The sequence below is a fragment of the Mobula birostris genome, chromosome 11 (assembly GCF_030028105.1).
Source record: "Mobula birostris isolate sMobBir1 chromosome 11, sMobBir1.hap1, whole genome shotgun sequence".
Classification (NCBI taxonomy): domain Eukaryota; kingdom Metazoa; phylum Chordata; class Chondrichthyes; order Myliobatiformes; family Myliobatidae; genus Mobula; species Mobula birostris.
Window position 1 is genome coordinate 77,237,158 of NC_092380.1, and position 139,647 is coordinate 77,376,804.

Here is a 139,647-nt window from a genome sequence, read left to right on the forward strand (position 1 = left end):
ATAGATTGATTGGTCAATGAATACTCTACGATAACCCAACCATACAATTCCCTCAAGGTTCAAGTCCAATTTAGCCTTAAATGTTGTTAAGTTACAAAATGCAATATTGGATCTTGCTTTACATGTAGAGCAAAAGTATTTTATTTGTGCTTTTATAAAATACTTAATAAAAGCACTTTATAATGCAGGTTTTTTGAGAAAGCAAACTTAGCAGGAAAGTTGATGAATTGAATGGATACTGTCTGCATGGACTTTATGTCACAAGGCCTTTGACAAAGTCCCACAATGGACGCTGGTCCAGAAGGTTTAGTTGTTTGGCATTCGTGATGAGATAGTAAATTGGATTCAACATTGGCTTTACGGGAGAAACGGAGAGTGGTAGTAGGTAGCTGCCTCTCTGACTGGAGGCTTGTGACTAGTGGTGTGCTGCAGGGACTGGTGATTGGTCCATTGTTGTCTCTCATCTGTATCAATGAATTGGATGACAATGTGGTAAAATGCATCAGCAGGTTTGTGGATGACACCAATATTGCAGGTGTAGTGGACAGTGAGGAAGATTATCAAAGCTTGCGATGTGATATGGAGCTGCTGGAAAGATAGGCAGAAAATTGGCAGGTGGAATATAAGGCAAACAAGTGTGAGGTTTTGCACTTTGGGAACGCAAACCGTGCAGGACCTACACAGTGAACGGTAGGGCACTGAGGAGTGCGGTCGACCAGAGGGATCTGGGAATATGGAATTCTTTCAACGTGGCATCACAGGTAGGTAGAGTCATAAAGAGGGTTTATGGCACATTGGTTTTCATAAATCAAAGTATTGAATGTAGGATTGCGACGTTATGTGGAAGTTGTATAAGATGTTGGTGGCCTCAAATTTGCAGTACTGTGTGCAGCTTTGGTCACCACCTACAGGAAAGATGTAAATAAGGTTGAAAGAGTACAGAAAAAATTTTACAAGGATGTTGCTGGGTCTAGAGGACCTGGGTTATAAGGAAAGATTGAATAGGTTAGGACTTTATTCAGTGGAATGTAGAAGATTGAGGGGAGATTTGATAAAGGTATAAAAATTATGAAGTGTATAGATAGGGTAAATGCAATCAGGCTTTTTCCACTGACACAAGGAAATCTGCAGATACTGGAATTTCAAGCAACACACATAAAAGTTGCTGGTGAATGCAGCAGGTGAGACTAGCTCTTCTTTCAGTTAGTCCTGACGAAGGGTCTCAGCCCGAAACGTCAACTGTACCTCTTCCTAGAGATGCTTCCTGGCCTGCTGCGTTCGCCAGCAACTTTTATGTGTGTTGCTTTTTCCACTGAGGTTGGTTGGGACTACAAATAGAGGTCATGGGTTAAGGGTGAAAGGTGAAAAGTTGAAGGGGAACATGAGGGAAAACTTCTTCACTCAGAGGGTCATGAGAGTGTGGAATGAGGTGCCAATGCAAGTGGTGCAAGCGAGCTCCAGGAGGAGCCGGTCTGGGTTTGGAGGAGCTGACCTGGCTCCAGACCGTGTTGCTGCCCGCTACTCGAAGGCATTAGAGTTGGTGCGCGATGGCAGCATGCAGTATACCTGTGGGAGATTGTCTCGGATGTTTCACTTGCAATCACAAGACTGTGTGGTCAGTGACAATGTAAGGTGTCGCAGGCCAGTTAGCCCTGTCTGGTTGCACCACAGATGACATGGAAGCTGTGTAGCCTCGACTGTGTCAAGGACTAGGCCTCAAGCCACAGGCTTGCCTACTGCTGCAGACCAAGTGAGGAAACGCTGGAGGCGGTGCAGCTTGGTGCCCGTGCTCGGTGGGGCAGGGGGAGACTGACCTCTCTTGTCAGTGCTGCCCTCTTGTGTTCAAGTGGTGGAATGACAGGCTGGGTTACATGGGACACTGAAACATCACTTGCATGACATGTTGAGAGTCTTGGACTGTATATATGTTTCTTTTTCACATGAATATGCTTCTTCTCTCGCTATTTTGAATGTGCCGTTTTGTTTGGTTTGCAGCTTGGCCCCAGAGGAATGCTGTTTCATTCACCGTATCTGTTATGGTTAAATGATTTTTTTTTTTGATTTTGAGTGGGATGAGCTGCCAGCAGAAGTGGTGGATGTGGGTTTAAATGCAAGATTTAAGGGAAATTTGGATAAGTATATGGATTGCAGGGTTATGCAGGGCCATGGTGCGGGTCGATGAGACTAGGCAGAGCAAGCTTGGCACAGACTACAAGGACAAAGGGTCTGTTTCTGCGCTGTACAACTTTGAAGCAAGAAGTGAATTTATCAAGCAGTTTTTATAACTTCCTGATGTCTCGATGGGCTACAGTTAATTTATCTACACCGCTATCCCAAAAAAATGAGACAATGAACAGGTAAACCATTTGGGGCTATCTGGTTTCTTCCAGAGGCCTCTCACCAGCTACAACAAATAAGCTCATCACAATGTTAAGATTGCCTGTTAATAAAAAAGGCTGAAATATTCCACTTCCCAGCAGGCCAATAAGAAATTAGCTTCATCAGTGAGTGGGCATTGGAAGGGTGGCCACTCAACAGGTGAATTTTTAAATCACTTAAGACCTGATGAAGGGTCTCGGCTCAAAACATCGACTGTTTACCAATTTCCATAAATGCTCCCTGGCCTGCTGAGATCCTCCTGCATTTTATGTCTATTACTTTGATTTCCAGCATCTGCAGATTTTCTCTTGTTTTTAAAATCATTTATTTGAATTTCTATTATTCACTTGCACATTTACAACATACCCCAGATTTGAATATGACATTCCTTATTGGCCTTTCTTAAAAAGTCCAGCCTGCCATAAAATATAATTTGTCTTAAAGGTGAAATTCAGATGAGACAATCAAGTATAGAAATCAGAAAAATATATATGAATAGCCGAATCTTCAATCTACTGTTCACCATGTTGCTATGGTTGTGATTTTCAATGGGTGAGCAGTCATGTTTGTAGCAGTAACTACAAAGATGATTCACAGCCTTCAAAGGGCATGAGATGATCTGATACTGGAAAATGCACTGCATAAATACAGCTTCTTCTTTCAGTTTTCTCCTTCAGCTTATTTTCAAGATTGTTTATTGTCATTCTTCAGTACACGAACGTAAAGGAGAATGAAATAACTGTTACTTTGGATCCGATGCAGCATAAAAAAGCACACAATAAACATAAAGAACACAATAGAAAAGCAGAAAAATACACAATAAATATAAATCTAATAGTAATCCTATAAAACACAATGTATATGTAACTGTTATATACATAGACTGAGTGATGAACTCACAGTGATACTAGGTGATGTGTATATAGTGCTGGTGTTTGGTGGAGGTGTTGATCAGCCAGACGGCTCGGGGGAAGTGACTCTCCTGGAGCCTAGTGGTCCTGGTGTGGATGCTGCACAGTGCCTTCCCTGATGGGAGTGGGCAGGATCCTTCCTGATATTGCTGGCCTTTTCTCTGGCATCTTTCTGTATATATGGCCGTGGATGGTGGGTAGACAAGTGCTGGTGATGCATTGGGTGGTTTTACTGGTTCTATTACAGTACAGTTTCTGTACCACATCGTGATACGGAGTGATTGAATGATTACTCATAGTTACCCATGCTACACTGGCCTGGTACAGAAACAAAAAGCATATAGAATTTGGCCAACAGTACAAAGTCAATGAATACACACTTCTAAAGGCCCCATGATTATAAATAGGAACAAAAGATGTATCACCTTCTTCAGAATTGATTTTACATACTCGTTTGCATTGACCAAGGCTGGACGAGATGTAAATGGAAATGTAATAGTGAACCTGCAGGTAGGAGAAGGGTGAACGACAGCATCTGCCATCCCTCTGAAGGATGGCCAAATGAATGTACACAGTGCTGCTCTGTTTGACACTTCTCATCAGCAGTGCATCGTATCTGTGAACAGGTTTGCAGTAAGCACTACTCTGAGTACATTACCCCAGACATCCCACCCTGCAAAAACTCATTTCAGGGAGGTAGCACCATCAATTTGCGGGAGACTCGCGGAACTTCCGGGAGAGGTGGGATGTCTGCAATAGAGTAGCTCCTTAGCAGCTAGCCAGCTAGTTTAAATAACGTTAGCTATGCTAATGAAGGAATGACACCTGTTAAACTCACCTCAACATGTCTTTTACAGTCTTAACCCACCATGGGCAATAGAAAAGTCACTGTTGGAAACGGTGCAGCGAGCAACACTGTCATTATTTTGACCCCTATTAGGCAGGGGTACAGTTTAGGGTAGTCTGGGGTGACGTACGTTTTATATTTTCTTTTTTTGGAACACTCTGCCATGCCACGCACTCGCTCTCTCGCTCTCTCTGTCTCTCATGGTTGCTCTCGCGCTCTCTCTTTCTCTCTCTCGGTCTCTCTCGCGCTCGCTGTTGCTCTCTCTCACTCTCGTGGTCTCTCTCGCTCACTCGCTCTCAAAAAAATTGATTTCCGGGACATTTTATATAATTTACGGGCATCGGGGAGCCACTATTAATATGTGGGAGACTCCCGGAACTTCCGGGAGAGGTGGGATGTCTGTTACCCTGGGAAAACACATAGGTACCATACTTCCTTTTTCAAAATGGCAATGAAACTACACCCAACAATCCTGAGATTCTGTGTCTTGATGGCAGCCTTTATACCTCAAAAAGCCAATCCTTCATAAAGGTTTGAAGTTCTTTCATTGCAACATATTATCACAGGCCTCACTAAACCACACAGGCCTCACTAGACCACACAGGCCCCAATAGACCACACCTCCATAGTGAACGAAGGCCTGAAAATCCTTGCATACATACACCTTCCAGTATTTACAACTTCAGATCTTTGTGGAATAATCCAGCTGTTGTGTGCATTGCTTACCGACACCCAGACTGGTACGTGTTACTGCATAATCCATCACTGCAAATGAGTTCACAAGCGCCAGCCACCTCAGTAAACATAGGTTCAGTCTGTTCCTTAAGCTGGGTCAGTAGAGAACAAATTCTGCCAGTTTTGTTTCACTTTCAACATTCAGCAATACACACAAAGTTAAATATTTAGAGAATAATCCTTTACACAAATGTGATACTGCAGAATGAATTTGGTCACTGGCTTCAGTTACTTGAAGGTGATTGAATGAGAAAATCCACTCAGATATATTTCATAAATATATGTTGGGTTGTCTGATGCACCACAGATGGAACTGGAGCAGGGTTTGTGGACTGCGAACTCTAAAATTCCCATATGATGCATTTTTAAATTTCCCTGGTTGCTCCTATTTTTGTTGCTAGTTTGGAAGATTTTGAATTGGGAAAGCCTGCAGGTAACGGGCACTGAGCTGATTTTGTGTCTTATATTCATTGTTTCACTAATTTTTTTAGTAGCTGTGTGATTTGTTTTTTTTTTGCACATGAGGAGGGGAGAGGGTTGATTGTTTTGTCTTTGAACGGGTTCCATGGTTCTTTGTTGTTTCGTGGCTGTCTGTGCGGAAGATAAATCTCAAGAGTTGTAAACAACATACATACTTTGATAAAAAATGCACTTTGAATCTTGAATCTTTGAATCTTATTTGCATACATTTGCACAGGAGCTGAATTTTGTACACTTGTACCACTTTTGAAAGGGTATAAATGTGTGCTCAAAAATCTAATATTTTTTCACTAACTCTGGTATTTTCCTTTGTGCTGAATATTTGCAAGCATGGCTGGAAACTGATGCATTAAGAAGAGAAAGGTTTTCTGTAGTTACGTTTTCAAACATATGTTTAATGTGCATAAATAATGATTTGATTATTTCAAACTTTACTTTTCATAGCATACAGCAGTTAACATGGGAAAATATGTTGTACAGTTCAAACTTTTCCATGTAGTTGCTGTTTAGGCTGATTTTCACTTGCTTATGATAGTTTAATTCTCAAGCATTTACACATGAAATTCTCAGGAAATTCACATCAAAAGTGAAAATGGCATTGAAACTGAATTAATTTCAAAGTAAGTTAGATTGTGAAAATGCCAATGATATAACATAAAATGCCAAGCTTTATATTTCTTGCACTTTATGCATTCAAATAACATTACTATGATCACCGTATTGGCATTGTCATCTCACATTTGGAACAATAAAAATCAAATATGAAATCGATATTTTCACAGTCCAGTGAATCATTTCAAAAACATGATTTGTCCAGTGTTTAGCTTTGCTGAAATACTCGAGACAATGTTGATGAATTGACTATAATTAACGAAACACTGCAATAAATATAACTACTGTCATGCTAGTTCAGGCCTAGTTTAACAGTTGCATCGTGTGAGCAACTGCTCCTTCTGTCTACTTGCCAATAATGTTTGGAGAGAAGAGACAAGACCTCAGTAAGTTGGTCAGTCTGTCTGTCGAGTGGCTGTCCAGTTTTCTGATTGTAGTCAGCATACTGTAGCAAAATGAAACATGTCTCAATATAAGTTTGTTTGTGGGTTTAACTTGCTGGCTACCCTCTAGTGCATTTGAAACAGATACCGTAAGGCGATAATGCTGCTCTTAAATTTTAATTCAATGAGTGGGTCACATATAAGAAAACATGTGGAAATGAGCTGAGAGACAGTGATTTGTGAGATAAAATTAAGATGGCACCTGTGCTATCATGTGCCGTGTATGGTGGTGCCCTCTATACACTGAAACAGGTACAATAAAGAGACCTGGCATTTTCAAACTTATCAAAGCACACTACATAATAAACACCAATTCAACCACTTAAGGGTAAACATTTGTATTTCCTATTAAAGTTAATATTAAAATTTGTAGGACAAACATTTGGCAAATTTATACATAATTTACAATAACTGTTTAAAAGCACAAGTAGACATCGATGCCTATTCCAATCTAGGGCAGATGAGATAAATCTACATTGAGCACAAACTTCAAATTAAGTCATCGAAAAGAAGAAGAAATCTTGAATTTTGTAGTACAATGCATTTTCTTAAATCAGTATTTTTAACCTATGCTATTTAGTCATTAATTGAATGGTAAGACCTATGGGAAATAGTTTAAACAGAGCTACTTTGATCAGCTGGGATCACTCTGACTCAATAAATATCGCTGCAGTTTTCCATCCACTGATATAAATTTAATTTCCCTCATTAGCAAAGTGATGGCTGAATTACCAGTGTATTTGGGCTTAAGTCATCCCATCCATCTCTGGCAGCCAGGTGCTGAACTGTCTAGGAACCCAAGTTTAGATTTTCCTTACCATTCTTCGCCTTATCATTTTCTCTTCAAGAAGCTATTCAAAATTTTCCATTTACTGAACATTTGGTCTAATGTATGCTTCTTGACATGATGTCTTTTTGTCTGATAACATACTTGAAAATTGCTTTTGGACGTTTAAAGCAGGGGGCAATGAAAGTTATTATCTGGGGATGCGGGGTTGGAAATGAAAATGTTTTAAAGTTCTCCTTGACAAATACTCTTTTACCACAAGTCTGCACATAATGACTCCCTTCTACACAGTGAATAGTATGTCTAGAATTTACAGGTTGTCTGTGCAACAACTTCTTGAAATTCAATTGAATTTCTTTAAAACTTGGCTTAAAATCCATTTCTTTAACCACCTGTCCTGGCTTTTCCTGATGTAGTTCAGTGCTACAGTCAGATTGATCGTACTATTCTGATGAAGCCCTTTGAGTATTTTACCCAATAAACTTTGAATTTTGCTTTTGCTACGTTGCAGTTTCGCGACGAGAACGGCTAAACTAGAGCAACATGTGCCTTATAATGCTTTCCATAATATGCTTCAGGTGCCTAAAAACATATGGCACAGACATTTTTATCACATTGTTTGGTGGTTTGAGGGTAACCTATTTATGGTGAACAGGAAACCATCTACCTTTGGATGGGATAATTATAACTTTGCGTCAATGTTCTCTCACTGAGATATGACTACCAATCAGTATATAAATGACACTCTGCATTGACTAGATCATTTTCCTATATGTGTTTTGGAGGGATGGTAGAACTGATCTACCTTTAATGCTTTGCTTTAACAGATATGTTCAAGACAATTAATATCCAACTAAAAAAATAACAGGATATGAATACAACATTACACTAGAATGCTGCTATTTAAAAGAAACTTACACTAAAAACATTATGGAATATAAACACTGGAAATCCAAGGGCAAGCATTTTCATTGCCACATGTAAGAATAAAGATATAGAGAGCCATTGTGAAGCCCAGTAACCCAATTGGTATGACACGTCCAATGAATGATAGCATTGAAAAGCAGAGATAAGGAGCTGATAAATTATAAAATGCTGAACAACGTGGATTAAGGGCTATTACATCTTATTTTAACATTATAACAGCAGAGATTAAAAATGCTCATAGTTCATAGGATAAAACCACCAAATTTCAAAAGGACGAGCAAATTTGTCAGTATGGCGGTATGGATCAGCCAAGGTATTTTGATGGTTTGCTAATTTCACACAGTATCTAGCACATAGACCCGGCTGGTGGTGTAGTGGCATCAGTGCCGGACTTCGGGACGAAAGGTCCAGAGTTCGAATCCAGCTGGCTCCCCTGCACGCTTTCCATCCGTGCTGGGTTACGAGCTGGTGACCTCTTTGGAAACTCAGCCGGCAGAAGGCAATGGGAAACCACTGTTGTAACTTGCCTCATACACGATTCCCCCACTACGTCAGAGAGACGTGGAGGGAAATCGTCCGCTAAACAGAGAAACTCCGGAAGCGACATACCTGTACCTTTATCTAGTACATACATAAGCTTACTATGTATGTTTTTCATTGCTTCCATACGGTTTTTGTTTACATGTAAGGAAAAGAACCCAAGTGGTTAAGGGATTTATAGTTCTAATGAGCAACAATAATATGTTCTTATATTGCCTATCATGAGCTTTGCCAGCCACTGGTCGCATGTTGGATGTTCCTATAGCATTAATCTGCAACAATATTATTTCATTAAAAAAAAGGCTAGGTTCTGTGTGTAAGTATGATAACTTGTTTTAATATAAATTAAGGAAAAGAAATTATATCGAGTTTGTTCCTTAATAACCGTACTATTCCCAACTCACCATTAATGTTTTCAGGGTCCAATATTTTGAGTACTTAACAGAGTGCAATGAGATGGGACATCAGAACATTATGTTCCCTATGTAAATGAGTACATGCAAACTGAAGTCAAACAAATTAAATGAAACATTTTATAGTCTGCTTATAAAATACCAGAGTTCAAGGGAAATAAAGAAATTCCCAGCTATTTGTATGGCCGCAGAAATCTGGAAACCTTTGAGCGCAGCAGTCGAATAAATGACCTGGGGAACATTTCCCTGGATTCTTGGGCTGTGTATTTAAAGTAATTCTGTGGATGAGCTAAAACGTCAAATAGGGCCTTGATGAGTTTCTTGTCCTATGGAAAAAAATCAGAAGAGTCAATCTAAACCAAAATGTGTAGTCACAGACACAACAGCATTATACATCAAAACTGTATATGTACTTACATACTAAATAAAACTAAGGTTTACACTGAGTATGTATTTTCTTAAAGTAATATTTTTACATTTTGTCGCAAGTTTAACAAAAAAGTATTTTTTGGAAAGAATCTATTAAAGTCTTCACCAGTGACTGCTAACTAGAGACCTTGACAGGAAGGTGAACGTGTGTGAATAATGGATGAAAAGAGGATCAGTAAAGTGCTGCCTTGCCATCCAGACTTGCTTCAGAGGAAATGAAAATAAACAGGACAGCTGAATCATAGGGTGCATGATTTCCTTACATAAAATTTTGCAGCCCTTCACTGTGATATCCATTCAGATTGGCTGCCGAGCTCATGGATAGATGTATCGGTGAGTGGCTGCAGCTGGAAAATATGGGGATAGCTCAGGGCTCTTAATTGGTTTCAGGACTGCCATCGGTATGGGTAGAATGAACTTTTAACAGAAATGCAATTGATGGAAGCTTTGTGCCTGGGTCCATTCACAAATGGGACTTGGGGAAGGAAAACATATTCAGGTGAAGGCAGTATCTATGGTAAAGAATAAACAATCAACATTCTGGCCCATACCCTTCATCAGGACAGTGTCGATGTTTTGGGCCGAGACCTTTCTTCTGTGCTGTTTATTCATTTCCATAGATATTACCTGGCTTGTTGAGTTCCTCCAGCATTTTGTGTGTGTTGCTCTGGATTTCCAGCATCTGCAGGTTTCACACATCAAAGTTGCTGGTGAACGCAGCAGGCCAGGCAGCATCTGTAGGAAGAGGTGCAGTCGACGTTTCAGGCCGAGACCCTTCGTCAGGACTAACTGAAGGAAGAGTGAGTAAGGGATTTGAAAGTTTGAAAGGGATCTGCAGGTTTCCTCGTGTTTGTGGTTTGGAGGAAGAAACCAGGATTATAGGGTGAAGATGTTGAACACGTCCACAATTAGTGTTCCACCTGTTTCCTCAGAAGTGCAGAATAACATGGTGACATCAGCAGGAAGGCAGCTGAAATGTTAGTGGAATTTTTTTTTATTTACTTAGAATCATAGTATGGTAACAGACCCTTCCGGCCCAATGAGTTTGTGCCACCCGATTATACCCATGTGACCAACTAACCTACTAACCCGTACATCTTTGGAATGTGAGAGGACACCAGAGCACCCGGGGAAAAACCACTCATGTATAAGGAGAATGTGCAAACTCCTTACAAACACTGGTGGAATAGAACATGGGTAGCTGGTGCTTTCATACCGTTACACTATCTGCTATGGTACCGTGCCGTGCCACCCTGATCTTGACATGTATATAGTTGACAAATAAGTTCTTGATGCATTAGTCCAGATTGTGTATTCAGTGGCAAAACAACTACGAGTTTCTCCTGTTCAAAAAGATCTCATGCTCCATGGCATGGCTATCTTCTTTACTGATACAGGCAGCCCCCAGGTTACAAAGGCTCTAACTTAAGGACTTTTGACTTTACAAAAATTTCCTGATGAATTTTTAAACAACTTTTTGAAACAAGTCGAGCTGCCTCATCTTCATAGCAGAGCTTCACGGGTGAGTGTGTGGAGAGCCAAGTGATTTGGAGTTAGCCAATGTGCTTGGAGCCTGACCGTGCTGCCAATGCGGGAGCAATATTTTTGGTGGGAATTATTAGTTTGAACTGCCCTGCCAGCTGTTCGGAGGTCTGCACTGGGAGGGATTTGCCAGCTGCTGCAGCATTGCAGACATATTGTGCTGGGTGGGCACAGGGAATTTCTCATGCCTTCTCTCACAGCCACAACAATAAGAGATCGGATCGAGCCAAGCAGAGATGGGAATGCTGAGCAGACTCATTCACTCACTCACTAAGTCAGTGACACTGGCTTGCAGCCTCTCTTCCCATGCCTGCCGTTTCTGTGATCATCTTCCACACACTGTTTTTGCTCATTTTCAACTTACAAGCAGCTTGGAATCTGAATGATTCTCAGTAACAGAACCCCTTTATAACCCGGGGACTGCCTACATTTTGTTTTTGAACATCCAGAAACAGTGATGACATCATGCTGGCTGAGCAGCCAATCACACTGAATATCTCTCACGGTCAACAAACTGGGGGACAATATATGAGATTTTTAAATAACCTTTTCAGGCTAATATATAAATACTGGAACATACATATTAAACTAACTAGAAATGAAATATAATGACTAAGCTTGTAAAATATGAAAAAGTAGGTATATTAAAATCCATTATATTTTAAAACATCTATGTGAGGATGAATAATATTAGTTTTATGAATGCCAGAAATGTTGCCAATTGCCTGGAATGTTATTAAAATGTTACAGATCTCATGAGGTATTGTGTGACCTTTGCAGGATGTTTTAGTCTGAGTGACTACTGAGTGCTTACAAGTGTAGAATGAGATACTTGTATTACCAATAGAAAGCTCCTGAGTCTCTTTCTGCAGGTGATTTTATGCAACAGTTTGACCACATAAAGGATACTTAGCAAATGCATTCTATGATCATGTGAAATTATTTTATTATCAATCACACTTACAAAATCTTAGTTATGAGACCTGTCAGATTTTGTTTGATATTTGGTTTTATGAAGCACCTTGGAATATTTTAATACAGTATTAAAAATGCTAGATAAATGTAAGTCTTCACATGAAATTAGACAATGCTGAAAAGGAAGTGAATAGAGAATGAATCATGTGAAGTTTCACTGGGATCTGTGCAAAAGTACAATGATGTCCTCTCTTCCCTTAAGCTCACACAATGACCTGTGCTTTGCAGCTCTACTAATGGTCAATCTTCCAACATCTGTCATAATTACTGCATAAAATTGGCAGAAATTCTGGAATATGCACACATTGAGATAAACATGGAAATCCAGAAATTGCGGCCAGTGATATCCTGCTTTGCTGTGGACTGCACCAGTAGAAATCATTTGAAATCACCAGGTTGACATGAAGTCCCACATTGTACAGAATACTCGCAATGAAAATATTCTTGAGACAGTCAAGCATTCTTGGATTAAATGCCACTGGATTTTTAATGGTGAACTAGGACATAACCAAGAAACATCTCTGGTTTTGAAGAACTAATCTATTGTCAAATGATAAAAATACAATTGATTTTTTAAATAATGATCAGAAATAGGTTTTAATTTAACAAATTAATGAACTGAATAATAAAGCTCACTTGTCACTTCCCATGAGATCCCTTCAGTTTTATTGGTTGTTTAACCTATTTGATGGCAGCACTATTGCTGAATGCCCCCGGTACTGATGTCAGAATAAAACTTACATTGAAAAAGATTAAATCCATTCAATTTTAATCAAAAATATAACTTTACATGCAGCTGATTTCAGAGTCAAACAGATTTGCTGTCACTTTGCTGCTAGTGGCAAAGTGTGGCCTACAATGTTTCAAGATCTCAGTTTTCAACTCCGCACTCTACAGGTTATGTTTTACGCTCTGTTATTCATCACCATAATTAACACTTTATCACATACAGTAGTTAGTTGACAAATGTGTGACATTATGATGAAGGTCATCTCTGGGCATTAGAATATTGGTCTTATTTTTGATTCTTTAGTATTCAGAAAAAATGATTATTGTTATTTCTGGATTGGAGAGCGTGCCTCTGGATGGACAGCATGCCTCATGAGAATAGGTTGAGTGAACTTGGCCTTTTCTCCTTGGAGCAACGGAGGATGAGAGGTGACCTGATAGAAGTATATAAGATGGTGAGGGGCATTGATTGTGTGGATAGCCAGAGGCTTTTTCCTAGGGCTGAGATGGCTAACACAGTTTTACGGTGCTTGGAAGTAGGTATAGAGGGATGTCAGGGGTATTTTTTCACGCAGAGTGGTGAGTGGGTGGAATGGGCTGCTGGCTTTGGTGGTGGACGTGGATACAATAGGGTCTTTTAAGAGACTCTTAGAGAGGTACATGGAGCTTAGAAAAATAGAGGGCTATGAGGTAGGGTAATTCTAAGCAGTTTCTATAGACGCAAACACGAGGAAATCTGCAGGTGCTGGAATTTCAAGCAACACACATAAAAGTTGCTGGTCCTGACGAAGGGTCTCGGCCTGAAACGTCGAATGTACCTCTTCCTAGGGATGCTGCCTGGCCTGCTGCATTCACCAGCAACTTTTATGTGTGTTGCAGTTTCTATAGAGTAGGTTACATGGTCAGCACAACATTGTGTGCTGAAGGGCCTGTAATATGCTGTAGATTTCTATATTCTACATTCAATTACACACTTCACTCAAGAAATATATTGAATTTTGATCTCTATGAATGAAAATTAGTTTGTGCAAAATTTATCAACATCAACCAGATTAGCACCATTACCCCATTGACCATCACATTCCACTAAAAAGTTAAACTGGCTTGTAGTCTATACTCACTTTTGAAATCCACTTACAGTATGCTTAAAACAGTATCACCAAATGATAGAATGGCTAGGGTACAGCAGATAGCCTGTTGAGTCCATAGCATCATTATTACAGAGTCCCACTCTCTTGCACTAGCCTGGTGCTCTTTTTATCTGTTGACACACAAACCTGGCTCTCTTCTGAACACTACAACTTCAGTGTCTCCACCATGCCTCCTGGTAGTGCATTCCAAGCCCTTATCAACAGTTTCTCTCTGTCATCTCAGTCTTTACCTTTCATGTTTTTAAATACCTCACATTGATTCTCCTCAATATTTACTATTCAAAAATGAAGAACTCCAACTTTTCCAGATAACTAAAATTCGTTACCTTTGGTATCATATTAATAAATCTCTTGTGCACACTCTCTAAAAGTCTGGCATCTTTCTTAAAGTTTAAACTCTCCAAACTCGACATGATACTCTAGTTGTGGCAAAACCAGTGTTTCATTATGACTTCCTTCCTTTTAACCCTCTGCTTCTACTTATCAAGTCTAGGATCCCACATGCTATTTTAAATAGTATTTCAACATGACCTATCACTTTCAATAAATTCTACACAGAAATCCCAAGATCCCTTTTCTTTTTCATTTTGACTCTTCTCATTTTTCTTATCAGAGTGGATGACTCTGTATTTCTTAGCATTGTTTCATCTGCCATGTATCGAACTATTCATAAACTTGTCTACTTCTAGCTGAAATCCCTTACAGTCCTACTCACAGTTCACTCCACCTCCAAAATCTGTAAGATAGGAAACTTTTAAAGTTGTGCCCTATTTGCTCAGGTTCAAATGGAAGCAGCATTGACTCATGAGGAACTCCATAGTACTCTTTCCTCCAGTCTGAAGAAGAACCTTAACTACTACTCTCTATTCCTGCTACTCACCCACCCTTCTACTTACGTTTACATGGCCTTTTTTATTCCGTGGGCACATTACCAAATCCTTTTGCAAGTTCATTTCAGAGAATATCACATCAGAGAATAATTGATTGTGCTTTAGCAAGGCCTGGCAATCTACTTCCGTATCTCGCCATGAAAACCCTATGGACACTATGGTCCATGAGGTCACGAAGAGTCGGACTTGACTAAAACACAACTGAACAACAACATTATAAAGCTCAGAAATACTGAAGTAATATTCATCACATAAAACATATGATTAATTGACTTTACTTAAATCATTGTCATTGAACATTTGCCCTGTATATATTAATGTTATAAAATGAAAATTGAGCAAAGATTAGATTCAAATAGTGTTTTTTTTCTAATGTACCTTTAGTATTTCTTGATGATTCTCAGAGGCATACAAGCGACCATCTCGAACTATATCTTCAATCAGTTCTTGGTAATCCTCTAACAGAAGAAAAAAAGTATATTTTAATAGTTTTGAGGACTACTGCTGCAAAACTGTCTTCTGAATGGAGATGATATGACTAAACCCCACAATATTTATCTTTTCTTCCACTTCCTTTTTGCTTGGTCTTCATGTTTTTGCCTTGGGAAAGAACTTTAATTTCTTTCTCTAACTTTTCCTAATACTATCTTTCCTAGGTGAACGGTTCTCTGTCCTAACTATTAACGTTACATTTAAATTTATTCTAAGTAGTGATATATAACAAAACAACTTCATCTACATATCAAGTCTTCACAACTTAACAAAATCATAAGTCTGAAAAAAAATGGAGCAAAAATGAATCAGAGATATCCCGGACTTTTATCCAGTGGTCTTTGCTAGAAGTGGAAATGTAAAAAACTGGTTCATGGCAGGTTAATAGCCTCAATTTTGCTGGAAAATGCATCTGGCTCCATTAAGAAAATACTGTACAGCAGGTTGCTGTTTGCGTAGCAACAAGTCAGGAGATTCCATGCAAGCGCAGGTAAATGCCGAAGTCCCAAACTTTCTCACCAGTGGCTAGTGCAATTTTTTCTAAAGTTCTATCCTTGGTCATCCCAAAGAGTTGTGCAATAGAACTGGATGCTGCTGTATCCTCAGCATTTAATATGGGAGTTTGGCTCTCAAACCCTGTGCCAATTTCAACTGGAGCAACATATGTGAGACCACCAATTTCAATGGGGACTTCATTGCTACAGGTGAAGGTATTTAATTTTTTTTTGCTGTTTGTTGAATGTTTTTGGTATTAAAAAGTATTCTTACTGGTTAATTTTACTTTTCAATAATATTATAATAATATTTTAGAAAATCTACTTCATTTTAAATAATTTTTAAATGTTTCTGAATGTCAAAGACATGCAGAAACTTTAAAAAATTTCTATCATCTGGGGCAGGGCTTTGTCAATACATGCAGCAGTCCATGGAACTTCAGAAATAGAGTGTGGTAAACCATATATATGTTGTAACTGGGTTAACTGTCTGGACACGCCCCTCTGCTGACGGCCCATGTGGCTCCTCCCACAGTTCCCTGAATAAAGGTGATTTCGCCTTGCCCCTCCCCCTCAGTCTGGGGGCAGACACTCAGCATGGAAGTCGTATTTCACTGCGAATAAAAGCCTTTCAGTATTTACCCTACTTCAGTCTTTTGGAATTATTGAAGGTGCTTCACAGAGTTTCTCCATTACGACCTTCAAAACTCTGCTCACAATTGCAGACTTCGTGCTAGGTTGCAGAACTTGCCTGAACAGCAAAGTAGTCCTTCCCCTGGGAGAAGAGTGGAGTGCCTGCACCAGCGCAAACCGGGGAGATAACACCATGTCTGCCGTGTTCTTAAGTCAACACTTAAAATATAAATCTTAAGACTTAGCCTAAGATCACTTGGCAATAGTGTTGAACCACTTCTGTGCTGTGGAACTGTATCCTATTAGCTTCACAAAAATAGATGAGAAATTTAATTTGGAGTATCAACAGGTAAAGGTGTTGTGCCACTGATACACACATCGTCGAGTAGGCATAGTGACAAGATCAATAGACTTGTTGGTAGTAGGGATAGATATATGAGGAATATAATATGAAGCAGAAAGGTGAATTGAACAGTTATTTATAAAATAGGCCTCTGTATTTACCATCATATGTAACGTATGGAACCTGAAATCCTTTGCCACTATTCCCTTCATTGGACTTGAACTGAATCCATAGTTTTCTTGATCTTGAGGTGAATGCAATGGGCCGCTCATATGTCTGACATGTTTCATAGGTTGTCACTGAATTGGACAAAGCTGATCAATAACACAAGAACACATTTAGTTAGAGACATACTGTAGATAATTTTTTTGATCTCAAATCAAATATTATTCATATTGCCACAGCAAGTAGCATTAGATTCATTATTATCATTACAAAGGATAGGTCTGCAATACTTTAAACATTATAGACACTATTTGCTGCACGGTTTAATCTGAAACTCATATGCAGCTAACATTTATATTTTCAATTCTATGCCATTGAACTATTGTTGTAATGCATTTAAAACATATCAATTATTAAATTCATGTGACGCTGCTCCTCAGGTAACAATTACGCACAAAAGAATTGAACTGCTCGATAAAGTACGTATTTACTGGAGATGCAAAGTTATAGAATTTCCTTGAAATCTGAAGTAGATAACATTTCAAAACTGAAGTCATAATCATATCTAAATTGTGTGGACCAATCATATCTCAAGGAAATAGAGTAAAGTGGTAAATTGATTTATTATTTAGTACAGTGAGAAACTTGCATACTGTGCATTCAGATCAATTCATTACAACTGTGCATTGAGGTAGTACAAACTAAACCAATAATAGAGTTCAAAGTAAAGTGTTACCATTACAGAGAATGTGCAGTGCAGGTAAACAATCAAGTGCAGAACGAGGTAGATTGTGAGGTCAAGAGTCCAGAGTAGAATGGTAAGAGTGGACTAAAAGCTGAGTGCACCAAGAGTGCCATTAACACAGACTCAGTAACCTCCCACTGAAATGAATAGGGAAGCTTGAGATCTGGTCCCACTGTATGTCAGCCAGTATTCCCCAGAGACCTCAATGGAGAAATGCACTGCATGGGATAGTACTGACCAGTATGGACCAAGAAGGTTTTGAATTTGATATCTGGTTTTTGCTTACGTCTCAAGCTGGGTGAATACTGATGGCCTCATCATCTGCAAGCCAGTTTTAGACTCCTGAAGGAAGAACTAAACTCCATTATGGCGAGGCATTTCCAGGAGGACAGAAAAGACAATTCAAAGACAATTTAATCTTCTTGAATAATATTCTGTCCTTACCAATTCTGAGAATCCCTGGCCCATGACCTCTCAAAATTGGGACGAGCATTCAGAGAGGTACCGGGTGTTGGATTTGTCAATGACTTGAACTCAAAGGGAGGTGAAGTATGGATAACATAACCGAACTACCCTCCGAACTGCCCTGCTAAGCACCAATTCATCCGCTTGTTTCAGAATGCAAAGATCCTGTTAGGGACTCTTCAGCTACATCACTATCCAGAGAACCAGATTGTAAACTGGGGATCCTCAACTTTGCTGGAAGAAAGAGGAAGAAAATAGAAAGAAGGAAGAAATAAGACAAAGGAAGAAAGAAGATGGAAAAGGAAGAAAAAGAAAAACTAACTGATCTCAGCTGCAGGGGGAAATGCGGGAGGGAAGAGAGAGACTGCTAATGGATATAAACTGCTCAAAATTTCTGCTTCCCTACACAGGCAGCCTATGTATCTGTACTTTGGTATATAGAGTACATTAATTGACTTCAGACTTCCATCGTCAGCTTCTGCGGTATGAAATTATAAATTAGGATTTGACATTACAACCTTGAATTTGCTCAAAAGTTGCTCAAAGGTCAGTCCTGATGAAGGGTCTCGGCCCGAAACATCAACTGTTTATTCTTTTCCATAGATGCTGCATGACCTGCTGAGTTCCTCCAGCATTTTGTGTGGGTTGCTCAAAAGTATTGATTATTTAATCAATCTATCAGCTTGTTATTAAATGTATTAAATGTTCAATTGTGTAACATATAAGAATAAAAACATGTTGAACTGTTCTTACTCACAGCTCTTTCTCATGACTAAGTAGTCTCCACACTCATCATCAATCGGCAGGAATATTTCTGGTACAACAATGAGAATACGCCGTTTTGGAGGTGGACTTAAATTCCAGGTACACTCAACATTTGCAGGGTAGTCACCAGGGTAATTTGGAGACTCAATATATCCAGTATAATCTCCAAGCTCTCCGCCACATTGTCTGTCTGATGTACAATAACCACAAAAGAGTTTAAATAAGTGACTCACTAAGAAGGCATCTCAAAACAGAGTTGGCAAGGGTCCTACGATATAGGCACGTCTGTAGAACAGATCATCAACTCTCATCATCAGCCCATTCCTCCCATCCACCATCTGAATTGTTCAAAACTAGTGCATCACACTGCTGATTATTCAGCTCAAGTCAGCATTATCTTTTCCATGTACATTGCTTTTTTTTTTGCATATTCCTTGTCATCTTTACCTACCTCCTCTCCCTAACGTCCTTCAGTTCTATAATCCTCCAAGATAAATGCCTCTTAATGCTCGTCTCTTGCCCATTTCTGAATTTAGGTTAGCACCTGTGCCTTTAATCACTGTATCATGAATCCTGAAATCCTCCAACAAAACTTCTTTAATTCACTTTCTCATCAAATTATTCCTTAAACCTACCTCTTTGATCGATGAAATGGGGCTTTGTTGCACCCGATTTATGGATTAAATTTAAAATTTGAGAGAGTTCAGTATATGGGCACAATATGTTCTTTACCAGCTTCTTATGTCACTTAACAAACTGCTGATTAGTGTGACCATAAACTAAATGAAGCTTGTGTTGTGCCCGGTTTATAATGTATTTGTTGATTTTGGCATCAGGATGTTGACAAGTTGCCCAGTCGCTCATTCACCTATTCAGAGTCCCCAAGGCCAACATTATGCAGGAGCCACGAGAAATCAGTGTCCATTAGGCAGTGCATTACCACATGGGACTGGGCAACGGACAGCGTGAGAGCAATGACGAACTGTCCACGGCTGCCATTGTAGATGACAATTTGCATTTATAAAGAAACATGGTAACAGCACACCACCCTGCTTCACAGGAGAACTATTGAACAATGAGTGTGATTAGAGCAGAAGTTTGTTCACGGAGGCAGATTTCAAGGATCATTTTGTAGTAGAGGAGGGTATTTCAAATGATGGGAGGCTTGATGTGGCAGTTCCAAACTTTGAAAAGGACACAAGATACAGTGATAGTCACAATGTTAAAGTTCATTTTATGATACTGGTGCATTTAGAAAATCCCTGAAGAATTCACTTATTTCACTTCGAAGGATGGAAAATATTAACTATTGATTATTGGTGAATAGCACTCCAATATTTGCTTTAACATACATACTTTGCTTCCAGCGTACCATCACACCATAACTGCTCTCTGACACACCTGGATGTTGTACCAAAGCATACGCTAGAGACAGTAGATAATTCTGTACTATAGAAAACACCTACTTTTACATTGAGTAATATTAGTTGATCCATCAAAATCTGTGGTGGTATTTCCAGGACAAGCAATGCAGTGATTTTGCCCAAACTCTGGCTGGTACAACCCCAGTGGACATCGAATGCATTTGTGTGTGTTTGTATCATAAAAATGGCCAGCCGAGCACTGAACTGTGAAAAGATAACAGAAAATCCAAATAATTATGAAATGCAGAAATGTTATTTATTTAGCCAGAATAGGCCCTTTGACCCCAGCAACACTTGACAAACCTGATTAGCCCTAACCTAACTATGGGACAATTCACAATGACTAATTAACTTACTGGGTATGTCTTTGGACTGTGGGAGGAAAGCAGAGCACCCAGGGAAAACCCATGCGTTTTATGGGGAGAATGAAAACACTCCTTACAGACAGTGACGGAATTGAACTCCTAACTCCAGAATGCCCCCAGCTGTAATAGCATTGTGCTAACCCCTACAATATCGTGGCACCCGGAATTACTTTGTGTTTCACCAGACACACAAAAAGTCTGTCAGCAGTCTGGGAGAACCCACTGCAAAATCCACTTGGTTGTCTGAGGACATCACAGTCAGCTTTGTACAGGGTAAAATCTCAGTCTACTTCCCACTCCCCTGCAAGGCTCATTCTCCTACAGCTTCATAAGGTTATCTACCTTGACAAATAAACTCTTCTCGGGCTTCCAGCTGGGTACATGCATCAATTATAACCAACAATTTGATGACAAACTCTGCCATCTTCATCAGGAATGATGCCCGGGTATGTCTAGTCTGGTGGTTTCTTATATCCCTGTAGACCGTCCCTCCTGACCTACCTTTAGTTTCACAATCCTGAAATGTTGCTGATCCTTCATGTTTAGTAGTTAAACCTCCACCGCAGGAAAAACAAGAAGTTCGTCCAATTTCTGGCTGATATGTTCCTAAAGGACATGGTTGGCATGGCCTGAATCCATCCGATGAAAATCCTCCTTCCTGACACTGTCCTGAAAGCAATTGCAAGAGTAAGCTATTTCAGACTGAAATGTTTGTGCAGTAAATGAAATTAAACAATGCAGTTACAACTTCTTTGCATTTTTTTACTACAGGGTTGTTCTCAGTGATTAAATCTGGTGTAAAACAACAATGCTAGTGAAATTGCAATCCTTCTCAAACATAGTACATTCTGGTCCTATACGTTTTAAGATGCTTAAAAAAGTTGTCCAAAATGGAATGTTTGTGATCCCCAAAAACTTATTTTGTATGATTGGGCAAAGTTGTAGAATTCTTTCAGGATGTGATCTTTACAACCTGACCAGAAGTGATTCCTGATTAACTGTGTTATGATGACACTTGCATGTGTAATATATAGAAGAGTATAAATATATTCTCTACTTGCATACAGTACAATTCCCCAAAAATATTTTTATTCCAGAATATTCTAAGCTCTGTTAATACCATTAAAACATTTCCCTAAGTATTTACTGTATATTACTCATTTAAGTAAATAGTTGTGAACAATTGAACAAATTTACAGCATACAATTTAAAAAACATGAGTTTAAATGAGACAGGAAGAGAAAGCAACAGCAATTTATGTAGATTTTATAAGAAGCTCCTAATCTAACTATCTACCATCTATAAATAAATAAATTGGGCTCATGCTAAGATTACAAATTGATTGTTTAGTGAAAATATTTTATGAAAAACTTAATTCACAAAAAACTTGTCTGTAGTAAAAATAATTCCTATTTCAAGTACACTTCAATTCCAAAACCAAGACAATCCAATATACAAAGGAAGTAAGGATGAACTTCAGCTAGCTAATGATAAAAGATGCTAATAGAGTTTCTTGTTTACAATGGTCACCTTACAGCCATTGCAACCAATATACTGCGTACAGTCAAGTTAAGAGGGACCAGTACACACTTTGCCTGCCTATTGCAAACAATAATCCTGTTTTAATATGATAAAGGCAGGAAAATCCATCTTTGAACAGAGTTGGTATTGTTGCTCTGCTGATTATCTATTGTCCTGATTTAATTTTTAATGGTGATTTCTAAAGGGTAATATTATTTACATTAAAATACAATTGCAAAAAACAGGTGTAGCAGTGCCAGATAGAATTCAACCCAGACATTTTGGGTGTTTAAAATGGGGTGGGGCAGATACAGTAAAAGAAAGGACACCAAGGAAAACTGATGAACAGAAAGACATAGAGATCCAAGTCAATGCGTTCTGCTGAAGGGTTTTGGCCTGAAACAATGACTGTACTCTTTTCCTAGATGCTGCCTGGCCTGCTGAATTCCAACAGCATTTTGCGCGTGTTGCTCGAGATCCAAGTCAATATTTCTCCGTAAGTGTCAGCGTAGGTGGATAGGATAGTGAAGAAGTTATATAGCATGCTTGGCTTCATAGGTCAAGAGAATGAATAGAAGAGTTGGGACATTATGTTGCAATTTTACAAAACACTGGTTAAACCACACGGAGTACACTGAGCAGTCTGCTTGCCACATTATAGGAAGGAATTGGAATTGGTTCCTTATTGTCACACGTGCATAGTAGAGACAGTGAAGAGCTTTGTCTGCGAGTCATCCAGACAGTGTATTTCATACGTAAATACATGGAAGTAATAACAAGTAAACATAATGTAGAATGTAGTGTTATGGTTACAGAGGAAGTGCCGTGCAGATGGACCAGTAAGGTAAAAATAAAGGATGTAATTGTGTTAGAGATGATTCAACAGGACAGTGCCTGGATTGGAAGATCCAGTTATGGGAAAACAATGGATAAGTTGGTCTTGTTTTCCCTGGCGCAAAGGAGGCTGAGGACTAATATGATTGAAGTTTAAAAGTCTATGAGAGTCATCTTTTCTCCGTAACAGAGGTATCAAAAACAAGAGGGCTTTGTTTAAGTGAGAGGTAGGGGCTTAAAGGGGATCTGAGGGCAAAAATTTTTATTCAGAGTGGTTGATATCTGGAACCCTTTGCCAGAGTAGGTGGTGGAATCAGATACAATCACTGTGTTTAAGAATTATTTAAACAGAAGGACATAGTTCTAAAATGGGCAAATACTATTGGTGTAGCTCGGCAAAAGGTTGGCGTGGACATGGTGGGCCAACGGGCCTTATTCTGTGTTGTACCATTTTATGGCTCTGTAAGGTAAAGGTTTACTATGGTAAGACGGGAATACAGACAAGATCACTGACAGATTTTAAAAGGCCTTGATAGAGCGGGTGTGGAGAAGATGTTTCCTATGGTGGGAGAGTCTAAGACCAGAGGACGCAGCCTCAGAATAGAGGGGCATCCTTTTAGAACAGAGATAAGAAGGGATTTTTTTTAGCCAGAGAGTGGTGAAACTGTGGAATTCTTTGCCAGAGGCAACTGTGGAGGCCAAGCCTTTATGTATATTTAACGCAGAGTTTGATCAGTTCTTGATCGGTCAGGGCATGAAGGGATAAGGGGAGAAGGCAGGAGATTGGAGCTGAGAGGGAAAATGGATAGGCCATGATGAAATGGTGGAGCAGACTCGATGGGCCAAATGGCCTAATTCTGCTCCTGTATCTTATAGTCTTATAGATCATCCATGAGCTCGTTCAATGACAGAGCAGGATTAAGAACTGATGCTTCTAGCTCTGATGTTTGGATGTTCATAATTCCTGAATATATTTAGTTCTTTTGAGCATCGGCAGTTCGCAGGCAGACTGCTAGATGGGGCACTTCACTATACACAACACCCAGAGTCTGGTCTCATGGCCAACCATTTCCCCTGATAAACCCACACCAGTCAAAGCTGGAACATTAGAAAAAATGAAAAAAATCCATGACTCCATTTCCAGTCTTCCAAGTAAGAAGAGTGTACTGGAGGAAAAGACCACAAAAAATATAAATTACTGAAGAAAAAAATGCAATAATCTGTATATTTGGAAACAGTCATATGTATATATAATTTTGTCTTATAACCAAATTTGTCAAAATGAATGATATAGCAATTGATTTTATAACACTGATAATTCCATCACCGTTATAGGAACCATTAAGCATATCTGCTAATAAATAGCCTAAAAGCCATATTTGATACTTACAACAAACAACAACAGGAATTCTGCGGATGCCGGAAAGAAGGGTCTCGGCCTGAAATGTCGACTGTACCTCTTCCTAGAGATGCTGCGTTCACCAGCAACTTTGATACTTACACCTTATTTATTTCCTCAAATGCTTGAAAATAATGCTTTGTAGTTTTTTATTTATTTGTGGAGCACCTGTGTGGAAGCAGCAACCATCCCACATCAGTCCACAGAAATAACCATCCCTCCAATGCAGTACTGCGGAGAACTAACAAATACACAGGCACTATGATAGGACCCTCAACTTCAGCCTTGCAATCTCAGACTGTTGTCAAGCTAACTCTAGAATTTGATGCTCAGATGTGCTTTGAGAGTTTCACACAGCTCCAGCTCTCTCGCAGCAAAGATTGCTGAGGAAGATAAATTGTAATATCAGGGAATAGAAATCAGCCTTCCTCTCTCATGTTGGCACCATTCCCGATTGTCCCATTGCCATTTGATACTGTTGCCTGTCAGTAGTTAGACCAGATTCCTGACACTCATGGAGAGGTGTTTCAGTGTGAACCAGGGCTTTAAATTTGTTTCAATTATCCAGAGTACCAAGCAAAGCTATTGAATATGTAAACACAACAGTAAAGTTAAAAATTTTTTTAGATTTTGAAAATTACAGCAGATCAGTGGAGAGAGAAATACAAATGGCAAAAGTCAATCTAAAATTAATTGAATCATTAAATTTATTAATTCAAGAAGCAATCTTTTCTTTTGTATAAATATATTTTCACAAAATGGATGTTTATTTAGGACAAAAGTTAAATCTTGGAAAGCGGTAATGAAACTTCACAGTTCAAAGTTCAAAGTAAATGTATGATCATAGTACGTATATGTCACCATATACAAGCCTGAGATTCATTTTCTTGTGAGCATACTCAATAGATCTATAGAATAGTAACCATAACAGAATCAATGAAAGTCACAGAAACTAGGGCATTCAACCAGAGTGCAAAAAACAACAAACTGCAAATAGAAAAAGAAGAAATAATAATAATAAATAATAAACAATAAATATTCAGAACATACGAACAAGATTTAACAATCGAAAAATATGGCAAATGAGTAGAGCAGCTGTGTAAAGCCATCTTTTATATATTACAGAAAAATTAAAAGCAGGGTTGACAACTGATATTTCTGAAGGTGGCTCAGAAAAAGCTTAAGTTATCAACACCAACTCAGCCAAGCATTTATATTCAGAAAAATTCCCTGGGAGTAGCTCCCCATTTGAGGTTGGAGACTGATGCTGAAAGTTACGTTCTCATGTTTAGGAACGAGCTTCTGGCATATCACGCAGGAGATATTCTTCACGTGTGACACTTTGTCATGAGTTTGGTAGCAAATTCAGTTAATAGTGAGTGGGAGATGACAAAACGGATAAGGGTAATCCCTATCATCTGAATCTGTCACCAAACAAGCCGAATCTGGAAGTAGTCACATGAAGCTACAGTATCTGAGAGTTAATGCCGGTTAATATTAATCCTCTCACATGCTGGGGCTCAGAGGCCAACTGCAGTACTGCACAACTGACTGAAAATGGCAGATAAATTGTCTTGATCCCTTTGTTCAGTAAGGCGGCACGAAGCACATTTCAAAGGTAACTCTTTGAAAATAATTTGTATCATTATGTTTCTGTTCCATCTTTCACAGACACCATAGGCTGTGCACGACATGCCAGTCCACTCACTTTTGGCATCAAACAGCTCGTTTGCGTGTGCTGTCCCGAAAAAAAGTCAGGATGAGCTTACATCTTTGACAAACGCGTAGACCACAATCGTGATTCAAACCAATTCCATGGTGTTGACTATGCTGACTGTGTCACACTGACATTATAATATTTGTATTTCAGTTCATTTGATAATGTTTATTCATTTATTGATTGATACACAGTGCCTAATAGGCACCACCGGCCCTTCGAGACATGCTGTCCAGTAATCCCCAATTTAATCCTAGCCTAATCACGGGACAATTTACAATGACCAATTACCTACAAAACCAATCTGTCTTTGGACTGTGGGAGGAAACCAGAGCACCAAGAGGAAGCCCCCACAGTCATGGGGGAACGTAGAAACTCCTAACAGGCAGCAGTGGGAAGTGAACCCCGGTCACCTCTACTGTAAAGTGTTGCACTAATCACTATGCTACTGTCCTGCCCCATTTATGGAAACCCCTGCACCCTGAGAGCTTCTGGAGAGACTGTCCCAACAAATAATCTAGAAATTCTCAACAGTGGGCCAAAATCACAGGGATGTGCACACTTAAAATACGTCTGCTTGGAAATAGTAAAATTTTCCATCCAATATCAAGTTTCAAAAGAAAATCTCAGCTAATTGTCTACATCTGCCAATTCTGGAAATCTGTGGAGTTCTCCGCCCAATGCAGCAGTGGAGGCTACCTCAGTAAATATATTTAAGACAATGTTGGATAAATTTTGCATAGTAGGGGAATTAAGGGTTATGGGGAAAAGGCAGGTAGGTGGAGATGAGTCCATGGTCAGATCAGCCAGGATCTTACTGAGTAGTGGAGCAGAATGGCTTACTCCTGCTCGTATGTGTTATGTCCTTGTGGTGCGGGGCGTGGGAGAGAAGAGGAAGGTAGAGGGAAGTATAACTGAAGCCAAAGGAAATACAGGAGAAAATGTAACTAAACAATGACATTGATCGGGAAGTAGAAGAGGACGCTAGAATAATGGCTTAACTTTAGTTTACACACAATGTCCTGAAAAGTGAGCCCAGTATTATGTACAGTATATTATCTGCAGAACTCAAGAAGAATTGCTTAAGAACAGTGGCTGTTTTTAAGTTTTATTCATTTGCACATAGAATACAGCAGCAAGAGTGGCATTCACTGCCCATCTCTAAATGAGAAAGGAATGGCAATAGGGCACTTGAACCAATGCAGTCCTTGTGGTGGAGATGTTGCCACAGTGTTGTTGGATAAGGAGATCCAGTGACTCAGTGCTGATGGCTGATGATCAAGCTGGAACGGTGCATGGAGAGAAGCTAATAGTCTTGTTCCCATGTATATGCTGCTCTTATCCACCTGCATAGTGGAGGTTGCTGAGAACCCCGGTGATTTACTGCAGTGCATTTTGCAGTTACTGCACCGTGGAGGCAGCAAATGTTTAAGTGGTTGGACAGATGCACATCAAGCAGACTGCTTTGTCCTGAATTGTACTGAGAATGTTGAATGTTGCTACCATTCCAGTCATCCAGGCAAGTTCACCATATTCCCTAATGTTCCTAGCTTCTGTTCTGCTGGTGATAAGCACAGAACTGGGGTGTCATGAGGTGATTCAGTCAGTGTAGGATGCCCAACTTTTGACCTGTCCTTGCCCCGCCACGTCTGTGTGAACGTTTCTTTCTCTTTTTCGATCTTTTTATTAGTATCGTAATGATAAAGATTAACATAACATAGTAATCATACAAAGTTATTGGGATTACATTGTTGTAATTATCATATATAAATATAAACCCAGTTAATACATGGATATTAAACCTCCCAATCTTACAGGATATAAATATTATATATGGACAAATTAACATGAAAAAGGAAAAAAGAAAAAATATATATACCCCCAAAAAAAACTAATCTAAAAAGATAAACCAACTAAACTACAGGAAAAAAAGACATGAGCTGTTGTGAAACATAAAACAAAGAACCATTAGTGTTGTTGACTCCGCTCCCCTCAACATATACTAAAAAGAAATAGAGTAGGTTTGGAAAAGGTCAAATGACATCATATGGAAGTGTTGAATAAATGGCCTCCAAGTCAAATTTAATAGAGGGATCATAAATAACACTTATAATTTTTTTCTAAATTTAAACACAACATAGTTTGAGAGAACCAATGAAATGTAGTGGGGGGATTGATCTCTTTCCAATTCAGCAAAATGGATCTTCTAGCCATTAGTGTAAGAAATGCAATCATTCGACAGGCTGAAGATGTTAAAAGATTTGGTTCTATCATTGGTAAACCAAAAATTGCAGTAGTAGGGTGTGGTTGTAAATCAATACTCAAAACAGTTGAAATAATATCAAAGATATCTTTCCAGTATTTTTTTAAAAGAGGACATGACCAAAACATATGAGTTAAAGAAGATATCTCAGAGTGACATCTATCACATATAGGATTTATATGAGAGTAATAACGAGCTAATTTATCGTTAGACATATGAACCCTATGCACTACTTTAAACTGTATCAACACATGTTTAGCACATATAGAGGATGAATTAACTAATTGAAATCTTTTTTTCCCATTTTTCAATAGGTAAATTCATCTTAACTTCCCTTTCCCAATCGATCTTAACTTTATTAGATATGTTTGGATGTATTTTCATAATTATAAATGTTTGCTAATACACCTTTCTGAAAAGGATTTAAACCTAAAATTTTTCCAAAATATCCAATGAATATAAATTCGGGAAGGTAGGAAGAACAGTATTTTAAAAATTTCTAATCTGTAAATATCTCAAGAAATGGGATCTAGGCAAATTGTATTTATTAGATAATTGTTCAAAAGACATGAAACAATTATCCAAAAATAGATCACAAATTCTTAATATACCTTTAGTTTTCCAAGCCACATAGGATTGATCCATGATGGAGGGTTGAAAAAACAAATTAGATACAATAGGACTTACTAGAATAAATTGATTCAACCCAAAAAATTTTCAAAATTGAAACCATATTCGTAAAGTATATTTTACTATTAGGTTAACCATTTGTTTATGCAATTTAGAAAGAGAAAAGGGAAGCGAGGTCCCTAAAATAGAACCCAGTGAAAACCCTTGTAAAGATTTACATTCAAGATTTACCCAGTGTGGACCTGAAGTTATGTCCAAGTCCCATGACCAAAATTTTAAATATCGAATATTAATTGCCCAATAATAAAATCTAAAATTTGGCAATGCCAGACCCCATTTCTTTTTAAATTTCTGTATCTTTTACCTATCCTAGGATTTTTATTCTGCCATATATATGAAGAGATTTTAGAATCAACCTTGTCAAAAAAGAATTTCAGAATAAAAACTGGCACCGCTTGAAATAAATATAAAAATTTAGGTAAAATAGTCATCTTGATAGCATTAATCCGACCGAAGAATGATAGAGACATTGGTGACCATTTAGTAAACAAAAGTTTAATCTGATCAATTAAAGGTAAAAAATTAGCATTAAATAAATCCTTATGCTTTTTTGTAATTTTAACCCTTAAGTATGTAAAGAAATCGGTAACCAATTTAAATGGTAAACATCGATAAATTGGAACCTGCATATTTAGGGGAAATAGTTCACTTTTATTAAGCTTTAATTTATAAACAGAAAATTGTGTCAATGTTTCAGTTTGGTTTCTGGTAAATAGCAGCTCACAAGAGACTGGTTGTGCAGGACTTGGTATACTTCTGTTTAATGTTACGTGCAGCACATTAATCTCCTATCTTTTTGAAAATAGTTCTTGACTCACACGGCATGACACATCTGTCACTTGCCACACATCACCCTACAGCAATATTTTGTCCAGGTCTTTCTGCAGACTGTCTCTATTATTTGGAGAACAGCTGACAAATGTATGCTTTACAGAAAAGGCAATGGATGAAGTAAATGAATGTGGAAGAGCCCAGTGCTCCAATCCATGGAATTCCTGCAATAACATGCTGGGGGCTGTCACAACCGAATTTCATCCTCCTGAGTAGCTTACCAACTTGTGGTGGATTATACATCGATTACCAATGATTTCAGTTTTACCAATTCCTTGATGTCAAGGGCTATCAACTCACCTCGCTTTGGCATTGTTGTTTTGTCCATATTTAGACCAAGGAGGTGATGAGGGTCTGGAGTTGTGTGGTTCTTGTGGAATCAAACTTGGCACTGGTGAAAGGTTTCGATGAGCTGATAATGCCTGCCATCACTTTGCTAACAAATGTGTTCAGAATGACGGGGCAGGTAATTAGCTGGATTGTATGTGTTCTGCTTTTTGACAGCAGGGCACATTTAGTGTCCTCAACGTGAGCATGAATCATTGTCTCCAGTGGTTCTGTACAATGGCTAATCCTTTCAATATCATCGCTGACAGACGCATTTATGACCAATGCATTAATTAGTGTCAGGCATGAGCGCAGGTATACATCCAGCATGTTTACAATACATTGTAAAGTTAGAATCTAAAATTTAATTTACGTGAACTATTGACACTAACATTCAACAGGTATGAGGGAGAGAGCAGAACAGGAGCTGATGTCTTCGAACAATTTTAATTCAAGACATCATTGTCAGGATGTTGTACTCGGATAGCACTCAGGGAACTGCTTTCTCAGTATACAGCAAGTCCCACAATATATTTTTTATTCCAACAAACTGACAAACCTGAAGTGTTTAGGAGCAATACAACATTCGAGACTTCCATGTTTGTGTATGCAGTGGTGGAAACCCTGAAGTTGCTGGCGTTTATTTGAGGATAAGCCTGTGTCTATTTGCCACGTGAAGAAGTGCTGCTCTGCCATAAGCACCACACAAAATGCTGGAGGAACTCAGCAGAGCAGGCAGCATCTGTGGAGAGGAATAAACTGTCAACATTTCAGGCCGAGGCCCTTCATCAGGATTGGAAAGGAAGGGAGAAGTCTGGCTTCTCCCACCAGCCCCCCACACCCCCACTTCCTTTCCAATCCTGATGAAGTGTCTAGCTCTAAACTGTCAACTGTTTATTCCTCTCCATAGGTGCTGCCTGACCTGCTGAGTTCCTCCAGCATTTTGTGTGTGTTGCTCTGGAATTCCAGCATCTGCAGAATCTCTTGTGTTTATGCACCGCCGTAGACACATCAAGGAAATGTCCTCCTTCTGCATTGCATAGTTCAATGATTCCACATCACATTAGTATTTCTGGTGACTTGGTTGAAGAGTTAATATCTTCTGGAAGAGGCCCTGTGAAAGCTGCAGCATTAACTGGAAATGAAGATAGGCTATTGGTTCAAAGATTCATTGAAAACTGACACTGCATCCAATGGAGCACTTGCTTGAAATTGCAATAAGCTGCCTAGAATGTGTATTTATTTCATGGGGCCAACACACAACATCCCAAATGACAAAGCTCATACTTTTTTCCAAAGACAAAATATTTGAAAGAAAGGCTGTTTGTGTTTTATGGAAGTTACAGGGTCTCATTTTACCTTTCAGAATATAAGGGGTCCGCTGCAAATTGTAATATTTTAATTGTAACACCATATTTCATAACCATACAAGTTATTTGTCACATTGCCTCACCTCCACATTCTGAAACATTACGAGCACCAGTTGACCTTTGGTTTCCTTGGCTTTCAGGGTTTGGGCAAGGCTCACACGAAAGCTGTCCTTCTTCGTCTTGATAGGTACCAGCAGGACATAATATACACCTCTCCTGTTCGCCATCGTAGTACGTGCCAGCGCTACAACTAACTAGCAGCAGAAGGTTGAAGAAACAGTCTTTACTGATGGATGAAAACATACTTTTAATTTTTAACAGCATAACCAGTACACCTCATCCGGACTGGTTAAAATCATAAAAATAGCTTTTATGGATCTATGTTAAAAAACAACTGCTGGAAGATAATTTTAGCAGAGCAAAAGCCACCAGCGAAAGTAGTTCAAAACAGATTTAAACCAGCTTTACATAAAATGTCAAGCACATTTCTGAACTTCCATGCTGAATCTGAATGTTCTTTTATCTCAATTTAATATTAATGTACCGTTTGTATAAGTCATTGCTGAATGTTAAACAATCGTGATACACTTCCACAGGTTTATTCAATTTGTGTTAGTTTTGCTTGAATGTTACCATTTGTATAGTAACAGAGAATGTTTTATCTTACTGTATGTAACCAGCTAATTTATTCTCACAGCCCCACTATCATGTGAACTGGATGGCTGCATGCTGCTCGAGGCAATTTCGTCTCCGTATTTATAATTTTAAACTAGCCAGAGTTAGTTTTATTTTTATCATTCCATACAATGAAAACATTTGAACAGGATTTGACTTTACTCCCCTCATCGATTTGTTAAGACCGAAAAAGCACAATAGCGTCTCTTCCACCTCAGGCGACTGAAGAAGTTCGGCATGAGCCCCCAGATCCTCAATACCTTCTACAGGGGCACCATAGAGAGCATCGTGACGGGCTGTATCACCGCCTGGTATGGGAACTGTACCAACCTTGATCACTGGACACTGCAGAGAGTGGTACGGACAACCCAGTGCATCTGTGGATGTGAACTGCCCTCCACTGAGGACATTTACAGCAGCAGGTGCAGAAAGAAGGTCTGGAAGATCATTGGGGACGCCAGTCACCCCAACCATAAACTGTTTCAGCTGCTTCTGCCTGGCAAAAGTTACCGCAGCATTAAAGCCAGGACCAACAGGCTACAGGATGGGTTCTTTCTACAAGCCATTAGACTTTTAAATTCACATGTCTGTACATTGCAACAGAGTCATAACAGAAAGATTTCTACTCCCTCACTTGTGGGATGGATGTAAGATTTAAATAAATTTAAATATTTGAACATGTTATTATCAATGCAACTGCACATCACTGCTATTCCACATAATAATCACCATTCAGCAGGTATAGTCCATTTGTATGTGTGTACTAAGCTGTGTTTTAAAGTGACAGGATGTGAAATCACAGGAACAAATAAGGATGCACAAGTTCCTATGTACCCCTACAAAATACCAAGCAGAAATCACCAACATACTTGACACTTTTTCACATAGAGGAAAGAAAACCAAAAGATGACAAACACTGAATCATTTCAATTAAAATTCATGATTGCTGATTCAAACAACAGTCATGGAAACCAAGCAAGCAGTCATCTCTGTGATATTTCACTCATCCAGGCTGCTGTCCCACAGACTTCAAATCAGCCTCCATCATCCCTGTTCCAAAGAACTTAAACAACTACTGCCTGATGGCACTGATGCTAATCATTATGGCTGGTAACTGCACACATCAAAACTCCATTCCTGCCATAGTGGACACTGACCAGTATGCTTACTGACAGAACTGCTCAACGACAGATGCCACAGCATCTGTCATGTAACTCGCCCTGACACACAGAGAAAACAAGGACACTTATGTCAGAATACTGTTTCTGGATTTCAGTTTGGCAATCAACACTATCGTCCCACAAGTCTTGGTGAATAAACTCCTACTCAACAGTTTAAATATACCACTGTTGCAATTCCTAACAAACAAACCTCAGGATGCCCAACCACTCCTCCCTCCCCATCGTCCTCAGCACAAGGGCTCCCAAGGCACTACACTGAGCCCACTGTTACACACCCTGCTCACACCTGACCAAACACCCGAGCAATCACATTGTCAAGTTCGCCAATGATATGGAAATTGTGGGGCTCGTCACCAACAGCGATGAGAAGGCCTACTAAGAGGAGGTGGAAGAACTCAAGGCCTGGTGTTGGAAAAATAACCTCTTCCTCAGTGTCAACAAGTCAAAGTAGATGGTTATCGACTTTGGGAAAACTCGCACCACTCACACCTTTCCTTACAACAGCAGCACAGCAGTGGAAACTACGAGCAGCTTCAAACTCCTTGGAGTGCACATCACACACAACCTCTCATTGTCCCAGTAAGCAACCTTGCCAACACCTCAACTTTCTGAGGAGGCTGGACTATGGACGTCTACAGATGCACGTAGAGAGCATCCTGACATTGTACGGTGCGGAAAGTGCACTACAGCAGACAGGGAGGCTGAACAACAGGTAGTTAAAACAGCCCAAAGCATCACAAGCACCAGCCTACCCACCATCAAGGACTTATATACAGAAAGGTACCAGCAACATCATGAAGAATCCCATCTACCCAGCTCATGGAACTCGTCCCACTCCCATCAGGGAGGGGGCTAAGCAGCATTAACACCAGAGCCATCAGACTCAATAACTGTAACTTTCCCCGAGCAGTAAGGCTGATCAACACCTCCACCCACTAACCCACCCCTCCACACGATCATCGCCACTACTTATCATTTCCTGTCAGAGTCACCTTATATACAGTCACTCCTGTGCCCAGTGCCACTTTATGGACATACAATTAATCCATATATAAATAAAAACAATCTTTTGTATTTATATTTATAGTCTGCTTTTATTGTTGTGTTCTTTATCTTATTGTTTTTTTGTGCCGCATTGGATCCAGAGTAAAAATTATTTTGTTTTCATTTACACTTGTGTACTGGAAATGACATTAAACCATCTTGAATCTTGAAAACAGCTGTACCTGGTGATCTGGCAGGCCTTTGAAAACCTGTGCCAACCAACGGGCAGGAATATTCAAGAATATCCTCAGTCACTCACTGCAAAGTTTGCCACCTGCTTCAAAAGGGTGACAATTATACCAGTGTTCAAGAAGAGCAGATGAGCTGCCTCAATGACTATCGCCCAGTAGCTCTCACGCCTACTGTGATGAAGTGCTTTGAGAGGTTAGTCACGGCTAGAATCAACTCCCGCCTGAGTAAGGACCTAGGCCACTGCAGTTTGCCTATCGCCACAATGGGTCTACAGCAGATGCAGTCTCACTGGCTCTCCACTCAGCCTCGGATCACCTGCACAACAGCAATACTTATGTCAGGCTACTGTTTATTGACTACAGCTCAGTGTTCAACGCAATCGTACCCTCAGTTCTCATCAAAAAGCTCCAAAACCTGGGCCTCCGTACCTCCTTCTGCAACCAGATCTCTGACTTCAGCACCAGGAGACCAGTCTGTACAGGTTGTAAATAACATCTCCTCCTTGCTGACAATCAACACTGGCACACCTCAAGGATATGTGCTTAGCCCACTGATCTACTTTCTTCACCCATGACTGTGTGGCTAGGCACAGCTCAAACACTATCTCTAAATTTGCAAATGACATAACAATTGTTGGCAGAATTTCATATGGTGATGAGGAGGCATACAGGAGTAAGATAGATCAGCTGGTCGAGTGGTGTCACAACAGCAACCCTACACTCAACATCAGTAAGACCAAGAAACTGATGGTGCATTTTAGGAAGGGGAAATTGACGGAACACACAGCAGTACTCATCGAGGGATCAGAAGTGGAGGTGGTGAGCAGTTTCGAATTCCTGGGTATCAACATTTCTGAGGATCTATCCTGGGTCCAACATATTGATACAATTACAGAGAAGGCATGACAGCAAGTTTATTTCATTAGGAGTTTGTCAGCAAAGACCCTCACAGATTTCTACCAACGTACTGTGGGTAGCACTCTGACTGGTTGCATCATTGTCTGGTATGGAGGGGCCACTGTACTGGATTGGGGAAAAGTTGCAGAAAGTTGTAAACTTGTCCCGCTCTATCGTGGGCACTAGCCTCCCCAGCATGCAGGACACCTTCAAGAGGCAATGCATCAAAAAGGCAGCATCCATCGTTAAGGACCCCCATCACACTGGACACGTCCTCTTCTCATTGCTACCATCAAGAAGGAAATCCTGAGCCTGAAGATAAACACCCAACATTTCAGGAACCGTTCCTTCCCCTCTGCCATCTGATTACCGAATGGACATTGAACCCATAAACTCTTTCTCAGTATTTTTCACTCTTTTTCTACACTATTTAATTTATTTTTATATACTAATTGTAATTTATAGTTTATTATTATGTATTGCAACGTACCACTGCAACAAAACAACAAATTTCACAGCATATACCAGTGATATTAAACCTGACTGATTCGGATTCAGCTGCAGGTTGAACTAAATAAATCCACAACTGGTTCATTTCTTTTGTGTCATGCCTCCTTTTCAATGCCAATCAACAATGCCCTGGGATGTGCAATACATCCCATAGTAATATTTTGTGTTTCATTGACCCCCTTTGCAAAGTCTCATTCTATCTCATTCTTCCTTCTTGAGTGGTTTTCACATTTTCCCACATTATACTCTGTCAAATTCTTGCTCATTTGTTTAACCCATCTATATTCTTTTTCAACCTCTTCAAAACCTGCTAACCCATGTATTTACAGATTGTTCACAAATTTGCCTGTTGTCTATTTGGTTCCTTCATCCAATTCAATAACACAAATTTCAGTGGCTGAGATCCCCGTAGCACCACACTAATTAATGATAGTCAACCTGAAAATAACCTCATTTGTCCCAAATGTTTTCTGTTTTCTTGCCCCTCTTGCCCTTTTCTCACTGTTACCATCAGATAGGAGATACAGAAGCCTGAAGGCACACACTCAGCGATTCAGGAACAGCTTCTTCCCCTCTGCCATCCGATTCCTAAATGGACGTTGAAGCTTTGGACACTACCTCACTTTTTTTAATATACATTATTTCTGTTTATGCACCTTTTTTTAATCTAGTCAATATACGTCATTGATTTACTTGTTTGTTTATTATTATTATCTTTTATTTTATTTATTATTTTTTTCTCTCTGCTAGATTATGTATTGCATTGACCTGCTGCTGCTAAGGTAAGAAAGTTCACGTCAGATGTTGGTGATAATAAACCTGATTCTGATTCTGAGTTAGCCAACCCCATTTCCATGATAACATAGTAGTTAACACAATACTATTACAGCTTGGAGTGTCAAAACTTGGAGTTCAATTCCAAAGTCATCTGTAAGTAGTTTGCGAATGCATGGGTTTCCTCCAGGTTAGTTTCCAAACCGGTTAGTAGGTTAATTGTTCATTATAAATTGTCCCGTGCTTTGATTAGGATTAACTAGGTGGGTTGCTGGGTAGTGCAGCTCGGTGGGCCAGAGGGGTCTTTTGCATGCTGTATCTCTAAATAACTTAAAATAAATAAAATTTCCTTGTCACTATATTATGTCCCTGTTTCCATGTGCAGTAAACTTATGCTACACCTCATCAAACACTCTTTGTAGTTAATAAATTAAAACACTCTGCAGAGTGTGTAAGTGTTTCAGATTTCAGAATTTTTTGGATTTTGGAATATATAATGAGAGAGCTTGGGATCACCATTACTTCCAACTCTGAATTTATGTGTAGTCTTTGTCTTACTCTCGTTCATCACATGTTTGTACTGATGCAGCTGTACATCATCTTATATTTTCATCATCAACGATCTTACCACCACAAATCTTTAAAAATTTAATGCTGTGCCTTTCTCAAATTTTTTGCAGGCAGCGTGCCAATTATTCATAATCTTTGCTTGTTTCATGATCAGCATACTGTTAAGTAGCATATGTTCACTATGACATTGACTGGCCACCCTTTCAATACACCGTCGAGATCTTCATTTTTCGCATTAGCAGTGTTTTTCTATTTTTCATTAACTTCTGTTCTGGTCACTTCTCAGAATTGTCTATGGCGCGCAGAGACCTGTGCGTCACTTGGGAACCCTCCCAGTGCCTTGTGGAATTTCCCATTTGTGACGTCATGTCAGTGCTCAAAAACGTTCCGATTGCAGAGGTTTCCAGATTTTGGTATTTCAGATAGGGGGTACTCAACCTGTATAAAAAGTATTTTTATGTTAACCTGATTTCCATCACTGACACCCACCACTGAAACAAATATGTACATTGCCTTTCACAAATTAAAATAAACATTATTTTTGACAATTTTATGTCTTGTTTGCAATGCCAGTGCAATTTTTAAAAAAATTCTTCCTGCCATTTAGGTAATACCCTAATAAGACCTTCATTACCATATATTAAACTGTGAGAAATAAAGTGAATTGGCTCTCTGACTATTCTGTTCCCCAGAGCCAGTTCCTCAGATTTTGAACGAAGAAAACATAAAGACCTTAAAGTGTTGCTGTTCTGTAATGGGTGGGTTGAGAGTCCCAAAGCCGTATCAAAACTAATGGATGTCCATGCTACTACCATGTTTATATTTACAGCAGAGAATGCTTCCACAGAGATTTTGATCCTTCTTATAGCATAGCTACTTCTTTGCTTCCTTTACAAGCTTGCTTTATTGATGCCCCAGTTACTAGAGACAACCTGTAAAGGGAAATCCTGAAGAAGGGTCTCGGTCCAAATTGTCGACCGTTTATTCATTTGCACATTTTCTGCCTGACCTGCTGAGCTCCTCCAGCATTTTGTGTGTGTTGCTGTAAAGGCTGTGTTATAATCTGTCTTCTGGCAACCTGAATGGTTGGAAAATGAACTTTTAATTCTCAAGCAGGAGGGACCTTTTCGAAATTACGTACATTTCCTTTCTCATTATTCATGTTAAAAATTTCACCCTCTCTTCTAATTCCTCAAACGGTGGCTTGCTGAGACATAAAATTGAATCCATTTTATAACATACGTAAAGATAGCAAAACTAAAATTTAAGGGAAGGCATTTTCCACTGTTTCTGCCAGCCAGCTAATAACTTAGATAAAGGCTCTTGCGTAACAGCCATTGGGGATGAACTAATCGAGAGGTCATGGCCTCACACGTTACTTTGACATTTTGAGCAGGAATTACAACCAAAGCAACATCACAACCAGCTGATGCAGAGAAATGCGCAGGGCCACTCAATCTCAGCAGTTCATACTCCGGGTATCCACTTGCACAACACATCAACCACCTACCAGTGTGGCTATCAGTCATTTAAGACTTTAGCATGCTAACGAAAAGAATATATCACTTTGTTTTCCAACCATTTACAAGGTTTACCAAGCACAAGAACAAGAGCTTAAAATGGAGGCAGGGATGGTCTCTATTTTCTCCAATATAAAAATAAGTTGATCAAATATTAAATTATTTATGAATAGAAGTAAATAAATCTATTACATTTACTTTTTTTAAAAAGTATACTGGTAGATATGACATTTACAATGAACTGCGATGATTTGAAGAAACAAGGCATTGCAGTATCTGATGTAAGATATATGGGCACATTTGTACCTTATGGAACTGAACCAACATAAGAAGGCCTCTATAATCAGTTAGTTACAGTAACTCAGATAAACAAAATGGATGAAAAACAGGCACGCTCAAAGGCAAGTTCTTGGGCATTAATAGCATCTCCAGTAAAAGCTAGGACACTTTGCAAAACAGTCGTAGGTGATGATCTAAAGCCAAATATGAATCATCTTATTGAAAACACACCCTAAGTGGTTTTAAATTTAGTTGCTGATGGAATGACATGTGATCTCTGGTTTAAAAAAATATTCACAGCAAAATACACCAGCCAAATCTGGTGCTCCAATGGAAATAGATATTTTAAAACTGTTACGTTGAAATTCTTCCTAAAAATTTCTAGAACTGATGCTTATTAACATTCAGTGTTTAACTTCTACTAATTACACATCTCTGGATTTTTAATCCTCAAACTCAAACTAACCATGGACCAGATTTTACTGACAAGACAACGTGGTTATATTTCCTATTCCCTGTTCTAGCCTGAACTGAATTTGGAAGCCTGATCTTGCTTGTCCAGATTGCACAGATACTGAGCAGCATAGGTGGAGAGGCAGTTGATTCAGAATTAACTCTACACTTCTACAAGGGAAGACAGGAGAACGTGCACTGTTCCTCATCGAGGGATCAGCAGTGGAAAGGGTAAGTAGCTTCAAGTTCCTGGGCATCAACATTTCCGAGGATCTAACCTGGGCCCAACACACTGATGCAATCACAGAGAGGCATGCCAGTGAGTTTGAGGAGATTTGGTATGTCACCAAAGACTATAGCAAATTCCTTCACAGCCTAGGACAGAGGTTCCATTACACAGGAGCAGAACAGGCTGTGGAGGACTGTAGGCTCAGCCATTTCCTTCACGTGCACAAGCCAGTCCACTATTGCAGACATCTTCAAAAGGTGTCATCCATCATTAAGGACCTTCGCCACCCAGGAAATTCCCTCTTCTCATTACTACTGCTGGGGTGGTGGGAGTGCACAGGAGCCTGAGGATCAACATTTTAGGAACAGCTTCTTTCCCTCAGACATCAGATTCCTGAACGGTACATAAACACTACCTTGCTACTCCTCTTCTGTGCTACATTTTTTTATTTGCAGCTTATGGTAATATAATGCACTGTACAGCTGCCACAAAACAACAAACTTCGCTGCCATACATTATGTCAGTGATAAAGCTGGCTCTAATTTTGATTCTAAACTTACCATACTTCACTCAGATGACAAATGCTACAATGCTAAGTGATGAAATACAATGATGAAAGACCCTGTTGGACATTGATTGCCACAAGCCTGCTTCCCCTGTTTTGGTGGTGAGACAGGCAGCGAGGCAGCAGTGTTGCCTCGGTTGTAGCGAAGATGAGGCCTCAGTCCTCGGGCTTGCGTTGTAGTATGGCATCCGGGCTCCGTTGGGGGTGGTCTCTTTTGGGGCTGTCCTCCAGTGTTGGATCAGTGGAATTACAGGCTGGACTACCGGAAACCATCAATTTGCAGGACTTGGACTAAAAATGTGTTTTCTTACATGACTATGTTATTTTTTTCCCCTTTCTTGTTATTTTGAATGTGTGTATATGTTTTTGCACCTTGGCCCCAGGGAAACGCTGTCACATTCAGCTGTATCGATGTATGGCTTGAATGACAACTCAACTTGATTTGATTTGATTTGATTTGATGCTGTGATGTGCTGCATAGAGAAGTCCCGTCCACAAAATTCATCTGGAAAACTTCGAAAGGCAGCTAAGCCCTTCCCCCAACTTACAGCAGCTGCCAAGATTTTTCAGATATATCTGGTATGCAGGAAATATTTAAAGCTAATTACTATGAAGTAAATATCTCTCAACAATCAGAATCAGAATCAGGTACAATTTCACTGGCATAAGTTGTGAAATGTGTCATTTTTGCGGCAGCAACACATAATAATATTAAACTATAAATTACAATAAGTATATATTAAAAAATTAAATTAAGTAAGTAGAACAAAAAGAAAGGAGAAAAAAGTGAGATAGTTGATTCATTGTTCATTCGGAAACATAATGGTGGAGGGAAAGAAGCTCCTCCTGTACCTCCTCTTTGTGGTTGCAATGAGAAGAGGGCATGACCTTGGTAATGGGAGCCCTTAATGATGGATTGCCTTTTGATGCATTGCCTTTTGAAAGCGTCCTGGATGCTGGGGAGGCCAGTGCCCACGATAGAGCAGGAAGAGTTTATAACTTCCTGCAGCTTTTTCTGATGCTGTGCCGTGGCCTCTCCACACCAGACAGTGATGCTACCAGTTAGAATGCTGTCTACGGTACATCTGTAGAAGTTTGTGAGAGTCTTTGGTGACAAAATCCTAATAAGATATACCCGCTGTCATGCCTTCTTTGTAATTGCATCAATATGTTGGGCCCAGGATAGATCTTCAGAGATGTTGGCTCCCAGGAACTTGAAACTACTCGTCCTTTCCCCTGCCGATCCCTCGATGAGGACTGATGTGTGTTCCCTTGACTTCCCTTTCCTGATGTCCATAATCAATTCCTTGGTCTTACTGATATTGAGTGCAAGGTTGTTGTGACACAACCTCCCAGCAACAACAATTAAAACTATTTGAAAAGTTTCTAAAAATCTGATAGAACAAAAACATTTCAAAATACTCTTAAGTTACATTTTATCTCTTTCTTTCTTTCAGCCCAGCAATCCCCGTACAAATGAATCAAGGACTGAGCCGAGCACATTGCTATGTGAAACTGCTGTCAACATCCAGCAAGTCCAACCTTTGAGTTCAACTTATCACACTACTGTTTTGCAATTTGGTCCAAAGTACATCAGAGTATTTATGAAACTTACAGATGTAATAATTTATTGTTTTACTAGCCTAACATTTGTGAGCAATTACTGAGTTGGAATCCCATCTAAATGTTTGTCCCCCTGTTTCTGCCTGGTTACTGCCCTGTGCACTTTTCTGTAGTGTCCTTGACTGCTATTAAATGAAAATGGCTACCTCACTAATGTATGGAACTCAGAAGTCAGATCATCTCATACTTTGTGCCAGTTACAAAGTTATCAAAAAGAGTTAGGAATACCTATCAGAAGTGGTGTTAATGGGCCCTTGTTATCAGTGGTGACTGATATGATGTATAAACAACATTAGATGTGAATAGGATTGATACCCAATACTTGTGGGAGAGACGGAGTCAAAGAGAACTGTTTTCACCTTATTTCTTCTTTTGGTAGTTTTTGTTTCCAGGTGCAAAGAATAGATCAGTTCTTGAGAGTATTCTTACCACTGCTGGGAAATAGACGGACATTCGCTCAGGAGTTTCAAGCAGAGAACATTGTATCCAAACATCTACTTTTCAAGACTTGATACAAGCAAGCTTTTGAAGATATAATGAAGCAGCACCACCTACCTACTGCCCGTTACACCACTGGCATTTAGGGCAGCCATGAAGGTCCTCCACCTCCGGCTCCCTTCATCATTTCAGCGGCTCCGTTTTCACTGCTCTCAGTCATGAAAGTCCCTGATGGAGACTCAGGAACACCATCACACACATATGCAGAAGAATTCTTCTTTGCTGCTTCCTTAACAGTTTTATTTTACCATTCAGGTTTGTTAGCCCTAAGCTGAAACCCCAAACCTGGTGGACTGGTGGACCACTCTTAGTCTGGCCTCTACCCTTTGATCTGTTTGGCATGGGTGACCCTACCAAGAGCCAAAACATAAAGCCCTGACTCCAGCCGACATAGCCCTCCGGGTCATTGAGACACGCAAGCCTGCACACCCAGTGACATTTGTGGACCTCTTAGAGGGAAGCAGCACCACCAAAAGTCCAGAAACCCTGAGTACCTGCTTTTCTGAATGTGCAATATCCTAGTTTTGATTAAAGGACTCATAGTATTATCTCATTCAGGTAAAAAAAAAGAGGAAAATCTGATCAGCATTTAGACTCAACAAGGAATGATGAATGTTAGAAAATACAGAGGCACTCAGGCTTTCTGAATTTATGGTGATGCTGCTTCACCATTTGTTCAGAAGCTTGCTTTTTTTCAAGCCTATGAACTATAGTTTTTTCAATCGAAGTACAAAAAGTTCTGGTGGCCAGTACAGAAGGACTAGAACTAGAACTTAAGATCTTTGTACCCACCACATCTGTTATTCTGAGAAACCTGGCCTGGTGCACATGACTCCTGTAAATCCGTTGCTTTTGCTGTTTTCTTAGCCACCTCATATTCTGTTCCAGCAACGCGGAGGTAGAACTGCTCCCTGTTGATTGATTTCCTCAGTGTTCTTGTCGTTTTTCGAAGCCTCTTCTCAGTTTTCCGTCGTATGCACCCAAAATCACAGGTTTCTACAAGAAAATACAAAGATACTCAATAATAACAGTCTACCAAACAGCTGGCAAGAATCCCAAGAAGACAGTTCTATTTCACCACCATATCATAAATAATTTGGACATGCTTTAATAAGATAACAAATTCATTCAAAATACTAGGTACAAATACAAGACAGCCATCATCACAGGAAACAGTTGAGCACAACATGAGAATGGAGGTGCTTCCTTCAGATGTGTGAAGATATTGATAATTGAATTACGTTTTTGAACACTGCATCAAAATAGTATATGTGTAACTTTTAGCCTGATGTAGGATGAGATCATTGGTTGAATGAATTTTAGTTGATTGGAATCAGCTTTTTCCAATCTGAAGGGCTCACCTCCCAACAAAAAGGGCAGTTACTTCTAAAAACAGGAGATACTTTTGACAGGGAGAACAGCAAAAGGAAAGAGATAAGAAAAATTAAATAATTCTTGCAAGAAGACGTGTAAATGCACCTTCTGCATTCTTCAAACCAACCTGTCACCTCCTCTGGTTTCATTTCAACCTCAAAAACAGCAGAAATGACTGAGCCCTCATTTCTCATTTCCTTGTGATTCCACTGGTCATGACTTTTCTTGGAGGAACTGCACTTCACATTTACAAAATTCAGCTGACAGTTCTTTGTACTAGGAATGTTAGACTTCTCTGTATATTGACATGGGGAAAAAGTGGACAATTAATAAAGAGTCATAAATACATTAAGACACAGAAGATGCTGTTAGATCCAAGTCCACATCATTTCTGCAGAGCAGTCCAGTCAATTCCATCAACCCTAACAGTTTAATGCCTTAAGTGCCATTCCGATTTCCTTTCATAATCATTGACCATGTCCATTTTTACTACTTCACAGGCAGCAAGTTCCAGTTCATTACCATTACTGCATAAAAATTCTTCACATTTTCCTGTGACAATTGCCTAAAGCTGTGACTAGCCCTTGTACCCCTCGCTCCTGGGACTTTTTTTCTTTATCTGTCTGATTAAATCTATCATAAGCTCTCCTCTACTCCAAGGTAAGCAACCTCCATTGTGGGAGATTTTGACGAGGCCAGCTTGAAGTCGTCTCAGAACAACTACCACCAACACATCACCTGTGGAACCAGAGGAGCTAACATACTTGATCACTGTTATACCACTATCAAGAACGCTTACTATGTCATTTCACACCCACACATTTCACACCAACCCAATCAGGTTGTACTTCTACTCCCATTGTATAGGCAGAGACTGAAGACCTCAGCATCAGTGGGAAGGTCCAAGAAGATATGGTCAAGGGAGTGGGGGAGCACATACAGGACTGCTTCGAGTCAGTGGACTGGGTAATATTCAGGGATTCGTCTTCAAGTGAATGAATACACCACAGTTATCACTAACTTCATCAAGACCTGTATGGATGAGTGTGTGTCTTTGAGAACATACCAGACATACCCAAACCAAAATCCATGGATGAACCAGGAGATTTTGCAGTCCGCTGAGGGTTAGATCAGTGATCCAGAACTAAACAAGAAATCCAGACACAACATAGGCAAGGCTATTTTAAGAGTGATTCATACATCCCAAATCTCTCATTCCTAAACCAATACAGCTGAATGAATGTCCTCTGCACGTTCTCAAAAACATTGAGATTGTTCCGAAAGTGTGGTGACCAGAACTGGACACCATCTTATGGCTGTGGCCTAAACAGAGTTTTAACATGATTCAATATAACTTCCTACTTTTGTAATCAATACCCCTAGTTATGAAGCCCAAACAATCACCGAGCTTCGTAAATGGAGGTATTGAGTACTCTCAGCTAAGTCTGGTCCTGTCCTCACTCAATATCTACTTTCATCTTTTCCAGGAGAGATCTGGTTAGCATAGAGTCAAAGTTGTACATTATAAGAAGAGGTCATTTGGTCCATCACATCCATGCCACCAGCTGTACCCATATGCAATAATCCAGCTTTAGATCAATGGATTTCTATGCCTTGGCAATCCAAGTACTTGCCTAAACACAAAATACTCCGCAGATGCTGGGGTCAAAGCAACACGCACAACACGCTGGAGGAACTCAGCGGGTCGGGCAGCATCCGTTGAAACGTTGACTGTTTGTTTCCACGGATGCTGCCCAACCTGCTGAGTTCCTCCAGCATGTTGTGCGTGTTTCAAGTACTTGCCTAGATGTTTCTGAAATACAATGAGAGTATCTGCCTCCACATCTCGTTATACAGCATTTTATAGAAGCCAACCAAAAGTTCCTCCCCAGATTTCCTCTAAATCTTCTTCCATTCAGTTTTAACTTTTGTTCTCTGATCTTAGACACCCCTCCTCCATGAAAAAAAAGATTTTTGTTATCTATCCCCTCATAGTTTGAAATATCTCTACCAGATCACTCCTCAGCCTTCTCCTCTCCAGGGAAAACAAATCCAGCCTATCCAGTCTCTATTTTAGAAAAAAATCATCTGTCTGGATTTCCCCATTCCCTCTCTCTCACTCACTGAATGAGGAGGAAGCTAATTACTGCAGACCAGTTTAGTCTAGCTGAGGTCATCTGATTTAATGTAACTACAACCTCACTTGATAATTTAAAATTCTTGCCCTTGTTTCCCAACTCCATCCCAAACTATCCTATAATCTCCTCAAGGCTTTCATCATTTGGAGAGGCCTAGGATCCTCCAGTTTGGAGCACTTGATCTTTCCCAGAGTTAATTACTGCATCAGCTGTTGCTTCAGCTGCCGAGGTCCGAAAGTCTGGAGTCCCCTCCCATAACCTCTTCATCAACATAGCATCACGTACAACCAAGCATTTAAATTTACACTGTCTCTGGTTTTGAGTAAAACGAGGATTAATTTGAGGATCAGTTAGCGAGGACATTGAAGAAAGGCATGCAGCATCACCCAATAATACTTCCACTTTGATGCCTTCATTTTTTTTCTCTCTCAAGAAAGGAAATGTGATTTTCTCTTTTGATTCATTATGCTCAGGACAACATCAGAAATTTTACGAAAGGAGCACCTGGAACAACAACTTCTTTGCTTGATCTTTAATAAAATAGCTGGAATAAAACTTAAAATAATTCAGTCCCCTCCCTGTTGAACTGAAGCATGTACAGTACCTGTAGAGACCTGCTGCAGACTATACTTAAGCTTCTCTTTGATTCCTCTCAACTCACATCTTCCTGTGTTAAGTTTAAAAGTTGCTGTTGTCTTTATTGTTGGCAGCTTTGTGACGTTCAGTCCTGGAAGGCAAAGAAAAACTGCTTCATTATTCAGGTAAGTACAGTCAGAAATATTACTATTCAACAGTAGAACTTCATATCTTTGGATCTACTGAAAAACAAAACATCACACATCAACATTTCAGTCAATGAAATTTCTCTTTGTACTGGAAGGCAAAAAAACACATTAGCTTTTTGCATTACTCCATCGGCTGAGAATGTTCAAATAATTATTAATAATGATGCCCATTGGAGATTGAATCGTCACACCAGAAAGCACAAGGCATTATCGAACAAGGACCTGAGAATTCATGGTAGCATCCCAAGTGTCAATTATTGTCAAACGACATGATTGAAGATTTAAATATTTATAAAAATAATTTATGTTAGTCTCTTTTTTCTTTCATCTCCCTCAACCTCCCCCCTCCTCCCAGTATTTTACATCATTTTACTTTCTGTACTCGGCTTAACTATTAATTAAACACTTTAAGCTTGTTGGGAAGCAGAATTATGAACGATGCCAGCATGGTTGTGAAGATGCTAATCAGAGGTCGGTGGTGTGATGATTATGGAAACAGCAGGAAAGGGGAAGGAGTTGTGGGTACAAGCAATGTGCAGGATCAATTGTCGAGACAGTTGCAGAGGAATGGATGATATCGAGGAGATTGGAGCCAACAGACATGAGGGTTAGGGATGGCGATGGGCAAAAACAAACATTAAATAGGCTAAAGAAAGAACCTTCCTGAGGAAGATCAATGTCAGACCATAGAAGTCAGGGCTGTGCTGACAACTACACTGTGGCCAACCTGACAGTATTTCACATTCCATAGGCCGGCTATCCAGGATCCAGTCCAGTATGAAGGAGTGGCCCCACTTTTGACCACCGTCCTGTGACACCTCCTTTGAGGTGAAATATTTGGACAGTTGTTATGATATGATCAGACTCTGATCATATCATATGGCCACATTTAAGTTTGCTGATGACACCACTGTCATTGGCCAAATCAAAGGAGGTGACAAATCAGCATATAGGAGTGAGACTGAAAACCTGGCTGAGTGGTGCCACAACAACAAACTCTCACTCAATGTCAGCAAGACTTCAGGAGGAGGAAACCAAAGGTCCATGAGCCAGTTCTCATGGGGGGAGGGGAAATCGGGGATGGAGACGGTCAGAAATTTTAATTCCTCAGTGTTATCATTTCAGAGAACCTGTACTGGGTCAAGTCGTAAATGCCATAACAAAGAAAGCTTGGCAGTACCTCTGTTTCTTTAGAAGTTTGCAAAGATTCGGCATGTCATCTAAAACTTTGACAAACTTCTATAGATGTGTGTGGAGAGTATATTGACTGCGTGCATCATGGCCTGGTATGGGAACAACCAATGTCCTTGAACAGAAAAGCCTACAAAAAGTAATACATACAGCCCAGTCTATCACATGAAAAACCCTCCCCACCACTGAGAACATTTACAAAGAGAACTGTCGCAGGAAAGCAGCATCCGTCATCAAGGACCCCCACCACCCAGGCCATGCTCTCTTCTCACTGCTGCCATCAGGAAGAAGGTACAGGAGCCTTAGGATCCACACCATCAAGTTCAGGAAGAGTTATTACCCACCTACATTGGGCTGTCAAACCAGCGGGGATAACTTCACTCAATTCGTCACATCACTGAACTGTTTCCATAACCTATGGACTCACTTTTAAGGACTCTATCTGGATGGTGAAAGGCCTTGATAGGGTGGATGTGGAGAGCATGTTTCATTTGGTGGGAGAGTCTAAGACCAGAGGGCACAGCCTCAGAATAGAGAGACGCTCTTTTAGAACGCAGATGAGGAGGAATTTGTTTAGGCAGAGAGTGGTGATTCTGCAGAATTCTTTGCCACAAGCACTGTGGAGGTCAAGTCTTTATGTATATTTAAGGCAGAGTTTGATAGGTTCGTGACTGGGCAGGGCATGAGGGATACGGGGAGAAGGCAAGAGAAAATTGGATCAGCCATGATGAAATGGCCTAATTCTTCTCCTATATCTAATGGTTTTATGGACTCTTCATTTCATGTTCTCGATATTTATTGCTTAATTAATATTATTATTATTATTTTATTTTTTGTTTCTATTTGTATGCACCACTTGTTGTCCTTTGCACACTGGTTGTTTGTCTATCCTGTTGGGTGCGGTCTTTCATTAATCCTATTGTGTTTCTTGTATTTACTGTGATTGCCTGAAAGTATGTGAATCTCAGGTGGTATATGGTGATTAAATATATAGACTCTGAAAATAAATTTACTTTGAACTTTTGAACTGTTGTGATGGTCCCCTGATCAAACAACTTGTCAAAACTCATTACCTAAGATTCCACAGAGGAAAAACCGGCATTAAAAAAGGATATCAGAGGCAGACAGCTACTTATAATGGAGGTACTTCTATTCCAATTAACCTTGGCTTTTATTTTATATCAAAAGATCTGTGTTGATAGATGAAAAGAGAGTGGAAACTCGGAGGCAACAAAGCACAAATGCAGATTTCATTCTCCTTTTCCATCCAGACGTATTCTGGTTTCACGTCTTTTTCTGAATATTAAATTTTCTCTTCATATCCTCACGAACAAAATAATCATTAGCTGATGGTAGCTAACTTCCATTGACCACACTCCAGAGGTCCCGTTAAAATGGTGATAAGCTATTACTTTTTTTGTTAGTCAGTCTAACATCTGAGTTGTATTAATCACGAAACAGAACTGAAGGTTGAGAACTGTTGAGAGAAGCACATACAGAGCAGGATTTGAAGGAGGCCTTTATTTAGATAGCATCACATTGCTGCTACTGTTGTTTAGTTATTCTGAAAAGCAGCTTTCTAACAAAATTTAATTTGAGATTCAGTTACATTCAGACCTAAAGTAAAAGCATTACTATGCTCTTGATATTTTAGTTTTCTTTCAATGATACAAATCAAATAGTGATACCCCATACATAATTTCTAGACACCAACCCTATACCTATCATTGTGAGTCCAGATTTAAATAATTTTATAAACTGTCTTTGTGATTTGAATATTCACAATGTAAACATGCGAGGGAACTTTAATTTTCATAATATATTGTTAAAAATATTAAAATTGCTAAGTAAACTATCACTAAAAGGAACTGTCATTGTGATTTTAATACTCACAATATAGACATGCAAGGGGAGTTTAATTTTCATAATATACTGATTGTTAAAAATATTAAATAAAACTGAGTGCACGTGTGCTTTTTGTTTAATCTGTGCTTCATTTCCTTGGTTATTGAATGTTGGATTTCTGCTAACATGGTAAATATCGGACATGTACATATTGCAGTGTGGAGATCAATTAGAGCAACTCCTGCATGATTAACAACGAGCGGCTCTGACATCACAGCAATGTGAAAAGCTGGTCTACTGCATCAAGTGTGAGCGCCAGTCATTCTGGTGGCGTTGTATTAGTGTTTGCAAAATGGTCAAAGAATCTGGATGTTGCACGAAGATGTGATGACAAGCTCCAATTCTACACTTCAAAGAAAAATAAAGATTTGGGAGTTTCAGATTAAGCAGTAGCTGGCATTTTAAGTAAACTTGCATATGAAGTACCTTAACTTGCATTCTGTATCAATGCGTTGTACTGGAATTAGCTTAGGTGCCATAGGCTAATTATCAATTTCTAATGGTCGTTCAGCACTGCTGCATTGATCCTCCGATTCAAATCCATGATGAAAGACTATCAACAATACTTTCAGGTAGAAATGTAATTGGCATCTATATTAGCAATATTATAACAATGTTCAATTCAACATTTTGGGGAAGTGAAGTAGTCTACTGAATTTGTGATCATTGTGCTGCAGCTGCCAATGGACTGAATGGTGCGACATCTGTACATCCATTAATGCTGTAGTGGCAAAAGGGAAAATAAAGCAGCATTGAAACAACACAGATCAGCAGATCTCCCAATGTTCCGGATGGAATCTGGAGCACAACTGCAATACTCAGATGCTTGGGTGGAGCTCTACATTATCTGAATTCTCTCTTTACAACTAGTTCTTGAGTACTGCAAGTGGATGTGATCTCAATTGGTGAAGCCACATCAATGCAGCCATATGTAAATTCTGTGAGTCAATTTCAAGGCAACTACTGCAAATTGTGATTACTTTCTCCAGATAGGAAAAAATAAGCATGAAAACAACTGACTCTAAGTTTGTTCTTCAGCTGTCATTAAACATATTGTCAAGATATAAAATGCAAAATTAATATTATTAATTTCAAATTTACAAGTACCATTTTTCCCCTACGCTACCAAATCAATTTCTCCCTGTCTTTAATACCCAGGGAGTTTGCTGATCTTCCAGGTGATTCTACCTGATCAGAAGAACTTCTTGCTGATCATCATGGTCAGGTCTTATAACAAGCAACACCAAAACGCAATTTCAAAGAAACAAGCGGCAGCCACGTGGAAATCTTCTGCTCACTTACCTGCACAGTGTGTAGCATTTTTTATATTCTGCCCAAGGTGTTGACATTGAGAAGACATGCCACATCTAAATGTGTAAGAATCCTCAGACTCTGCCAAATACATTCAAAATAAGTTAGCTCAACCAATAAAACTTCCAATGATGAGAGTAATAACTTAATAACTTCAGACCAAATGAAGATTATTCCCTGCCATTTCAAATTTAAAAACAGAGACAGAAACTGGAATCTCTCAGCGGGTCAAAGAAACAGTTAATATCCAGGTCTGAGATTCTCAGTGCCGACGAAATATCTTGACTCTGAAATGTTAATGATGAGCAATCAGTCATAACTCACTGGAATTACCCTAAAAGGAGAGGGACATAATAAATGGTTCATGTTTAAAAATCTTGTGCAGCTGCAGGCTTGGATCCACTAATACTATCTGAGGACCAGTCCCGAGACTTTCACACACTCTCACATTGTGCTGTCCACTAATTTAACATGTACTTGATAAATCAGCTTTATTTGGTTAGGTCAAGATGCTTAGAATTTGTACTGACTGCATCATATTTCCCATAAAATATAGACACTCAAATTCTCAGTAGTAATTACAATTGTGTAATTGTTCAGCACAAAATTTTGCATTTGCTACTTATACCGACATCTGAATCCACTGGGATCATTTCAGGTGCAAAAGTTTGCAGGTTAGGTCACAGTTCAAATTCTTAATAAAATTCATTTGCATAACTATACACGAAAAGTATCTGACAAACCAGAAATGTTATAGAAAATAATTTTGTAGTTTCATTTAAAATAGCTTATTTACATATTTGCTATTTGCAGCCCGGGTTAGATTTATTCATCCACTTTGTTAGAAACTCTGTCTTTGTCAATAACTCTGGGAATAACCTCATTTTAAAATCACTGAAAATATCCTAATTATAGATCTATAATGAATCTTGTATAGGTATATTCTGGCCAGTTTCATAGTAAATAGAGTGAACTTTGAATGTTAGAAAATATTTAAAACATGTTTGAGCACTTCAGAAGTGAGGAGGAATTGGAAGAGGATTCCCTGATCAGCACTTAAAGCAGATTTTACAATTTTGACGTGAGTCCTTAATGGTAGAGCTTGTTCCAACAAAACTGGAATAAAAGATTGCTCAACAGTAGTGTAGTCAATTATGCTTGCATTGTGCTGATATTCCTGGCATTCCAAGTGGAAACTCTACCCTTCATCTGTAGTTCTGTTTAGTGCCTCAGAGTCACATTCTGCAAGGAGAGTATTTCTCAGGTTTCTGCATGGTGCAGCGTGAAACCTTAAAGTTTACTTCATTGAGCATTTGCAGTAATTAGAACACAATTTAAGAGTAGAAGTTCAAATATGTGGCACTAAAACTTTATTTAACGCCTATTGAAGAAACTCACCAGCAGCAAAATGCACATTTGATAGGCAGCTCAAAGAACACATATCAGCTCCACCTCTTTTACTGCAGTTAAGCAGGGCTTTGGCTGTCACTTTCCCCGGTAGGAGCTTCTCTGCTTCTAAAGAGGATAAAAAGATGACACACTCATGGGGAAAAAAAGATAATTGCATGGTTAACACAATTGCCTTTTAAAATAACATTACACTGCCTCCAATTTACAATCAAATCCCATGACCATGACAAGTGGTAAAACTTATCTTGCGTTACCAGTAAAAAGTCAACAAGAAGCAAAGATTAACTTGAACTGACAAAAGAGTAAATGATGCAACACACTGAGGGAAAATGTGAAAGAGAGAGAGAAAGAAATCACTCAGACTGACCATTGCAATATGAAATGATCATAAAGAAATCAGCAAAAAGTATCTCCTGTTTCTACATGCTATTATTGGCAATTAACAATTACATTTAATGCAAACAGATAAAACTGAAGATCCATGAACTGAAAGAACTGATCTGATATTCATCCAGTAAATATTCTATTGAGGCTCCTAATGACACTTAAAAGATTTGACAAACAAAGGGGTATAGAAGTAATCAGTTCCATATGGTTTCTTACCAACACAGTCTTTCTTATTCCAATGTAATTTATAACCTGGTTGACAATGGCACTCGTAACTTCCCACTGTGTTTACACATCTGTGTTCACAGCCCCCATTGTTGATGCTGCACTCATCAACATCTAAAAAGAATTCAACCAAAAAGCAAAAAAGATACATACAATTACAAAAAAAAGTTTTTGCCGTCTTTCTTCATAGCTCAGAGTAAATCTAGTCACAGTGGTAAGACATGCAATGTATATGGGAATAGGATTGTCTAATTGGCCTCAGCATTCCTGATCGAGGGAGGGGAATCTGATCAGTTCATGGTCTTGCAAACCAAAGTTTTTTTTCTCTGTTGATGACTTGACAAGAAGCAGTTTTGCTGTGGAAATACCTTCAGAGAAAAGCTGTCCGATCTCATACATGAGGTTGGGTACATGAGCAAGGCAACTGTGGGCTGTCTGATTGTTGCAAAAAAAAGTAACTCAAACAACAGGAGAGAAAAGAACTGGGGAAAAAGCTAATGAACAATTGTTATACTAGTAATGTTCTGGAAGTGATGGAGGCGCAGGACAATTCAGAAGTTCAGCTAGAGAGAACAGAAAACCTGATATCACTGACATGCAGGTGGGTGAGTGACAGAGGAACAGTGGTATTTTGCCTTTGTGTGTTAAGGCCACGGGATAAATTGCAAGCACGTAACAACATACAACATGAACAAGATTATTATTTAGATCAAAAACTATAAATAGCTCACTGGATAACAACACCTAAACACTTTAAAATTAAATAAATTATTTATTTAAAATAGAAGGTACAACAGAAATCATGATGTATCTTGCATTTTTTCATCATCAGTTTGCCCAGTTTGAGCTTTGACTGCCATGGCCCACACATTCCTGTTTCGGGTCAAGTGGATCAATTCATTGGTATTCATTTCCAGTTCTCTGGCTGCTGTCTCCATCATCATTTGTCTTTGTCTTCCTCTTGCTTTCTTCCCTTCCATCTGTCCCACAATTACCATGCGTTCTAACTCCTCTTTCCTAATCACATGTCCAATGAAGTTACATTGCCTTTTCATGATCTCATACATTATTTCTCTTTTCGTGCTTGCTCTCTTCATGACATCCTCATTAGATATTCGTTTTGTCCATGATATTCTTTGCATCCTCCTCAAAAACCACATCTCTGCTGCTTCAATTGTTGGTCAGTATACACTTCATTCTCGTAAGTGTCTTTTGCCATCCCTATTCTTCTTTTGATGACCATGTCGCACCTGCCATCTGACGCCACCCAGCTTCCTAAGTAGCAAAAGTTCGGTACTTGTTTTATGTCTTCCCCGTTTATTCTCAGCCTGCAGATAGGATTCTCCTTCTTTTTGGATATCACCATACATTCTGCCTTTTTGCAATTGATAAATAGAACCAATTTTGCATTTTTAATAATTAATTTAATGATATTGACAGGCATCGATTATTTGTTGGTGAGTCAGCACAAGGTTTAAAAAGAGCTTGGGGCCTTTTAGAATGTTTCTTCGGGCTGCAATCGTAACAATCTCTTAGGCATTTGGCAGGGGACAATAAAAAGAAGTGAGATGTAAGATGGCCATTGTTGGAGTGGACAGTGTTAGAGAGGCTAGGCTTTGGCTCAACAGGTTTGAATGAGAACAGGCACAGGCTAGAACCTAACAATTGGAGGCAGGATGGTAGTTAGGGCAGTGGAATGCTCCTCCTAAAGATGTGGAATTGCAAGGGTACTTAATAGTTTTCCTGATGGCTACATCTGCAGAAAGTGCACCCACCTTCAGCTCCTGACTGACAAGGTCCAAGAACTGGAGATGGAGCTGGATGCATTCAGGACCATCTCGGGAGGCTGAAAGCTTCATAGATGAGACTTTCACTGAGATGGTCACACCCAGAGTACAGGCTTCAGAGAGGTGTGTGGCCAGCAGGCAAAGTAAGGGGAGCAGGCAGCCAGTGCAGGGTTCCCCTGTGCCCATTCTCCTCAGCAATGAGTATACCCCTTTGGATACTTCTGGGGAGGATGATCTATCAGGCCACAGCAGCAGCAGCCAAACCAGTGGCACCGTGGCCAGCTCAGAGGCTCAGCAGGAAAGAGTAAAGTCAGGCAGAGTCAGAGTGATAGGAGGCTCAATACTTAGGGGGATGGAGAGCAGATTCTGTGTCCACAAAAGAGAAGCCTCCCAGGTGTTAGGGACCAGGATATCTCAAAGCAGATAGTGTGAACGTGGGGAGGATGTTTCCTATAGAGGGTGAGTCTAAGACCAAAGTTCAAAGTATAATTTATCATCAGAGTACATGTATGTCACCGCACACAACTCCGAGATTCTTTTTCTGCAGGCATGCTTAACGTATCTATAGAACAGTAACTGTAAACAGAATCAATGGGCAACAAACTGCAAATGCAAATATAAATAAATGGCAGTAAATAATGAGCATGAAATAACAAGATAAAGAGTCCTTAAAGTGATACCATTGGTTGTGTGAAGACCAGAATTAGAATGAGCGTAGTTGTCAGAATCAGAATTAGGCTTAATATCATTGGCATATATCACGAAATTTTAAACACGAGATTCTGAAGAAGCAGGTGATCCAGGGGAAGACACACAAAATGCTGGAGGAACTCAGCAGGTCAGGCAGCATTTAGGGAAATGAACAGTCAACGTTTCAGGCCGAGACCCTTCATCAGGACCTGATGAGCCGTCTTGGCCCGAAATGTTGACAGCTTATTCAAGTTGTGTAAGATTTCTGGTAAGATTGTAGTGTCCTCGGATGCATTGGCCAATCTGGGTCCAAACAAAGGTGTATTTATTCGACCTGTACATCTGTTTTACGATCGCAAAGTCACTGATGGATACGAAGAACATCAAGTACTTCAGGACTATCCCATCAGCGAATTGTTGTTGTGTTTTTGCTTGGACTTGTGGTGTGCCGTGTGCCGAGACAGAGAGCGATCTAACAAAAGCAGCGAGTGATCATCTTAGCGTTTTTACTGGGGTTGCAAGACCCTGTTGGACATTGGTAATGTGGAATACTGCAGGTGCAGTTCACTGGTTTTATTGGTGAGATTGATGGTGGGGTCGGAACGGGGGTGGTGGTATTGCCTCGGTTGTTGTGAGGACTACGCCAGTGCTGTGGGACTGCCTGTTGCAGATGCCTAGGGAAGAGATGCCAAAAGTGACATGGGAGAGAGCAGAAGCACAGTGGATGCACTGGAGTCCATGCTTGTTTGGACCCAACAGCCCCTGTGCGTGCTGTCCCCCAGTGTTCACCCAGTGCTGCTCTCTGGTGTTCACTCCGTGCTGCCCTCCAGTTTTCGCTCAGTGCTGCCCTCCGGTGTTCACTCAGTGCTGCCCTCCGGCGTTCGCTTGGTGCTGCCCTCCGGCGATCGCTCGGTGCTGCCCCCTGGTGTTCACTCAGTGCTGCCCCCTGGTGTCCACTCAGTGCTGCCCTCCGGTGTTCACTCAGTGCTGCCCCCTGGTTTTCACTCAGTGCTGCCCTCCAGTGTTCACTCCGTGCTGCCCTCCGGTGTTCACTCAGTGCTTCCCCGCCCCCCGCCAGTGTTCACCCAGTGCTGCTCTCTGGTGTTTGCTCAGTGCTGCCCCCTGGTGTTCACTCCATGCTGCTCTCCGGTGTTCGCTCAATGCTGCCCTCCGGTGTTCACTCCGTGCTGCCCCCTGGTGTTCACTCCGTGCTGCCCCTTGGCGTTCACTCCGTGCTGCCCCCCCCCCGGTGTTCACTCAGTGCTACCCTCTGAGTGAACACCAGGACATTTTACCATCAATTTACAGTCATGCCACTCAGAGGCTTGGGCTATATTATTTATTTTCATCTTTGTGACTGTATGCTTTCTGAAATCGTAACCATAAGTGTTATTTATGCTATGTCCTATGTGCAGTGTGCTGTGTGCTGTTGGTAGCATGATTTGCACCTTGGCCCCAGAGGAACACTGTTTCATTTGGCTGTATTCATGTATGGTTGAATGATAATTAAACTTGAACTTGAGAAGAGTAATAGGGTAATTGCAACCACATTATGAACATATATCCTACCCAGTTTTATGTCAGACTACCAGCAGCCGCTCTATTCCACATCTCACTGCTCTATCGCTTTTTTTTTATTCTTCATCTCACTCAATTTCCATTTTATGAGCCAGACAAACTGGGATCAACAGACAATCAGCATTTTCTCTGGCCAGCACAAAGAGCATTTCTGTCACCTGGACAATCACCTTAGCTATCTGTTCTCTCCACCATCCATCTCTCTGAGATTTAAAAACATATTTCCTCACCCCTCTGATTGGGATGAAATATCAACCAGCTGAAATATTAACTTTCTCTTTCCACAGATGCTGACTGACCTGCAAGGCATCTCAGTAATTTCTGTTTTTTTTTAAATTTCATCTTTTTGGTAAACATTACTTCCTAGTTTGTGCCGATTGTTATTTTTATGGTTAAACAAAAATCAAATAAAATCTAAACTCTGAAGAATGTCTCGTGAGATGTTCACATCAGCTTACCTCCACAATGTGTTAGTCCATACAAGGTATATCCTTTCTTACAAATGCACTCAAAATATCCTGGGTAGTTGACACAAATGTGATCACATGCTCTGTCAAAGAAGCATTCATCAATATCTGCAAATGGCAAATGGGCGCATTTTATCAGTTAAAATCTAATCAATTACAATCTACTAAACAATAGAAAAAATCCATCACATCATAGAGTATGGTTATTATTTGCGTTATATGACATTGACCAGTGCCAACCATCCTGCCCAAAACACTAGCTGGGTGGATTGTTGGGAATTAGTCCCAACACCAAGGAAAAGCCAATTATCAATCTTCAAATCACTGTCAGGTGGTCTGAGCTGTAATATATTTATAAATATCTGTTCAACTTCTTTTGTTTCAATCTAGTTTTGGGTCCCAACAGGAATGTGTCAAACACTCAAATGGAAGAGGAAGTTAAAATCAATGAGACCAAGATTTAGCTTGATTGCAATGCACCAGACAGATGAATAACAAAACAAAAATTTACGAAGAAAATAGGTATCATCAAACAGTTGTCAAAGTCAGTTAGATCGATAAGATTGAACAACAAAATGCCACTAAGCTGTCTGGTAATTATTGCTTCTTGAAATGCAATTTCATAAAGTCAAATAAGAAGGTAGGTCATTCAACATTTCACTTCATTACATGCAGTTCCACCAAGGACTTTAAACCTGGCTTGAATGTAATAAATTAAGCTAGGGTACAGAATGTTTATCCATGACCATACACATATAGTGGTCAGGGATCAGCAAACAAGCAGAAAACAATGAAGTGATGTTGGTCTTTGACTGGAGCACGTGGCAAGTAATACAGAATTAGTTGCCTGCTTTACGAGTCTGATTTTAATTTCTACTTATAGAAAACATAATTCAAAATCAAATCTTTATTAACAGAATTAAAGGGATAAATAAATATATGCTAGTGTTTCAACTCACTGCTTTTAAAGCAAAAAAGAAAATTGTGTTCTGCTGTCTTTTGGAATAATTTACATGCAAAGTAAAAACCCATAAAAATGGTTGAAATATCCACTTTGTTGCAGATTTCTTGGCTATTTAGGTTGCATTTCCAGCCAGTTAGATTGGCCCAGCAGTGAACACTACGTTTTTTTAATGTACACTTTATTTATCAACTTACCACGTCCATTGTGTTGCTATTTTGCCTCCTGTACCTAATAAAGGGTCCACTGAGTGTATGTTCATGATCTGCTACTGTAGCCCATCCACTTCAAGGTTTAATGTGTTTGCATTCAGAGATGCTCTTCTTAAACACCGCTGTTGTAAGGAGTGGTTATTTGAATTACTGTTGCCTTCCTTTCAGCTTGAACTAGTCTGGCCATTCACCTCCGACCTCTCTCATTAAACCTCTGACCTCTCTCATTAACGCAGTGTTTTCATCCAGAGAACTGCCACTTGCTTTAATGCATGATCGGCTGATTAGATTCTTGTGTTAATGAGCAGGTGTACGGGTGTACAATAAAGTGGCCCTGAGTGTATTGCTTTAAGTTCAGTTTTGTTTAGATATTCATGTGTTTGTTGATGAGTTGCAACGATGAAGTTCTCAGCAGTTACTTTTCAAGACAGAAGAAGGAAGGATAACTGAACAAAGAGAAAAACTGAACCCAATTGTCTAAAGGTTTTTGCATGAAGCTTTAAAGCAATATATACCTTTATTTATGTGCAACATAAATTGCATGGAGACCGCAACACATGACAACGCTCCTGAAAAGCATTATGGTGGACAAGAAAATCCAGGAAACTGATCCTAAGTATCATTTAAACCAACCTTGGCAGGTTCTTTCATCTGTTAAAAGCTTGTAGCCTTTCTTGCAATTGCAGTCAAAACTGCCAATGGTATTCTTACAGAAGTGATCACAATCACCATTACTGATCAGGCATTCATCAATATCTGGAAGGTAAGTGAAGACTATTCAGTTCTTTTGCAATTAATAGTTTTATCCAAACATCTGAGGAGAATGATATGAAGAGTGAGAAGTTTTATATTAAAGCCAAAAATTCAAGGTGGAATCTAACATCCATGCTTAACATAATAGGTTTTCATGAGATAAATGAACAATGTGATATCAATAATACACGTTGCATGAAAACTGAAGAAAATCAAAGTAAATGGTCCACTAGCTCATGTGAAAATCCACCTGTCCACGAGCTACATATTCACAATCTATGTAAGTCCCTTCTCAGATCTCTCTTCCAGATCAAACTGACCATCCCCATAACTCAGCATCACCACAGCACAGAACTTACAACACCTTTCCTTCATCTGTACTGAAAGGTTGAGACCCCAGCACAGCTCTTTGTTGTCTACCATTTGTCACATCATGCCAATCAGAATCCAAACAACATGGCTTGATTTCCATGCCCTTGCATTTTTGTTATTAACCACCACAGAAACTTTATCAAATTGTAATTAAACAGAATCTAACCACCTACTCTTTGTTTTCATTAACATGGTAAATTAAGAAGTTCCAGAACACATTTACTTGTGGACTAATAGTGGCCACACCTGGCAATGCCAGTGTATATTATCTATCAAGTTCTGGTGAAGTTACTCCCAGTGACAGAATGGTGATATATTTCCAGGTCAGGATTTTACATGACTTTGATTTTCAACATTACCACCGTCAAGTCCACTACCTTCACAATGGATTACTCTTTATTTCCCTGTATAGCTGCATCTCCGGAAGCACTCAAGCAGCAGAACAAAGCATCCTTCTTGATCAGCACTGATTACCTGAAGCATTCACTTCCTCCAGGAGAACAATGTTGCCGCAGTTATCTTTGCAGTTACAGGCTTACCCTACACAGAGAGGCAGCAAAGTCACTCACCATAAGACCATAAGACATAGGAGCAGAATTAGGCCATCTGGCCTATCGAGTCTGCTCCACCATTCAATCGTGACTGATTCTTTTTTTTAATCTCCTCCTCAACCCCAGTTCCTGGCCTTCTCCCTGTTACCTTTGATGTCATGTACAATCAACAACCTATCAATCTCTGCCATTGCACTTGTAGATCACAAACGCAATGGAAAAAAGAATCAATGCAGCAGAGATGTGGTTCCTCAGAATAATGCTACACACATCATATACGGACAGGATAACCAACAAAGAAGTTCTACAGAGAACGAAAACAAAACGTACATTACTTAAAAAAATCAGAAAACAGCAATCAAAATTCTTTGGACACATCAATGGAAGAGAGACATTGGAACATTTAGTTACAACTGGAAAGCTGGAAGGAAAAAGAAGCAGAAGCAGACAGAGAATGAAAATGATAGATGGAATAACATCATGGTTAGAAACAGGGGAGGCAACAGCTACAGTCGGAGGGTCAGGGACCGTGATGGATGGAGAGACATGATCGCCCACTCCGAACGGCAAGGCACCTGAATGAATGAAATACATCCAACGACCTGGCCTCCACAACTGCATGTGGCAACAAGTTCCACAAATTCACCAACCTTTGGCTAAAGAAATTTCACTGCACCTCTGATTTGTAAGGGTGCCCCCCTATCCTGAGGCTGTGCCCTCTCGTCCTAGACTCTCCCACCATGGGAAACATCCTTTCCACATCCACCCTGTCTAGGCCTTTCAACATTCAAAAGGTTTCAATGGGATCCCCTCTCATTCTTCTGAATTCCAGTGAGTACAGATCCAGAGCCATCAAACATTCCTCGTATGATAACCCTTTCATTCCTGGGATCATCCTTGTGAACCTCCTCTGGACCCTCTCCAATGCCAGGACATCTTTTCTAAGATGAGGGGCCCAAAACTGATCACAATACTCAAGATGAGACGTCACCAGTGCCTTATAAAGCCTCAGCATCATATCCTTGCTCTTGTACTCACCTGACAGGACCAGGACAACAGACGTGTGAGAATGTCACCAGTCACATAGTAACCTGACTTAGAAATATATCACCCGTCTTTCAGGTTGGGTCTCCCCCCCTTACAACACCATGCAGGATTACAAGACCTTGGCTCAATATCACCTCCTCAAGGGCAATTCAGAATGGATAATAAACTCTGACATCACCAGCCACGATTACATACAGGCGATCTCCACATTACAAGTGTGGGTGGCATTCCCAAATGACAGCCCATAGTACGATTTTCTGTAACACAAAATGCATCCCCTGCACGTGGGTTGAGAAACGGAACTTGAAAAAGAAATTGTACTGCGTTATTTACTTTTTGCCACATCAGTTCAGTGTAAGTGAATTTTATTCTCTATGTACCTCAAATTCATGATTTGTAAATTCTGTAAATGTGAATTTCTGTAATCTGAATATCTACAACACAAGTTACCTGTATCGTTTACAAGTAAATGCCTCCAGAACTACAGAATTTACCATGTTAATGAAAACAGCAAAATTGTCATTAGATTAATCGGACATGACCCAACCTTCACAAATCCAACCTGACTCTCTGGTGAAGTATTAAAAATCCAAGTATTTTTTTGGAATCCCTATGGTGGTAGATTCAGTAACTTTCTAAAGGTAGATAGATAGATAGTTTAGCTTTATTTATCACATGTATATTGGAACATCAAAACATACAGTGAAATGTGTCATTTGCATCAAATCAAATCAGTGAGGATTGTGCTGGGTAGCCGCAAGTGTTGCTACACTTCCCGTGACAACATAGCATTCCCTAAAATTACTGACCCTAACCCTGATGAATATCTTTGGAATGTGGGTGGGAAACAGGAGCTCCTGCAGGAAATCCACACGGGGAGAATGTACAAATTCCTTACAGTCAATTTTACAGCCGCCTGCTGTAAAGCACTGCGCTAAGAGCTACGCTACCATGCGCCCACAATTGATCATTTACTTCTAGCAATCCACCTTTTATTTTTGGCTTTTTTCAGTAATATGTTTAAATTTTTCTAATCTAGAAGGCACAATTCATAAATCAATCTTTTCTCACACCTCTTAAACCTTAAAAACCAGTAGACTTGTAAAACTGGTTGATTGTATTTTAAGTCTAACTATATTCTCCAGTATCATGTTTTCATTCTGTAATTAAGCAATGGTCACAAATAAAAGATGTTATTTTAGACACAGAGGGTAGTTGGAAAACAATGGTGGAGTATGAAACAGAATAAACTTTAAATAGATGACGTTTCAGAAAGAAAGTAAAGAGAGCAGCTCAGGACAGAGAAATCAGACTGTGTAATGGTTTTGGAAAGGACAGGTAGACACAGAGAGCTCAGTAAGTCATTCTATAAATTGTTGTGATGTGAGTGACTATTATAATCTGGACCCTTTGCAAATACAATGTAAGGAACAGTACATTCATTTTTAATACAGTCTCCGGTGAATGTATTGATGTACCACAAGGCTAATTAGCATGCAAACTTAATTTAACCAATATATGAAAATATAACTGAACAGCCAGGGCAAACATCAACATCAAAAATTGAGTTAGAAAATAAAAATCTATTACAGCCTAAATTAGAAATACAGCTATACTTTAATTGTCAAATTATTAGGTTACATTTCAACTTATTGAAAATGATGACAAACCTTTACAAGTTTTCCCATCTGGTTGCAGTGTGAATCCAACAGGACAACTGCACCTAACACCAGTAGAGGTGTCTTTACAGGTACGATCACATCCTCCATTATTAATAGCACATGTCTCTGTAAACAGCAGGAAAATCACTTGCTACCAGTTGCTATTCTTGTATTTCTATTACTTGAACATTAAAAAGATCAGTGAATTTACAGCCAAGTGTAGTGAATGAACTCAAAAACAACTGATGACAAACTTATGATGGTTTTGAATTGTACTTATTTTAATGGAAAACAATTCGCAGAATTAAATCGCACTTAATCACAGAAATAGACCTTATAGAGTCAAAGATCATATAGAACCGTTGCTTAGTTCCTGACAAGCATCCCCCCGTTAACATGTTGGAGGATACATGCCTTACTATATGTAGTTAAATATGGTCCTTTATTCAATGGCTTTATCAAGTTTCTATTTTAAAACATCTCTCTTGCTCTTTGTAGTCATGAATTCTATATTCTCACCATCTCTGGATAAGGACATTTCTTCTGAATTTTCTGTACGATTCATTAATGGGTACCATATATTTATACCACATTACTCTGATCTTTCCAGAAAGAGGAGATATTCTCTATCCTTTTGAATCTTTTCATAAGCTTAAACATCTCTATCAGATCGCTTGTGAAAAACATTACTCCAGCTCCTTGAATCTTTCCGAATGCCCTTATTCTAATAAATTCTTCCTGTATTTTCTCCAGTATTTTGGTCCTTTGTATAATGTGAAGGCTAACATTGCAGTTTAGTGATGTTCCTGATGGAGTTTAACATAATTAAAAAACTAAGAAGTTACATTTCTCAGAAACAAAGAGCTTTCCGTGTCTCTTTTTATTTCTTATTAAACAGTTTCACTCCCCTTTGTAATTTGTAAATCTGTACTCCCGGTCACTCTGTTCACCATTTATACACATTTTCCAACATTTTAATCCTAAAGTTAGAGTTCATTTGCTAGCTACAAACTCAATCTGGTAGATTAGTAGTATTTTCCTCTACTTTGTTACAGTTACTATTTTCTGCAAATTCAGTATCTCCCACAATTGTTGAAATGGTACTATTGGCTCTCAAATCCCAATCATTTATTAAAATGATAAAGAAGGACAGTGTCAATACTCCCCACATTCAATGTAACACCTTTACTCCAAACCTACAAACATCCTGCTGAAAGAACCTAGTGGGTCAAGCAGCATCTGTAGGAGGAAAAGAATTGTCAGTGTTAGGGATTCAAGCCCAGCATCAGGGTTTCAACCTAAAGCATCAACTATTTCTTTCCTCCCGGAGTTCTTCCAGCAGATTGTTCATTCTCCATCTTCCAGCATCTGCAGTCTTGTGTGTCTCCTTTATTCCTACCCTGTTTTGTTTTCGCTTTGTTGCTGGCTGGCTACTTGTTGCCCAAAACATTCTGACAGTTTTCTAAATCTGCTTTGTGTTACCTTATTGAAAATACCTTAGAAATCTAAGTGTATTACATGAACATTATCTGCATGTTTTATTAATTTAATTATGATGGTCAAGCAACACATTTCCTTTTGGGATTCATGCTGTCACATCTTACTGTGCGCTAGATCCCAGAAAGTTTAAATTATATTTAAAGGGACAAGTACCTTTTCTACATCTGGTTTTTCTTAATGCCTTAATCACTTAAGAATCCTTGGCCACTTCCCATCTTAACTATTTTTATACCTTTTATTAATTTTTCATCTCATGTTATGATTATCATCTTAGTCTATCTGTTAAAGTCTATTAAATACTATTATTGCCAATACTTCTTAATTTATTTTGTGCACCAAAGCCTCCAGCTTTAATTTCATAATTGATATCTCTCAAAAATACTTCCCTTTTAGACATTCCTGAGAAAATAATATTTTAATTATTTATTAGCATTTTAATATGTTTCTAATTACATTGATTGCTGAAGTTTTTAATTTTAAAAATATTTGCTTTTACTTAAAGCTTTCAAATGAAAATAGAAAATGTTATAAAGTCTTTCATTGTGGCAAGCTATCAACAGCAACAGACTGCCTTGGAGATGTTACCTGAGGTCACTGCCTCAGAGCTGTTTGGAGAGATGGTAGTTCAGCCCTTTCCATCCAGTGAAAGTGCGGATGAGTAATGTCTGCGAGCACCTGTCTGAGCTGGGGCAGGGAAGACTCCTATCCCATCAGTGTGAATTATTTACATTTCAGAATTGGAAAATCACACCATTCAGTGACATGGGCTCTTGGTGCAGGCTTCCCAAAGTAAAGGTGGTGTTATCAGATCATGGGCAATTTTATTCTGGTGACTTATAGGCATAATGGAACGAGGTTACTGTCCAAACTCATAGTATGAGGCTGTAGAATGTGGAGAGTTTTAGCATTTGTATCAGGGTGATGCAAATTCTCTTTTTATCTCTATTGATCCATCTATCTATTTATTTATTATTGTACTTTGTTCAGCCTGCATTGTCTTGTTGCCACAAAAGGGCACATTTCATGACTTACATCGGTGACAATAAATGGGATTCTGATTCTGAATACACCAAATAATGTTATTTTTATCTAGTTCATTGTTTAAGATATAGTCTGGGAGTTGAGAGATTCCCTTCCATCAGATTGCAGTACAAGGTCAATGTACTCCTATAATTAATAAAATCTGATAGAATCTAGGACTTGTGTCTTTGGTGATGAGATTTTAGGCTAGAAGATGCTTTCTTAGGTTAAAGAAAAACAAAACTGCTAGAATAGTCATTCACAAAACAACTTATAGGAATCTGGGGTGGGCTACATTTAAATTATTTTTTCTGTTAAAGCAAATAAAAGAGTTATGGAGGGAGTGGACTTCACAAAATGAATTAACAAATTGAAGGGGATATTTTCTTTGGCAGGTCCATTTTCTTGAATAAACTAGGCACAAAAAATAAATAAAAGCCAGCGGGTTGGAGAACATTGCCATAATGAAATATGTGTTACCTCAGAAATATATACATGGCAAGTGAAACATCTCTGATCACTTAGATTTCTAATATTTGCTGTGCACAGACTACAAATTCAGTGCAAATGCCCATTCTATTTGAATGGAAGAGCATGCCATCTACCCTAGGCAGCAATAGTAATAACAAGGCAGTCTAAAAAAAAGTATTTTAAAAATCACGAATTTCCGTTAATGTCAGCAGCATATTCACAAAGAGATGGACAGCAGCATCTTGCATTTGTATCTGCAGGGTACCCATATGCTTGTGACTGCACCATCGGCTGATGGGAAAAATGTCCCTAAACCACACAAGTATTTAAATTGCCTGTACCTTTAATTTCAACCTCACCCGAGAATTTTCGAATTTTCACAGATCATACTTGCAAAGAATATTAATCCATGGATTCATTTAATTGTAAATTAGATTATGCAAATGTTTCATTTTAAAGACAATGATAATTATTGTTGATGGAGGGCAAATTAAAAATCTGTGCAATCATTTACTGTGAACAATCAGATCAGCTATGACTTATTGAACTGTGACACGGCTGGTGTACGGTGTGACCTATGTTTCCTGCTCCCTCCTCGGCCAGGTTCCTGATCTCAGCAACTCTGTTGTAGGGAAAAAAATGAAAGAGGGACTAGTCATGTAGATATTAATTGCTATTTGTATGTCCAACGAACAGCTAGGGAATATATATTTTACAGCAAAATGGAAGCTATTTACCATCTGCGGCTTGCTCATGAATATTTTAAGCATCTTAAGAATTAATTTAGCAAAGACGGAGTTGTCCATTATTTAACTTTAAAATTCTGTCATCATTCTTCCAAGTTTCCCTGATATTGGTGCTGATTCCAGCTGGGATGGAGTTTAACAGCTGCATCCAGTAATTCATCCTCGAGCTTGGAGGCTGAGCTTGGAGTTGTGCATGTTGGCGGGGTCACGGAGAGCACCAGAAGTCAGTCACCTGAACCTGATCTGCTGCAGAGTGGCCTGCTATTTCACCCTTTTCTTTCGCAGAAGCAACAGTGCTAATTATTGATCAAGTGAATAAATAAAACTCAGAAAGGACTAGGAATGAAAGCTTGGGCCTTTCTAGTCTGTACTCTACCTCATAGAAAATGGCAAGCTTATCTTGATATCTTTTTAACTTCCCATCACTTTTACAGAGTATTTGATAAGAGTTTGATATTTCAAGGAAGTTGATAGGGAAGTAACAATGTTTATTATTAGTAACCATTGCCAGAAGCTGCACTAATAAGTACGTAAGTGTTTAGTATGAGTTAATACGAGAATGGTTAAAATCAGAAAGAAGACCATGCATAACAACCCAAGCAAGACGGGCAAGGTGCTCGGGTTCAGCTAGGACAGGTAGACTTGCAATGAAAAGATAAGGAGCGTAAAGAAACTATCAGTGCACTAGAAGCTTGTACTTTTTACCCATTAGCAGTCGGCGTTTCACCCGCTTGTCCACATCAGTTACTGACGTGGCATTGTATTCAGAGTTGTCAATTGCAGCCTCAGCCTTTTCTATAATACAAGTAAGCACAAAATATATTGCAAATGGTCAAACCAAAGCTGAAAAAAAATTTGCTTTTTTTTCTCTTGAATAAGTTGCAGAAAGGCACCTGAACAATTGTTTTCTCTTTATTGAGGTAACAACAACTGGTATTTATAGTATTAACAACAGAAAAGTACTGGTAATGTATGAAAACATAGTGAGATTGAAATCTTTGTCAAACCAATCTGCTGTGCATTTCCATCATTTTCCATTTTTATTTTAGTTTTCCAAATTTACTTTCTCTCATCTGCAGTTTACACCATCACGTTAATTCCCTGAGTAGAAAGCTTCACTTTTCTTGGAAGAATAAGCAAGAGTGTAAATGAGAGCACCAAAACCATATGCAAAACAAAATCTTAATTCAGAAACAAACAGAATAAGCATTCCAAAGCAACAGAAGGTGCAACTGAGGTTTATTTTTGCAAACTAAGAAATAATCCAATACCAAAAATGAGGAAAAATCAAATTAAGATACATGCTATGAAGTTAATGTGTCATTTAGTAGTGGTAATCAAGGCAAATTTTAAAGTCACAATAATAGATATATAGCCACTTTGACATGCTTTCAAAAAACCTAAAAGCAGTTCTTTTATCTCTCAGTATGATTAAAAGCAGCCACCTTTCAGAGCAAGTATGCAATTTGCTCATTTCCAGGATAGAAAAGAAAGCGTAATAAGAAGGGGAAGAATAAACAACTAACACATACTTCTTCTCAAAATATATATTTCTATCAGCCTTAGTGGAATCAAATTAACAGATTTTCTAAAATATTTCCATTCATCCATTTGATTAGTTCATTCAAGCAATAGATTTAAGCTGAGATAATCTCTGCTCTATGTTCTGGATTGTATGCCTCTCCCATATTCAACTAAGAGAGTCCCAGCTCCTTGTACCAACAGCTGGGATGGTATAAAATGATGATGGGACATGGCCTGCAACAGAGATTGTTATGGCATGAGTTTTGATCATCTATAAATACAATAAGCAGGTTGTGAGTCATGGCTGGAGAAAATATCTTAAAAAGAAAGAAATGGGAAATCACTGAGATGAGGAGTAGTAAGTCTTAAAGAGGACAGGCAGTGTCAGTTTGTGAAAATTACCGATCTTTCTGTTCCATTTACAAGTAAATGAGTCTTTAAAATATATTTAATAAAAGATGGGCAGTTTAAGATACTTTAAAAGTTTTTCAATTTCTTGCAGATCATTGACACAACATGCCAGAAATGCACAGCAAGCAAAGCAGCAATAATGAAAAGACAGAAATTTCTTGTACCTGTACTGTATTATTTACCCAAACTTACCAGTAAAAGTGAGGTGAGAAGTTTGATTTGAACACATTCTACCTATCATAATCTGCTCCTTCTCTTTTCAAATATTGACTGTCTGTTAGAAAATTTTAACTTCAAAAAAATACTTCAGGTTTTCTGTGATCTTTTTAGGTAATCATCACAACCCCAGAATAACAGAATTTTTCATATTTTTACTGCAGACTGAAATTGCCCAAAATTCGCTTATCTATTATTAGTTTTATTGAACTGATGTGAAATTCTAAGATGAATAAATTTAACTTAACTTGGATAAACAGTACATTAATCAGATATTCAGCTTTCTAGTATTGTCAGATTTCCATCGCTGACTGTGGTATTCGTGTACAATGGCAACATTTCAGACATTATCCTGAACAAAATGTGCTGTATCAACTGGTTACCGTGACAACACCAAACTCCCTTCTATTCAATAACATTTTTGATATACAGGTAGTTAGTTCTATTCTTACACCGATAGCAAGTTCATGTCTTTAATAAGCATTTTAGTGTTTTGAATTTGTAATTATATTGTTGAAAAGCACTGCACAAACATTGTCTCAATAGCCAGAACCAAGGTAATGTTGCAAGCAGAGGATCTTGTTTCTCAAATTGAGAATCAAATATGACAATATTCTCTAGAGACAACATAAGCTAACATATTTCAACCAGGCTGCAATTCTGCAAACACCTCAGACTGAGAAGTTTTGATTCAATTATGCAATTCAAAGCATAAAAATGTGACCAATATTTCCATTAACACTACTGCATTAAGATTCTAGGCAAAATTTTATCTTTAGTCACTAAAACCATAGAGTCATATCGCACTACATCACAGAAATAGGCCCTTTGGCCCATCTAGTCCATGGCAACCTGTGTTTCTGCCTAGTTCCATCTACCTGCATCCAGCCTGTAGCCCTGTATACCTCTCTCATCCATGTACCTACCCAAAGTTCTCCTAAATGTTACAACTGAACCAGTTTCTACCACACCCGCTGACAGGTTATTCCACACTTGCACCAGCCTCTGAGTGAAGGTGTTCTCCCTTTCACCTTTCACCCTAAACCTATCTGGTCCTAGACGCACATACGTTAATTGATGTATGATGTTATCTGTTTCCACTGAGTTTAACATGCCACTGCCACCGTATTGTATACTTAAGAAACTGAGGTAAAGTTTTAGCTTTTCTTGAAATTAAAGATGAAGACATAATTAGATAGAGTGGACAGCCAGCGCCTCTTCCCCAGGGCACCACTGTGCAGTACAAGAGGACATGGCTTTGAGGTGAGGGGTGGGAAGTTCAAGGGGGATATTACAGGAAGGTTTTTTACTCAGAGAGTGGTTGGTGCGTGGAATGCACTGCCTGAGTCAGTGGAGGAGGCAGATACACTAGTGAAACTTAAGAGACTACTAGGCAGGTATATGGAAGAATTTAACGTGGGAGGGTTATATGGGAGGCAGGGTTTAAGGGTTGGCACAGCATTGTGGGCCGAAGGGCCTGTATTGTGCTGTACTATTCTACGTTCTCTGTTAATTGACAAATAAGCATGTGTGCCTGAATTAATGAACATATGAAAAAGAAAACAGTCGCTAAAAATCCTTTCCCAATATGTCTGAGGCACTTGAGCTTGGTCATAACACTAAATATGGTTGTACTTATAGTTCCTACTTGATTAAGAGACTGAACTGTAATCAGAGAATACCCCATTGTAGGGAGCAACAGACACGAAATACTGGAGGAACTCAGCAGATCCGGCCGGATCTACGGAGGGGGCCATTCTCTCCGCCCAAAATGTTACTGTTTACCCCCCCTCCATAGATGTTGCTTAGCTTGCTGAGGCCCTCCAGCAATTTGGTGTGTTGCTCAAGATTTCCAACATTTGCAGAATCTTCTGTGTTTACCCATTGTAGAGATATGCTTAAATGTGTGATTTGTCATTAACTTTTAAACAGTTCAATACATGTGGTAGGAAGACCCAGTTCACTTACCAATACAGATTTTCCCATTAGACAGCAAGGCATACTTTTGATGGCAGCCACAAACAGGTCCATCATCTGTATCATCACAGGTATGATGACACCCACCATTTCCATGATTGCATGTTACTAAGAAAAAATTACACACATCTAAAAGAAACAGCTGATCAATTTTATAAATAATTAAGGGCAAGCAATACAGATTGCAGCTGACTGCCGAGCCACACAAGTTCAGTTAAAGTTACTGGCACAGCAAATACTTTCAGAGATGCTGAAACTTTGTTTTGTGCAGTGAGACTGTTCAGAACATTCTCTTGTGAAGATAATTCAAGGTTTAAACATTCATTTCAAGGGCATACAAATGTGTCTGGTGCAACCACTACATTCCAAATCGTCTCTCCAGGCACACACTGGGATAACTTTGTAACCCACAGTCTAGCATTATTAGAACAGGAATAAAATGTTTAACTTTGATTAAGTAATATATTTTGTATTGGGCATTTCAGACTGGGACAGCTAAGGGAAGAATATAATGAGGAATAAGTGGTAGTCTGATTTTTGTGCGTGTTTTCAATATTCGAAAAGAATGCATCATAAAACAGAAAAATGAAAAGAATTTACATACATATGCATCCTCTCTGATTCCTGGCTAGTTCAAAACCAGGCCTACATTTACATGCTACTCCTCCGTTTGGTGTTTCTCTACAGATATGGGCGCATCCGTGGTCTTTGTTCATGCAGCTCATTCCTCCTGAAACAGAACGAAAGGTCAAAAGTAGAATCCATTAAAAACAAATCTTTATACAAGGACAAAATTGGGTTCATCTAAAACAAACTCAGATAAAAGCAATTTAAAATGTGTGTCAACCCATGATAATCTGTAGAGTTAGGTTATTTCCATTTTGTTTAAAATAGGTCCCATTAGAACAATCTAAGCAAGTGTTGACACTGACACAGTGGTAGCCCTTTGATTCAGAAGACCGAGGGACTAAGCTTTACTTCATAGGAGAAGACCTGATGAAGAGCATCAGCCCGAAATGTCGGTTGTTTACTCTTTTCCATAGATGCTGCCTTGACTGCTGAGTTCCGCCAGTATTTTGTTGTGCTGCTTTGAACACATAATCATGACTGACGTTTAGTGTGGGTTGCCTTGTCAACTTGCTCTTTCAGTGAGGTATGGACCTGGACCAAGGTCCCTCTGTACACCAGCACTGTGAAGATCCTATCAATAACTGTATACTTTTCCCTTCCACTTGCCCTCCAAAAAGCATAACATTTCACACTTGTCAGATTGAACTTCATCTGCCATTTCTCCATCCATAACAATAATTTATCTATATCTTCTTGTATCCTTTGATGATCTTCTTCACTGTCTGCAACTTCACCATGAAGTCCTAGAACTGATGACTGCAGAACTACGCTGTTCACAGACCTCCAGCTGAAATAACAGCCTTCCACCACTACCTCTCTCTATGGGAAAGACAATTCCAAATCCAAACTACCAATTTACCATGGATCCTTTGCATCTTAATCTTCCTGAGGGACCTTGTCAAAAGCCTTACTAACATCCATTAGACAACATCCACTGCTATACATTCAGTAATCACCGTGGTCACCGCCACAAAAAAATCGAATTTATAAACCAACCTGCCCCACACAATGCCATGCTGACTGTCCCTAATTAGTTAAATGTGAGTAAATGGTAGTTAAGGCAGTGCAGTGCTCCTCCTGCAAGACGTGGGATTTCAAGGTACCTAACAGTCTCCCTGATGATGACATCTACAGGAAGTGCACCCAACTTCAGCTCCTGACTGGCATGGACAAGGAGCGAGAGCTGGAGCTGGATGCTCTCAGGACCATCCGGGAGGCTGAAAACCTCATGGACGAGACTTTTAATGAGCGGTCACACCCACACACCCAGAGTTCAGGTTTCAGATAGGAGATGGGGTAACCACTAGGAGAAGTAAAGGGAGTAAACAGTCAGTCCGGTGTTCCTCTATGGCTATTCCCCTCAGCAACAAGTATACCACTTTGGATATTGGTGGGGAGATGACCTTTCAGGGCACAGCCACAGCGGCCAGGCCAGTGGCACTTGGCCAGCTCTGAGGCTCAAAAGGGAAGAGAAAAGTCAGGCAAAGCAATAGCAATAGGAGACTCGATAGAGGGACAAACAGAAGATTCTGTGGTCGGGGATAGTATGTTGGTGCTAGGATCTAAGCTGTCTCAGAGCAGCTGCAGAAGATTCTCAAGATGGAGGGTGAGCAGACAAAGATTGGGGCAATGTTACAATAGCTATAGGGGATTTCAATATGCAGGCAGATTGGGAAAATCAGGTTGGTGCTGGATCCCAAGAGAGGGAAGTTGAAGAATACCTATGAGGTGTCTTTCTAGAGCAGCATGTGGTTGAGCTCTCTAGTAGAAAGGCAATTCTGGATTGGGTGTTGTACAATGAACCAGGTTTGATCAGGGAGCTTAAGGTAAAGGAACACTTAGGAGTTAGTGATCATAATATGATAGAATTCGCCATGCAGTTTGAGGGAGAGAAAGTAAAGTCAGATATATCAGTATTACAGTGGATTAAAAGGAATTGCAGAGGCATGAGAGAGGAGCTGCCCAAAGTTGATTGGAAGGGGAGACTAGCAGGGATGACAGCAGAATGGAAAGGGCTGGAGTTTCTAGAGGAAATTCAGAAGGTGCAGGGTAGATACATCCCAAAAATGAAGAAGTATTCTAAAGGGAGGATGAGTCAACTGCGGCTGATGAGGGAATTCAAAGACAGCATAAAAGCAAAAGAGAGGGCATATGATATAACAAAAATTAGTGCAAAGTTAGAGGAGTAGGAAGTTTTTAAAAACAACAGAAGGCACCTTAAAAAGCCATAAGCAGAGAAAAGATTAATATGAAGGTCAGCTAGTCAAAAATATAAAAGTTTTTCAGATATATAAAGCGTAAAAGAGAGACAAAAGCGAATATCAGACCTCTGGAATATGATGCTGGAGAGGTAGTAATGGGAGACAAAAAAATGACAGAGGAACTTAATAAGTATTTTGCATCAGTCTTCACTGTGGAAGACAATAGCAGAATGCCAGAAACTTGAGAGTGCCAGGGGCAGAAGTGAGTGTAATTGCTGTTACTAAGGAGAAAGGTGTGAAGGAAGCTAAGTCCACCTGGACCAGATGGACTACAGGGCAGGGATTTGAAGAGATTGTGGAGGCATTAATAATGATCTTTCAAGAATCACTGTATCCTGGAATGATTCCAGAGGATTGGAAAATTGAAAATATCCCTCCACTCTTTAAGACGGGAGGGAGGCAGAAGAAATGAAATTATAGGTCCAAAGCAGCAGCAAACAAGATGGGCACCCAGTCCACTGCCCTCAACATTTATTCACTCTACCAGCATCACAGTGTTTGCAGTATGTAACATACAGAAAATGTACATCTACTGACTGAAGCTAATCAAATGTACCTTGCAACTGCTACTACTACAAGGAACAAGGCAGAAGGTGTATGGGGACATCACAACCCCCAGATTCCTCTCCAAGTCAACTGACATGACTCTAAGATCAGTTGGTGCCTTTTCATCAAAATTCCGGAATTTCCTACTCAAGCACCTTCAGCGGAAGGCCTACACAGACAGCCATCTCCACCTTCTCATCAGCATTGAGGAATTAGAAGTAAGTGAATACAAACTGGAATTGGAATTCATTTGTTATCGTCACATGTAACAAGATGCGGTGAAAAAAATGCCTTGCATACCATTCATAGAGATTACATCATTACACTTACAACTATAATACAAAAATTAATAGTGACGGGTGTAGAATAGAGTGTAGAACTGTTGTTTTTCTTGTAGTTTAACATTCCCTATGCTTACTTATAATTTTTATATATTCACCTATATTTGTGTAATTGTTCAGTGAATTTTCTGTGATCGTTGCATAGCTGATTCTGTACTTTGAGAAGTTTCCCTTCAGCCAGTCAAGCTCGTTTTTAGTATAATCATGACCTTGTTGTTTTTTGTTCTTAGTTGTCTCCCTTCCTTACAGTAGTATATGTTGATTTTTGTTATTTCTTTGTTATGAACACCTAATGAAATGGCGGTAACCACCAAGTTTAAAGCCCCGTTCTTGACTTCTGAAAAACGACTGGATCGTAACATTTTCAGATCCAACACCGAATAAAAATCTTTCTTACACCATGAATAGTTAGGATCCAGAAAGCACTATCAATATTTCGTTCACATTCACATCCCCATCAGAGATAATGTGAATGTGAGAAAAGAGGGTCATGGAAAGAGAGTGGTGGTGTTAGAGTAAATGGGTTGCACTTACATAAAGCCAGCACAGATCAAAAGGCCATGGGTGTGATACCTGTCATACATGAAGGTGTTGTATAGTAGAAATGGATGGTTGCTAGGAGACTCTTTTCAGTTATGGCTTATAAACCTAACTAGACACCCAATTTTATAGTGAGACACATCTACAAGGACACACCAACAAATTTTCCATTCACTGCATTTATCACTTACCATATTACCATTAGTGTGTAATAGTCAGTTACAATTATCATTTACCACATGCAACATCATATTTACAAAATTTGTAAATAAAGGCTACTTTTAAGTAAAAGCAGGTCATGTGACCAACTAGTTTCCACCAGTGTTTACGTTCCACAGGAACCTCCTCCAATCCAGCTTCATTTTGACTTTCAGCATAACCTTTGTCTCAATCAGGATGTAAGATGCCCAAGGGTACAGAAAGAGAACAACAAGCAGAGGAATGGCTTTAAGACAGACAGAATGGCAAGGAATTCCATGACTAGGGAAATCTCTTTGTGATTACTGGTTTGGTTTTAACTCCTAAAAATCCCTAAAATTCGCAACCGTCCATGCCTAGGAATACGACACATAACTCCTCTGTGGAGTTGAATTAATATGTAGAGGCCCATTCTCAACACATAATAAATACCCTTGCCCATCTGCTTAGATGGTGGAGAATAGAAAGATCGATCTTTATTTGATTATATTTAAATTTTAATTCTGCGTACTAATCCCCTTAGCATCTTCTGTATTCTCATTGACAAATCAAATACAGGAACACCAAAACATTTGCACTGAGGTGACGACTTTCCAAAGACCACAGGCTAAAGTCTCTGCCAGACCTTTGTGTAGTCAATACACTCGTGCACAGATGCTGCTGGGTGTTTACAGTGACATTAAATTGTATATAGTTTGCTAAAAATTCTACTGTTCAAGGAAGGCTAGCAAGAACACTAATGCGGGCCTTTACAGAACGTTAAGTCCTCCCCTGGTGTTAAATCAAAGACTTCTCTCTGAATGAGCTGTTGCCAGGGAGCTTAGGGAGACCGACTTTAGCTTTCCACCAGTATTGATCTGAACCCCAATACTTTAATGCCAATGTCCTCACTTTTCATCCTACTGATCACCTCACTACTATTATCAAAATCCTGCTGAGCCTCTCTCCACACATGCCAATCTGAAGCATTTGTCAACCCAAGATTCGGTTGCAAAAAAATTCAGAGGACTGACACAGGTAACAGAGTAACAAGTCCTTATTCTCAATATGCTTCCAGTTCCAAAGCTAATTTCAGCTTTACTTTACTTTCTCCAGCATGGAAATTATACAGTAGATTTCAGGTGTAATGTAGAAACATCAGTTTATTCAAAACATCAAGAATAATATGAATCAAATCATGCTCTTAGTCATCAAAATGGACTACTTTTCAAAGGTTAATACTCTCTTACTCAGTAAGCATGCATATTATATCAAAAATAAACAGACACCATAAAATTTTAAAGAGTAGCACAATAGGATAGCCTGTGAGAAACAGCAAATGAATAATTTGACTAAGAAAAAATAATATAATTTCCTTTTTCCATATTTCACCTGTTGTTCCTTGAAATTCCTGCAAACTAAAACACAAAACTAGCAGGAGGAGTGAAGAATAAAAATCTGAAAGTATCTTTAAATAAAATAGTGTTTTTGAATGTAGTTACGGCAGACATAACACTGAGAATTAGCAAGAATTACTTCTTTTGTTTATCATCATAAACAATAAATTTGAGGCAATCTGAAAAACATGTTCAAGAATTCTTTTTGAGTGGAAGTCCCATCCCAGTAGTGGTTGGCAAAGTACACCATAAAACCCTATGGGATCCATTAATGACAGATTCAATCTGGTGTGACTTCTCTAGTTACAGTTAAGTTGCTAAGTATACTTAGTAGCTGTCATTTTAGTAAAGTGACAAGGAGTGGGAGGGATTAATCTGGCAAAAAGCCTGGCAAAAGGTAAAGAAGCTTGTTTTCGCAAGTGAATATTTGCACAATGCTAAAACAGCGCTTTTCCTAAGTATAACTGACTCTGGGTCTACGTAACACCATGCTGTATTGAATGTGTACTTTACTAAACCTATAAATCTTCCTGGAATGCAAACATAGAGACCATTTTTGTTGAAGCAGTATCATGCAGACATGATACTGTTTTTGATGCAGCAAAAGAAAATATAATTGCCCACAAAAATATTATAGGAGATTCTTGCTGAATATTCATCTCCAGATCTTGTATTTTTGTCATTTTAAGGATTAAAGCAGAATTATGTCGACTATCTTTGCTCTTTGCAAGGTTTCAGTTTACAGTGCTTAAACATCAGAATTGTGGCAATATTACCACTTGCTCCCTGCAGGTTCACACATTATTCGTACCTGACAGAGTCTGGGAAAAAAAAGACTCCAATTGCCATAGCAACGTGCTTCACTAATGGGTCCACAGAATTTCAAATGCACAACCTCAAGATAACAAAAAAGCCGTGTTAAGCCCTAAGAGCTAGGTCCATCACTCAGAGTGATAAGTGCTCCAGGATGCTCCAGCAGGGGTCTTTTGTTCTGGCTCAGCTAAAGGTCTATGAGTTTGACAGCAAAGCCAAAATGAATAGTGAGGGATGGATGAACCTCTTTTCAGCCAGAGATGCAACTACTGCGATAAATTACATTTATTGAGCACGATAAAATCCTCAAAATTTTACGCAATCAAAAATTTAAATATAGATAGATAAATAAATGCCAGTGTAGGCACATACCAGAGTGAGTATCACATTTTCCATCTACCGTATCAACTTTTAAAATAATTTTCAAATTGTGTGACTCCTATGGCATGGTTTTAGACTGGATATACTTCAAAATCTATGATCAAAGTAGCAACTTATCTTTCAAAAACTCTTCTGCTTTCAAAAGTGGTTTCTAGGTATTTTCAATATTGCCCTGTTAGCAAGATATTCTTGTTTATACCTTGAGCAAACTATTCGGCTTTTGCGGTGGAAAAGACAGACTAGCAGAATTTTACCCCTTGAAGTACCTAACACAGTGCAATAAAAATAATAATAATAATTAATTAGATTTGTTTGTGGCTACATCATAAATGAGATGGAATTGTTTTTTGATTGTACACCAAGAATCAAAGTCACTGAGGTGAATTTAGCTGGATTTCAATAGCCCAAATAAGAGGAAGGGAAATCTGGACTATCCAAATGCAGCTTGATTCCCCTGACTTGGGCTGGATGCAAAGGGTAGAACTAGTTGACCCTCTGCACCTCAGAACATGCCTGAGCAAGGTTGCAGCAGCAAGTAGGCCTCAGTAATGCACTTTTGAGGCCCTGCCTGGAATACCCAATGATGGGGACAAGATTGGAGAAAGCAAACGGCCTTCCATTGACAGTTTGATGACAGTTTTGAACTGTCTTCTTTTTTCTTGGAAATTATCTTGTTTTCTTGAAAATTCTTCTCCCTCTCTCTCATATTGTTCTCCCTCTTTCAATTAATACCATGAAAACCCTCTTCAACTGAGACACATCTGACCTCTGCAGTCTTCCTTTCCGCACTTCATGGTGCATCAGGCTGCAGCCTTGCTGTTTCTTTAGCATTTTTATTTGTTTGATTTTATTGAGTTGCTAGCTCAACACTCAACTCAGCATGGATGGAAATCATGCAAGGGGCAGGCCAGATTTGAACCCGGGACCATTCACCTCAAAGCCTGGTGCTGATGCCACTACGCCACCGGCCAGCTGTTCACATCACTGGAGTTTTCCTTTAACCAGCCGGTGGACATGATCGCAAAGTCCATATTCCTTTATTATATCAGTACCAGTTTACCAATTATTTTTTAATGAAAATCAAATTAAGGCAGACAATTTCCTTAGTTTCTTTTAGAACACCTTCGCTGAAGTCACTATTGTTATCTTGCTGCCTTTAAAACGAAGGATAGTTTGTGACTTGTTCTGTGCAGAATAATTGATCTCAGCTGGATGATACCGAGCTCTCCTGACCTGAGTTGAAGTGAAGGAGGGTTAATCATCCATGGTTCCTTAAATGTGGCTAACTTGAAAGAAGTGCATGAAAACAGGTTGGAATTGGCTCAAATATCTTCCTGCTGCCTTATTACCCTAACTAGCTTCATCAAAGGAAAAGGACAGAAAAAATAAGAAGGTAAGGGAATGAAAATTTGAAAATAAAAACTTGGCTGCAGAATCATTTCCATGGAACACCTCAAACAGTTTTAGGAAGATTAATTATGCCAGCAACTAAGGTCTCCAAACTTGGAAAAATAATAGCATGACAAAACTTTAAATATGCTCACCAAACAGGTAGCATGTCAAAATAACCCAAGTAAGAAGCTCCCAAAATTTGGATTGCCTCAGTCTGTAGCATTGCAATTGTCCAAAAATTGACTAACATTCTGATAAGAACCACTATTGGAGGCTACCAAAATCAAATGTCTTACAGACACACTTAAGGCCATAACAGGATCTAAGTTCTGAGCCAGAATGTGCTGACTGACTGTTGGTATTTTTTGCTCCAGTTATCTCAGACTTCCACACATGGTGTGGTCAAACATGGATGTCCATGATGAGTTGGAGATCAGACAGATGTTGGTGCATTATTTGGCCCTGTACAGGGCCATGCTGAGGAAAGGTGCTGGCTGCAGTTTCCTTCCAACCCCACAGCTTTTTGCCAGGATTGGTGTACGAACCACAGCACTAAACCTCTGAATGGAATTGCCAATCCAAAGGAGAATAATTCCTGCAGAGAAGTACTTGAGTTATTTTACTTTGGTTTAATGGTTTTACTTAATTCTTCTTTTAACATGTTTTATGGTGTTATTTTTTACTACTTAAATCTATTTCATTGGCTTTCAAATATCTCTGACCTGTTAATGGCTCTCTCAAGTCCTCATATCTTCATCACAGCAAACTAGCCACCACGACATTCGGGTGAATCAACCTCCAGGAACATGCCCAGTGTATTAACAATCAATATTAACTAGAGGACTCAATTCCAACAGAGAGATCTGGATCTATTTGTGCACACTCTGTTGAAAATGGAAGGCCAGCCTGAAATAGTGGTTGAAAAGGCATACAGGATCCTAGGCTTCAGAACCTTAGATATAAATCTTTGGTCTGGTCAAGTACTAATTCAATAATATGAGAAATTAGGAATGAGAGAAGTACATTTAGCAAACAATTTCCATCCTTCTCCATCTTAAAAACAAGCCCTTGCTTTCTGCACTCTGTTGGATCAAAAATATCTAATTAAATTAATTCAATGGCTTTTAAGTTTCAGATGCATTCAGAAAAGTTCATTTGTACAAATGGTTCCAATTTAATTTCTGATTCCTTTGGCTCATATTCACTTCCCCTAATTATTTTAAATCAGCTCTAAATGTTCTTATTCTTCTGTTTATGCTCTGAAATAACTCTCTTAATATATAATCTTTGCAGCTAACTAACAAAATGTGCACCAGGTTGTGTGTCACGCTTTTCACATTCAAAGCTGCACTTTTATAGTAACTTGCTTTTGATTTATGGTTTCATTAGGTTTAATGCATAAAATAACAAGTGGAAATATAATTACTTAACATGGTGTTACAGAAAAATTTAAACCATATTTTCTTCCAGTATCCAAATTAACATTAATGTAAAACAAATTTGTTTTTCCGCATACAGTATAGTTGTACACAAATGTTTTGACTCGTCAAGTGCTTCATTGTGGGCATCAATATTAGGCTCTTAAATATGTGCTTTCAGTATCTACCTATAGATCTATTTTCGATAGCGATTTTTACATTCAGGATGTGTGACATCCATTCATTCTTTCATCAGGCCAGACACCTAAACCCATCTGATAACTATAATCACTGGATTTGAAAATTTAAAGCTACTTGAAACCTCATCAACATTAGAAGTGGTTGATGGGTGCATGTTTTGATCTCAGACTAACTCTGTCCTAATTTGAGATTTTGAATCGTACATATCGGCCAACTTTCATTGCCCTTCACATTCACAGATGATGTTTCCACTGATTTCCACTGGGGCTGATATGGTCACATTGATAATCATTTCAGCAAGTTTGATTCAATCTAGTGTAAATTTTAATGTATGGTTACAAGGAGTGCACGTACCTAAAAGATCATAAAGATTATATATGCAATTAATTGCAAATGAATTTTCTGCACAGTCCAATATTTGTACCCAGAATTGCTCCATTTGTATACAATGGAAAGGAAAAGTTAATAATGATATCGGAATCATGGGTCAACCAGTTTGACAGTACCATATGTCAACTACAGAACAGCAACTTCAACAGCCCATTTTCCTCTATAGCTGTTGTCTGAGCTGCTGAATTCCGTCAGTGCTTGGTCTGCTGCTGCAGATTCCAGCATCGATAGTCTACGACTCTATTGCTCTTCCTTTTGACAATCAGCTCACTCACACTAAAAGAATAATAGTGGGCATAGAAAATTAAGAGGAGGCAGAAGATGCTGGAGTTTCTGTTTATGAACTGTCCCTGCTGACACATAACCCTCTTGTCCCCACATATATTTCCCCACCTGGATGAACCTCTCTTGGGATGAGCTGGTCCACTTCATGAGCATTTCAGCCACTCTGCTCCCCAAGATCTATGGAAGGAGATGTTACGTTTAGGGAAGGTGTGCAGCGTTATAGGGGACAACACCAGCTGAAGCACTCATCAGTGGTGGGATAAATAGCAATGAAAAGGCAAGAGCAGTTTTATGGTATATGTTTAGGACAGAAAAAAAAGTGAATAGGTGCTTTGATTTGAAGTGTTGTAGAGATTTTGGAAGAACTACTTAAAGTATGTATCAGATAATATTGTGAATTAAATTGAATTGGTTTATTATTTTCACGTGTACTGAAGTACAATGAAAAAGAAGGAGCAGAGCTAAGTAGTTATGGTACCCAACGGCGACTCCTTTGCTTACAACTTCGAAAACAGTTCTATTTCCATCTTTAATATCTCCATTTTCCCCTTTCAGGGTTCTTTTGAAGACCCTGACCTGGAGTTACATGCTGACTATGGTTCTTTGCGGGAATGCAACCTTCTCTTGGGATTCCACAATCGGCCGCTATTCGGCACGCCAAAGGCTTGGCCTAAGATTCGGCTCGGATTCAGAAGTCTGGGATCTCGAGGAACTGGAGACGGATGGATCAAGGGCCGGAGACTTATGTGTCATTGGGGGAGTCGGAATCTCTGCTGTGTGCCTGGGGACCCAGGATCTTTGCGACCTTCAGACACAGAGCTCGAAAAAAGCGACATAAAGGACTTTTAACATCGCAAACCAGCGAGTTGTTTGTTATGTCTCCCCGCTTGTTGGAAAATGGAGTCACCTTTTTCCTCCTTATTAGGAGAGAGAGAGCCTGCAGCATGTTGAATTATCGGGTGAACAATGTAGTCTTTGGGGTAACTGCAGGTCTGTGTCTTTGCTATTGCTTTGCTCACGCTTGAGTGCTGGTAGCAGGTGCACTATCTTTTTGCCGGTGGGGGAGGGGGATTGTTGCTTGCTGGCGCTTACGCACGGGAGGGAGGGGAGCTGGGGGGGCACTTTGGGGTTCTAACATTTAACTGCCTTTCATTCCTAGGGTACTCCTCTGTTTTCGTGGATGGTTGCGAAGAGAAAGCATTTCAGGATGTATATTGTATACGTTTCTCTGACATTAAATTGTACCTTTGAACCTTTGAAAACTTTAAAAAGACTAACTTTATTGGTCACATGTACATTGAAACATCAAAACATGTGGTGAAATGCATTGTTTGCGCCAACAACCGTCTCAGTCCGAGAACATGCTGGATCAGACCACAAGCATCAGCATGCTTCTGGCACTACCATAACTTACTCTCCCTAACTCACATATCTTTGGTATGGGAGGAAACTGTCACATTTACGGGAAGACCGTGGTTTAGCATGCCAACCATTCAGATCATTTTGTGACACCAGTACACTGAGGTAGTACAGGGGAAGATCAATATCAATATAAGTTTAGAAATCATGAGCTTAGTAGTAATGTATCAAAGAAATGGAAGGAGGGGTTTACAGGAGAGGTGAGTTGTAAGCACAGAGAAATGAATAGAAAAAGCAGACTGGAGAAGGGTGTGGAGGATTACAGTTGACTTGGTCCATAAGTGGGAGGAAATACAAAGTCGGAGTTGCTTTTATTGTCGTATGCATATCATCACCTGTAAGGAGTTTGTATATTCTTTCTGACCGCATGTGTTTCCCCAAAGGTGTACCTGGAAGGGTCCTAAAAACCTGTGCCAACAAACGACTGTAGTGTTCAAGGACATCTTCAATCTCTCATTGCTGCGTTCAGAGGCTCCCACCTGCTTCAAAAGGGCATCAATCATCCCAGTGACCCAGAAGAACAGGGTGAGCCACCTAAACAACTATTGCCCAGTGGCACTCATATCTACCGTGATGAAGTGCCTTGAGAGGTTGGTCATGGATAGAATTAACTCCAGCCTGAGTGAGGACCTGGACCCGCTCCAATTTGCCTATCGTACAATAGGTCTACAGTGGATGCAATCTCACTAGCTCTCCACTCGGTTTTGACCACCACAATACCTTCATCAGGCTACTGTTTATTGATAGTAGATCAGTGTACAACACCATCACATTTTCAGTACTAATCAACAAGCTTCAAAACCTGGGCCTTTGTACCTCCCTCTGCAATTGGATACTTGACTTCCTCGGCAAAAGACCTCAGACTTTGTGGATTGGAAATAATGACTCCTCCTCGCTGACAATCAACACAGGCATACCTCAAGGATGCTTAGCCCACTGTAGTTAACTCTCTCGGTTCATGACTGTACGGCTAGGCACAACTCAAATGTTATTTACGATTTCATCAATGATACAACTGATGTTGGCAGAATCTCAGGTGCTGATGAAGAATGAATTAAGTTGGCAATAACCACCGGTCAACGTCACTAAGGCCAAGGAATTGATTGTGAGCTTCAAGAAGCAGAGGTAGGGAGAATACACACCGGTCCTCACCGAGGGATCAACTGTGGAAAGGGGGAACAGTTTCAAGTTCCTGGGTGTCAGCAGCTCTGATGATCTGTCCTGGGCCCAACATATTGATGCAGTTACAAAGAAGGCACAACAATAGCTATATTTCATTAGGAGTTTGAGGAGAATTGGTTGGTCACGAAAGACTCTATCAAATTTCTAAGATGTACCATGCTGAGGATTCTAATTGGTTGCATTGCTGTCTGGTATGGAGATGCCAACGCACAAGATTGGAAAAAGCTGCAGAGGCTTATAAACCCAGCTAGCTCCTTCATGGGCACTAGCCTCCCTACCTTCGAGGTCACCATCAGTAGGCAATCTCAGGAAGGTGGCATCTATCAGTCAGGACCCCCACCACCCAGGATATGTCCTCTTCTCATTGCTACCATCAGAGGAGAGCTACAGGAGCCTGAAGACACTCACTCAAATTAGTAACCGTTCCTTCCCTTCTGCCACCAGATTTTTGAAGAGTCCATGAATCCATGAACACCTATGTTTAATATATTTCTTATTATAACTTTATAGTAATAATAAGGGTTAATAAATTGTGGACATTCTATGTTGGTGCCAGAAGCATGGTGACATTTGCAGGCTATCCCCAGTATATATTTAAACTGTGTTGGTCACTGACATAAATGATTCTTTTTATTGTATGTTTTGATGTACATGTAACAAAGCAACCTAATATTTGAATCTTTGTACAGAGATCAAGTATGCCCAGATGCAAAGAAAAGCTTACTTGCAGCAGCATCACTGGCACATAGCATAAGACACACAATATTTTTACGATGGTGCAGAGGAATGTACCAGTTATCTATTGATTGGGCTGAGTCTATCTCTCTCTGCAGCTTCTTACGGTCCTGCACATTCGAATAGCGGGACCAGACCATGATGCAACCAGTCAGGATACTTTCAATGGTACATCGGTAGAAGTTTGTCAGAGTGGCTGAGGACATGATTTTGTGTATTTTATGTTTCAGCAATATTTCAATAATCTTGTATACATATATATTGTTTGATTAAGCATTCTTGTTTGTTTAAATAATTCATTATGGGTTATATAATATAAATACGTCACTTGCATACACCTTCACGCTACCATGTGACCATGCACCCCACTTAAAGTAAACTCGAAGTTAGACCCTCATTTCAGACTCCTGGGTCTTCCTTTGAATTAGTTTTAATGTTTTGAAGTTACACAACATAATATTGGCAACCAGGTATTTCTAAAATGAACCCAAGACTGCTCCCAATCTGTTCAAGTGTGGCAAGACATTCGAACTTTAAAAAATGCAGCGAGGAACATCGAGTAAAAAACGCAGCCCAGTGTGTAGACTGTCGAGTTTTAAAAAACCATCATGTCTTCGGAAGAGAAGACACTACCAAGTTTTAAAAAAGGTCAGAAAATGGAAGAATTCAGGGGTTCATAAAAAGAATAGAAGGATTCATGGTTTCATAAAGAGTGAGTACTGAGTGATAATAATCATTTTAAAATATCAGAAATGGCTGGTTATATCAGAAAGATTGACGAATTTGATTTCACAACGGGATCTTGGCTCATGTATACTGAGCTTTTGGAACAGTATTTCGAAGCAAATGAAATAAGCAATGAGAAACGAGTACCAATTTTGCTAAGTGGATTGGGGTTAAAGGCAAACAGTTTACTTCAAAGTTTGACTGCTCTAACCAAACTATCTGAAGTGAGCTTTGCTGATATTGTCAAAGTAATGCAGGAACATTTAGAACCAAAGCCATTGTTGATTGCAGAATGCTTTAGGTTTCATAAGCGGATTCAAAAGGAAGGGGAGTCCATTTTAGTGAATATGGCTGAAGTGAAGAGATTGTCTGAGAATTGTCAGTTCAGTAATGCTCTTAATGATACACTGAGAGATCATTTAGCATGTAGAATCTTACAAGAAAGCATTCAAAAATGGCTCGTAACTGAATCACAACTTACATTTAAAAGAGCAGTTGAAATTGCTGTTTCACGGGAAACTGCAGACAGAGACACAATTGAATTGCAGTCAGGAATGAAAGAGAGTGTGAAAAAATTGCAATGTCCAAACAGGAACCACCCAGGCCGAGCAAATTGTATTACTGTTGTGACAGGGTCTCACATCCACCAGATCAATGCAGATCTAAATGCAAAACTTCCAGAAAATGCAACAAAGTAGGACACATACTGGTACAAAGAGCATGTCAGGCGGACAAAAACAAATGCATTGCTCAGGGAAGAAAAAAGGCTAAAACGTTAAGTTACAGTTTCAAAAAGAGCACTAATTTGCATGCTATTGATGAAAATTCTGATAATGATGGTGCAGGACTGTGCAGCCTTGAGATTTATAGTATGAAAATTAACAACAAACAAGCAACATGGCCTGTGCCAGAAGTGAATAGCAAATTAACTAAATTGGAATAAGGCACTAGTTCAGCTGTTTCAGTCATTCCACAAAATGAGTTTGATCATTTTGTGGAATGACTGAAACAGTTGAACTAGTGACTATGTTGCTTAAAGAAATCATGTAAGCAGGGGTCCAACTTCAACAATTTTTGTAGACAACATATTTGACAAAGCTTCTGACATGTTAATCAGGCAGTTACTTGCGAAATGTGGCTTCTGTGAGAACTATAGAGAACCAGAATTTACTCTGAATGCATTAGGGTTATTGCATGAACTTCAAGTGGGAGATAAAAAGCTGCTTGTAAAAGTAGATGCAAAGACCAAAGCCCAGCTGGATGAATGGAAAGAGAAAGAAGTCAATGGAGGTACAAAAATAGATGATTCATCAGATGCTGTTATGGATGCTGAAACCAAGAGGGGAGATCAGATCGTAAAGGAAGTAATTGTAAGATTAGTAAGAGAATACTCCGGTGAACTAAGTGTATCTTCCTAATGATCAAGTTGCACAAACTAGAAGAAGAAAAAGGAAGAAGAAATATGTCCAGAGCTGTAAGAAACACTTCCTGCAGTCTCAGAATCAACTCCTACAACCAGCACGGAGGAGGCCCCAGAAACTGAGATTGTTTCACAGCCATAATGCTCACCTGCCAAGTAGAGCGATCCCCCTTGTCAGGAAAGACATTGTCCCACAAGAGTAAGAAATCCTCCACAGTGATTAAATCTTTGGGCCTGAATGGGACAATTGAAAAATTGACTATGCTGTGGATGTCTGTTTCTACTAGTTGTATAATATAGCATATTGTGAATCTAGTTGAGATGCACTCTCTATAGAGTTGAAGTTGAAAAGCGGGAGGAGTGTTGTGTATTTAATGTTTCAGTAATATTTGAGTAATCTTGTGTGTGTATATATAGTTTGATTAAGCAGTCTTATTCATTTAATTAGCTCATCATGGTTTACATGTATAAATGCGTGAACTGCATATGTCATCACACTACCATGTGATACCTGCACCTGGCTTAAAGTAAACTCAAAGTTAGACCTGCATTTCAGACTCCCAAGTCTTCCTTTGAATGTTTTGAAGTTGCAAAACATAACAAAGCCAAACGTCCTTAACCTTCAAAGAAAGTAAAGAAAGGCGCAAAGAGACTGCTAAATGGAGTCTCCTCACACTCACTGCAGGGGAAAACGACAGAGAAAAAAGCAAAGAGCCAATGGATCCAGGAATCCCATGGTAGAGGATTCTAGGACAACAGGGCATGACTTCAGGATTGAAGGACATCCATTTAGAACTGAGATGGGTAGAAATTACTTTAGTCAGGGGGGGTAAATCTGTGGAATTTGTTGCCACGAGCAGTTGTGGAGGGCAAGTCATTGGGTGCATTTAAGGCAGAGATAGATAGGTTCTTGATTAGCCAGGGCATCAAATGGTATGGGGTGAAAGCAGGGGAGTGGGGATGACTGGAAGAATTGGATCAGCCCATGATTGAATGACGGAGAAGACCTGATGGGCTGAATGGCCTACCTCTGCTCCTATATCTTATGGTCTTACAGAGTCATGCCGAGGGGCTGAGTATCTCCTTTGCCCCTGGAGCTTAGAAGAAGTGTGCATTCTAGGTTTTTAGACTATTAAAACTGAAACATTATATTTACTGGTTTTGTCTGAAAATCGAAATGATCTGGAAGTTTTGGAAGTTTTCTATATTCATTGTAACAGTATTTCAAGGGTTGTGTCAATGTTGATTACATGGGCCCATCTGTCCTATAGAGCAAGTTTTCCACAATTGTTCAACCCAAACACTTAATGTAGATAATGAGGCACTAATAGCACTCAGGTAACTGATAATAGAGTTGATTGTGTTTGTTAAATGGTGCCGATAAGAAAATACATTGGAAAAAATAGCCTAATGTACAAAACATAGATAAACAGAATTCAGCAGAATAATAGATTAGAGCTTTCAAGTCAGCATCATGTTCCTATTGGATTTACAATGTCATTGTGTGTTTAGACCCATCTACAGTGAGAAAAGGAATTGAGAAACTAGAAGAATACAATACTAATATCTAGGGTTGACTTCCTAATGTATAGAAAATTCCTTCCAGCAAAATCTAAGAATTTGGAATAACATAGAACATAGAACATAGAATAGTACAGCACAGTACAGGCCCTTCGGCCCACAACATTGTGCCGACCCTCAAACCCTGCTTCCCATATAAGCCCCCACCTTAGATTCCTCCATATTGCTGAAATTGAATATTGCATATTGAATATTGCTGAAAAAAATTGCAGAACCTTGAAAATCAACGGAATCTAGTCAGTTTTTACACATTTTCTCTTCACAACCTTCCCCAACCTAATCTCATCATTGTAACCCAATCCCCATTCATCCCCCACCCCACACCTACACTCACACCCTCATCCAAATCAATTATACTGTATCCCTTCAAATACATTATGAAGCACTCAGCATGGAAAATAGGTGTCAAATCATTTTGTTAGTTTTGACAAAGGGCCTCTGACCTGAAACATTCATTTGTTTCTCTTTCCACAGATGCTGCCTGACCTACCGAGTTTCCACCGTTTTTCCGATTTCCATAGCAACAACTGGAGTTTTAGAAACATAGAAAACCTACAGCACAATACAGGCTCTTCAGCCCACAGATTTGTGCCGAACATGCCCCTACCTTAGAAATTACTAGGCTTACTTATAGCCCTTTATTTTACTAAGCTCCATGTACCTATCTAAAAGCCTCTTAAAAGACACTATCGTATCCACCTCCACCACCGTTGCCAGCAGCCCATTCCACGCACTCACCACTCTCTGAGTAAGAAACTTACCTCTGACATCTCCTCTGTACCTACTCTTAGCACCTTAAACCTGTGTCCTCTTGTGGCAACCATTTCAGCCCTGGAAAAAGCCTCTGACTATCCACACGATCAATGCCTCACATCATCTTATACACTTCTATCAGGTCACCTCTCATCCTCTATCACTCCAAGGAGAAAAGGCCGAGTTCACTCAACCTATTCTCATAAGGCATGGTCCCCAATCCAGGCAACATCCTTGTAAGTCTCCTCTGCACCCTTTCTATGGCTTCCACATCCTTCCTGTAGTAAGGCGACCAGAACTGAGCAGAGTACTCCAAGTGGGGTCTGACCAGGGTCCTATATAGCTGCAACATTACCTCTCGGCTCCTAAATTCAATTCCACGATTGATGAAGGCCAATACACCGTACGCCTTCTTAACCACAGAGTCAATCTGCATAGCTTCTTTGAGTGTCCTATGGACTCAGACCCCAAGATCCCTCTGATCCTCCACACTGCCAACAGTCTTACCATTAATACTATATTCTGCCATTCATATTTGACCTACCAAAATGAACCACTTCACACTTACCTGGGTTTAACTCCATCTGCCACTTCTCAGCCCAGTTTTACATCCTATCGATGTCCCACTGTAATTTCTGACAGACCTCCACACTATCCACAACACCTCCAACATTTGTGTCATCAGCAAACTTACTAACCCATCCCTCCACTTCCTCATTCAGGTCATTTATAAAAATCACGAAGAGTAAGGGTCCCAGAACAGATCCCTGAGGCACTCCACTGGAGACCGACCTCCATGCAGAATATGACCCCCTACAACCACCCTTTGCCTTCTGTAGGCAAGCCAGTTCTGGATCCACAAAGCAATATCCCCTTGGATCCCTTGCCTCCTTACTTTCTCAATAAGCCTTGCATGGGGTACCTTATCAAATGCCTCGCTGAAATCCATATACACTACATCTACTGCTCTTCCTTCATCAATGTGTTTAGTCACATCCTCAAAAAATTCAAACAGGCTCGTAACGCATGACCTGCTCTTGACAAAGCCATGCTGACTATTCTTAATTATATTATACCTCTCCAAATGTTCATAAATCCTGCCTCTCAGAAGGCAGTTGGAATTTAATCCTCATTAGCATGTGTTGATAAACTTTAGGAGAACTAATAAGGAAAGAACATACATGATGAATGTGTTGATGAAGGGTCTTGGCCCAAAACCATTTATTCAACTGTTTATTCCTTTCTGTAGATGCTGCCTGATCTGCTGCATTTTGTACATGTGTTTCTCTGAAGTTCTAACATCTACAGAATCTCTGGTGTTGATACACAACGTATGTTTGGGTTTTCGGAATACTGGGCAACAGAGAGTGTACAATTGTAAAGATCCCTGGAAGAAGCAGGACTGGTCAGTGAGGTGTTGAAGGAGGCATTCGGGATACTTGGTTACCTCTTACTTGTATATAAGAGAAGGGAACTGTATAAAGCCTCTGTTTAACCGGCAGCTGGAGTGTGTATGCAGTCCTGAATGTAGGAGTGATTGCAGAGAAGACTCACTGGGATATTGCGTAGGATGTAGCGTTTTCAGCAACAAGGAGAGATTGAGGAGGAGGCTGAGGGGGAAACCTGGATGAAGTATACAAAATAATGAGGGACGTAGACAGGGTAAGTAGAAGAATAGGCCTTAAGATTTAAGGTAAATGTTAAGAGGTTTATTAAGAACCTGAAGAAGTTTTTTATCACCCGGGGGTAGTTCGAAACTGGACCACACTGTCTGAGTAGGTGGTGAAGGCCAAGACATAACGTCTAAGATTTATCTCAAGCAGTGCTGAATTAGCAGAGCTAGAAATCTACAGAACATGTGCTGGTAAATGGGATTAGTACAGACGAGAATTTGATGAATCAGCAGATGAGAATCAAAAGTGGAAATGCTATCTGGTTTTTCTCTCCATTCACCTTGAAACCAGCTGCGCCATACTAATGCTCAACATGGGCCAAACCCAGCATGCTTCACATCTGCATACTTCACAGCACATCAGAAGCTGCATTTAGCAAGTTGGACTTTACTGAAAACTTCCAATACTTTTTGATCAAATGAAACATTATATCTTTTATTTATTTTCTGTCAAAGTATTTTTCAGTCAATTGATACTGATTACTTCCTGAATTAACCCTCAACTTACTGGTAAATATTTATACACCAATCTTGCTCTTACATTCATATTAGTCATATGTAGGTTACATGGCAGACAACTGCTAAGTCCAATAGAAATGAGTCTGTTGAAAACCTGTGCCAACCAAATGGCAGGCATGTTCAAGGATATCTTCAATCTCCCACTACTGCAGCTGAAGGTTGCCACCTACTATAAAAGGGCAACAATCATACCAGTGTTCAAAAAGGGCAGGGTGAGCTGCCTCAATGACTATGCACTGTCACTCTCACAACTACTCAGTTAAAGTTCTTTGAGAGGTTGGTCATGGCTAGAATTACCTCCTGCCTAAGCAAGGACCTGGACCTCCAACAATTTGCCTACTGCTGCAATGGGTCTACAGTGGATGCAATCTCACTGACTCTCCATTCAGCCTTGGACAACCTGGACAACAGTAATACCTACTTTTATTTATTGATTACTGCCTAGCATTCAACACAATGACCCACTCAGTACTAATCAATAAGCTTCAAAACCTGGACCTTTGTACTTCTCTCTGCAAATGGATCAGAAATAACATCTCCTCCTTGCTGACAATCAACACAAGCACATCTCAAGACTGCGTGCTTAGCCTGCTGCTCTTCCCTCTCTACACTCATAACTGTGCGGCTCGGCACAGTGCAAACGCCATCTATAGATTCACGATGACACAACTGCTGTTGGCAGAATCTCAGATGGTGACGAGGAAATCTATAGGAGTGAGATGGATCGGCTGGTTAAGTGCTGTTACAACAACCTTGCACTCAATGCCAGTGAAACCAAGGAATTGATTGTGGACTCAGGAAGGGATTGTCGAGGGAACACATGCCCGTCCTCCTCGAGGAGTCAGCAGAGGAAAGGACATGAGATTTCAAGTTCCTGAGTGTTGACATCGCAGAGGACCTATCCTGGGCCTGACACATCAATGCAATTGTGAAGGAAAAGCAGCGGCTACACTTCGTTGGGAATTTGAGGAGATTTGGTGTGTCACCAAAAACTCTAACAAATTTCTACAGATTTACAGTGGAGAGCATTCTAACTGATTGTATCACCATCTGGTATGAAGGGGCCACTGCAAAGGATCGGAAAAAGCTGCAGAGAGTTGTAACAGCTCCATCATGAGCACTACCTCCCCACCAGCGAGGAAATCTTCAAAATGCAATGCCTCAAAAAGGTGGATCCCCACCACCCAGGACACGTCCTCTTCTCATGACTACCATCAAAGAGGAGGTACAGGAGCCTGAAGACACACACTCAGCGTTTTAGGAACAGCTTCTTAAAGAGGAGGTACAGGAGCCTGAAGACACACACTCAGTGTTTTAGGACAGCTTCTTAAAGAGGAGGTACAGGAGCCTGAAGACACACATTCAGCATTTTAGGAACAGCTTCCTTCCCCGCCATAAGATTTCAAAGTTCAAAGTAAAATTTATTATCAGGGTACATACATGTCACCATATACAACAATGAGATTCTTTTTCCTTTTGGCATATTCAGCAAATCTGCAGAACAGTAACTGTAAACAGGATCAATGAACATCAAACTGCAAATGCAAATACAAATAAATAGCAAAAAATAGCGAGAGAATGAAATAACAAGATAAGAGTCCTTAAAGTGAGACCATCGGTTGTGGGAACACCAGAAATAGAATGAGTGTAACCATCCTCTTCTGTTCAGGAGCCTGATGGCTGAGGGATAGTAACTGTTGTTGAACCTGGTGGTGAAAGTTCTGAGGCCCCTGTACCTTCTACCTGATGGCAGCAGCAAGAAAAGAGCATGGCCTGGGTGGTGAGGATCTTTGATAATGGATACCGCTTTTCTATGGCAACGCTCAATGGTTGGGAGGTTTTACCAGTGATGTACTGGGCTGAATACACTACCTTTGGTAGGATTTTCCACTCAAAGGCTTTGGTGTTCCCATCCAAGCTGTAATGCAGCCAGTCAGCACACGTCTATAGAAGTTTGCCAAGGTTTTTGATGACATTCTGGACCTCCACAGACTCCTGAGGAAGTAGAGGCACTGTCGTGCTTCCTTTGCGATTATATTTATATGATGGGTCCAGGACAGGTCCTCAGAGATAGTGACTCCAGGAATTTAAAACTACTGACCCTCTCCATCTTTGATCCTCTGAATCCTGGCTAATGAGTTTCTGCTTTCCCTCTCCTGAAGGCCACATGGTCCATTTACACTGTAAATGGACCATGAACCTTTGATCAACACCTCACTATTTCTGCACTACTTTTTTTACCTACTGAATAGTAATTTCTTATTGTAACTTATAGTATATTTTGTGTAATGCACTGTACTGTTGCTGCAAAACAACAAATGTCATAACATAGGTCAGTGATAATAAACCTGATTCTGACTTTGATTGCGGTTCCTGACCAGTAACGATCGTGGCCAGAGGTCTCATATCTGAGTGATGAAAACCGAGGTAATCCTGAGCCTGTAAATCCAGTATTGGTCGAACAGGTCAGATAAGAGATGGTGTATCTGACAAACCTCTAGGAATAGGCTCTTTAATTAGCTTCTGAGAGACCTGTCATCATTATCACAATCCTTCAGTAATGGGGTTACTTCTACTGAATGGGTATATCAGCAGCTCAGTGATGTAGATAACATGATTTCTTAGTGGAGCCCTCTCTCGGTACTTAAGATTATGTCTAAGCAAGGTCGTAGGAGCATAAGACCATAAGACATAGGAGCAGAATTTGGCCATTCAGCCCATCGAGTCTGCTCCACCATACCGTCATGGCTGATCCCAGATCCCCCTCAACCCCATACACCTGCCTTCTTACCATGACCTTTGATGCCCTGACTGATCAGGAAATGATCAATTTCTGCCTTAAATATACACACAGACATGGCCTCCACCGCAGTCTGTGGCAGAGCATTCCACAGATTTACTAGTCTCTGGCTAAAAAAATTCCTCCTTACCTCTGTTCTAAAGGGTCATCCCTCAATTGTTCATAAGCTGATGAGACCTGTCTCTCTTTGTCAGCTGTGTCCATTTAAGTTAACATATAAGCATGATGTTCTCCAGGATTCATTCCACAACAATTATATTTTGGATCTAATTTAAGATGGTGTGGTGGAAATGAGTGTCATGTGAATAGGGACACACCCAACTCCAGGAAAAGGTCAGGCATACTCATGTTTATCAGGACCAGAAGTACCTGCTGCAATTTAGTGAAGGGCACATTTTCACTCAGAAATGTTGACATGCTCGATCTATTCCAAAGAAAACCCAATTTTGCAAGATGCAGTGACTAGGGCCCTCCAGTACCCATCACTGAGGACCCTCATCGTCTGGAACATGCTCTCTTCTCATTACTACCATCAGGGAGGAGGTACAGGAACCTGAAGACCTACACCAAATGTTTTAGAACAGCTTCTTCCCCTCTTTTATCAGATTTATGAACAGTCCACAAACCCATGAACACTAATTTGCTATTTCTTTTCCTGTTTCTGAAAATCTGGTTGGGTGGTGTCATAACAACAACCTCGCGCTGAACGTCAGTATGATTGACTATACTGTAGAAGGAAGAAGCTAGAGGTCCGTGAGCTCCTAGAGATCCATGAGGGAACGGAGGTGGAAAAGGTCAGTAGCTGTAAATTCCAGGATCTGTCCAGGACCAGCATGTAAGTGCCACAACAAACAGAGCAAGACAACACCTCTACTTTCTTAGAAGTTTGCACAGGTTCAGCAAGTCACAAAACATTGACAAACTACTATAGATGTGTGGTGGAGAGTCTCCTAACTGGCTGCATCATGATTTGGTGTGGAAATGCTAATGCCCAAGAATGGAAAACTGAGAAGGTGATAGATAGGAGCTACAGGGAGGTGATCAGCTCTAAGTTACAGGAGGCAGGTAGCTGGGTGACTGTCAGGAGAAGGAAAGGGAATGGGGAGCCAGTGCAGAGTACTCCTGTGGCCATTCCCCTCAATAATAAGTATTCCACTTTGGATATGGTTGGGGGTGGGCAGTGAGACCGAACAGGGGAAGCCGCAGTGATCAGGTCTCTGGCACTGTGGCTCGGGGGGAAAAGGGAAAAAGAGGACTGCTGTAGTGATAGGGGATTGCCTAGTTAGAGGAGTAGACACAAGATTGTGTGGATGCCATAGAGACACTCGGAGTCCTGCCGAAGGGTTTCGGGCCAAAACGTCAACTGTACTCTTTTCCATAAGTGCTGCCTGGCTGCTGAGTTGCTCCAGCATTTTGTGTGTGTTGCTCGGATTTCCGGCATCTGCAGATTTTCTCTTGTTTGTGATGGTATGTTGCCTCCCAGGTGCTGCAGTTAGGGGCATCTTAGATCGGGCCCACGGCGTTCTAAAGAGGGAGGTTGAGCAGCCAGGAGTTTTGGGACATATTGGCACCAATGGCATTAGTAGGAAAAGGGAGGAGGTTCTGAAGAGAGAATTTAGGGAGCTAGATGGAAAGCTGAAAAACAAGACTTCTAAGATAGTAATCTCTGGGTTGCTGCCTGTGCCATGCCCCAGTGAGTGTAAGAAAAGGATGATTTGGCATATGGATGTGTGGCTGAGGAACTGGTGCCGGGGGCAAGATTTCAGATATGATCTGTACAAAAGGGACGAGTTACACCTGAACCCTGAGGGGGACCAATATTCTTGCAGGCAAGTTTACTAGATCTGTTGGAGAAGGTTTAAACTAATTTGGCAGGGGAAAGCGAAACTGAACTATACGACTGAGGACAGGGCAGTTGGTACACAAGCTGAAGCAGTGTGTAGTGAGACTGTGAGGAAGGACAAGCAGATGATAGGGCAAAATTGCATTCAGTGGAATGAGTTGCAGTAAAACGGGGGACAAAATCAAAAAAGGTGACAAATACAGGACTGAAGGTGTTATATTTGAATGCATGAACTGCATGAAGGCTGTTCAGCCCCTGTTCTACTGACTTTACACTTATGACTGTTCCAACGTCATATTCAAGTTTGCTGACTGTCATAGGCCGAATCAAAGGTGGTGATGAGTTAGCAACTTTAAATTCCTCAAAGTTATTATTTTTGGAGGAACTGTCCTGGGCACAGCACGTAAGGGCAATTACAGACAAAGCATGGCCATGTTTCTACTTCCTTAGGAGTTTGCAGCGATCTGGAATGTCATCTAAAACTTTGACAAACTTCTATAGATGTATAGTGGAGAATATATCACAGCCTGGTATGGAAACACCAATGTCCTTGAATGGAAGATCCTACAGAAAGTAGTGGATACAGTCCAGTCCATCACAGGAAAAGCCCTCCCCACCATTGAGCACATATACATGAAACTCTGTCACAGGAAAGCAGCATCCATCATTAGGAATCCCCAGCACACAGGACATGACCTCTTCTTGCTGCTGCCGTCAGGAAGAAGGTAGAGGAGCCTGGGGACTCACACCACTAGGTTCAGTTACGTCTACTATCCCTCAGCCATCAGGTTATTGAACCAAAGGGGATAACTTCACTCAACTTCACTTGCCCAATCATTGCAAAGTTTCCCACAACCAATGAACTCACTTTCAAGGACACTCATCTCATCTTCTCCATATTTATTGCTTATTTATTTATTATTATTGTTTCTTTCTTTTTGTATTTGCACATTTTGTTGTCTTCTGCACACTGGTTGAATGCCCAAGAGGGTGAGGTCTTTCATTGGTTCTGTTATGGTCATTATTCTATAGATTTATTGAGTATTTCCACAAGAAAATGTATCTCAGGATTGTATATGCTGACATATATGTACTTTGATAATAAATTTATTTCAAACTTTGAAGTATACAAAATAAGGTAGGTGATCTTGTAGCCCTGTTAGAGATCGGCAAGTATGACATTGTGGGCATCACTGAGTTGTGGCTGAAGGAAGATTATAGTTTAGAGCTTAATATCCAAGAATACACATTGTTTCAGAAGGACAAACAGGTAGGCAAATGAGGTGGTGTGAAATCAAATTCTTAGAAGGAGGTGACATACGATGGGAAGATGTAGAATTGTTGTGGGTAGAGTTAAGAAGCTGCAAGGGTAAAAAGACTAATAGGAGTTATGTACAGGCATTTAAACAGTAGCCAGAACGTTGGGTACAAATTATGTAGGGAGAGAGAAAATGCACGTCAAAAGGGCAATGTTAGAATAGTCATGGGGGACTTCAATAAGCAAGTTGATTGGGAAAATCAGACTAGTGCTGATTTTGGATCCCAAGAGTGAGAATTTGTAGAATGCCTATAAGATGGCTTTTTAGAGCACCTTGTTGGTTGAGCCCACTTGGGAGTCAGCAATTCTGGACTGGCTATTGTGTAATGAACCAGATTTGATTAGGGATCTTAAGGCAAAGGTACTCTGAGGAGACAGCGATCATAATATGATAGAATTGACCCTGCAATTTGAGAAGGAGAAGCTAAATTCAGGTGTATCAGTATTACAGTGGGGTAAAGGGAATTACTGAGGCATGAGAAAGGAGCTGGCTAAAGTTGAATGGAAGGGGACACTAGCATGGTTGATGGCAGATCTGGGAGCAATTCAAAAGGCAGAGGATAGATACATCCCAAAGAAGAAAAAGTATTCTAAAGGTGGGATGACACAACTGTGGCTGATAAGAGAAGTTAAAGCCAACATAAAAGCAAAAGAGAGCAAAAGTTAGTGGGAAGTTGGTGGATTGGGAAGTTTTTAAAAACCAACAAAAGGCAACTAAAAAAGCTGTCAAGCAAAAAGATGAAATATGAAGGTATGCTAACCAATAATATCAAAGAGGATACCAGAAGATTTTTTCAGATATATAAAGAGTAAAAGAAAGGTGAGAGTGGATATCAGACTGCTGGAGAAGTAATAATGGGGGATATGGAAATGTCAGATGAACGGAATAAGTATTTTGCATCAGTCTTCACTGTGGAAGACACCAGCAGTATGCCAGGTGTCCAAGAATGTAGGGGGCAGAAGTGAGTGGGAAGCTAGAGAGAAGGTGCTTGAGAAGCTGAAAGGTCTGAAGGTAGATAAGCCACCTGAACCAGATGGACTGCACCCACGTGTTCTGAAAGAGGTAACTGAAGAGATTATGGAGGCATAGTGATCTTTCAGAATCACTGGATTCTGGAATGATTCCAGAGGACTGGAGAATTGCAAATCTCACTCCACTCTTCAAAAAGGGAGAGAGGCAGAAAAAAGGAAATTATAGGCCAGTTAGCCTAACCTCAGTGGTTGGGTAGATGTTGGTGTCAATTGTTAAGGATGATGTTTCGGGGTACTTGGAGGCACATGGTAAAATAGGCCAAAGTCAAAAAGGTTTCCTTAACGGGAAATCTTACCTGACAAATTCGTAGGAATTCTTTGAGGAAATGACAACAATGAGAGACAAAGGAGAGTCTGTGGATGTAGTGTATTTGTATTTTCACAAGGTCTTTGACAAGGTGCCACACATGAGGCTGCTTCACAAGATATGAGCCCATGGTATTACAGGAGAGATACTAGCATGGATAGAGCATTGGCTGATTGGCAGGATTGGCAAAGACTCGGAATAAAGGGAGATTTTTCTGATTGGCTGCTGGTGACTACTGGTACTCCACAGGGCTCAATATTGGGACCACCTCTTTTTACATTGTTTGTCAATGAGTTGGATGAAGGAATTGATGGCTTTTTTAGCCAATCTGTCAGATGATACAGAGATAGGCAGAGGAGCAGATAGTTTTGAGGAAGCAGGGAGGTTGCAGAAGGACTTAGACAGATTAGTTAAATGGGCAAAGTAGTGGCAGATGGAATAACAGGTTGAGAATTGTATGGTCACGCACCTTGGTAGAAGGAATAAAAGTGTAGACTATTTTCTAAACAGGATGTGCTGACATTGGAGAGGGTTCAAAGGAGGTTCACAAAAATGATTCAAAGATTGAAAGGCTTATGGTATGAAGAACATTTGATGGCTCTAGACCTGTACTCACTGGAATTCAAAGGAATGAGAGGGCTCTCATTGAAACCTACGGAATATTGGAAGGCCTTGATAGAGTGGATGTGGAGAGGATGATTCCTACAGTGGGGGAGTCTAGGACCAGAGGCCACAACCTCAGAATAGAGGGACATCCATTTAAAATGGAGGTGAGGAGGAATTACTGTAGTCAGATGGTGGTGAATCTGTGGAATTCATTGCCACAGACAGCTGTGGGGGCCAGGTCATTTGTATGCAAGGCGGACTTTGATAGATTCTGGATAAGTCAGGGCGTGAAAGATTACGGGGAGAAGGCAGGAGAATGGGTTTGGGAGAAAAATGGCAGAGCAGACTTGATGGGCCAAATGGACTAATTCTGCTCTAATGCCTTATGGTCTCATGGAAAGGGCTACAGAAAGTGGTGGATACAGCTCAGTCCATCACAGGCAAGCCCCTCCCCACCACTGAATACAGAGCACTGCCACAAGAAAGCAGCATCCATCATTAAAGACCTTCACCATCCGGGCCATGCTCTCTTCTCACTACTATCATCAGGCGGGAAGTACACAGCCTAAGGTCCTATACAACCAGCAGGGTCAAATTCACCACATCTATGATCAGATTCTACTCTTTTCCACAGATGCTGCCTGGCCTGCTGAGTTCCTCCAGCATTTTGTGCGTATTACTTTCAATTCCAGCATCCACAGATTTTCTCTTGTTTAATATACATTCATTTAATTTGTAAAAATATATACAATGTCTCGAGAGAACCAGCCAGGCAAAGGAACTTTCTATTACCCTCCACGTGAATCAGAATTCCTATCAATTTTATGGTAAATTCAGGAAGATCAAGTTTTGCACAATAATGAATTATAAGATTTTAAAAAATGAAACAAAACTTATCAAGAAAATAATTTGTTATAACAGAAAGAAGAATCTGGAAGATTAACTGTACATAATGTACAAGAGGGAACATAGCAAACATACCTTCTGAACGGTGAATACAAGTATGCTGGTTGTCACTCAGAAAGAATCCTTCTTTACACTGACATTCATAACTACCCACCGTGTTTAGACAAGTGTGTTGGCAGCCACCATTGTTAAAACTGCACTCATCAACATCTAGAAGGAGACAAAATAACTTATGTTATTAATTTGTAATTGATTAATAATTCAGAGGATGTAATAAACATAGCACTCAATTAGGATTCTTTTTGAATTGGAATACGCAGAAAATAGTGATGTTTTCTTTTTAGAAATAATAGCATACATTATTCTACAATATAAGGAAACAAGAAAGTAGGAGTTGCAGTTGGCCACATGGTCCCTCAGGCTAGTCTGCCATTTAATACCACCATGGCAGATTCATCCAATAACTTACCTTCATATGTGATACAGGCCAATGAGGAAGAAATCATAACCACAATCATTTCTAGAGTTTGGATTTGTATCATAAATGAAGAACAGAGTGTCAATAATTACACATCCTACCACAGAAATAGACCAGAATTAATGGTATATAATATTTTGCACTCTCTTTACAAAAGCTTCATCATTTGAAATCTCCAAAACCATGGGAAAATCTGAGAGCAGCAAGTGCAAAGAGCTGAATGCTTCCACAGTGATCATCAGATTCCTCAACGTTTTGTCTAGCAGTTGGATGCTTGGACTTAGTGTCACTTCTACCACGTGAAGTGTATAACTTTGTATCATAGCCTGCTCTATCTCAGTTCCCTGACATCTGTTGTTTCAGAGACAAACCTGTGTGGTCACAAGTGGCATTCATGGTGAGACAAAATTTATCCTTACGTAAACAGTTAAAATAAATTTATGGATTATTTATCTAATTTGTTTTGATCCTTTTGTATTGGAATAATAGTAGCTGTGGGTCCAGGAATAAGATGTCATGGTCAGCTTTGGAGAATATGAAAATTATATGAGCCAAAAAGAGCCTGCTGAATAGAAGCAGTTGTTTGAACTTGGACTTTCAAAGAAGTGAACGACAATGGGCTATAAAAAATATGCTGAATGAATCTGCCGCTCACGTATCCACCAAGCTTTGCTACTTCATTTGCCTTCTGTTCTCAGAGGGTCTGTTCTACAACATCAACAAGCTTCATGGAGTTGGTGACACACCTGCCACCTGTCCTTTATAAAATGGCATCAAGTAGGTCTTGCTAAGTAATTTTAATCCTGTACAAATAGTTTCAGCAGTTCAATAATTTGGTTTTCTACACTCGTTTTAAGTGGTATAATTCAGACAGCTATTTAAAACTAAGGTAACAACAGGAAAGACATTTTGATTTGGATAGGGAAAAAGCTAAAATGCTTAAAACTGTTTACAGATAGGTTCTTATCAAATATTACACATGTGTTCCACGTAAGATGGCCCAATCAAAAGTACCATGAAACCACAGGGTTGCTAGGAAGTCTCATCCAGCAGTCAACCCTGCTGTTGGAGTACAGCTAAGGGTTAACACTGCCAAAATATAGAAAAAAATATGTGATTCCATTTCTCAGGCCGCTTTGTGAACCAGTGTTCATCGCCATCTCAGGGAACAGATATTATTAACGAGGTGGGGAGAGGGAACTAATATCTTGGCAAGTTGGGAGTGATGAAAGACAACAAAACTTCAGAAACTTAGCAGTTTACAAACGTAATTAAAGGGAGCCCTTTCTAATAGAACTGGGCAAAGAAAGATTAGTGACATTTCTGACCGATGAAGTCAAGAGTATGACAAAATCAATAAATTGACAAAAGCCCCTGTGGATTTGTGGCATTAATGTGAGCTGGGATTATCTTCCCTGCCACAGCGAGTCCTGGGCCTTTTGACAGTAGCAGCAGCAACAACAGAGTCCTCTGAAGCCTCATAAATGAAGTGCAGACTCCTCAACTGTGTTGCAGGAAGAGTTATAGTCTCTTCACTCACTTATAGGGAACATCTGTTCCTCCCTTTGCTGCCTGATTAATCTGGTTTGCTTGGCACAGGAAAGCTCTAAATTTCTCTTCCTTTAGAACATGTACTGTGTTAAGTTAGGTTCCTGCTGTATAGCTTTCAGATTCCAACAACCACACTGAAGGAGATTTCCTTCCAAATTTAGAAGTTTCTGAAATACGTTAGAGGAAGTTAATTTGAAAATAGAACAAATCCCAATACATGGCATATCTTCAATTAAAGAAAACAATATTCCTTAAATTACAAACTTTGTACTCTCTAATGGGACCATACTGTACTTACTAAACATATGAATGTATTTACAAAGGTATGCAAGAATCAGAATTTGGGGCAGATAATCTCATTCTATTTTCTGTCAGTGATTCCCCAGAGATTATTTGTTCTATGTGACCTGCACTTTCCAGTGGATGCCTGGGTTCTAACCGATTATGCTAAGCATAGTGTCAGTTCTACTCCTTCAAGTGGAAATCAGAAGAAAAGCCATTATTCCCAATTACAATTCTGGAAATGAAATTTCATTACAAAAATTTTTGTTCTCAAGATGTTCTCTGTAAACAAATGAATTTGATGGTCTATATACTGCGCACAGTTTTGGTCACCATAGTACAGGAAAGATGTGATTATAACTGAATAGGGTCCAGAGGAGATCCACAAGGAAGCCAGGGCTGGAAAATTGTAACAATGATGAATCATTGACCTGGCTGAGGTTGTTGTTTTGTTTGCAAGAGGAAAGATTAGAAGGCTTTTTTTGGAATGGAGGAAAACAAAGACAAATAGAAATAAAAAGGGCTACTTCACCCACCATTGGACTCTGCATGATCTTTGACCTCAGCAAGACTTCCTTTATGCACTGCAAATCTCTTGATTCTCTTAACATCTAAACAATCATTGACATCTGTCATCAGTACAGCAGTGACTAGAGATGTGTAGCTGCCTTGCAGATAGAATTCGCTCCAGTCTCAGTGAAGAAATACTTATTCTCATTTCAACCCTGAATGGTCGACACTTTAGATTTAAGAGAAAAACAAAATTCCAACATGTCAGGTTGAAACCCAGCAACAGGACGGCTGCAGAGGCCTGACCAGAAATAGTGATAATACTTTTCCCTCCACACTGGCTCCATAACCCACTCGATTCCTCCCAGCAGTTTGTTTTTGCCCCAGAGTCCAGCATCTGCAGTATCTTGTATCTCCGTTTACTCTTAAGTTGCAACCCCAGATACCCGAACAGGGCAATTGCCATGCCTGCTGCCACTCCAGTGAGCCCTGTGAGGGTAAGTTTCCACCAGCTCACCTCTCATTCTTCTAACCTCTCTGAGCAGCAGCCCGTTGTGCCTAATCTCTCCTCACCTTGCCATCCAGGAGACCCAAAGCACATTTAATGGAGGTGGTGAAAATAACAAGATAAATAACTGGAATGGACTGGTTTCCCTTAGTGGGGGGTTCAAAATCCAGGGCAGATAGATTCAAAGTAATTGGGAAAAGCGTTGAAAGGATACGAGCAAAGGAAATACACCCGGGGGTAGAAGAGGTCTGGAAATCTCCGCCTGATAGAGTGATAGAGGTGGATAGAATGATCCCTCTCTCCTGTTGGAAGACAGTGCCGGAGGAAGATTTAATCATGGTGGTTTGTAGATTTGGACTCTAATCCAGGTTTATGACGAGTTCCAGTTCTGGTCGCTCCCTTTTGTTGCTACTTCTGGGCGATTTCTGAATCGGGGAGCCCTGCAGATAATGAACACTAAGTTGAGCTGAAATCACGCCTTTTGGTTTTGTGTTTTATATTCTGTGTTTTTACTCTTTTTTGTTGTTGTTGCTGTTTGCGTGATTTCAGAATCCTGGTGGGAGGGGGGCTTTGATGTTTTTCTTTGAACGGATTCGTCCCGTGCTTTTCTTTGTTTCGTGGCTGTCTGTGGGGAAGATTAAACTCAGGGTTGTATACTTTGATAATAAATGTACTCTGAATTTGAATTTGAACAGATTTGAACCTTTCATAGTATATAGCATTAACTGAAGGGCCATAGGTGCACTGCTGGAAGGCGGGATTGGGCTGCATTGCTCTTTGTTGGCTAGCATGGACACGAAGGGCTGAACATTTTCTTTCTGTGCTGTAAATTTTCAACAACTCCATTATTCATTAACTGCCATTTAATTATGAAATAACAAGACGGCTCTCCAATTTTCAATTTAAAAAGCATTCTGTACAGTTAATGATCAAAACAGATGAAGTGCACAATTCAGCTCTCCCACTCGATCCTGAACAATGCAAGACAAAGCAGAGCCGGAGGCAGCCAAGCGGATGATGAGCTGAGGGAGGTCAGTCAGGCAAATGATAATGGGGGAGGGCAGAGCAGGCAGAAGATTGGCATCAGCATCCTGAAAACATTAGCAGCAAGGGGGCAGATGTGTGGCAGAGAGCAGCAATAATGGATAGTTTCTCCAGGTGCAAAGGAACGCCACATAGGAGGAAATAGCTGTGCTACACAAACAGAGATGGTGCAAATGATCAGACTGCTGCCCTGGATGACAAAGGACACTGAAACTGAATACAGGTGGACTGAGTCAATGGACTAAAACCCAGCAAGCAGACTGTGGGATGGGGAAGTGTGAGGGTCAAGCACTCTGGTAAAGGGGAACCATAAGGCCTAAATAGTCCAAATGGAAAGAGACTCCAAATGAAAAAGGTGTAGAAAGATCAGAGGGTTCTTGTGCATGAATTACTAAAAGTTAGCAGGCAGGTGCAACAAATAGTCAAGGTTGGAAATGAGGTTTTAGATGGGATTTGGGGTTTAGAAAAAGGCAAATTTTGATACAATTTCACAAAGTATCAGTGGGCCACACCTAGAGACTGTACACACCTCTGGCCACCGTATCTAAGAAAAGGTATAGTAGTACTGAAGACAGTTCAAATTAGATTCACAGGGCTAATTCCTGGAATGAGGTCACTTCCTCACAGGGAGACCACAGTCTGTATGGACTGGAAATAACACCTCCTCCTCGCTGACAATCAGCACTGGCACACCTCAAGGTTGCGTGCTTAGACCATTACTCTACTCCCGCTACACCCATGACTGGGCAGCTCAGCACAGCTCAAATGCCATCAATAAATTTGCCAATGCCACAACTCTTGTTGTCAGAACTTCAGATGGTGACGAGGAGACGTACAGGAGCGAGACTGATCTGCTGGTTGAGTGGTGTCACTGCAACAACCTTGCACTCAGCATCAGTAAGACCAGTGAATCGATTGTGGACTTTAGGAAGGGGAAGTCAAGGGAATGCATACCAGTCTTCATCGAGGGATTATCAAAGGAAAGGGTGAACAGTTTCAAATGCCTGGGCGTCAACACCTCTAAGGATCTACTCTATGCCCAAAATATTGATGCAATGACAAAAAAGGCACGATAGCAACTATATTTCATTCAGGGTTTGAGAAGAATTGGTATGTCGCCAAAGACACTCACAAATTTCTACAGATGTACCATGGGGAGGACTCTGACCGATTGTATCACCATCTGGTGTGGAGGGGCCACAGAACAGAATCGGGGAAAGCTGCAGAAAGTTGTAAACTCAGCCAGCTCCATTATGGGCACTATCCTTCCCAACATTCAGGGCATCCGCAAAAGGTGATGTCTCAAAAAGACATCATCCATTATTGGCAGGAGGAGAAGATGGCAGCGCGCCACGCGTGCGCAGCTCTCCAGTGAAAATGATATCGTATCTGTTAAATAGGGGCCGTGGACAATTCTGATTTAATGGAGAATGGACGTGAAAACACAGAGGAACATCTGGAGACATTTCTGAACTGCTCATTCGCTGCTGTCTTTACTGTGTGGTCGTGAATCTTTCGGAGGGTAGGCCTCAAAATCCCTGGCCTTGTCTGATTTTGGTGACCGAGAAGGAGGTCGAATCATTCGGACAGAGATGGCGCTCAGTACTCGGTGTCAGAGAGCTGATCAGAGCTCGAAGTTTTCGGATGACTTAGAGCCGGATTGTGGTCAGCATGACAGGGAGAGTTTTTCTTCCTTCTCCCATCTGCGTGAGATGTGGGACATTTGAGAAACTTTGAACTTTACTGTGCTCACGGACTTCTTCATCGAGTTATGGTATTGTTACACTGTTTGTAACTATATGTTATAATTATGTGGTTTTGTCAGTTTTTTCAGTCTTGGTTTGTCCTGTGTTTTGTGATATCACACCGGAGGAAATAATGTATCATTTCTTAATGCATGCATTACTAAATGACAATAAAAGAGGACTACTTGTCTTCATAATCATAATCATAATTAAGGACGCCCATCACTCAGGGCATGCCTTCTTCTCACTCATCAAGGAGGAGGTACGGGAGCCTGATGACACAAACTCAATGTTTCAGGAACAGCTTCTTCACCTCCACCATCAGATTTCTGAATGGACAATGACCCCATCACTATTACTTTTCTTTTCCTTTCTTTCTATTACTTATTAAATTCTAATACTTATTAAATTAAGGCATCCGTTAGTCTTGCGAGACCATGGATCTGTGCCTGAAAGGTCTTCACTCTCCAGGGTGCAGGCCTGGGCAAGATTGTATGGAAGACCAGCAGTTGCCCATGCTGCAAGTCTCCCCTCTCCACTACGCCGACGTTGTCCAAGGGAAGGGCATTAGGACCCATACAGCTTGGCACCAGTGTCGTCGCAGAGCACTGTGTGATTAAGTGCCTTGCTCAAGGACACAATACATGTTGCCTTGGCTGGGGCTCGAACTCACGACCTTCAGGTTGCTAGTCCAATGCCTTAACCACTTGGCCACATGCCCACACACTTATTAAATTACATTTTTTATATATGTACTTGTAATTTATAGTTTTTATTATTCTGTATTGGAATGTACTGCTGCTACTAAACAACAAATTTCATGACAAATGCCAGAGATATTAAAGCTGATTCTGATTCCGATTCTGGTATGAGCAGATCGCTCCCTCATACGGAGTTGAAATGCACCACGTGGTAACCTGTATCTCTTCTTCTGCTGCAGGTACATGTCCCACCCCCTTTACCATGAAAACGATGCTGTGGAGAAGGGTGAAGGCAACTGAGACGGAGTTCAACAACAAACACAGTTCTGGGCCTTGTGTTTGGATCGTCATGGAGAAGCCGGAGTCACAGCAGCTTATAAGATTGTTGTCTACCCAAACTCCTGATTCGGAAAACTGATGTTTTCCCCCACCCACCTTACAAGAGTAACTCCCTCCTTTGCCTCTCGAGCAGCATGCCCATTCATGCCTTAAACCTGTGAGACCTGTGCTCCTTGGGTTACCCTTGGCTAGCTGATTAAGGCAAGAGATTTCCATGGATTACTCAGGACATCTGTGTGGACTCAAAAGGAAGCTACAATGTGGCCCTGTAGCAACCCGGAGCACATTGTAGTCAGGCCTGCACAGCCAAGCACCTCCCAGTCTCCACCCAGCTAACAGGAGTCTCTAACTCATCACCTGCAACCTATTTAAACCCAGCTCTCATCCACACTCCTTGTTCACCCATTGGAATAGCTAGCCTCACCCAGTTGCTCCTACCCTTCAGTTACATTGTTGATTGTTGTGTTTAGTGTCTGTTCTGTATATCTGTACAGTTTTGTGGCTCCTAGTTTCTTATTATTTTGCAATTTATTAGTAAAGCATCATTTACTGCTAATTTATCTCTGCCTCTCTGCTTTTGGGTTGAGCCTCCTCTACAATCCCCGAGAGGACTGACCCAGCAGAGTTTGCTCATCTAAAGGAAGTCGTCTGCTGGCACATGTCCAGAATCAGCAGGAAACCATTGACCACATGCTCACCACTCTCAACCAGCTGGCTGTCTCAGCAACCCCGCACCAGTCAGCCTCCTTCCTCGGATCCCCGGCCCGGATTTCAGCGCCCAAACGCTTCGACGGATCCCCAACCAGACGCTGCAGCTTCCTTTGCCAGCGTGTCTTGCACTGCGAGCTCCTGCCAGCCAGCTCTGTATTCTACAGACCGAGCCAAGATCGTCTTCGTCATCTCTCTCTCTCTTGAATGAGCGCGATCTCAGCTGGGCCATCATGAACAGGGACAATAAAACCACTATTTGCAATAAATATGAGGAATTCGCCACTGGGTTTTTGACCTTCCCGGAAGTGGAAGGGAGTAGCCGATCGGATATTTCATCTGCGTGGAGGTTGACACTCAATGCTGGATTACACTGCGGAATACTGAACCCTCGCGGCCGACGGCAGCTGCAATGTGGAAATGCTGCTGGCCCATTACCAACACGACCTTTCAGAGCACCTGAAAAACCAGCTGTCTACCAGGGAGATGCCCACCAACCTCGAAAGCTTCACCTCTCTGGCCCTCTGAATTGACAAAGTCTTATGGGCTACCCCTCCAGATCACCAGGCAGAAATCCAGCTCAGTTCTCAAAACCATTTCAGTCTACAAGACCCCCATCATTAATGTCCCCAGAAACCATGCAGTTTGGGAGAGCTCATTTAAACCCCCCAACAGTATGAGCCTCGGTGGAGAACCAACGTGTGCTTCCTACTGGGAAAACAGCACCATCAGGTAGAGACCAGGGGCTTTCTATCTGCTAAGCTCCTCCCGGCCTCTCATTCCAGCTCCATAGCCTGAGTCGCTCTCTCTGTCCTCCTCCACAACCTGACAACTCTAAGCACACAGGAGGCTCTGGTGGATTCTGGCACAGTAGTCAACTTCCTGGACTGGATCTGAGAGGTGCAGTTTGGGCTCCTTACCGAGCCTATGCCTCACCCTTTTTGCATCAGACGTACCTGAGGGTCTGGGGTGGTCAGGGTATGTACATGGACTGTGCACATGAGTATCAGAGATTACCGCAAGTCCATCCAATTCTTCCTATTGACTCACCCAACACTCTTCTCATCTTGGGTTACCCCTGGCTCCCCACCCTCAACCCTCACCACTTGCTCATCCAGATCACTGCTGAGTTGGAGACCCACCTGCCTGCATCCTCAATTGACTTCACCCCATAAGTCCGTGGAGACAGAAGAAACTCTCGATCTCACCAAACTCCTGCAGGAATACAGTGATTTAGCCATTACCTTTATTAAAAGGCATGGAAGCAGCCTGCCACCTCACAGACTACACCTCGTATGGGCACCACCCCCCACCCAAGTTGTCTGTTCTCCCTCTCCCCTCCTGAGACGCAAGCCGTGAATGACCACATTGCCAAAGCATTACAGCACAGCTTCATTCAACCATCCCAGTCCTCAGCTGATGGAGGATTCTTTGTCAAAAAAAGATGGGGGTCTTCAGCCTTGCATTGACTACCATGGACCCAACAAAATCGCCACTAAGAACCACTACCCGCTTCCTGTAATAAACAGCAAATCCAAAACACTCTGCATGGCCCAGAACTTCACCAAACTGGATCTACAGATTGTGCACAATTTGATCCACATCTGCCGGGGGATAAGTGGAAGAAGGTGCTCTTAACACCCACCGGCCACTATGAAGACATGATGATGTCTTTCTGTCTTTCCGACAGTCCAGCTGTATCTCAAGCCTTCACCAACGAGATCATCCGAGACATGCTTCACAGCTACAGTATGTGTTCATATACCGCGACGACATACTGTACTCATCTTCTCCAAGGACTCCCAAGACCGTGGCTGTCACATCCATTCAATGCAAGTTCGACACTCCAGTCATTTCCTTCCTGGGTTACATTCTTTCACCCCATGGCATAACAATGGACCCAGAGAAAGTGCAGAGAAATAAGCTCTTTACCAGCATTCCTATTCTCCACCATTCAAACCCCCCTGGAACTTTGGTGGTAGCGGTGGATGCATCTGACGTAGGCACCAGGGCAATCCTCTCCCAGCAAGGACTGGACAGGAAGACACACCCTTGTGCCTTCTTCTTGCACAAGTTCAACTCTACACAACACCCTTCTGGAGTAGGAGACAGGGAGCTACTCGCTATTAAATGTGCCATTAGAGCAATAGAGACATTGGCCGATGGGAAACACCAAGGCCTTCCTGATGTGGTCTGACCACAAATACAACAGACCCACCAACTCAACCCCACATTGTGGTACATTTTATGTATTGCACTGTGCTGCTGTCCCAAAGCAATGAGGTCACAAGCTAAATCAGTGATTTAAGTGCTAAATCATTTCCGCTGCTCTGCTTTTGGGTCAAGTCTCCTCTATAATTCCTGACAACGTTAGCTTAGGAAAAGGACATCTAAACTCATAAGGAGGTTGCGGGAGAAGGAAAGGAATTGGGATTAATGTATAGATGCCAACACGATTTTGGTTATTTTCTAATTTGTAATTTTTTGTTATCATGAACAATTCTGAACACATCTGTTTGTTCATTGTGTGCCCTGTTCCATGACCATGATTGTTCTGGGCAAATTTTTCTACGGAAGTGGTTTGCCATTGCCTTCTTCTGGACAGTGTCTTTACAGGATGGGTGACCCCAGCCATCATCAATACTCTTCAGAGATTCCCTGGCTGGTGTCAGTGGTTGCATTACCCAGACTTGTGATATGCACCGATTGCTCAAAAGACAATACACCACCTGCTTCCATGGCTTCACATGACCGTGATCGGGGAGCTAAGCAGGCACTACAGCTTGCCAAAGGGAGACCTGCAGGATAGCAGAGGGAAGGAGCGTCTTGCACCTCCTTTGGTAGAGACGTATCTCCACCCCGCCACCCAATCTGAACACATTAGCACTATTCAAACATGTTTAGTGGAAATTACATTCTTCATTATTCAAACATAAGTGACACTTCTCATATGCCATTCTATGACCCTTATCTGCTTCAGATAACCAGCCTCTGCAGTTTATCTCAGCACTGTCCAGATACAACCGGAAATATTAATTCTGCTTTTCTCTCTGCGAATGATGCCTGATATAATGAATATGTCCAGCATTTGCTGCTTTTAATTCAATTTTCCATCATCAGTACTGTTCTATATTTTGCAGATCCAGTGTCGTTTTGCCCTCTTTTTCTCCCCTCCCCCTTTGTATTTATATCTCTTCCAGGCAGATCAGCCACAACTAACAAACTGCCTTCACTTTCTCTCAGCCAGTACTGCCACCACTTCTTACTTAGCGTTTCTAGTTTGTCACTCTTTAATAAAAATACACCATTAATTTGCCTTGGCAAACCGATGGAACTTGGTGTTGAAAGAGACTCCCACAAAAAGGGTCTACATGCTCAACACCTTATTGAATTATGGAAAGACCTTCATGTTATAAAATCAAGTCAGCACTGATTTTTCTCAATATGTTCTGTGCATCTCTGATCAGGCAATCCCAAAGTATGGTGATCATGGAGGAAATATAATAACTAAACATTCCAGTCTTCCTACATTAACTAGATGTTGTCAGAGAGAAACCAATTATCCAAACCATCTTAAGAGCAATGTTGGCCAGAAGGTAAGAGTGATAAACTAACGTGGAAAAGGGGGCAAAACTTGAAATAAACATAGATTTATTAATAATATTAAACTTATAATTAACAGTTTTATTATCTTGCCCTTTGCTTAATCAGATATCAGGCATTTACTTTCTGAATCAAGTAGAAAATACATTTCCTGAAACCAGTTTCCTTCTTATTGCCTTGAGATGATGCGGGCACTCCTCTGCACACTGGGTTGACACGTTTCAGTATGTGGCAAACAGGCGCAGAGCGGTCATCAGTAATCTAGCACTTCATTCTTAAAGTTGTATCTGTTGGGTCATGAGCCAAATAAGCTACAGAATCTCCTTGCACGAACTTGCAAGACTTTTCTACCTTACACTAATCCTCACAACATAATTCATGTCATGAAAGACAGACAATTTCATGCGCAACGTTCCCAGTGCACTTCGACTATGTTTCTGCCTAAGAGAATACATGACTAAAAATCACAACTTGACAGAATTCTTTCTTTTAAATGTTTCATTCTTGAAGAGTATAAATTGACAAACATACTTGGAATAATTTTCCTCAGCAGCTTAAAGTCTGAATGATAAGTGAAAGCATGAACTTTGAAAGACTATTTATAAGGTGCATCTTAAGAAATGATAATGGAAATCTTGCTTTTTTTCCTGAAACAAAGGCAGGCCTTTAGCCTAGAAGGTCTGTTTAAGTTAACAGGAATGGAGCACAGCACAACTTCTTTTGAAAGTGTTCTTCTCAAGGGACGATGAAGCAAAAGAAGCCATTGTGTTTTTGTGGGTTGCCAGGCAGTTCAGTCACCTCTCTAGAATTTCACATTCCAATTGAAAACAAAATGCAGCTGAGCTCTTAGAATTTTCTTCTGATAGTTAAAATCCAAAGGGAGAATCTAAATGAGGTGTCACAATAAGTGTATCAGTGTTTTTTTTAAAATTGGATTCTGTGATCTGTTCGTTGAATTCAGCACTGAAGTCTTACAAACAAGTTAAAGGAACTTTCACTTAAAGTGTTATTTATTAAAACCAAAAAAATGGTGATTCCATGCATGTGAACATTTCTATTTAACCCAGCGTTTACTTAAGAAGATGCATTTTATTTTAAGTTACTTTTGTATAGGAGATCTAACTTTTGTGCAACTGACAAACTTTAAGTAGAAGTAATTCTAAGTGTTTGTATTATATATTATTTTATAATCTGAACATTAAGACCCTTGTCTTTACATGTTCAGATCAAGTGATTACACTGAAGTTACATATCTTTCTAATGCAAACATATAGCTAGTAATGTCCTCCTACCCAAACAATTATGTCCATCGTGTGCCAACATGAAGCCATCATAGCAAGTGCAACGATAGTTTCCTGGAATGTTGATGCATTCATGGACGCAGCCTCCGTTATATTCTCTGTGGCATTCATCAATGTCTAGGAGAAGGAACACAAAACAGAATGATGGATGCTTTCTGTTAAAAAGAGACACTGACACTGCCAAAAATCGCAAACTGTTACAAAGCCATTTAAATCCATACTAGTCTCATTTAGAATCTATAGGTTCACACGTTCACATCCTAAAAATAAATATTTAATGTTAAACTCGAAGCTGAATGTGATGGAAGTAAAAAACTGAATGTGACGATGTGAAACAAGTTACTATTCTAAACTGGTTACAACAAAGACGTATTTGAGGTAAAAGAAGGTCACTTAATCTATTCAGTCAATTATTTCCCTTTGTCTTCTGAGATTATATACTTCTAGCATCAAGAATATTACTGATGCCAGGAAATGGATGATTTTTAAAATATCGAAATGAATATTTTCTTTACCACTATTTATTACACAACTTAAGATTTTTTACACACACACACACACACACACGCAACCTCCTGTACCTAATAAAGTGTCTACAGAGTGTATGTTCATGGTCTTCTGCTGCTGCAGCCCATCCACATCAAGTTTTGACGTGTTGTGTAGTGCATGGTTATTTGAGTTACTGTCAGCCATTCTCCTCTGACCTCTCTCATTAACAAGGCATTTTCACCCGCAGAACAACTGCTCACTGAATATTTTTTTGTCTTTCACACCATTTTTGGTTAACTCTAGAAACTGTTATGCATGGAAATCCCAGGGAATCAGCAGTTTCTGAGATACTCAAACCACCCATCTGGCACCAACAATCATTCCATGGTGAAAATCACTTAAATCACATTTCTTTCACCTTTTGATGTTTGGTTTGAACAACAACTGAACCTCTTGACCATGTCTGCATGCTCTTATACATTGAGTGCTACCACATCATTGGCTGATTAGATATTTGCACTAACAAGCAGGTATACAAGTGTACCCAATAAAGTGGCCACTGACTGTGGGACACATCAGAACCAATATACTTTGGGCCAATTAAGCAGTTGCTCCAATTAGCCGAAGTTTTATGGAAATAGTTAAAAAAGCTATAAAGAGACAAACTACTGTTTAACTGAGTAATAAATTATATACTTAAATGAAAGAGAACAAATTAGAACAACTATCAATACTACTACAGTACTATAAAACTGTGTATTAGTTTCTAATTGTTATTGATGAAGGACTTCATCGGTGTACCTGTACGCTGCCATATTCTTTTGATTGACTATAAATGAACAAAATCAGCACAGACACCTAGTATAATTAACAAACTGCCTTCGTACAATGCCATCAATGATCACATCCTCCAAATCTTCACTTTCGTTGCAACATTCAGGATGATTGTCAATACCTCCAAATTATATGTAGTTCCTAAATTGTTGAAGTAGTGAAATCATTTCACTTTGACTCCCAACCGTTTCTGGCATCTGAGTACTTGAAACCACAGTGAACAAAACAGTTCTGAATTGTCTTACTGCTTATTTCTCACCAACTATCAATGACAAAAATCACTGCTCTTTGAACAACAGTGCACGCTACAGATTGCATTTTAAAACTCTTTGCTTTAAGCACAGTGTAGTGTCTAACAGCCACACAAGTGCATTGATGCGAGCTAGAAACTGTTCGGCAACAGCCTCCTGCGTAAGTAAGCAGCATAGTGCCCCAAATATGCAAAGAGAATCCCAGCTATTTTCTTATTTAGTTTTTGTTCTTTAAGAGTTGTCCCAAATAAGTGGCTGTCCCAATAAACCGGAATCCACTGTGTATGATTTTACATGTATGTACACACACACACACACACACACACACACACACACACACACACACACAGTCTCTGGATTTGGGGAGTGACACTTTTTCAAGGGAATTAGATACAGATCTGGAATTCCGTATCAGAACTTCTGCCTAGTAGGAACTCATTGACAAAGCTGTTTACTTGATTGGCTCCCCATCCACCACTACAGCCCTGTGGTCACAATGTACAGCATCCGCAAAACCCAAACCTTACAACCACTACTCTATACAAGAGCACTGACTTATTAAGGAAATCATTAACCACAAGTTTCCCCTCCAAGTCATGCACGTCTGACTTGAAAATTTATTGCAATTCCTTCATTGTCACTGCCTCTGAACGTTGGGATTCCTCACTCATCCACCTCCCCAAAAAGTATGGCAGGTCTGTCATTATCACAGGACTGTGCCAGGCAAAAAGATGGCTTCCCACATCCTCTTGGGTCAACTGGGAATGACCATGAATAATGCTCATTTCCCCAGCATAAATGAGATAAATATTCAGTGTACTGGCAGGGTATCTACAGGATGTAAATAGCTCAGCTGCATTCTCTCCATTCTCACATCAACAGTGCCCTGTTGAACTGGGAGGGGTATGGGAGATATATTTACCACCCTGGAATTGGACTGCTGCCTGATTCCATCACTTTGCAGGATACAGTGAATGCTGCCCTGAACCCTGGATCAGTTATGAGTCAGAAATTATGAGTCAAAACGCCCTGTACTTTTCACAAGTTATCAGATATACTCAGCGTCAAAGGGTTTATTTTTTGATGGTAGTGAACATTCCCCAGAGAAAATAATTGATTCTTTTATTACTCTGTTTTGCAAGAGGAATGCTAAAAAATTACAACCCAAAACACAATGTGAACTAGACAGACATCCCCTTTTTACTTAATATTCAGTTAACATGTCAAACTAGAGCATTTTAGGCTTGAGTATATCTTGGAAATGCTTGCATCATTTTTACACTAGAAAATTGCAAACAATAATATTATACTCTCCTAAAGAAAAGGAGAAAGAAGTAAAGATAGAGATAAAAGTTCCCTAATTCTAGTTCAGTAAGAAAACTCTGGTAGAATTAGATAATAATCACCTTCACATTGCTTTCCATTTCCCTTATAGCCTGCCTTGCATGAGCACTTATATGACATCTGTGTATTCTGACAGACTGCATTGACATGGCAGACATCAGTTCCTTCTGTGCACTCATCAATATCTGTAAAACAAACAGGAGGTACAGAATAACAAAGCTGAGGAAAGCTCCAGGGGACAGTAATTACATGTCAGCTCCACATTTCGATCTAACAGTATCTTTGTTGTGCATTCAAACATGAAAATAATCACTTGGGCTACTTATCATTAATCTCAAAACTAGAAAGCAACGTTTAAAGATCTGGAAATTCATTTGGGGGAAAAAAAGGCAATCTCAAAGACAACAAAATATCTTGGAGTAAAGGCTTCTGAGAAATGCACAGATTCATACCACACAGCAGCTGTGCATTTGGAGAATGTCAACAATCAAAAACAATTAGAAACTTTGAATCTGAAAATAAAATTCTCTGCAAGCATGAACAATCCAACATAAGGTTGAATAATATGTAGCTTTTGGTAACTGGAATAAGATCACCGAGGATATTTTTTTAACTGTAGAAGAACTGTCAAAGTACTGCTAACTATTCTGGGGAGTTCACAGCAGACTGAGTTGCAATCAAATTAATTCCAACAAACAAAAATGCAAACAGAAAAATGTTAATGCCTATTATCAAACCTGCAACATATCTATCATTAAAATGTACTAAATAACACACTAAAGCAACTGACGTTTGCAGACACAGACACACACAGATATAATTAAATCTTCTGTATTATATGTATATGTATACAAAACCATGTATAGTACATAAGTTTTTAATTGGCTACTCCAGTCTTCACATTTCTCAATGCAACACACCAGCTGTGCATTCCACTTTATGTCAAACTCAAACATTGTACATGCTTTAATGGCAAAAAAATTACTAAGAAATGTAATGATGTTTTGTAAACAGGAGTACTGTAGTACTTTGTTCCTCTTTACCGGATATTATTTCAGAAACATTTAATCCAACATAGCTTGCAATAATATCCACTGTTAAAAAAGGCGATTAAAAAACTACTTTTCAACTGATTTGCAATTTGATAAAATATTTCAATATTTACAAATTAACAAATCATTATACAGCAGCATCTAAGAATTAAATTTAGATATACCTGTTTTAATAAATGGACAAAACAGTGAAGCCTTAATTGATATTTAACTGTTGGAATAATAATTCTCCTCATTCACAAGCAGAGAGGCAAAAGCACATCTGTCCTTGTTGAGGAGGCGTGAAGCAAAGCAGGAATCTCATACCAGTGACTGCAAACTTACCTCGAATTCCTGCACTTGCAGAGCTTTCACAACTGTTTAACAAGAGCAAAAACAAACAAAAGTGCCACACCAAACAAACAGCCCCCATGATGATATGATCCGATCCTTAGTGTCTCTTTGCAAAGACACGTTTGAACTGAGAAATAGGATTGTCCTGACTGGCTGATGAACTCACCAGGATTGTTTGCTATGCCTGCCCTTTAGCCTGTGACGTCATTAGGGTAACGAATTGATCCCAGGATCTGGTCTGAATAACTTCACCACTAATTAGAATACCTAAATTAATTACCTACCATTAGACCTGTCGTCACTGTACTGATAATTGCCTCGGCATTGCAGAGTCTGTATATCTAGTTCCCCTCTCCATGTAAGCAGACCACATTTTCTGCTTTCGTTCTCCTTCAGAAACAATTCTCTGTACAATGATACTTGCACTCGACATTTCAAGCTTTATCTTCTTCCTGCTTACTCTTGTCACCCCTCGTCCATCTCATTTTCATTCTCACTTCGTCCCTTTCTCTAATCTGTCTATTCTCACTCCCATTCTACATAAACATCTTCTTCTCACAGTTACCTTCAATTCTTTCAATAATTGTCAACACCTGACACAAAACTGGTTTCGCTCTATGATAGTCCCAGAGAGCTACTTCACACACCAAAGTAGGTGGTTCAAATCTAAACTTCAAAATACTGCCAGTCAAATAATTGTCCATTTATCAGAGAATTCTAAAACTGGAAACTGGTGACAGTGGATTCAGAGAGACAAGCATAGCCCATTCCAGCACCAATCAATCACAACTGAATAAATGGTTCAGCCTTGATCGCACATTTCATTCAATGGAACCAAGCAACTAACGATTTATGGTACAAATCAGATAACCAATGAAATGCAAATCACTAAAAGTTGTTGGTCGATTTGTTCTAGGGTTAATCTCACAAAAACTCCACTTTATCCTTAACTGCTTCAGATTTTCAGTAAATTGTGCTTATCTCATCAGGTGCCTTTTAAACTCACTACAAAAAGGCCACATCTTCTAGTTAACAGTATATGTACATTTTAATTGTTTTATTGATTGCCAAATCAATCCATTTGCTCAGAAAACAGAAGTCTGACTGTGCATTCTTATTTCTTCACAATGTAAATTACTAGTGACTTTGAATATCAGATTTTAGTGTCAAAAACAAAATTCACTTTGCCATTCCATTTCTTTTTGTCTTTGTCAATAAAACATAATTCTCTTTTTCACTCATTTAGTCCCTTTTTTCCTTTTAACTCTCAAAATCTCATTGGTAGGTTCGATGCTTGTCCCGTTATTTACCAAGCCCCAAATCATCCACCTTTGTCATTATCAGGATACACATTCATCAAAAATACCTGATGAACAAGATGTATAAATTTATGTGACAAGAGATCAAGCAAGATAAACTATTTACAATACCTGCACTGCCCTTTCTCTGTAGCTATTGCACTTCTATCGGATGGCAGGGTGGAAATATGTCTCTACCAACGGAGGTGTAAGACGCTGTTTCCCTGTTAGCCTGTAGATCACCCTGGGGCAAGGTGTAGCACCTGTTTAGCTCCCTGATCAGGGTCAAGTGAAGCCATGGGAGCAGGTGTGGTATTGTCATATGAGCAACTGGTGCATATCACAAACCAGGGGAATGTGACCACTGATGCCAGGCAGACATTTGCTGAAGAGTATTGATAATGGCTGGGGTCACCCATCTTGTAAAAATACTGCCCAGAAGAAGGGAATGGCAAACCACTTCTGTAGAAAAATTTGCCCAGAACAGTCATGGTCATGGAAAGACCATGATCGTCCACGTCATATGACACAGCACATAATGATGATGAGGACTGCACTTTATTCTGCATTCTGTTATTGTATCACCTTGTACTACCTCAATGCACTGTGTAACAATGAACAGAATACAAGACAAGGTTTTCATTGTACCTTGGTGCATGAAGCAATAATATACCAATTCTAATTCCCTAATGCATAATACAATAAGCAGCTTTGTAAACAAATTGCTTTACATCATAGGGGGGATTATTTGAAGAATATTTGATGGTGTTTCTATAATTATTTCATACTAAAAAGTGAATTTTCCCACCCCACTCTCCCAATCCCATTCCTGGTCAACAAATTGTGATCTAAATAATGGCATAGCATCGAGTTAGTTCCTAACTAACGAACATTCACACATAAAGCATTTGTCAGGCAAGTCCTCACGTGCCACAAATAGGACATAGTTTCCTGTAAACACAATTGTTCCCATAGAAAGAGCAACCTTTAACTGTTGGTTTCAATTTATTCCTTGTACAGAGTTGGTATCATTCTTGTGGGAATTCATGTTTGATGCTAATTCCAACCTGAAGTCCATCTGGCCTACAGGTGGAAGAAATGAATGCACTGTACCAGAGCTTTATACTTGTAACGTTTCCAGATGTTGTGCCCGGTATCCTGCTGAGGAAAAGGTACCGAAAGTGAAGATGAAACTGCATCTGGTTGTTGGCATATCTGACCAGGAAGATTGATACTCAGGGTCAAAATTCTTCCAACTCCAAGCCATCTCACAAACGTCACTGAATTTTTTTATGAACACTGAATAATCAAAGAATTAGCTTTTAGCTTCCAACATGCAGAGAAACTTATACAACAAAAATGGGTTTAAAAATTCCCAAGAAAAAAATATACCAAAGTCAAATCCAAATTCAAGCTCTATCAACGTTTCCTCTTAATTATGAATTATCTAGTATAGTGCCTGGAGTTGTAACTTGTTTGTTTCTAGAATCCAAAATTTCGATTATAAATCAACACCACCAGACCAAACACAGCTATCCAGCAGTCTTCAATCTGTTTTCCTAAACCTTCTCACCAAAGAGGTCAGAAAGTGTCTCACAGGGAAATCAACCCTTGATCCATACTATATTTCTCATGACACAGCAGCAAAACTTTTAGACATCATTTGACGCAATATGGTTTCCTTAATCTAATTTAGAAATGTTCTTTGTAGAGACAGCTCTACATTCACATCAGCTTTAAATAAAACCTTTCATCTACAAAAATATGTCTGCTCTAAAGGAACATGTGGCTTTCCTTTAAAGAGAATGCTTCATATATCTAAGAAAGAAGTTTAAAAACAAGGGTTGAGGCATTAATCCTTGCTTCTGATGGTTTGTAAGTAACCTGTGGGTTTCAACAACTATGAAGCGATTAAATCTTACAGTGGCACTTAAATGCATTTTGAAACAGTGCAGAGCTGGGAATCGTTAGAGGTGTAGTACCCACTCGCATCGATCGCTTTTAATTGACATTGCACCGAATTATCACTTATCTGAGTAACTGAAACACACACTTACATCCTTCCCTCTTCCACTGTGGGCCAAATGGAAGTGGAAATTGCACATTATCAGATTTATTCAATGAAGACAAAAATGCTGAACTCACCACAAGGATCCAGATTTGATGACAGGCCTATCCTGGATGAAAATGCTGTCAGCTGAAAAAGCAGTAAAGACCCAATAAGTGAGGCTGGAGGAGAAACTCTGGTTACAATTGTTGGGAAATGTAAAAGCATCTGGTGTAAGTAAGATCAGGCTCATCTCATCTCATCACACCAACCCCCACCCCCACCCCAGCATTGTTGAAGAAGCTACCGACACTTTGTTAAGACTCACTGGTTTAGATGGGCTCTTGAGTCCAGTGCCGGTGGGATGGCGGTGGGGGGGGGTCACACAGACAACAGAGTGAAACCAGGGGAATTCTGAAATAGTAAATAATGCTTCCATGCAGAAAGAGAGTGTGGGAAACTCTGAAACATTGTAACACAAAGTGCAGTCAGAAAATCAAGAGACAATTTCAATGACTGGTAAACAATATCATTTAATAATAGTCAAGGTCTGTAATGCACACAACAATCAATTCCCAACATATTGATGCAATTATGAAGAAGGCAGGTCAGCAGCTATATTTCATTAGGAGATTGAGGAGACTTGGTACTTATAGCCATATAACCATATAACAATTACAGCACGGAAACAGGCCATCTCGGCCCTTCTAGTTCGTGCCAAACGCTTACTCTCACCTAGTCCCATCTACCTGCACTCAGCCCATAACCCCCCATTCCTTTCCTGTCCATATACCTATACAAATTTTTTTTTAAATGACAAAATCAAACCTGCCTCTACCACTTCTACTGGAAGCTCGTTCCATACAGCTACCACTCTCTGAGTAAAGAAGTTCCCCCTCATGTTACCCCTAAACTTTTGTCCTTTAACTCTCAACTCATGTCCTCTTGTTTGAATCTCCCCCACTCTCAATGGAAAAAGCCTATCCACGTCAACTTATCTATCCCCCTCATAATTTTAAAAACCTCTATCAAGTCCCCCCTCAACCTTATATGCTCCAAAGAATAAAGACCTAACTTGTTCAACCTTTCTCTGTAACTTAAGTGCTGAAACCCAGGCAACATTCTAGTAAATCTTCTCTGTACTCTCTCTATTTTGTTGACATCTTTCCTATAATTTGGTGACCAGAACTGTACACAATACTCCAAATTTGGCCTCACCAATGCCTTGTATAATTTCAACATTACATCCCAACTCCTGTACTCAATGCTCTGATTTATAAAGGCCAGCATCCCAAAAGCTTTCTTCACCACCCTATCCACATGAGATTCCACCTTCAGGGAACTATGCACCATTATTCCTAGATCACTCTGTTCTACTGCATTCCTCAATGCCCTACCATTTACCACGTATGTCCTATTTTGATTAGTCCTACCAAAATGTAGCACCTCACACTTACCAGCATTAAACTCCATCTGCCATCTTTCAGCCCACGATTCTAACTGGCCTAAATCTCTCTGCAAGCTTTGAAAACCTACTTCATTATCCATAACGCCACCTATCTTAGTTTCATCTACATACTTACTAATCCAATTTACCACCCCGTCATCCAGATCATTAATGTATATGACAAACAACATTGGACCCAGTACTTCACCAAAGACTCTAGCAATTTTCTACAGATGTACCATGGAGACCATTCTTACTGGTTGCATCACCACCTGGTATGGAGGGGACAATGAACAAGATCTGAAAAAGCTGCAGAAGGTTGTAAACTCAGCCAGCTCCATCATGGGCACTGGCCTCCCCAGCATCGAGGACATCTTCAAAAGGAAGGCAGAATCCATCATCCAGGACCCTCAACACCCAGGACATGGTCTCTTCTCATTGCTACTACCAGGGAGGAGATACAGGAGCCTGAAGACACACACTCAGTGTTTCAGAAACAGCTTCTTCCCCTCCACCATTAGATTTCTGAATGGACCATGAACTCATGAACACCACCTCAGTTTTTGCTCTCTTTTTGCACTACTTTTTAATATTGCAGCATAATTTTTAATGTATTGAACTGCATTCATACCTTAAAACAACAAATTTCACAACATACCTCAGTGATAATAAACCTGATTCTGATTCAAAGCTGATGAGGTTATTAACTCAAAAGAGATAGATATAGGTCATCTAGTTTTGCAAAGTTACATAGGTCATTTATAAAATAATAGAGTGACAAAGCACGGCAACAGGTCCTTCAGCTCAACTCATCCATGCTGACCAAGTTACCTACTGAAGTTAGTCCCATTTGCCTTCACTTCGTCCCTATACTTCTGAAGATTTCCTATCCACATACTGGTCTAAATATCTCTTAAACACTAATTGGATCCATCTCTTTCAATGCCACTTGCAACGTGTTCCAAATACCCACTGCTTTCTAGGTGAAAAACTTGCCTCTTAAGTTTCCATCCCTAAATCTAGGACCTCTAGTTTTAGACTCCTCCACCTCGGAAAAAAGAGTGAGGCCATTCACCATACCTACGTCTCCCATGATTCACCAGCCAGCCTTCTACACTCCAGGGAGAAAAGCACAAAGCTGTCTATTCTTCCCTCAAAATTCAAGACCTCGGGTTACAGTAACATTCCTGTGAATCTTTTCTGCATGCATTCCAGCTTAATGATATCCTTGCTATAAGTAAGCATCCAGAACTGCACACAGTACATCAAGTGTGGTCTCACCAATGCCAGATACAGTTGTAACATGACATCCCACCTCCTGTACTCCCAATCCCAAGCCTCAATCAATGAAGGCTCCTTCTTCACCACCCTGTCTACTGTTCTGCCACTTTCTGTAAACTATGTATCTGTACCCCTAGGTCTCTCTGTCTTGCCTTGGCTTATCTTCCCAAAATACAACACTTCTCTCTTCTCCCAGTTAAAATTCATCTGGCATTCTTCGACCCTCTTCCCCGGCTCACCTGTGATCTTAGATAAACTTCTTCACTTCCCACTATATGACCAATTCCAGTGTCATACACAAACTCATTCACCAAATCCACCTATCTTCTCATCCAAATTATTAATATAGATGACAAACAACATTAGACCCAGCAACAATCCCTGAGCACACCACTGGTCACAGGCTTCTAGTCTGAAAAACAGCTCTGAACAACTACCCTGACTCCTGCCTCCAAGCCAATTACATATCCATTTGGCTAGCTTACCCTGGATCCCTACCATGCAGGACCTTGACAAAGGCCTTGCTAAAATCCAGGTAGACAATACCCTACCCTTGTCAATCCTTTTGGTCATCCAATCAAATTCCTGAGTCACAATTTACCATGTATGAAGCCATCTTGACTATCCCTGATCAGTCCTTGCCTTTCCAAATGCAGAGAGAACCTGTCTCTCAGATCCTTTCAGTAACTTTCCCACCATTAATGTTACTCTCACTGGCTTGTGGTTCCCTGGCTTGTTCATGAAGCCTTTCCTAATAATGCACAACATTAGCCGCTCTTTGGCCTTCCAGAATTTCAACAGTGTCTGATGATGATACAAATATCTCTGCCAGGTCCTCAGCAATTCCTTCCCTAACTTCCCACAATGTCCTAGGACACACTTGGACACAACCCAGAGATTTATTCATCTTTGTGCACTTTAACTCCAGCAGCTCCTCCTCTTTTGTGATGTGGATGCATTTCAAGACATCACCATTCTCTTTCCCATATTTCCTGGTTTCCGTTACCTTCTCCTTGATAAATACTGATGAGAAATATTTATTTGAGACATTACCACCTCCTGTGGCTCCACACATAGATGACCCCAGTCCTCAAGGAAACCAATTCTCTCCCTAGTTACCCTTTTGTTCTTATTATACTTACAGAATTTCTTAGGATTTTCCATCTTATTATTTACTTAATCTACCTCATGCACTCATTCTTCCTTTCTGATTTCCCTCAGGTGTACTACTACATCCCATATACTCCTCAAAGGTTCAAAAGTTCAGAGGTTCAAAGGTTCATTTATTATCAAACCATGTATCCATATACAACTCTGAAATTTGTCTTCTCCAGATAGCCACAGAACAAAGACAAAACATGAAAGTGATTCAGAGAGAAACATCAAACCCAAACCCCCTGTACAAAAAAAGAATGGCATCCTGACCATCAACTCCCCCCCAAAACCCCCCTCCCCGCACAAAACAGAACAGAAACATCAACCCCCAAAAACAACCCCTCCCCCACACAAAAACTAACAGAACACACCCCCAAACATACCCCCCTCACACAACAAAACAGAAAAGGAATGCACAATAAAAAAAACACAGAATATAAAAACATTTAAGTCTGAAAGAGTCCACAGTCCATAAACACAATACTCTAATCCATAAACACAGAATCACGATACCATCCTACGATATCATTACATTCATTGAAAGAGGGTGTCACCACACAAGGCAGAAAGGTCTTATTGATTTTACTTCATTTGATCGCAGCTACCCTTACCTGACATACTGTATGCCTCCTTCTATTTCCTGAGTAAAGCCTTCACCACCCAGGGGTCCCAATCCTGCCAGCTTTGACCTTTGCTTTTAATTGGAACATGTCAGCCCTAAATTCTCCCTCTCTCCCTATCCCTAAAAACTTCCCATTTACCAAGTGCCCCCTTTACCTACAAATAGCCGCTCACACACAACATTGCAAGTTCTTATTTAATGCCATCAAAATTAGCCTTGCCCAATGTAGGACTTTAACTTGTGTGTGAAAACGTTCGGATAGCGTAGAGAGAGAGAGAGAGAGAGAAGCGGGTCACTGATTTTAATGAGAACTGTTGCAGAATTTAAAGGAAAAGAAAAACAAATAAACACTGGCCAAGGGGACGTTAACCAAAACTCTCAAACTGAAAGTTTAATGCCAATACCGTGGCTAGAGGCAATAACTAAATACCAAATGAATACTGCTCCTTTACAGCATCTGTCCAAATGATAGTCCTCTTTCCCCGGACAAGGACAAGGATAAGCGGGGAGCATAAATGTTGCTATGCTTTTGGTCAAGTCTCGACAAGACTATAATGAAAAGAAGGGAATTAAATTGCACCATAACGAAACAGTAATTAGCTGGAATGTGCCTGCTGACGAAGGGAATTGCTGAACCTGTTGCACAGCCCATCTGTGAGTGCACGTAGATCCCACAGCAGAATACATGGCTGTGACATTGTGGACAGGTCCCTTTTTACATAACTATTATAGAGCATAACAGAGTTATGGTTACTGGTCTCAAAATGGCCCCACTGATATTTGCCCTGTCTCATTTCCCAATAACAGGTCCAGTGTTGCTCATTCTCGGGTATTTCTTGAGAAAACTTTCCTGAACATACTTAACAAACTCTGCACTCATCCTTTTGTCCTTTGGCAGACAAGTCCATACTAGTGAAGTTAAAATCACCTACTTGTACAACCCTTTTATTTCTTTAGCTATCTGATCTCCCTGCACATTTGCTCCTCTAATATTTACTAACCACTGGGGGGGCCTGTTGTGCAATTGTATCAAAGAGTTCACCCCCTTTCTTTTCCCAAGTTCCACTCATACAGCCTCACTGGATATCCCCCTGGAATATCCTCCCCAAGCACTACCATGGATTCTCCCTAATCAAAAACACAACTCCCTGTCCTCTCTCACTTCCAAGTCTATCATGCATCTAGCATCTGTACCCCAAAACACTAAGCCACTCTTACCCGTGCCTCACCAAAGTTTCTAAACCCCAGTCCTATGTATTTATCTCTCTCGAAAGAAATATAGTTCAACTATTCCATTTGTCTTTTTCCTTTGTTTGTGGGTGTCATGACAATGACACATGCTATTATCCCAGTATAAAAAAGAACTTGTCTTGCACAATTCCTTTAAACTTTCCTCCTTTCACCTTAAATTCATGTGCTTTAGTACTTGACATTTCTCCTGGGGAAAATGATTCTGACCATCTGCCCTGTGGTCTCATATTACTGATGTTTAAAATTTACCTTATCTTAATTTAAAATGTCTATTTAAAAAATGGATATTTCAATGTATCCAAAATTAAATAAGTCACTTTTTGATTATAACAGCAACTCATTTATTAATCCCCAAACCACCAAAGGAATTGTTCCCACCCACACTAATTCTTCTCACACTGTGCCCACGGCTGTTTCTTAATTACATTCAATTCTTTTATACAGAATTCTGTCTCTTTTCATAAAACCTCAAACTTTGATGATGAATTTTAACACATACACTTTTTCTACTTAACATACTTCTTAAAGTGTCAATCACGATGCTACTCATCTCATATAATCTCGTTCCCCCATTTTTCACATTCAGTTGTATTAATCCGAGTTCACGTGTTATGCCAGTCTGTTATAGAAGTTACATTCAGTGCTGCTGTTTATATTGTTGGCACTGTTGATACAATCCTCTGCTTTATCACCTCTGGGGCAAGCCAGAGTTGGATTATATACCACTTCATTTCTTGGTCCATCTCAGTCTGACAGTGGACAGCTTGGGGGCTTTAGCATTACTAATGACTTTGGCCAGATTCCAGGTTCCTGTTTCCACTCTCAACATGTAATTTAACATGGTTGTCGCACACTTAGCTCCCTTTCACTCATGTGTGAGTCAGTCATTGTTTGAGGACATATTTTACTTGGCAAACTTCTGCCATTCAGTAGCCTAACTGTTTACTTCCTACCAATGTTCAGTGGTGCGCTTGGAGAGACAATATTGTAAAATCTGGATCCTCGTTTGTTTCCACAGTCACAGCCATGGGTACTTTGGTAAGCAACATCGTTTTGAGGCGTTTAAAAAATCTATCAATACTCAAGAGTGATGGATTCCAGATGGCAGACTCAGGTCACGAGTGTCGTTCCCCTTTAAGAAGACAACAGTAGGGATGGCATGCTGGTCTATAGATATGATTGAAATGCAGAGGTTTTAGATCCACACTCTGACTATCCTGCTGACAAATGTACCATCTCTAGAAAATATACATAACTGAAGACCTCAGAGCAAGATTACAGTAGTAGAGGGACATCAGAGACTGCAGTGTACTTTGTTTCATGGAAACTTGGCTATCTCCACCATTTTGGATGCAGCACTGTAGCCCAATGGCTTCATCATTTTCTGCAAAGACAAGACAGCTCTATCTTTTAAAGGCAGAGGTGGAGTATGCTTTATGATTAACTCACCGTTGTGCATTGACATGGTGGTTTTGTATCAGTTCTGCTCACCCAACCTGGAACATCTTGTAGTCAAATGTCATCCATTAAATCTGCCGAGGGGTTTATCCAATATCATGCTGGCAGCGGTGAACATTCCACCTCAGGCCAAAGTCAGGCAAGCACTGGTGGAGCTGAGTAGTGTGATCAGCAGTCACAAAACATCACACCCAGATGCCTCCCCTGTCATAGATACTTGACCACATTTATACCACTACCAAGACGCTTACCATACCATCCCACTCCAGCCAGGTATCAGCTTTTGGAGCAGGATTCTTCCAAAATTTACACTATTGACTAGAATGCTGATTTGTTGAATCAAACAAACTTTTATCAATAAACTTGCTTGAATTGTTCAATTGTTATGCAGAGTTGAGTCACGGGACACTGAAGCTGGGAACCTGGGTACTTGCGACTTGAAAAGCTCAGAACGGACACTGGAGAAACTCAGAATGTAAACTAGAGAAGCTCAGAATGTAGACTCTGGACTCTCAAAACCTAGATGAGGGGCTTGCACTGAGAATAGAAGGCTCTCTCGCCTCCAGCCACTGGTCTCGAAGCACCACTGTTCACCCCCTACCGGGTCTATTAATTGGCAGGGTCCTTCTGTCACTCTGTGCGCTGGCAATATCAGAACCCAAGTGCAGAGGGAAGGCAGACTCTGATGTAGAAACGGTGGTGATAATTCCAAAAGAACACTGGGGGCTTGGCTGAGTAACATGCTCAGAACTAGGACCCCGTGGTTAATGCTAATAAGGCAACACAAGTAAAACAAAATCCCTGAGCCTATCAAAATAAACTTAACCAACTTAAACAGGAGGTATCAGGAGACGGCATTACAAAGAGCGGGTCACTCATGAAAAACACAAGGAACTCTGAACAATTAATGACTGTCGTTAAACAACAATTAACCACTCAAAATGCTCTAAAAACCTTGGAGACTGGCACAGGCCCAAAGAACACTTTTCCTTTTTCTTTTCCACCTGTCTCCTCCCAGCTTCTTACTTCATCCATCAGCCACTCACTCACCTTCCCACTCACCTGATCTCACCTATTACCTGCCAGCTGATACTCCTCCCTCTCCCCTCAACTTCTGGTTTTCCAGTTCTGATGCCCAAAACATCAACTGTTACAGTAATTCCCCTCCATAGATGCTGGCTGGCTTGCTGAGTTTCTCCATTACTTTGAGTGAGTTGCTCTGGATTTCCAGCATCTGCAGAATCGCTTGTGTTTACCGGTTTCTTCAGAGCTGACATTTGATAGTTGTCCCTCTTGATTTCTGGTTCAAGAGGCTTATTTGTTTCTAACTACAAAATCAACATCAGCCTTCCTGGTCAGGAAATTGTGGGGCTTAACACAAGCACGGCCGGCTATTCAATAACAGAGAGCGTCGTCATGGTTACCATCACTTGACATCTGCACCTATGCTGCAAACCTAAGACCAAAGTGAAGCCAGTATTTATCGGGATGCCCTGCCTTTTCACCCGATAAGCAGATTAAGTTACTTGGAAAACACTGCGAACTAAAATGGGGTGGGGGTTAGGGAAGCCTACCTATTGTGTAACGTTCAATTCAGAGTAATATTTAGTCGTTTTGATGCCCAAAATCAACACAATTCTCTTCTGTGGAAAGGAAGGAAATCACATCACATATTGTTATATATGATGTTATATTGTTTTTCATATAGTTATGTTGCATTTAAAAAAAAACAAGATTAGAGTCATATAATATGAAAAATGGTCCATGCCAAGCAAAAATTCCACCCAACATAGTCCCGTCAGCCAGTGTTTGAGCCATATCCCTCTAAAACTTTCTTAGCTATGTACTGGTCCAAGAACTGCTTAAACATTGCTAATATACCTACCTCAACCACTCCTTCTGGCAGCTCATTCCATTTACTGGCCACTCTATAGGTGAAAATGTTGCCCCGCAGGTTCCTAATAAACCTCTCCCCTCTCACCTTAGACTTATTCCCTGTAGTTCTTGATTCCATGCCCCTCTCACTTCTTTAAAATCACCCCTCATTCACCTATTGGCTAGTGAAAAAAGTCCCAACCTGATCACTCACTCTCTCTCACTGTAACCCAGTCCCTCAAGTCCCGATAACATCCTTGTAAAACTCCTCTGTACCCCTCCCAGCTTCATGGAACCTATCCTACAGCACAACTCAGCACAATATTCTAAGTGCGGCCCAAAAACATCTCTTACAACTATGAAATAACAGCCACCTTCTCTACTTACTTACTGCAAAAAGACAGGCTGGTGAAGAAAACAACTGGCTCATTGGCCTGATGGCAGCCAATGAGCCAATCGTTTTCTTCACCAACCCGGCTATTTGCAACAGCACTTCCAGAGAATCAAGTACATGTACTCCCAGGTCCCTGCTCTACAGTACTCCACAGGGTCCTAGTGTTCACAGCAGAAAGCTCTGTACTGATTTGTCTTCCCAAAATGCAACACTTCACACTTATTAAGTTCAGATAACACACTTGGTCAAGCCTACACATAAAATTGGTTCACAAAAGGTGGGTGCTCTGAAACGGATGAGTTACCTCTCCACTGAAATGAGTGGAACTGCTGAACTGATCTAGACCTAGTCTGGAGTGGGACCAACAGGCGGAACTGCTGCCAGGAAGCTTCGGCAGGCTCGTGCTCTGCTGCCAGTCTCCATGGGGATCCAAATCTATGTAACCATGGGGAATCCGCTCAGGCAGCTTGGGTTCTGTATCCATCCAAAAATCCCTTTAAAGTGATTCTGGATATTTGGTCTCCCCAAACGCCACTTCTGGCCCTAATCCAACCTGGGCTCCGCCCAGAGCAGTGATTCTTTGGAACAACAGTCTCAGGTATTGTCCATCCTCTGAGCTCCTGAATCTGTACAAGATACTTTGACAGTAATGGATTATGAATGTACTGCAGCTGCATCATACAGTAATTTTATTCAGCAAACTGTAGTCAGATAACCTGTAATAAGTTTTCTAGATCAAGTTGAAGATCTATTGTTCATTGCTGACACCTTCTATTCCAGCTGCCTCTCCTCCCTATTATGTACTTGACTGACAGTACTTGATCAGGAAACAAGGAATGATTAGATTAATGCTTGCAGTTAGAGCTATGCACAAGCTGAAAACTAAATACAGAAAGAGAGAGGACTGCTTGGAGTAAAAGGGATTTGCAACATGAATGAAACATTATAATCCTTTAAATGATCAGATGCTACTGCAACACACATCAAAGTTGCTGGGGAACGCAGCAGGCCAGGCAGCATCTCTAGGAAGAGGTACAGTCGACGTTTCGGGCCGAGACCCTGCGTGCATTCTGGTTTTCATTGCACCTGTGCGTAAGACAATATGCCTGACCTTGATTAAACTTCAGGTAAACCTGCCTTATTTTTGAACCCCATTATTTCACATTTCTCAGCTGAATTTCATTGTGGGTTTACTTCTTTCTGTGGGCGATTTCTTTTCCTCTGATTTGCTACTTTCTTCAGATTGATGATGTAGAACAGAGATTAATTCTAGGTCAGAGGCAAATAGGAGACCAGGTGAATCCATAGTAAAAGTATAGCTGGGCCAAAGAAATTTGCTGATTTCTTTCCTGCATCAAAACTGACTCGACACCATCTTGAAATGATACATTCTTTAACAAGGCCATTAAAAGTATAAAACATTATTTTCAGCCAGCACCCACTCTTTCATCAGCTGGGAAAATTGGGAGAAGATACTGCTTTTGCTCACAGTGGTCCTTTCCCCTATTGCAAACAAAGCGAGAGTGAACAAACCTGTTAATGTCATTTTAAAACAGAGGCTGGCTATACAGTCACCAGAGACCTAGTACAAATTCTGTTCAGGAATACGTGGGCTCTTGTTGCAAACACTTTATTTTGATTCATGCATTATTGTTGTTAACTTGCAATGAAATATTTGAGAATACATTGCTGCTTTAGACTCTTAATCCTTTTCACACTTGCCTTGGTGCAATGAGCCCACTATTAGGTAATATTAGCATATGAACAGCTCTCAGCACTTGAGTTAATCCCCTAATCTCGTCACACCTATTTAGCAACATGTTTAAAACTTCTTGCGTTTTCCTTGACTGAATCCCCTGCTTTTCTTTCTTCCTTCCATATCCTCTGAATTAAATTTCAACCCATCTTTACACCTGCTTCGATACATCAGCTTAATTTCAGGAATATGAAAATGCGAGCTGATGATATGAGGTGATGTTGGGAAGTAACCTCCTGAAACGGAAGGTGTTCCCCTTGGGTAGAAAGCACCAGGAGGAGATTTGATAGTAGTGTTAATTATTAAAAATTACAAGGCTACGATTAGCGTAACATTATCACAGTGCCAGAAATCTCCAGCCGGGGTTAAATTCTGTTGCTTCCTGTAAGGAGTGTACACATTTTTCCATTGACCATGCACATTTCCTCCGACATACCAAAGACATACAGTTAGGGTTAGGGTTAGTGAGTTGTGGGCATGCTATGTTGGTGCCAGAAGGGTAGTGACACTTGCAGGCTCCCCAGCTAATCCACACTAATTTGATTTGACCGAAAATGTCACGTTTTATTGTATGTTTCGATGGACACATGGCAAATAAAGTTGTTCAAATGGCTTATGATGCGATGGCATTCATCAAATGTGGGATTGAGTTCACGAGCCGTGAGGTAGTGTTAAGGCTATGTAAGACCGCACTCGGAGTACTGTGCTCGGTTCTGGTCACCTCACTACAGGAAGGATGTGGATACTATAGAGAGGGTGCAGAGGAGATTTACAAGGATGTTGCCTAGATTGGGGAGTGTACCTTATGAGAATAGGTTGAGCTGGGAATTTAAATCCAAGTTATTAAATAACTTGGATATTAAATAAACTGGGAATTACAAACTGTCTCACTAAGTGTAACAATGAAAGTACTGGACTAAAGTAAAAATCAACCCTCCTCCTCATAGTAGATCAGTGAGTTCCATGCCAGCCATGATGCTGAACTCTTCTTCCTCCGTCTTTGGCAAGAACTTTCCACCTTGCACTGATGACCCCTTCTCCCATCTTCAACCCTCCTCTTCTTCCTGGACGCCCCACACTGGTCTTCTACCTGCTCTGGATCTTTTTGTTGCTAACTGTGAACAGGACATCAACATTCTCGACTTCACCATTCCTCTCTCCAATTCCAACCTCACTCCTTCCGAGCACACTGCTTTCACTCTCTCCGCACAAATCCTAACCTTACCATCAAACCTGCAGGTAAAGGGGGTGCTGCAGTTGTCTGGCGTACTGACCTCTACCTTTGCTAGGCTGGGTGACAACTATCAGACACCTCCTCTTACTTACCCCTCAAACAGGACCCCACTAAGGAGAACCAAGTCTTTGTCTCCCATACCATCACCGACCTTATTAACTCTGGGGATCTTCCATCCACCGCCACCAACCTCATAGTTCCCACACCCCTCACCTCCCGTTACTACCACCTACTCAAGATCCACAAACCTGCCTGTCCAGGTAGATCCATTGTTTCAGCTTGTTCCTGCCCACAGAACTTATACCTGCATACCTTGACTCTGTTTCATCCCCCCGGTTCAGTCCCTTCCTACCTACATCCATGACACTTTTCTGGATCTCTTCAGTGATTTCAAGCTCCCTGGCTCCCATCATCTTATTTTTACTCTGGATGTCCAGTCCCTGTACACCTCCATCCCCCAACCAGGAAGGTCTCAAAGCTCTCCGTTTCTTTCTGGACACCAGACCCAACCAGTTCCCCTCCACCACCACTCTCCTCCGTCTAACAGAACTTGTCCTCACTCTCAATAATTTCTCCTTTGGCTCCTTCCACTTCCTTCAAGCAAAAGGTGTAGCCATGGGCACTCGCATGGGTCCCAGCTATGCTTGGCTTTTTGTCAGCTGCGTGGAACAGTCCATGTTCCTGGCCTACTCTGGTGGCTGTCTCCTACTTCTCTGACGCTACATCAACGACTGCATTGGTGCTACTTCCTGCACGCATGCTGAGCTTGTCAACTTCATCATCTTTGTCTCCAACTTCCACCCTGCCCTCAAATTTACCTGGTCCATTTCCGACATCTCCCTCCCCTTTCTCAATCTCTCTGTCTCTGGAGACAGCTTATCTACTGATGTCTACAGACTCTCTCAGCTACCTGAACCATACCTCTTCTCACCCTGTTACTTGTAAATACACCATCCCTTTCTTTCAATTCCTCCGTGTCTGCCACATCTGCTCTCAGGATGAGGCTTTTCATTCCAGAATAAGGAGATGTCCTCTCTCTTCAAAGAAAGGGCTTCTCTTCCTCCACCATCTATGATGCCCTCAACCATATCTCCTCCTTTTCATGCACATCTGCCCTCACCCCATCCACTCACCACCCCACCAAGATAGGGTTCCTCTTGTCCTCACCTACCACACCACCAGCCTCTCTGTGCCCAGCACATAATTCTCCGTACCTAACATAATCTCCAATGGGATCACACCAACAAGCACACCTTCCCCCCCCCCCACTTTCTGCTTTCCACAGGGATCGCTCCTTACGCGACTCCCTTGTCCATTCATCCCTCCCCACTGATCTCCCTCCTGGCACTTATCCTTGCAAGCAAAACAAGTGCTACACCTCCTCCCTCGCTACCATTCAGGGCCCCAAACAGTCCTTCCAGGTGAGGCAACACTTCACCTGTGAGTCTGTTGGGGTCATCTACTGTATCCGGTTCTCCTGGCGTGGCCTCCTGTAAATCGGTGAGACCTGACGTAGGTTGGTAGACTGCTTCGCTCAGCACCTACACCACCAGAAAAAGCAACATCTCCCAGTAGCCGCCCATTTTTAATTCCACTTCCCATTCCCATTCCGACATGTCAGCCCATGGCCTCATCTACTGCCGTAAAGAGGCCACACTCAGGTTGGATGAGCAACACCTTATAGTCTGTCTGGGTAGTCTCCAACCTGATGGCACGAACATTGACTTCTCAAACTTCTGTTAATGCCCCTCCTCCTTCTCCTTCCCCATTCCCCATTCCTATTGTCTCTCTCACCTCATCTTCTTACCTGCCCATCACCTCCCTCTGGTGCTCCTCCCCTTTTTCTTTCTTCTACGGCCTTTTGTCCTCTTCTATCAGATTCCCCTTTCTCCAGCCCTGTATCTTTTTCACCAATCAACTTCCCAGCTCTTTACTTCACCCCTCCCCCATCTCCCTGTTTCACCATCCACCTTGTGTTTCTCCCCCCTCCCCACCCCGCCACCTTCTGATTCTGACTCCTCATCTTGCTTTTTCCAGTCTCAACGAAGGGTCTCGGCCCAAAATGTCAGCTGTACTCTTTTCCGTAGATGCTGCCTGGCCTGCTGAGTTCCTCCAGCATCTTGTGTGTGTTGCTTGGATTTCCAGCATCTGCAGATTTTTTCTTGTGAGGGAAAAATCTAATTGTTTCAGGTACAGTATATCCGTCAGAGAATTCTGCCATCCTAATTATGTGGGCTTGTATGTGACTCCAAATCCACATTGCAGTTGGCTCCTCACTGCATTCGCAGCTCAAGACTGATTAGGGATAGACAAAAAATGCTGGAATTGGTAATGGTGTCGTAAATATGTCACTAAGCCAGCAAAATTTTCTGTTTACCACAAAAAACACGCATTTTGAAATGCAACGTGTCAAAAGTACATCTTATTGCAATGTATGCAAGAGGCCCGTGAAATTCAGGCGAAAGCACCCCATGCATATTTATCAGACAGAATCATTTTTATGAACACCAGTATGTGTCGTGAAATTTGTTGACTTTGCAGTAGCAGTATGATGTAGTACATGATCATCTAGAAAAAAACCTGTGAATTACAGTATATATATCAAATAGTTAAGTTAAAAAGTAATGCAAAAACAGACATTAAAAAGTAGTGAGTTAGTGTTTAAGACATCCTTGAAGATGTCTTGGTTTTAATGTCCAATCAGAAATCAGACGGCAGAGGGGAAGAAGCTGTTCCTGAATTGCTGAGTGTGCGCCTTCAGGTTCCTGTACCTCCTTCCTAATGCTAACAATGAGAAGAGGGCATGTCCTGGGTGGTGGTTGTCCTTAATGATGGATCCCGCCTTTCTGAGGCACCACTCCTTGAAGATGTCTTGGATATACAGAGGCTAGTGCCTATGATGGAGCTGACTAATTTTTCAACTCTCTGCAGCTTACTTTGATCCTGTGCAGTAGCACACCCCCACTACCAGACAGAGATGCAGCCAGTCAGGATGCTCTCCATGGTACATCTGTAGAAACTTAGGCGTTTTTTAGGTGACACACCAAATCTCCTTAAGCTCCTAATGAAATATAGCCATTGTCTTGCCTTCTTGATAGCTGCGTCGATATGCTGGGACCAGGTTACATCCTCAGGGATATTAACACCCAGGAACTTGAAACTGCTCACTCTCTCCACTTCTGATCCTTCCATGAGGATTGGTATGTGTTCCCTCATCTTACCCTTCCTGAAGTCCACAATCAGTCCTTTCATCTTACTGGCGTTGAGTGCCAAGTTGTTGATGTGTCACCACTCCACTAGCTGGTCTATCTCGCTCCTGTACGCCCCCTCGTCACTATCTGAAATTCTGCCAACAGTGGTTGTATCATCAGCAAATTTATAGATGGAATTTGAGCTATGCCTAGCCACACAGCCATGGTCTAGAGAAAGTAGAGCAGTAGGCTAAGCATACATCCCTGAGGTGTGCTAGTGTTGATTGTCAGCAGGGTGGAGATGTTATCACCAATCTGCACAGATTGTGGTCTTCCGGTTCGGAAGTCAAGGATCCAATTGCAGAGGGAGGCACCGAAGCCCAGGTTCTGTCACTTTTCAATCAGGACTGTAGGAATGATGCTGTTAAACGTAGAGCTATTGTCAATAAACAGCATCCAGACACAGGTATTTGTATTGTCCAGGTGACCCAAGGCCACGCGGAGAGCCTATGAGATTGTATCCGCCATAGACCTATTTGTGGCAATAGGCAAATCTCAGTGGGCCCAGGTCCTTGCTGAGGCAGAGTTGTTTCTAGCCATGACCAACTTCTCAAAGCATTTCATCACCATAGATGTGAGTGCCACTAGACATTAGTCGTTGAGGCAGCTCACGCTGTTCTTCTTGGGCACTGTTGCCCTTTTGAAGCAAGTGTGAACTGGCAGTGAGAGATGGAAAATGTCTTTGAACACTCCTGCCAGTTGGTTGGTACAAGTTTTCAGCCCCTTACCAGGCGCTCCATCGGGACCTGCCATCTTGCGAGGGTTCACCCCCCAAAAGACAACCTGAAATCAGCCTCCGAGATCACAGGGTCACCAGGTGCCGCAGGGATCGACAGAGATCACAGGGTCACCAGGTGCCGCAGGGATCGACAGAGATCACAGGGTCACCAGGTGCCGCAGGGATCGACAGAGATCACAGGGTCACCAGGTGCCGCAGGGATCGACAGAGATCACAGGGTCACCAGGTGCCGCAGCGATCGACAGAGATCACAGGGTCACCAGGTGCTGCAGGGATCGACAGAGATCACAGGGTCACCAGGTGCCAGAGGGATCCTCATGGATCCTCATTCTCCCTTGCAAAGTGAGCATAAAGAGTGTTGAGTTCATCTGGGAGTGAAGCATCACTGCCACTCACAATGTTGGGTTTTGCTTTGTAGGAAGTAATAGCCTGCAAACCCTGCCAGAGTTGACGTGCATCCAATGTCGCCTCCAACCTCGATCAGTTGTTTCTTAGCTCTTGAAATAGCCCCCTGCAATTCAGACCTGGTCTTCCTGTACAGACCTGGGTCACCAGACTTAAATGTCACAGATCTCGCCCTCAGCAGACGACGAACCTGCTGGTTCGTTCGCAGCTTTTGGTTTGGGTATTTACAGTACGTTCTCATAGGCACATGCTCATCCACACGGGCTTTAATGAAGTCAGTGACAGCTGTGGCGAACTCATTCAGGCTCAAAGATGAACCCCTGACTACAGTCCAGTCCTCCGACTCAGAGTAGTCCTGTAAGCACTCCTGCACCTCCCGTAATCATAGCTTCTTGGTCCTCACTACTGGTGCTGCAGTCTTCAGTCTCTGCCGATACTCAGGGAGTAGAAGTACAGCCAGGTGATCAGACTTTCAACGTGTGGGCGTGGGATGGCATGGTAAGCACTCTTGATGGTGGTGTAACAGTGGTCCAGTGTGTTGATTCCTCTAGTAGCACAGGTAATTTGTTGATAATAATTATTTAGAGTTTATAACAAGTGAGTCCCAAGGCAGAAGCCATACAAAGGTTTTCCCCCTGTGGTCTCCCACAGCTGCAAGTAATGGAGATGTAGCAGTAATGAGTAAGACAGCAGATTGTCCACTCATTATTGTCTCCTGGGGTAAATGACAAACGTTTCCTGTTCAGCTATAAGAAGGTTAGGTAGAACTGATCTATAGGGATTGGAGATTGGAGCCTGATAGCTGCGAATCTGGGGCCAAAGACTGGAAGCCTAGAGGCGACCTGTCCTGGGACCAGAGGCTTGTCTGTGTGCTTGAGGGGTTAGAAGGCTGGCAAGGAAGCTTGTCTGTGCGTTTGAGGGGTTAGGAGGCTGGCGAGGGAGCTTGTCCGTGAGTTTGAGGGGTTAGGAGGCTGGCGAGGGAGCTTGTCTGTGAGTTTGAGGGGTTAGGAGGCTGGCGAGGGAGCTTGTCTGTGTGTTTGAGGGGTTAGGAGGCTGGCGAGAGAGCTTGTCTGTGCGTTTGAGGGGTTAGGAGGCTGGCGAGGGAGCTTGTCTGTGTGTTTGAGGGGTTGGGAGGCTGGCGAGGGAGCTTGTCTGTGTGTTTGAGGGGTTGGGAGGCTGGCAAGGGAGCTTGTCCGTGTGTTTGAGGGGTTAAGAAGCTGGCGAGGGAGCTTGTCTGTGTGTTTGAGAGGTTAGGAGGCTGGCGAGGGAGCTTGTCTGTGTGTTTGAGGGGTTGGGAGGCTGGCGAGGGAGCTTGTCCGTGTGTTTGAGGGGATAGGAGGCTGGCGAGGGAGCTTGTCCGTGTGCTTGAGGGGTTAGAAGGCTGGCGAGGGAGCTTGTCTGTGTGTTTGAGGGGTTAGGAGGCTGGCGAGGGAGCTTGTCTGTGTGCTTGAGGGGTTA

The 139,647-nt window shown here is 40.6% G+C and overlaps 1 protein-coding gene across 3 annotated transcripts; it reads right to left on the reverse strand.

Moving 5' to 3' along the window:
• Positions 1 to 5,766: 5,766 nt before the first annotated feature.
• scube2 (signal peptide, CUB domain, EGF-like 2) lies at positions 5,767 to 118,070 on the reverse strand. 3 transcript variants are annotated; one of them, XM_072272595.1, is made up of 23 exons: positions 117,968 to 118,070; positions 116,654 to 116,776; positions 113,665 to 113,790; positions 100,979 to 101,113; positions 71,917 to 72,042; positions 71,304 to 71,420; positions 67,890 to 67,979; positions 63,457 to 63,573; positions 59,697 to 59,819; positions 57,882 to 57,998; positions 53,360 to 53,482; positions 52,745 to 52,861; positions 51,338 to 51,427; positions 46,759 to 46,881; positions 44,144 to 44,311; positions 43,435 to 43,638; positions 31,717 to 31,887; positions 21,183 to 21,350; positions 20,359 to 20,520; positions 18,885 to 19,082; positions 16,914 to 17,066; positions 15,169 to 15,248; positions 5,767 to 9,400 (listed from the first exon to the last, which is right to left on the reverse strand). In XM_072272595.1, the coding sequence occupies exons 1-23, from the start codon at positions 118,053 to 118,055 to the stop codon at positions 9,248 to 9,250; spliced, it is 3,072 nt and encodes a 1,023-aa protein (XP_072128696.1). In that variant the 5' UTR covers positions 118,056 to 118,070; the 3' UTR covers positions 5,767 to 9,247. The 3 variants fall into 3 exon arrangements, with proteins under 3 accessions (XP_072128696.1, XP_072128697.1, XP_072128698.1); XM_072272596.1 differs by lacking the exon at positions 67,890 to 67,979; XM_072272597.1 differs by lacking the exons at positions 44,144 to 44,311; positions 46,759 to 46,881; positions 51,338 to 51,427; positions 52,745 to 52,861.
• Between the last annotated feature and the right edge of the window lie 21,577 nt (positions 118,071 to 139,647).

Excerpts from the sequence above, each read along its gene's own strand:
- scube2 (XM_072272595.1), bottom strand. The coding sequence starts at position 118,055 with ATGGGGGCTGTTTGTTTGGTGTGGCACTTTTGTTTGTTTTTGCTCTTG. Across the intron at positions 116,777-117,967 it reads TGCAAGTGCAGGAATTCGAG|ATATTGATGAGTGCACAGAA; the intron begins GTAAGTTTGCAG and ends TTTGTTTTACAG. Across the intron at positions 46,882-51,337 it reads AAATGCTACACACTGTGCAG|GACTGAACGTCACAAAGCTG; the intron begins GTAAGTGAGCAG and ends TTTGCCTTCCAG.